We start from the raw sequence: 144,179 nt of genomic DNA, 5'->3' as shown, positions 1-144,179 counted from the left end.
CAGCAGAGAATGCAGAGTATGGAAACTTTATTTAAGTGCTGGATTGTTGGCCCTGGAGACTAACATTCTGCTCGCCCAGAAYTGATCAGCATGCTCTGAGCATGATTTATTATCATGTACCACATACAGGACAATTCACAGACAGAAACTAGTGCCAGTGTAGGACTGTGCTGCACTTGCATCACAGTTTCCTATTGCTGAAGATGTGGATATGGCAAGAGAAGGAGTAATGCTGGCCTGAAATCTCCGGTCCAGATGGTGATTGTTCCCAACACAGATGAATAATGATGGTGGAAGAAGAGCATCTGCTCTTCCTCTCCTCCTGAAGCCACAACTTTGATAGTTATATCTTCTGCATTCCCCAGAGGTCTACTGAGATTCATGGAAATTTCTTGAAAGAAACAATTGGGGAGCTTAGTGTTAACACTGAAAGTCTCCTTGGTTTAGCATCCCTGTTTGAGCACTGTTGGCATTCAACATCTAGTTGAAAGCATGGAAGCTGATGGTTAGATGAACTTGATATGTGGATCTTCTTCTGCAGGTTATTGTAGGTTACTTGCAGATATTTCTCAGGCATCTTGCTATTTAAGTACTTCTGTATAGTTAGAAGGGTATCCTCCATCCATGGTCTGGTCTTTGGAGCAAGCCAAGAAGATCCAGGATTTCCTCCAGAAAATCCTGACCAGGCTTGCTGGGTTTTGCATATGTAGTATAAATTTGGTGGGTTTCCAGGCCTTAACTTAAGGATCTTAAGTTGTATTAATGAGTGGTACCTGCCCTCACATGCTAAACCTCGTCCTCCAGACCCTGCTTGACTTTCTGCACAGGACAGCAGTGCTTAAACCTGCTAGAAGAGCATCCATAATTATTCCTCCTGAAAGGCTCTGTTCAGGTGTTGCACGGCGGTAGCACTTTATTGCACGTCAACTCCCATGCTGGTTTACAACATCGTTTCTATGGTTACACACCACCCTCTGTAACCCACAGAGTCCATAAAGAGACAGGATTGCATTTCATAGAGACAGGAGCTGTCATGTACAGAGACTGGCTTAATATCTGATGAAGAGTGAACCACTAACCCATGGTCAGGCTCTGGTTGTGAGGCCTCTGCCCTATGAGCTGCTTTTTATGTTGGGAAATGCCAGAGGTCAGAGGTGGACGAAGGTGGGAGATCTTGTCAAACCTTGGGTAATTGTCATGCTGCTTCCAACAGCCCAATTTCCCACCTTCGTGTCAACAATGAACTTGTATTTGCCAACTGTCGGAGTTCATTGCAAGGGTGGGACTGGGAGAAGTGATTATGGCAATATGAGATTTTTTTTTCTAAGAAACACACAGAAACGGCTAACATGGAACTATTTGGCTCATAGAGAAAGCCAAAAGTTTTCTGGAAGGAGGCTGCCAACACAGTACATCATTGGATTTGGCCCCAGTTTGTCTTTCCAGAATAATAGGTTGAATGCATTTCTATTTGGTATTTTGGGTGGATTGTTTTAAGGTGTCTGGAGGGAGAGAAAGGAGATTTTGACAGATTTTTTGAGGAAGGACCAAGGATTTGATTTGGAAAACATGACCAGTACAAAGAATGAAGTTTTATTGGAATAATTATTTAGCAGAACACTTTATAGTGCTTAGCTGTTTGTCTAGTTGGACCAGACTGTACCTACAAATGAGTTACTGTAATTTGATATTTGCTTGCTGTAAAACCTGACAACTATTTGTATGTACAAGAACAGTATCCAAAACAGTTAAGACAGACTACAAAAAGAAAAGATTTGGAAGGCATCAAGGTGAAGCAGATTAAAACTTTATTTCCCTGGGGAGAAATTTGACTTTTTTTTTTGTAAAAATAATAAAAATCCCAAGTTCTCTCCATCAAAAAAGAATTCAACTGAAACTGTAAATGTTTCAGGGAACATCCATCCCCCACAAATCTATCAGAAATTAACAATTTTGACAAATTATTTTCAGCTGGTGCCATGTAGGGTACAGAAAAGGTCCTTGAGGTTGCCAGTAGATGATAAATTAGAGATCAGTTTGAAACAGTATATTGGTGCAAATAAAATCATCTGCCTCTGTGGAGGCAAATTATTCTGTGGGAAGGAAATAGCCCTTCCCTAAATGGTTCTGAATTGTCCTCAACACAAACCATGTGCTTGGTCCAGCCACAACATGACCAGATAATGAAACCTGGGAGGAAGCTAAAAGAAGAGCAACCAGACCACCCCTTCTGCCTTCTGATCACTAAATGATCAGATGTTTGGAAAACCTGATTTATGTGGGAAGCCTCAAACTGCTAAATGAGGCTATGAGATGACAACGTGTACTTTGTGTGTGTGGAAAAAAAAGCCTAAAAATATCTGAGGGGTGTAAACATGAAGGAGAGTGTTGCGATATGAAAGGGACAGCGTGCGGTACAGGGTTCAGAGCTGGCAGGTTTCCTCGCTGTTTGGAGCAGTGGATTGGAGATAACTGAGAGGCAGAGAAGCATTATCGTGACTATATTTCACTTAAGCCTGTTCCTCTGTGACTTGATTTGTCATGCCCTACTCCTGCCTGAGACTGGCATCAGAAGGTGCCCCTCTAAAATACTATCTAGAAATAAAGTAAGGCAACAAAATATTTTCCCCGCCTCTTAGCTGTGGTGACCTCCTATGCCATGGGACAAACTCAAGCCCATTGAAATCAAAAGGACTTTTCCCACAGGGCTGTAAAACCAGCTCTTGCCTGCCAGGGGTCATTTGTCCTTGTAGTTGTTCCCTTCTTTCTCAAGTAATAAGACACCATATGGATTATCATTATCAGACCCCAAGACTCTAAAGAAATTGTTATATATTTTCTATAGTTCTCTCTAGATATATGACTGGATTCTCAGCTGATGGGAAGCAATGCTGATTCACGGCAGCTGAAGAAACAGCCTCTTGTGTTTTGTCTTGTCTTCTCATCTCATTGAACTTTCCAAGGATCTAAATAAATGTAAGGGAAACGTGACCTTGCTCAGCAAATTGTTTTGGGGACTAATGTGCTGAGCGATTTATGGACAAAGAGGTTTTTTTTCTTTCTTTAATAAAAAGTGCTTTCATTCAGCAGCTTTGATGAAAAGCCTGCGAGGACCCATGATAAGTATGTAACTGGAACAGACTTATATTAGATATCACTGTTACAAATCTATTAGTCCCACACATTAGAGCATGTGCTGGACCTGATGAGCTACACTAGTGGGAACATGAGTCATTTTCTGAAATAGATGTAGCTTGCAAATCTTCTAGACTGTTATCCAATTCCTTTTCTTTCAGTTTAATTAGGATATAAAACATGGCCTTAAGAGCTCACAAGAGTGGAAGGAACTCCATGTAAAGAATAGGGAGCCAGCTGTGAGCATTTCCCAGCTGCTCTGCTGCTGATCTGGCTGGCTTTCGCCCACAATGTGGCTTTGCTGTCCCCCCAGGGAGTGACAGAGACGATGTCTCTTTTAATGTTGCAGGAGGACAGAGAGGGCCTGGCTCACGTGAGGCTGGTGGGCACAAGGCAGGCTCGCCCTGGGCTCCTCTGCACCCTTGCCTAGTGCCACCACCGCACGGGGCTCACGGCACCCGGCTGGGGCTTAGCCAGGGCCCAGGAATGCTCTTGAAATGCAGAGGGGTCTGCCAAAAGCTCCCTCGCAGGGTAATGTGATGACAGCAGAGAGCAGCAAAGAGACAAATCAGATTGAGGTTCCTTTCCAACCACATATGCAAAGCATCTCTAATGAGCACAGACGAGCCCCTGAGATCTGTGATGCTGCTGATGAATTAATATAAAATCAAACCATACACTTTAAAGACAAGAGCATCCAGCCCTTCTCATAACTGATGCAGGACATGTTTCATCCAGAGCAGATCTGCTATCATTGGAGCTCATTCTGTTCTTGAATTCATCTGTTCTGTACATTTGAGGGCTGGTGCAATTAGCATTTGGCTTTGGAGAATTCAGAGCCTAATTCCTATGAGTTTTCATGTCTTCTTTTTTCTTGTTTTGATTCTTGTTTGTCCGTTTGTTAGTTTGTTTGGCAACGTATTTCCTGTTTGAAATAAAAATAGCAGAGAGAGATGGGCACTTACTTTTTTTCTGGACAGATTCCTTTGGATAATGATTTATTCCTTTTTTAAAGAAGGACACCCAGTTTCCTTATAAGTGAGTGTTGACAGACTGGGAAGGTTGGGGGGGGGGAAGGGAAGGAGAAATGCATCTGTTTAGAACAAATGCAACATTGTAGGAAAGCCTTATAATATGATTCAAAATTGGCCTGGTTGCCTGATGCTTTAAACATATGGTAAGATCCTATATATATTATGCATGAAAATTATCTGCATGCACATGGCAGTCATTCTGCAATGTTTTAGATACACTCTGCCAAATCCTGAACTTCTCTTTTCTTATTCAAACACAGCTCCTAGTGAAGACAATGAGCATTTGTCTAAGGCTCACAGCATTTGGTGTGATCTATCCATCCTCCCTCATTATATTCTCAGCTGGATAAAGATTTCTGCATTGCGTCCTTCGGCACCAAATGCCAACCTTTCTGCTCCGGAGTGTGTGTAAAGTTGCAGCAGGAAGCATGTGGTGCTGTGGCAAAGAGGGAAGTCCCCCAGAGGAAAAATGCCTCATCTGCAGCATTGCTTGCAGGCTCTGATGTAATGCTCATATACCTACATGTGTTAGCTCTGGCTCCTGCTGGTAAGTATATAGTAAGTGCAAATAAGTACATAATCTATCCTCTTCTAGGATCAAAAAGACAGCTTTCCAGATCTACCTGGGCAGAGCAGGCACTGGAATCTACTAGGATACATGGTGAGATCCCAGCTGAATTTGTAGCAAGCCCTGGATTTTCCGTCCTGCTCCGATACATGCCTTTTCTTTCTATTTAGCCTTTTTCTGGCTGAGCTATATTTCACAGTGAGGGGAAAGCCGCTGTTCTGGAGGAAACTTCACATCATCTTTGCACTGCTGGGCCAGCAAGAGGTTGGACGATCTGGGCCAGGGAGTGCTATTGAAGCTATTGCATTTCTGGGCTACCACCAGCACTGTGCCTGGGTGTCATAAGTGGGTAATTTTGGGAGAAAACATACCTTTTTTTCTAGAAGCTCTTAAAGGGTTAAGAAGGGGAGAGAACCAGATGTTAGCCTAATCAAGCAGCCCAGTGTCTTCACTGCCTCACTTGGGTTCCCTTACTACACTGAAGTGTTTGTCCTTTACTGGAGGTCACAGACCAGAGGAACCACCTGGCAGCAGGTCTTTTACTACGTGATATTTCTTATGCTACTTTAAGTGGTGACAATCCCAAAATGCACAGAGTGGACTTTTCTTGATCAAGATAAGCAAAGGTGCTTCAAACTGTTCAGCTCCCAACACCACCTGCAGTTAAAACAGAGCCTTCTGTCACCCAGCAAGATATTTGCCTGTCAAGACAGTCTCTGAAGGCCCTAGGCATCCAGAAATGACGTGGAGGGTTTTGCAAGAGTCCCTCCACCATTAGCTCTGCAACATAAAATTTCCAGCAGTATGTCATCCTTGACAGGTGTAATTATACCTAATGCTGTGTCAACACTTTGTAGTTCTGAGGAAGTTACTGTCAATCTGATCCATGTCCACCCACAGCTCCATTGGAGAGTGTCTGAAACCAGTCAACACTTCTTTTAAGATGGCATTAGCAGGAAGCCTGCATGAATTCTAGACATTTGATTAAGGAGACTATCCTTCCTTTTTTCCTTTTTAATTTTTTTTAACATTGAATAAGGAAAGCTGTTTTTGCTGTCTTCAAACTTCCTTTCCTCCTCTGACCAAAATGTTACTGAAAACTCCTGGGCTCTGTCAGCTATTTGGGGAATTCCTGTTCTCTTCTTTCTGTCAATACGTTCTGTGGCCCTTCAGAATTGCCACCAAAATCCTACGCAATTAGACCCCAAAGGATGATTCAAATTCAGATTTAATATTGGGCAAAGAGAAGCCTTTAATATCAAACAACCCCACTACCATGCAAAGCAAAGTCTCTGAATGTACCATCATGCAAAGATCATTAGAGGAGCAGAGGACCTAGGGTTTAACACTCACCCAGATGAGTGATGGATAAACATTGTTTTCCTTTAAAAAAGCACTTTCACATGCTCTTTAATCCATCCAGATTTTAACAACTGGGTGCTGACTGAGACACAGCTTGACTGGGGAGAGATGAAGGGACAGAGAGGAAGCTTAACACAACTAGCTCAAACCGCATGCGTTTAATGCTGCCTATCTCAGAAGCTTTGAAGAAAAAGCTCTTGTGTCCTCGGTGGTTCTCTATGGCAACTTTTGGCATTAAAGTTCATATAAGAGAACTGTGAGTTCCCACTATCAAGTATGGAGATGGGATCCATTGTGCTGATTCCCATGCTGTGGAGATTTAACATTCGCAGCGCTTAGTTCTGCAGATATACTGTGATGTGTCCTTTTCAAGCTGCAGCCGACTACACTGAAATCTTGACTGACACCTCTTATCTGATAAGGGCCGTTTTTCTGCCGGCTGCTCTTTAGAGTGATAAATGTCAGGAGTTTCGGAGTTTGCTTGCATCTAGACGCTCCATCTGAGACTTCGGGCAGGTAATTATCCTGAGACCGTGGGACTTTGTCATGAATCCACTGCCGTGCTCATATATAGAACTAGTTAGCACAAGGGTCCAGGATTTGTAGTATCCAGCAACTGAGAAGCATCTGCTATGAGAAGGAGGAAAGGATAAAATTTGAATGAAGATTTTTCCCCAACCAAAAATGAAAGAAAACCTTTTCTGACATTCTGAAGTTGTCTGTGTTGATCACCTGGGAAGGCCATGAGTAGGGATTGACCCAGGATACTCAAGATTTAAAGTGTCAATCAACCAAGCAAAGCAGCTAACCCTTGCAGAACAGTGTCGCAGCTGGAGCAAAGCAATAAACCTCTTATGTGAGGGAAGCCATAAAGGGAACAGAGATCTATGGCCATTAGTGGGTTCTAAACAGAAAGCTCTCTTCCCCTGTAAATCCTTAACACATTTTGTCCTGGTGAAAGCTGCAGGGAGGGAAGACCTGGAGAAGTGCAGATTTCTTCTGGCCTTTTCTTCTTCTGTGTCTCACCCTTGCTCTTCCAGGTCCACTCAGTTCTTCGCTTCCAACCTTTATCACCTGAATGCTGAAAATAGGATTCAGTGCAAGTCCCATGAAATTGTGACCACAACGTTTCTCTTGTCTATTGAGTGCTGCTCAGGTGGTAAAATTATTCAGCCACTACTGCTAGTCCGTGCTATCTCCTTCCTGGTGGTCTGAGGGCAGAAAGGTCTCTTGCTCATCTTTAGTGGCTGCCTGAGCTCTTCAGGTCTCCTAGGGGATGTTTTTGACAGGCAGATTAGGCCCAGTCCAGTGTCAAGGATTCATGACTCAGGTGAGAGACGGTCAACCTAATTTTAGCTTTTCCCACATCACACTCAGAGAGCATTAGCACTTTTCCAGCATTACCTCGAGTGGCAGGAGGATGTCAATGGCTGAATGAAAGATCTCCTCATGGGGGTCCAGCCTCCTAGGTTGGTGGGCAGGTGAGAGACCTTCTTTCCCTAGTGCTGATGAGCTCTGAGAAATTAGGGATGGCAATTTCCTAGGGGAGGGAGAAAGAGGCAGGGGTTGCCTTGTTCGTTCTTTTCTTTGCCCAGGGTGGGGATGTTCCCATCTGTCTCCCAGCAATGTGTCCAGAGCAGCTGAAATAACTAAGGTCTCTGGCTGGAGTTAATGTTAGCTTCTTCTTCTGCAGCGAGCCCTATGCCAACGTCAGCAAGTGCCTGGGCTCTCCGGGCACCACAGGAGGAGGTAAGAGAAGTGCCTTGTGTCCCAGGTTTCAGGGAGAGCTGCCAGTCATGGTAGTGCTGAGGTGCAAGTGGGAAGAGGCAGAAGAGCTGGAGATGCTGCCTGGCTCCCACTGATGCCAGCAGCCAGACCCCAGGGCATGTGGGCTGGGTTGAGGCACTGCTCGTTGTGTGGTGGGACTGGTCAGGGCAAGCATACGAAGTTGCTCCTGCAGCATCCCTCCCCAGCCTGGATCCTGCTGAAATGTGCCTCTGTTTGGCCCATATTGCTCTGCTGTGAGTCACGCCTGTGATTAACACACCCACTGCTGCCAGCCAGACGTCCTCCTGTCCTCCCTTTCTTGTGCAGACACACTGCAGCTCATGAGTCCAATGCAGTGGGATGCCGTGCTCACCCATTCCCAAGTCATCACAGAGCCTGGCTGGGCGGAAAGAGGAAGCTGCCTCCCTTTGGAAAATCTGAAAGCGGGGGCAGTGCTTTTGAGGGCCCTTGGTGCCCTTGCATTCAGCTCCACATGCCTCCGGCAGCACCATGCTGCCAGCAGCAGTTCCTGCCGGAGCCCAGCTCTGCAAAGCAAGCAGCTCTGCCCCTGTTGAGGCACAGGGCGAAGAACGGTGGATCCGTGTTCAAACTCCTGAGTCAGTTCATTTAGGAGCTTGAGGGTAACAGTCACTTCATCTGTTTTTTTCATCTGTGCCTTTGTTTGCTTCCCCCTCCTTTCCCCTTAACATACCCTTTGAGCTGTTCTTTAATTGAAGTAAACACAGCAGCTGCTATGGTGTGTGTTGTTTTTCCCATTTTCCCCTGTGAGTCACACATTTCCTTCCTTAATGTCTCTATCTTCCGTCGGTCTGTACTAATGAAGCCCCACATCTCAGCTGCTGAATGCTCAAGTTCGTCTGCCTGGAATTTTCTAACACATTTAAATTCATTTCCCGCTTTCCCCTCTTTCCCCTGCTGCCTTTCTTCTATTCCCATCCCATCTCCCTTTATCTTCTTACACTGCCTTTGCCTCTTCCCTCTCTGGATGCTCTCCTCTCTCCACGTGTCCGACTAGCTGGGGTGAGCAGAGGGGCCATGGCTCTGTCTAGCCATGGGGTCTGGCAGCAGCCTGCAACACCTTGTGCTTCAGAGCAAACTGGCTTCATCCTCTGCCCATGCCTCCGTGCATTGGAGACACCAGCTCTACCTGCCTGTGTCCTGTGCAGGCTCACCCAAGGCCAGTGGAGAAAGCTACCCCTTGCCTGTATATCCTGCATGGGTTTCATCCCAAAGCACATAGTCAGGAGCAAGCAAGGGCACTGGCAAATGCCAATTCCTCCACTCCTTTTTGTTTTGCTAAGCAGCTCGTTCTTTCCGGAGCCTTAGCTGATCCAGGATGGGGATAGGAGTGCAGGGTCTGGGAACTTATTCGCTTGTGTGCCCTGTGACCCAGGGAGATCTGAAGCACAAGGAGGTGATGATGTGAACCAGGAGGCTCTGCCTCTGTCAAAGCCAGGTATATCAGGTCGCACCGCTGCTTGGTGATCTTTTCTGGAACAAACCCATTGTGAATATTTGCTGCTCAGGAACGTCAGTGCTAGTGCTGTTTTCTTCTTCATTATCACTGTTTCTCTGTGGGTGTTAGTGGACACTTCCCGTCCCCCTTCTGACACTAAACCCCTGTTGATCTCTGTTGCTTTTACAGCCTTACTCCTGCTGAAGACAGGCAGCGCTGGTCCTTATCTTTAAAAGCTGGGGAACTGAGGCACAAAGAAGCAATGTTCCAATTTGAAAGTTAAGCTCAGAGCATATCACCTGTGATATGTCAGCAGCCCCTCCTCTAGAGGAGCCTGGGACAAATCAGCACTGCAATCCCAGTTGTGGCCCTCAGCAATGTCAAGGAAGCTGAAGAGACTCCCAGGAGTCTATTTTTGATAGCAGTCTTCATGGAAAACCCCATTATCACAAATGAATCTGATTCCTTCTTGGCTTCTGCTCCTTTTGCTCTTCCACCCTGTACCACTGGCTCTCAGTTTTAGGAATAAGCAGAACTGAATCCCTGAGATTCAGCTGCGGGGATCTGAACCCAGACCTTGAGTTTTGCAGGTTAATTCCATCCTTACCACTGAAGATCTGATTCCCCCAAAAGAAGAGTAGGGTTAAGATCATTTTGGAACCATAATAGAACAAATAAATGCAAATCCTTGCAAGCAGTAAAAAATCACCTTGATGGAGATCAGACACTGGCTTGCATGCCCCTGGAGAACCGGTGGAAGAAGCCAGAGTTATGAGCACTGGACGGTTGGAGGAATTTTGCTCTTGATTTAAATTTTGTTATGCTTCTTTCATTTGAAAATGAAGGTTCAAAGGAAAAACAAAACAAAACAAAACAYGCCAGTGCTTTCCTCTTAGGCTTCAGGGCCTCCTGTTGAGGTTCCCTCATCACCATAGAGATAATATTGCTTGTTAGGTCTAAGACTAGCAGTTGGAATTCAAGTGGACAAAAAGACCTAAACAAACCCATTATAAATCCTCAATTACTTTCAAACTGTCAGGCTTATTAAAAAATGTAAATACCCTCCTCATTCTGGCAGAGACTGTATAAAAATGCATGAGGATAAAAGTCAGCAGCTGAAAAGAGTTGGTTTCTGAAACAACTTTGCTGGGAAAATGGCAGAAGTTGCTCCCAGATTGCAGAGGGAGGAGATAGTACACTACTGTGACTTACCCTCCTTTTTTGCTTACAGGATCTGTTTTTTAACTGTTTCTAAACCAGCTCAGACCTCAGTGTTGGTACCTTTTTTCTGTCCAGGCTTTTATACCTCCTGTCATGAGAGACCAAATCTTGATCGAGCTGTGGAGCCTCCGTTTCTGCAGGGCAGGTTTGACCACAGACACTGGTCACTGTTCCCTGTCCTGTTCCTTTTCCTGTGGATGGAGGAAGGATGGCCATCTCCAGACCTGYCAGCTGAGTACATCTCCTCTGTTTGACTTCATGGAAAAATCACCTTCTGTGGAAACACCTCATCTAAAATTCATCCCAAGCGTCATCTTGTGTCTGGACTGAGCTGTTTAATGAGGGTTTGAAGGAAGCTGAAATGATCRGCCGACAACTCTTCAAAACAACATCAAAAGTAGGGCTCCTTTTTCTCCCCTCCCTGGACCTTATTTTCTCATTGGTCTTTCTCCTGCTAAAACCAGCAGCTGAAATCATCTTCCAGGGCCCAGAGCTGCATGCAAGTGGACTGCGGTTCCCATCATCTTCAGGGATTTGCTTACTGAGCCTCTGGTCTCTCTCTCTCTCTCTCTCTCTCTCTCTCTCTCTCTCTCTCTCTCACACACACACACACACACACACACACACACACACATCCTTGTGTTGGCATGTTGCCAGTGCTACCATACCCTACTAGGCCACTGATTTTAATACATCTTTTCAGGCTGATTCTCAGCTCTTTCTGAGAGACATGTATGGTGTTCCAATGGGGGGAACACTGGAATGAATTTCCATCAGCTTCCAACTGCAGGTGGCTGAATGAGCCCTGCACTTTTCAATATTTACTGCTCACCTCATTGGAACTGTTTTTCTATTAATATTTATCTTCTGCTTTTCCCTCCCCTCCCTCTTCTTCAAATGGGGGGGAATTCTCTTGTTCTCAGATTTGGTCTTGCTCCATCTGCACAGGTGTTTCTGTTGTGAGTCTCTCCTTAGTGCAACGCAATAACATCTCCTTTCCTTTCTCACCATGACCCACTTCTGGATTCAATAAATACTTGCTCCAGAAGCTAGGATTTCCCAAACATGCAGCAGAGCTGGTACTGTCTCTGCAAGCTGGTGAGGTTATTTCCGAGGGGAATTGGAGTTCCTTTAATTTTCTTCAACATGAATCATATTGAGGTCCTCCTTTCCCACTGCTATCCCATCCACAGCTACCCATGCCAGTCCTTAGGGAGGGACTTTACTGAATAAAGAAAACTTGGCCTTTAATATGTTAGTATCTAGCAGACTCAACTGTGGTCACTCTGCTGGTGAAAAGGGGGCAGTATACGGTCTAAAACCAGGAAAAAAGCAATATTCCTGGTTCCACTGGCCTTACAGCCAAAGATCTGGGATTTAAGACAAGAGGAAAATGACTCTTGGAGTGCTCTGAAAGGCAAAGTGGTGTGCCATGGGTGCTTGGAGGTTTGTTACACTTTGTAGCAAAAAATATTTCACTCACTCATCTCTCAGGCTGAAGTTTTGAAAAGGTCTGGGCAAGAAAGGACCTTCCTTATCTGGCCTCTTGTATACCATATTTCATGCAGTTGCCTTGGTTTGGAGCCCAAAAGCTTTCTTTTTTTTGCTATTAATTAACTTTGTACATTTCAAGTCATGCACCCATGATGATAGCTGGTGCTCAAGCCATAGGCACAAATTGCCCTTACCAAAGAGGTTACAGTCTAATAAAGGCGAGAGAGAGCAGGTGGGTGGATGCTAGACAACAATGAGACAATATTAGCGTAAGATGCAGTGGTCCAGCACATCAGCAACTTCTCTGTGGCCCAGATTTGGTAGGCAACATAGCAGATGAGGCAGCAAGAAAGGGTGTGAAATCAGAATAATAAAGTATTCTGGCAAAGAGGTTCTCATGAGCACAGGGTAGCAGGGAGAAAACATGAACGCGCTTGCCTGGAAGTAGGACACATGGGCAGTGGAGTGAATGGGTTGTGGTATATTCTATGGCACTGGCATAGCACTGGTGTTTGGGGCAGGCGAAGGAAGGGCAGGGAAATCAGTGGCCTCCTTGAAAGGGAGGACCTCAGAGGTGTATATAATAAAAGAAAGAGGAACAATTTAGCTGTTTAATCAAGGAAAACTGAAGTGATGATTTGAAAAAAAAAAACAAAAAACAAAACCCAGCTCTGATCAGTCATCAGCAGGGATTGGTTTAACATGTTGCTACCTTGAAATCTCACTGGAAACTTAACAAGAACACAGACTGTTGAACCTGGGACATCTGCTTTTTTCACTCTGGAAGAGCTGACAGCTGAATCCYCCTTTCTGATCCATTTGCAGATGCTTTGGCGGTAATTTTATTTTTGTTTAGATGCTTAGGAGAATTCAGTATTTTAATTTACAAACATTGGAAGGCATCCCCATAGCCCTGGCAGTAGCATTTTCCCAGGGAAACTCCTGTTTGAAGCAAGAGCATAGAGGAAGATGCAAAGGTGAAATTCAGTCTTGTCATACTGTTCTGCTCCACACCACCTTGACCTCTGGCAATCAGTTCCTGGATGAGGAGTGGTTTACAATATCCTGGTGATTGCCTTCTTAACCCAGCAATCCTGCAGGGGCCTGCCATGAGCTCTGGCCTGGCTGAGTAGCTGAGATGTCTTCTGCCTTGAGATTTCACATGATGTATTTCCAGAGTGAAAGGACAACAAGAGTTGACTCCGTATTAATGCCAAACTTYAAATGTTTTGACTATAAAACTGAAACACCATTACCTATTCCCTGCAGAGCTCCACTCTCTCTCCCTCTCCTCCCCTCCACACTGTAGCCTTTTGTATGTCTCAGACATTAATCCCTCGCTGCCGGGGTGTGTAAATTAAAGAATAATAGAGCTGCAGAGGCATAAGCTCACAATGATCGGGAATGTGTTTGTCTCCTAAGAAGCAATTTCAGCGAAAATTAACTCAATTTCATCTGAAATAGTGAAGACCGGCGTAAGCTGGCAGATCCCCGAGGACGGTAAAATTACTTCGTCAAAGCTCTGCTTGCTTAAATTAACCAAGCAAGCACTCCAGGTTATTGGTGAGATGCAGCTAGTAACTAGGTTTTAATAAACAAAAATAGCTTTTTGGATAAATAAGGAAAGTACAAAGCATCTTATGTATTCTGCTGATGTTTGCGTCTGTGTGTCCTCAACAGCGAGACCTTCACATTCTCCAGGAGATTCCTTTGAGTCTCTGTGTCTGGCTGGTCTCTRTTTAGAGCCTTAGCAAACAGCTATGAATCAGAAAGTGATTTTTGGAGATGGTGTTGGCTAAACCTTTTCCCAGCAGCTAATAGACTGAGCGGCTCAGTTTGCAACACTGAGGTGCAGTGACAGCATCAGCTTTTAGAGTTATCTTTGTTTTTTCAAAGTCAAAAGATGACTATTATTGGTTTAAATTGCTTCACCTCAAAATATGATGTGGCGTCAGAACATGAATTACTCTACACTGTCACCGATAAAGCAGATTCTCCAGCTGAGTATGTTGCTGCTAATGGGCCAGTCAGGATGTGAGCTTTCTCCTCTGGCTCAGGTCCAAGGGAAGTGAAAATTTCTTCAGCACAGGAAGACTGGCTCAAAGACCTGCTTAGAGGGCTTCTAAATCAGCTGAGAATGTGCTATTTTGTATGGTTTATTTTTTTATTTTTTATTTTTTACTATTAATAGCAGTATTTCTAAGGATTGTGTTTTATGAAAAGACTTTGTTGTTGGATGTTATGATCACTAGGAAGGGTCTCCGGGAAAATGTAATGGAAGCTTATTCTTTTGCCTCTTAGTCCACTGTCAGGAAGTAAGGTTGTTTCTTTCAGGTCCCATCTCCCTAAGCATTGTGACTTTGTTTCTGGGAATGGTGATCACCAGAAACATCATCCTATTGGACAGAAGCACAAAGAGCTTCAGAACCTATCCATTGAAAATAAATATAGAAAGGATTCTCAGCACTACAAAAATACATCACCTCCATTGCTTCTCTCTCCTTTGGTCCTCTCTCTTCATAAAAGGCCATCAGTGTTCAAAGAGTACTCAATATTTAAAAGCTTTAGACACGTGTGATCTGTACCGCCATTGGAAGGGCAGATTATTCCTTACCATCTTAGCTGASTTTTGATTTCTGGCACTGGGGGCTACTTTCATTCCTGGCTCCAAATCCCCATTGAATGGGACCATTAATGGTTGATCCAAAGAAAAAAGAGTTGCAGAAGTGGCAGATTAGCCAAACCAAAGTATGAGGTGGAACCCAACACACATGATTTATCCCCTCCACACTGCACTCCCCTGGCTGCTTATTTCCCCCCTCCCCTTCCTTCCTACCATAAATCTCAGTATCTGCAGAGGGGAAAGCAGCTGTGTAAAAGATTTGCTGAGCCATCCACTCATTAAAGTGTTTCACTGGCAAAGAAATACTTTCTCTTGCTGTTGCATATTTATAATTTGGAGATTGCTTGTTAGGACAGTCTGAGGTTATATTTTTTAGTTGTGCTGGTTTCAAATGTCAGGAGAAGACACTTGGTTAATAACCCCCTGTTACTGCCATGAACTGTAATGCCCTAACTTGGGAGACAGCTGGCAGCCCCTCTCCTCATAAACAAAAACACAGGGTAGAAAATACAGGACAGGCTCCATGTAAAATTACCTCCCTTTGATAGGATTAATTGCAGAAATGCCACCAACTTGTCATTAAATCCAGCAAATGCATTTGGAGCAAGGAATAAATTGCCCAGTGAGGCAGTGGCTCATCGGGACAAAYGTGCCCCACCGAGACCTTTCGTCACCGTGCTCCTCCATCGGATTGTCAGTCACTTTTACTTCTCTTCCCCATTAATGCAGCGGCTGTGGTCAGAAAAGTGCCGGTTTTAAAACAACAGCAGCAAAAACAACCAGGAGAAAAAAAACCCAAAACACCAGCACTATCACCAGCTGGGCTGGTTCCTTTTGCAGAGCTCCTATCTGCTCCCTGCATGCTGCTCCTGTGTTGTATCTGCTCCGTTCGCTGATAAGACCCAGTTCATCTATTGTCAGCCCTGCTGAGCCAATCTAGCCGCATTCGAGCGAGATGGATTTTGTTCTGCATCACGTATCAATGACAGAACTTCCAGCTATGGCCTTGCTTTAAAAACCTTGCTGTTGAGGGTGCATGGAGCTTGAAGAGCAAGGCAGATCTCTAAGCACAAAGGGAATTCAAAGTGGCTCAAAAATAGGCTTTGAAAATGGAGCAAATATGCTATGGAGGCCATCAGGAGAGACTAGATAAACATGGGACACCAAGATAGCTGCAGGCTAGACTACTGTATAGTGCTGTACCTGGAGCAGGAGTGTCAGTGGATACAAAACACAGTAGTATGCCTTCTATAAAATCAGAAAAAGGATGATTTGTGATTAAGGCACAGCAGTGACACTGAGTGGCTGGAGTCTAGTGCAAGTGAGCTAAGCTCTGGGCTCCCTTTCTTTCAGTGTTTGCCAGTCATCTTGAGTGGAAAGGAGATTTTGCAAAGGAGTATTGAAGGCCGTTAGGAGTGCAGGGAAATTCACAGGGCTCTACACCTAGACCTTTTCAGCCCTTTGAAAAATCTCCCCCTGTGATGTGGCAGTCTCTGGGGTGAGGAACTGAAGGGATCTGCCTCTCATGTTGCGCATCAACAGTCTCAAACTAAGCCGGGCTGCGTCACAGCCGAGGCCTCAAAGAGCAACTATAATTTGAATAATAAATAAAATGCAGCCTTCAACTACAGTTTTATTACTGGGGCTACATATGTTAAAAGCAAATTACTTTGGTACTTGTGGTTCAGGAGAGTCAACAGGCAGGGGAAAAGCCAATTGTATAGGTGCTTTGCAGAGTATGAAACCGCTCAAACTGTAGTTTTTGTGTATTTCACCTTTAATGAACCTGCCATTTTATGAGTCAGCACTGATGGGAAATGCAATGGTTTTCTTTTAAGAACACCTTATGCTTCTTCTCTGCCTGCCAAGATGTCACCTCCTTGCTCTTTGCTCCCTCAGACTGCCATGCTTTTCTCCAGTTCTCTCAGACTTTCTCTGCTCAAAAGATTAACCCCATAGTCTCATGCTGGATGACTTACTTCTGCTGAAGAGAAACAGCAGTACAAGATAGATAAGAAAGTAATTCTACCCTGAGGAAGCATGAGGAGTGTCTGCATCAAATACACTTGCTTTACAAAACAGTAACTACTTATTTAAAGCAAGTGGCCTTTGAAATCCAAGGCAGGGTACATGGAAAAGCCATCATGGCAGTTGCCTTTGTTAGACTGGTGTAATGGCTACTTGGGGCAGTTTCTATCCTTGCCTGAATTTAGTTTTCCACCATCAGAGGTGGTGGAAAAATCAGAACGTGCCTCTCACCAGTTTTCTGTATTAAATATGTTGTAGCCAGATCTCAGAATAAGGGCAGACCTAATCTAGGCCTGTTTCACAGAAGATGTCTCCTGAGGTTCCCTAGAAGAATCACACACATTCCAGGGCTTCTGTTATGTCTTAACATGAAAGCCTTGGAGGTAAGCATCAGAAGAAGTGACTCACTGGGCACCCCTAAGGAACAGAGTTACCACCTCACACTGATGTCATTCACCCTTCTTCTGGAAGGACCATTCTAGTGCAGAAGAAGATTTTGGATATTCAGAAAAAGGATTAGACAATGTCATGGAAGAAAATCCATCAAGATTTATTGATTACAGAGATCCTTCACTTCAGGTGGGAAATACCAGGCCTGAGGTCTTTGGGAGCAGGCAGAGTACACAGCAAAGCAGCATCAATATCCTCACCCTCTTCTTGTGCTTCTTCCTTGCCAGAAATGGGACAGCAGACTGGATGGGTGTTTAGCTTTGCTCACGGCAACACTCATTCTCTTCTTTGAACCTCAAAGATAAAAATAGTTAGAGATCTCTGACTCGATTCACACAAATGTCTTCAAATGGAAAAAGCTTTCAATTGCTTCCAGCCTGGGGCCAGAGCACTACCACTGACCATGAAGTGGAAAGCTCCACATCCCACTTTAACTAGTCACTCTGGTCACCCTGTTCTCTCTTTTTTTCCTTGCCCTGCCTTTGTTTTTTTTAAGCCTCTAATGAAGCGTAAGTATCCAGAACGAATGCATGCCAGGGGTGACAGGGAAATGACCTTCTGATCTCTCCTCTTGAAGGAAGGTTTGGAACATTTTAATAAAGTGGATTAAGAACTTGGACACAAAACCTCACCTGTTTCCCTGTGACGGGTGCTTTAATCTTCTCCCTGGGCTGCTGACAAAGACTTTCCTTAAAGAAACCTCCTGAACACAAAAGAGAAAATAAAAGAATAGGAGAATAGACAGAGAGGTGCAAGATGTTTAAAGGCACCCATGAATTGAAGCTGCTTGGGTGTTAATTGTGTTCTCTTTTCCCAGAGCCTGTTTTCCTCTTTCACTTCCGATTTTGGATCAATGCTAGAGACTGCAAAGCTAACCCAAGGAAGGAAAAAGCCTTTGATTAGACAATCTGAGAGGTAAAAGAGATATTGAACAAAAAGTGCAGTCAATGAGATACTCAATACAACAATTAAAAGGTGGAACTTTTTCTTTCCTTTTCGAGTCAAGACACACCTTTGCTTTGCTGGAAGGAGGTGGGTGGGAGGAATTTTTCCCATTCCAGCACCCAATTGTCTCCTGGACCTATTCCGTTTCAAAGRAGAATGTGGCTTGGCCCACTTTCGTATTGCCAAATAAACCCTATAAAACTATCTGGCATTTAAAGCAACACTCCTGGTGTTTTCAGCTACAAGCTTTCTGTTACAGTAAATTAATGAATGGATGTAGAAAAATGTTTTCTGTACAAGTGTTCCTCGAATATTTTTAATTACAAAATCTTTCCACCACTTTTGGCAATGTAAATGGCTATACAGCTGAAAATTTGCCCAAATGGGGAACTCCAGTGTTGATGGAACATGATGTGAGAATAAAATCTGAGTGAGGCGAGTGGATTGGTCCAACACACCAATATGGTAAGTTCATTTATTTTTTTTTCCTGTCTTAAAGGTCAGAATTGCTAATATAAAACTGTATATCTTAAAAAATGGGTGTCTTTTGCCTCCTTTTGCTAGAGTATTTTCAAGGATGGGAGCATCTCAGGGTGTTGCAGTTTGTTCAACTGAACTCTTACACATGGACATGCCGAATTTCTCCAAGCAGCTCCATGGAAGTCAGTGGCACTTGGCAAGAAGGTCGTGTTAAGCACTGCCATGGGTCTTTGCAAACTCATGACTTTGGCTGAGTCCTSCAGCTTTCAGAACACTGCCAGTCTCTTGGACTACATTTTGAGCTGAGTTTTGTTCAAAAACACAGTGTCTGCTTCAGCCTGGACCATGCCTATCCCAACCCAAGGAAGACAGTGCTGCCTTTGCTGCGATTCTGCAAGGGCTCTRAAGGGTGTCATCACAGACTGTCTCTGAACATGGGCAAGCAGAAGGTACGTGCGAGTCAACTCTTTTGTCCATCATGCAGCCACAGATATCAAAGCAGCATGATCCCTAGGGGGCCTTATTTATTCTTAATGCTTCAATTTAAGCTTGTCTTTGGTGCCTAGATCTCACAGCAGGAAGGGAACTAAAAAGTTTCTGCATCTCTCTCTCTCTCTCTCTCTCTCTCTCTCTCTCTCTCTCTCAGTTTTAGCTGTGTCTGCAGCCATTTATAACCAACCATCTTCCCACAGATCATGATGGTCAAATGAAAGTTGGGTTCATATTTGAGCTGCACCTAGTTTTGCAGGATGAAGTCTGTCATTTTTGCCCGCTCACCCAGAGAGGCTCAAGATATTTCCTTCCAGTCTCTATGAGGGTTTTGCTTTATGTTTTTTCCTCCAGGCATCCACTGCCTGCAGAAGAGCCAGGGCAGRAAGGGTTAACCTGCATTTCCCTCAATCCCTGCCACACACAAAGGCTTGTCTACCCTGCTGCTTCCGTTGTTCCACTGTGTAAAGGGAGAAACAAAAAAAAACAAAACAAAACAAAAAACCCCCAAACAAACCAGAGATAAAAACCCTGCAGGTTTTATAGATCAGCTGCAAAAGAAAAAGCAGGAACATAGCGCAGAGGGCTGGGAGAGAATAGCCCTCAGCTGGCCAAGCACAAGGTTTCCTGTTCACATCTTTTGCTGTATCCACAACCYTCCAATAAACACCACTAAACCCTAGCATCAACATCTCTCTTGCTAGTTAGTGGGGGCTCTTACGTGCTTGTCTTGCTGTTTCTTGTATACATGCTGCATAGCTTGCTGGATGTTTCCTGTAAGAATATGCCCTAGTTATATCTTTTAAGGTGGTCTGTTAGCCTGTAAGCCTGCATTRTCTCAGGGTCCCTGGTCAGAACAAGGAGCTGAAGCACATGGTGGGCTGGTACTTCTTCCCRTCAAGGTGAGCCTGTAGGCCTGGATGTTGGTAGCTCCATGTGCTCTGCAGGCCAGGCCCCCTCAAAAGTGCAGTGCCAGATCTGGGCTGTAAGAGAGSAGATCAGTGTCCCTTCCCCACCGCTGTCCCCATCTACCCCAGTTTGTCCTCCAGAAAGCTCAGGTCTATGTTTACCTTCCACCTCTCAGAGCACTGCACCTTGCTCTTGAGAAGCACCTGATTTTCTTGTCATCCATTTATTCCCTTCCCTCCTACTTTATAGGGCAACCAGCAGCCCCACTGTGCACTATGAACAACTCCCCCCAGTGACACTCTGCTTTCATGCCCTATTTACAAGCACAGATTCACAAACTGCTTCTGATATTGCCTTATGCTTTTTCACCCTTTCTACCCACTCCTGTTCATGTCTTGCCCCTCCCTGGCTTGTTTTCTGCACACCAGCTTGCCCCAGTTTATCTTTTTGGGGGTCTTATTTTTTATGATTTGCAAAAAACAAACGAGTCCAGGAGCTTTGTGATTTTTGTTTTCAAGCACACATTTTGTTTTGATAAACTGCATTGTTTTGTCTATAGAAAAGTATTAACTGCTTACATCTATTTTCTCAAAGACCGCACATGAATATTAAAAGGGATTTATTCCTACAATGGCTTCGGGCAGTTGAGTAATCCATTATATGCTGTCATATCACACTGTGGTAATGTGAAAAGCTGGGAGTCCCTCCAATAATATTTATTAGCAAAACAAGCACATTTTCACTTTACAGGTTTCCCCCCCCCCTTCCTGTGATGAGTTCACATATAAAACTATGCATTAGTTTCTTTAAGMCATTGTTTGATTTTAATTATGAGGGTGATGATTTAAAACAATAAGTGAATTTCACACAAGTGATGTGACTTGGTTTATTGCATTTATTTTAATATATGATGGGATGCTCAGTTTAAGGCCCACAGGCCACCTGGATAATTCATTTGGCCTGTATCTCCCTCCTTCCCTCCCTGGGGTCTCTTGTGGCCACAGCAATGAAGGAGCATGTGTGAATGGGTTGCAGGCCACTCCTGTTGCTGCATGGTCTGCAGTCCTACTATGGACATGAGGCAAAGGAAGTTAGGAGAGCGGGAATGACTTGCCTCTTTCTCCCCCAGCGTCACAGATATGCAATGGACATGTGGCAGCAAAAGGCCCTCACACATCAGCTCAAACCCTTCCTTTTGCCTTGGAATAGCCATAGATGGCGTTGAGTGGGCTTTAATACCTGTACAGCCCTCCCAAACCTTCCTTCTCCAGCCTGTGTCAATCCCAAAGTCAGGGGTCTGGGACCTAGTTTCAGTGAGTGTGGTGGGACTTGGTTCTGCCTTTGCCCCCATCTACTGCCATCACAAGTTTGTGCCCTCACCATGTTCCTCTCTCYTTCCTTCCTCACAAGCCAGCTGCTCTGCAATCATTCTAGTTGCTTTTCTCTGGACCTTTTCCACTGAACGGAGTGACCTTCACTCCCCCCTACCCTGCCTTTAGTTTGAGATTTGGGTTGCTTTATGTCCTTGGTAATATAACTGATTGGTGGTGATGTCTAGTCTTCACCTGTCCACCCAAATCCGGGCCCAACAGTTGTTTCTGTTCCCAGCTACACCAAGATGCAGCAGAAACTACCCCTGTGTTACTCCAGGGTGGTCTCCCAGAAACATGTTAAGTCATTAGGATGGACTCTCTGAATTGCTTCCTTATTCCCTTGTTGAGCTAGCCAAGAGTCCAGTTAGGACAGCAATTTTGGTGACACAGACACTTGTTCCACTGGGACTCAAGCCAAGACTGGCTCCTTATTTCACAGAAGTTGTTGAGTTGCTGCCAGAGGCTAACAAATGGTGGTCAACAGTGATCTGACCTTCCTTTGAACTCATGAGCCCAAGGTGAAGAGCTCCATTTATCCAGAGCCCACTGATGCCAGTCAGCTCTCCTATATCACCTTCAATTAGATCTGGCCATGCTGTCCTTGGATGCATGCAGACCCACAGAAAAAAAAAATCTTGCCTTCATCTCTGGCTTGCTCCTTGTGATTATACACAAGATACAAACAGACCATGACTTGCTGCTGACAAAAACATGGAGCCTGTAAATAGTCCACATCATCCTATATGACAGGCTGCTGTTATGCTGTACTAGCTGTGATGACCTTGGAAGTAGCCTATGGTATAAAAGGGTTTCTCCAGAAAAGTAGATCTGAGATGCCTGTGGTTGAGCCCAGTTTACAAGCCTGAGATAGCGGGGTAGAACAGCTCTGATGAATAAGCATCCACAATGGGGTTGTGTGAAGTGCTTGTTAGTCACTCTGGGTTGCCCAGGGTTTTACAACACCTTTGAAGCTCTACAACATAAAGGGATCTTTACCACCGCAGTGAGGTGGGGAGGCTAAAGAATGGGAGGAGAAGGGACTTAGGGGTATCGTTATTGTCCTCTACCTTATATTAACTGACTCCAGCCTTTTCCTGTGGATCACAACCATGTTTGACTCTTGCCTCCTACAGGTCTAAAAACCTGTCTCTTCCTTCAGTTGTCCCTGCCCTGTTCAGTGCATTAAAAAGTCTGCTCTGAGATTATGCCAGAGCAAGTCAGCTTATGTTTGCACACGGCCACATGTGTGACCAACATCTACAGGTCCAGTTGTACATGTGTGTGGATGCAGATTGTTCTGTGGTGGAAGCGGGAGGATRGGAGTGTGCACTGAAACAGCAGGGTTCACCTCCATGGCCCTTTGCAACTCATTCTTCAGCCAAAACTCCCTGGCCTGTACTTGTGACATAACGATCATCTCCACAGCAACCTATTATGATGATATAAATAAACCCTTACGACATTATTACATTGCACAGAGGAGAGACGGAGAGTGATGAACTACAGGGGGCTGGGAGGCAGAAATAGTTGTGCAGCCAGCCACAGATAATTCTAACTCACCGTGAAGGGAGTAATGACCCTAAATTATATGCAAACAAACAGAATGCTGTTTAAGATTCCTTATTTCTTAATAATAATAATTAAGAAGAAGAACTCCCAGACAGACTCTGGATAGTTCTCTCAAGGAAGCATTTTATGGCCCAGATGGTATAGTGTTTAAACCAGCAAACCAAACTAAGGCCAAACTTTTCTTGCTAGGCAGGTGCTGGTCTGATACCAAGAGCTGCCGAGAGCTGGTGAGCAAGGCACCTGTTTTCCTGCCTTTTGTAAAGATTTTGTTAGAATGCTCTGGCTGTGGATTAGCTGCTTTGGCTCAACATTGAAGTGTGACCAGACTAGATGGTTTGGAGAGGAGTTGTCTATGTTCCTCAGATATCTTTGAGTATCTATGCACTGYGCTCTGGTCTGGGAGGGAGTTGCTGTGATGGGACCTAACTGTGGGTTTTTAAAGGGTGATGGCCCTGAACAACCCCCCCCCCCCCCAGAGAATCTTCACAGGAGGGCAGAAGAGATGTGGACAACTTCCCTGTGTCCTCACTCTTCCAAATGTTGTGAAATGCTGTGTCCCCAAAGGTGTCTCTCACCCATCCCCCCGATCCTGGTATTAGAGTCATTTGCCCTTTGTCCATTGCATTGGTCTCCAGTCCCTGCCAGGTGAAGCCTCTGCACCTTGGTTTGCTGCATGCTAGCCAGCAACCATGACTGACCAAGGTCAGCTGGTCCTGCTTCCTCTCCCTGCATCCTTGCCTGCCAGCGAGCTACTGCTGAAATCTAAGTGGAATMAATATACCACACTGCGCAGCTTTATTAAACACATCTATTTTCTCTGGATGGTTGCAGAGGACTTAAGTTTCCTGTCCTACATGTAAAACCTGGCATGGATTTTTTTTCTTCTTTCCTCCCCCCACAATGTTGCCCCCACTGAACTTCCTTCAAAGTCCCAGAGCAGAGCAGGATGTAGAGTGTTTTTTTTTTTTTTTTTCTATAACAGTATGATGTAATCCCAGTGTGACCTGGCCACAGTATTGTTTCATTTGATTGTCCAGCACCAGCTGGCTTGATATCAGCAGTGGACCTTGTTCCCAGTCCACAAGAGCGTTGGGAAAGTAGAGATCGGTTGCCTGAATCCTGTTGTGGACACAAGCGAGCTGTTCTCTGAGTCAGCCACAAAGGACTCATTAGCCAGCAGCTATTTAGGTAGTGGCACTGCAGCAACTCTCAGCCGGAAAAGGCTGATTTGTGGCGGTCCCCTCTCCACACTGAGAGTGCACTGATCAGGAATATAAATACTGTTAATCCCTTGCATTAATACCAGAAGCTTTGATCATCCTTCCCCATTATCACCCCCTTGCTGTTAATAAAAGTGATAACCGTAGGGGAGAGGAGAAGGGGGACTGGACTAATCAGTTTGCARTTGGCAATGCTGTAAGTAAACTGACAGGTCTGGAGATTAGGGAGCTGAGGAAACCCTGGAGAGATGGTGTTAAATAAACGCTTTTGTTCACACAGGTCAGAAAAACAAGACACCCAAGGCAACTTGCCCGGCTGTGACAGCCCCATTGGACTACAAGAAGGGGGCCCAAGATCAAATTTCTGGCAAGAATTTTCTCATTTTCYAAAATCTGTTTCAATCCCAGCTCCAGCAGCTGGCTGGGTAGCTTCCAGGTTTGCTTGAGTTGGTGAGGAAAGGGCAGGGAGGGTCCTGTATCTCCCCCCACTGTTAAAGCAATTTATGGTATCCTGCTTCCTCCCTCTCCTCCAAGTTCMCACATGCCCTGAGCTCCACAGTTAGTTACACTGCATTTAGCCTGGGGCCTCACCTATGAAAATCACCCCCAAGCTTTGGAGAGCCTATACTTGGGTGGGGAGGGGAGAGAACAYCTATCCCTACAGGGGTCCTTACTGATTGCTCAGGAATGGTGGTCAAAATAGATAGTGATTGATAGGATATGCTCATGCTGGTTCCTGGTGGCATTTTAAGGAGGAATGGGGGAGGGGGAGTCACTAATTTGCTTGCCAGGATCTTAGCTTACCTTTGAAAAAAGATAATTGAGTCTCTTGCCTTCATATTCAAAAAATAAATGTGCTTTGAAAATGGCCAGTTGTGGCTGTGTCTGCAGAGAGCCTGAGAATAACAAAAAGCAGGTGCATCACTAGCACGTTAATTCCCACATCTCCAGATAGGCATTTAAGTGGTCCCAYTATTAACAGTTCTAGCACCAACTGCTGTGGGGCTGAAAGAATAGGGACATCCCTGCTGCAAGGGTGTAAAGGATCTATTGGAAATGGAATCTCATTCTGGCCTTAATGAGTGACTGACATGGTAGATTTGGATATTGAGCAGAAATGAGAGTACCTGGGAGAGTACCAACAGGTTTCGTTTTCATGCTGATGGTTGTTGAGGCTGAGAGAGGAACCTAGGGGTACCCAAACCCAGTCATGGGGCAACCAGCCATGGGGAGTCTGGGGGAGCCATGACAAGTGTCAGAGGCACTGGGAGGAGGTAAGAGAAGAATGGAACAGGACATTCCTCCTAACAACTACACCTTCTACATCTTCCTCAGACACTGGCCTCTTGTCTTCATCTTGGAGGGAAGGTGGTTTCATTTGGGGTCACCCTTTTCCCCATTCTGRTGCACCTTCTATCCATTTACCCCTGCAGAAATACTGTGCAAATGGCTGCCTTTGCAGAGATCTCTCTCTTCTTATCTTGCCTTCGACTTGCTTGCTAAGGAGCAAGAGCAGCGAAGGCAGAAAACTGAGTACCTCTGGCCCATTCAAACCCCAACCTTCCCATCAAGACTGCCAAAAGGGTGGAAGCAGGGCAAAAAGGGGGAATGAGTAGCCCTCATTTTTCTATGTCTAGACTACTCAGGCAGAGGTCCACCAGTGAAAACACAACCGCCTTGGACTGAATGCAAACCAGACAKTAGCTCTGCTCTGCCATTGCAGAATGACACCCTTGGTGAACCAYGTCCTGCAGCCTGAGGAAGTGGTGTCTGTGTCTGTCCATCAGTGTGAATTGCCACAGCTGGATCAAGGCACCATCTGGAGTGTGCCCAGGATTCCCATGCCTGGCTGCAGCTTGCTCAGCCCGATCCACCCAGAGCCCTTTTCCACTGTATTATTTTCACTGTTTTCTTTTTCTGGTGGCATCAAGCCTGGAGCTTTCACAGGAAAGGGCAAATGGGCTGGAACTCATTTTAATAGCAAAAGGGAACTTGCAAGAGCTTCACAAACTTCTGGATGGGGCCAGAAGGTCTTTTCTCTGCRGCAGCTGGTCGGAGATAGCAAGAGCAGGATTCGCCTGAACCTTTGATAATTAAACTCTCAGCTGCCGAAGAGCTAGCTGCCTGGCTGCCAGATAAATGCTGTTTCCCTTGAATTAGTGTGGAGCCAAAGTGACATCCAATGGCTGGTTAGGCTCATCAAACTGGCTGTTCTCTACAGCTATCCYGGGGGATAGAGCCCAGGTGGCCATTTGCCAATGGAAAAAGGCAAGTACAAATTCCAGGCACGTATCATCCTGCTGAATTTATCACATCTGCAGTTCAGGTACTTTTAGACTTCCTGATGTCATAACACTCCTTTATACAAGAGCTTTCAGGGAAAGCTCCCAAATATGCATTAGACGGAGATGTAATAAGACAGGTCCTGTATATTAAACAGCTAATGCCAGCTCAAATTCAGTCCCAAATTTAGGATTGAAATGAATGAACTATTACAAAGCCTGACACCATCAGAAACATTCCTGTGGTCTTTATTTTTTGGATGGGAGTGGAAAGAAAAATTGTTGGGGGTGCCATTTCTCTTAGGGGAAGCGAAGTGCCACCTGCAGGGCCTGCAGACAGGGCTGTAAAGTGACAGTCTAAGAGCTAAGCACTGATAAACGCGAGCTTAACACCAAGCCTCATCCCCCAAGCTGAGAGAAATGGAAAATGCAAACAAAGAGGCAAAAGAGTGGATAGCAAATTGCTTTTCAAAAACTCTTCCTGTTTCAGTCATCTCAGGTACTGCTGGATTCAGAGTCCCAGAAGCACAACAGTGATTTTTAAGCTGACAAGGTCCCCTATGCTCTAGCTGAATGTGTCAGGACAGTGAATTATTATTGCAAGGGCATTGATGGGAGGCATGCAGTTTGTTAGATGCCATGCAGAGTCCCTCCTTCCTAAGAAAGAGCAATCTTAAGACAGATAGACAAAGCTAAAGAGCTGCCCAGCAATMGATGACACTGAGAAACGTATAGGTTGCTCCCCTGCGTAACTCACCCCAAAGGGATGGTGGCAGTGGTTTGTCATTTCTATGAAGGAGGTATCTCAAATGAATCCCCCCCCCCTCCCAGGGCAAATGCAGGGTCACCAACACCCTGAATTCTTAAAGTAAAATGTCTCCTTGTGGGGTCCCAGTGCTGTAAATTGGGACTAGCAGCCTCTGCCCACCCAAAGGAAGAACTATGTAGCTTTGATAGGGTGAGTTTTCCTGATTTGACTCTCAGGAAAGGTTGGTGCTTAGTGATGTTGCCCAATGGTCCAAGGATCATGTGGGAGTGGAATTTGCCTGGCAAGCTGGGGTGCTGTGGGGCTCCTCCAGGCACAGATACAGTGCAGGTTTATGATAGGGCAAAAAGGCTGGAGGAGCTGAGCTGCGTGTGGCGTGGCCCCACACCGAGCTCTGAAAGCAAGGGTGAGGGATCCACACTTGATGTCAAATGATGGAGGARGTTGTGTGGGCTGGCAGGAGATAGTTCCTTTCTGTTGTTATTGAACATCTACTCACCGGGGCTGAATGATCACCTGGTATTTAAATATTAAATATCAATAAATCAGCTGGAAGTGAGCCTGCCAGCGCCTGATGAATGCATGGTGGTGAGGGCTATGCTCAGGGCTGCCTGCTTCTGCAGACTCCCACTGCTTACCTGAACATGCATGGGCACACACACACACGCATGCACACACGCACACGTATCAAGTGTGGAGGCTGTACATGAACAGATCCGGATGGCTACTTGCATTGTCTTTTTGTTTGAGAAAGAAGAGATAAAAGCCTCCAGCTCCAACAATTTAGCTCTAAGCATCTATTTCAGCACAAACCACAAACACTTCAGTGCTGGGAACATGTATTTTTCTGCACATCAAAACCTGTTCTTCAAAAACTGTATGCCATTGACTGATCAGCCCAATTAGCTGGACTTTCTTTTGTGAAGGCCAAGCTGGAGGTAAGAGTTTTGATTTGCTTTTGCTGCTTTTAGAGCTGGGRAAGAATTTCTCTCCCAGCAGCAGTCTGCTTGGCCACTGATACAAAGCATTTCAGCTCATGGCAATACCATGAGAGTTCATTACACCTTGACTGACCTGCCTTGACATTTAGATGTTTGGTAGAACCAGGTCTTTGCTAGCAGTAGGGACAGCTTGTTTGCCTGACCTTATCAGGGACTGGGAGGTCAACTGATGTCGATGAATGTCAAGTGGCTCTGCTATACAGAAGCAGGGTCTCCTGAGATCCTCCCTAGCAGGACTTGTGATTGGGCCCAGCTAAGCTATAGGTTTGCATTAGAAAGAGCCTTTTTCCTAGTGAAGGACTTTGAAAGAGATCCAAACTGATGTGCTGAGGGTAGGGTAGCTTGGCACTGTTCTCAGAGCAGGAAGACTGGCAGCAGCTAGCTTTAAACATACACCAAGGACTTCAAACGGCCATTCCTTGGTTCCTATATCTCACTTAACTCAGACAGCCTGTTGGGATAACAAAGGCACTACAAATCAAACATTTTTACCAGTAGCAGCACAATAGCTGCCATGTGCCATTATACTCAAGCTCCACTCAGTTAGACAGTCCCTCTCCAAGAGCAGTCAACACCAAATGCTTGAAGGACAGCATAAGGAAGCTTGAAGGATCCTCCTTAAAGAGCAGAGGTCCACAGTCCTCTGTGGCCAGGAGGCAACGATGCTGAGCAATTAGCACATGAAGGACAACATCAAACTCTGCCCTCCTGTAACTACCTTAATTTTAACTCCACATCTAAGGCCTCTTATGACAGCAGAAATTGCTCCGCATTCCCGCCATGGCTGCATGATGCCCTGGTATGTGAGAGTTTGTGTTTAGTACTCAGCTTTATCCTCCTTCCTGGAGAGCTGAATTTTCTCCTGGTGAAAAGTGGCATAGCTCCATGGAAATGCAAGGGCTGTGCAGATTTACTTCAGGCAAGTTGCTGGCTCAGTTTCTATTTTGTGCTCTGGAGATATTTTTACTCTGTACCTCCACCACAGTCCCCAAGCAAATTCAGTTTTAAACTTTTCACCATAGGGGTCTCCCAGTTATGTTCCTGGGGTGACATCAGAACAGTCAATGGTATGACAGTGTTCTCCCATCAGCAGCAATTTTGGGGTAACTCCCCCAGATAGTGGTGTGCAGGTGTGGGAAATCTGGCCTACTTCCCCCCCCCCCCCTTTTCAGTCCTCTTTGAAGCAGAAGACAGTTTTATTCCTTCTGGATGGAAAGACACCAGTCTGATTGGGCTGGAAAAACTTCCAGCCAGGATAAAGCATGAAAAAATAACCAGAAAAGCCTGACCTTCTCCTGACCTGTTCCCTTGGTAACCGTCACCTTGCTGTTATAGTATTCAAAGACAACTTCTAAACTTTTCAGATAAAATAACAAAGAGCCATTCAGGCTGGGTCAGAAGGAACTGAGAAATGCATTTCTCTTGCTCCCTGGGCAGAGACATGGTGTCCAGCAGGAGGACACTGGCATGGGTGTCCCAGGCAAGGAGCAGGCTGCTGTTCACTCCTCTGGAGACCATGAGCTCCTTTGGGGGAGTTATGAGAATGGCTAAGGATCTTTCTCCCTTCCCTCCCAATTTCCCTCTTGCAGAGTTGGGTTATAGGGTGAAATCTGGTTTGTGTTGGCTCTCTGGCAGCTCTCTCAGGGATGCTAAAGTTTTGTCCCTTGAGTTCTTCAGTGGAAAGGTTCTCTTTGTCCCCAGTTTGGCTTCTTGTAGGATATTGTCACTGCATAATGGTCTCCTTTTGCTCTGCTCTCCATGCAGCGTAGCAGACAGGCTCTTCTGCCTCAGGTGGCATGGGATCTCAGGCCAGGAGTTGCAGAAGAAGAGGTGCTATTCATGCGAAGGCTTGGGCAAACAAAATGGACTTTGGAGTTGAACGTTACTCTTTGYGCCGTTTTGGACCTGTTTCTTCCAAGCCCAACCACTGATGTGCTGCACCAAACCATACCAACCCTGACCTCCTTCAGTGACAATCCCACAGTTAGCACTTCCATGGAGATCTCCCAAGAGGACATTTTCATGTACAATTTCCTTTTTGTGTCTGTCTGGGAATACATGGAAAGCTCCATCTTCCTTAGCTTTCTGGTGTCATGAGAGATCAGAAAAAAAAGGCCAGTAAAACTGAGATTGCAAATTCATGTTCACAGAGAGGTCTTGTTGAATCCAAACAGTGTCCTACCCAGTCAGAGTGCAGAATGGGTATCTCCCAGCTGCTACAAAAAAGAAGGGATGCAATGGAAACATCTTGTCTAGGTGGCTGCCTGAGATCCTCCGTTTGTCATTGGAATATATATGCGCAGCAACCTACAGTTGTTGCCAGTAACCACTGCCTTGTGTCCTCCATACATATTAAAAGCACAGGCCTGCGCAAACCTCTACTCTGTCACCGCAGATATACAATACATATAAAATATACTCCTGTATTTATTCATAGGTACAAGCCTGTTCATCAAAGAGGCAATCTCTGTTGGTGTCAGTATAATAAAGGGTCTCTCAAAGCAGTTCTGCCAGGAACCCATATTCCCCAGAGTTTGTAATGCTGTCATGAATATGACAGCAAGTCATCATGGGAGAATGTTGCATCAGAGGGCAATAATTCTGGGGACACTAACGGCTCTGTAAGTGCAGATTAAGGGACATGGGAAGTAATACTAGTATAGCGACTTCCACTTCTACCTTTGGGAGAACATACAGTTACATATTAGGCATCCTCTCAGTTTTGTATACCATGAAAGGGGGGGATGAAGGGGATGAGTGACATTTCCCTGACTTGCAACAGGTATTGATAAGCAAGGGAAATCAACCCATATTTGCTTGAGCTACTCCTGTATGCTAGGCCACACTCATCATATCAGGTTAAGATGTTCAGGAATTGATCTATTAGGGCAACCAGCCAGATATGACTGAGCTCCAACCCAAAAGCCCAAGTTTGCTTATAGATCCAAGCTTGATACCATGTTAATGAGACTCAGCTGGCTCTGAGCATGCAGACGGAGTGAGCTAGTGCCTATATATATGTCTGATTCCCTGTCTGACAATTCCTGTCTGGCTGATGCCTGTATGTAAATGAAAYGGATGGGGCTGGACTCATTTTTGATGTAATGCAGTGGTGGTCACTTGAGCCCTCTTGCTCTCTCTATCTGGGAGAGCTTGGACTCCTTTTCTTTGAGCTGAGGAAGGTGGCAAACCAGTGCTCTAGTTTGTATTCCTTGTGCATTAAGACTGTTCACACACAGACTTGGTGTGACCATGTGGGTTCACTGAGCAATAACTTCTCCATGACGACGCCTGCATTTAAAGGAGCCCTCAGATCCCTGCTCAGGTTCACAAGGAACCTTTATCTGTTCTCCAGCTATTGTAGTGCTGCTGGATGATTTATGGTTTCATGCTGAAAACACACAAGATGCCTGCGTGCCCATGTCCATGAGTAGGCCTGTCTCCCATTTGTCACAGGAGTTCACCACTTGGGAGTCTGCTTAGATTCTTATCTCTGTCTGACAGTGAGATATTGGCTGCAGTATGGGGTCACTTCCTTCTATTTATGATGGGCCATGAGATTCTGACAGTTTCTGTCTGATTCCTGTGTGTTTGRCCAAGCACTAGGTCTTTGTGAAAATGCTTACATGCTCTTGGCACTTCATAAACATTAACTGGAATGATAAGTTGGATCAGGGCTGGTAGGGTTTGCAAAGTTATTCTTTGGGACAGGAAAGGCAATAAACAGATCTCCCTTTTCTCTGTCCCTGGCTATGCTATTACTTCCTCTCAGAAGCAAAGCTGTTTGTCTAAAGTGTTTGGGGGCCTTTGATGATGGAGACTGCAAGGTCCTCAGTTATTGGGGTATCTATCCTCAAAATGCCTTTGCAAGGTTGGACAGAGCTRGTATTCCTCACAGGTTTACACATGGAGAACTGGGACCCAGTGACTCACTGAAGGTCTCCCAAGGCATCCGGGACAGAATGAAGATTTTAACCTGGATTTCTTTAGTTCATTGTTTCTTTCTGGCCAGATGCCTGCAAGACTCAGTCCTGATGGCTTTTCCCAGTATAACTGCTTTATAACACAGAAGGTACTTTTGAAATGGCCCTGATGTTGCCCGCCCTCCTGCCTCCCAAGAGGCTGGCATGAATTATGAACTTCAGCAGACARAAGACCATCTTGAAACTGCTGTCACAGGCACAGAACAGCCTGTGTTTGAACCAGCCAGCTGCAGGCAAGCCCCAGAGTGGAAAGTGTGCTAACCCTTCCCCAGCATGGTGACGAGTGCACCACGTCCTGGGAGGACGGCTGTGCCCCAGGGAACCTCGGTGCCAGCTAGCCTCTGCAGTGCAAACAGGAAACGTGGTCTCAGGGAAGGCTTTCAGGCAGCCGACTGGTAGAAGAGGATTCATCCAGATGAGTCTGAAAATTCATCTGCACAGCTGATATTGCTGGAAAGCAGAACTGGCATGGGAATAGCTCACAAAGAGGGAAAGCAGGGGAATCTTCAACAAAGCCTTTTATCTACCAAATAATTCAACCAGCYTGGGTGCAGCAAGAAAGAGGTGGGTGCGCTGAAGCAGGGAGGGGAAAGGGGACGACTTCTGCTTCTATTTATATACCTGAGAAGCTTCCTTCATGATAAATAATTGCAAATAATAATCATAATATCAAAAATGGAAAAGGCAAAGAAAGAGCAACTCCCTCTCTCCCCCCTCACTGGTGTTTGAGATGTCATCTGTATATGAAAGCTGAGCCTGTTTCTCGTGGAAGGAGAATGGCAGTCAGTGTATCTTTATCACAATCTCTTTCATGCTCCAGTGAGCTCCCTACCCTGTGCAGCAGCAGCGGAGAGGGAGATGCCAACCTGTCTCCCAATGAAAGATTTGGGCTGAAGTCTCATCTGATGCAAAGAAGACCTGTTGGGTGTTTTTCCAAAGTTGGCTGCTGGTTATTTTCTGTCCCCCTTCTGCCTTGTGCCAAGGCATCTGATGGCCCCCTGCCTTTCACCTGCTGAAAGGTTACTGTTTTCCTGTGTGGAAGATTTATCAGGTTCATCATCTTCTGTGGATTATAATGCACTTTATCCTTTTARTCTGCTTCCTGCAACCCCAGCTCCACAGCCTGCACTTGGAAGGGAAGATTGAAAGCATAGGTTGTTTCTCATGGTGGAGAAATGGTGTTGTGATCTGGTGGGGTGGTGGGAAGAGGCCTCTGGTATGACCAGGATGCCAGAAGCTTGTTCTGTTGATGTGTTTGACCCTCCTCAAGCTCACTTCTCTGGGCCAAGGGGTTGCAGAGCCGAGGGGAGAGGCAGCAGTGGGACAAAAAGCAGCTACTGTTTGAGGTCGCTCCTAGGTAGGGCAGAAAACCCCTCCCAAAGACTAAATCCATTAATTCCCCAGTATCCTCAAACCCTTTTGCTTTCCATTTCTGGCCAGACGGAGGGAATGGTACAGGGTAGAGACCCTGAGTCAATCCATTTTTAAACCACACTCAGAAGGGAGCTTTAAACCTTATAATCACTGGTTTAATTCATCCTCACTGCACCGTTGTGAGATGTCCTGTGTGTGCCCTTCTTGGCAGAGGGAGATCTGGAGAAAAATGGAYTAGCAAGCTGGGGTTTTGAGACTGAGGCTCTGCAATGGGGATAGTGAGGGAAAGCCCCCTTCCAGCACAGCAGTTCACCTCACTGTGGCTTCAGGAGAGAAGCGGTTCAGTAGTAAAGTGAATCCAGCYGTGAGAAGCAATTACATCCCCTGGGAGTGAGTTAGGACCAGACCCTGATTTGCCAAGGCACCAGGAACCAGACCTCAATTCCCCAAGAGGWCTCCAGCAACAGCAAGCATACAAGGGGCTGGCAGTTATGAGACCCACTTTCCTAACAGGGTTGGCTCCTACCCCTTTTTCCTCAGCAGGAGCTTTTCCATGGACTTAGTAGAATTTCACCCCATTTCATCAGTTTCTAATTCCTGCTCTGTTTTTCAGAGAAACCAGAATCAGTGAGAACAGAGTGTCTGGCACCTCAGAAGAACAGCTGGTGAATGCCATGGTCCCAGGTAATGCACCATACATCAGGCCCTGAGTGCAGAAATATTCCCTACAACCCTGTGCAAAGTGAGCACTAGAGAGCTGGGATGCAGAAGTGTGACTCTGAGTCCTTTGGTTTAATCTGAAGATTACTGGCTTCTCTCTTAGCTTTTTCACATCAGTGACTAGTCAACAACTGAAGGAGAGATTAATTAGAAACTTTTGAAATGCTTTCTTTAGCTATTGTCCCTCAGCTTTCTGCCCCTGAATCTTTCCTGCAGTCCCCACATCCCAGGCTTTGAGCATGATTTGAGCGCTTCATGGAGGAGCTCTATTGAGTGAAGTTCATTATGTCTGAAATAAGATACATGGAGGAAGGAAGGCGGAGCAATGGGAGAGCAATGCTGCAGGAGAATTAGTTGACAGAAGAAGTATGCAGAAGACAACGAGGAGCACTTGGGACGAAAAGTAGTTCATCCTTCTCAATCCATTAATAAGTTAATAACTTATCGGAGATTAACTTAACACCTTGAGGCACAGAAGACATCGCCTTGTTCTCACATTAGCTTGGCTCTATTGTAATTCCTTTATCTTACCTTTTTTCCCCCTCAGCTATTGCATACTCACCTGGGGCCACACTAATATAACAACATAAGATTCAATTACAAAAGACTACAATATGAGTGCAAAATTCTCTTCCTGATATGCCRAATCAGTGCTCATAAGCATTAATTATTGAGTGGCTAGCAGATTTTTTTTTTAAGTTGCAGTGGAAAAAAAAAATCTATAGCATTTCCTGTGCACAGAGAAGCAATGCTCCTGAGTAGGATATCCCCTGGCTTTGCTGCCTCTGGAGACAAGGTACAGACTAGAGGAATGGGGACAGGAGAGGGGGAACAAGGAAAAGATTGGGTGTTGGGAAGGGAAGGAGGGATGAGGGGTAAGAGCGCCAACCTGGCGCAGTCCCCTCCTGTAGATGGAGCACTCTTGGGATTTTTGTCTCTTTTCATTTTGCTCAGTCATCTCRGCCCGAGGTTCTTTATCACAAGGAGAGTGAGAGCCTGTGTGTGGGGAGAGATAAAGGCCTGACCACCGGGTCTCTGCTCAGCCTAGATGGGAAWTATTCTTATCAGCCCATTTGATGTCTTCCTGAGAGTCTCAGTATTGTGTCCAGCACTCAGACATCCTATCACCAGAGCYGCTACTACCTCAAGCTTATCTCTTTGTTATAGGAGCCTCCATCTCCAGAGTACCTGARCGCATTTTACATGGTATCAACAGAGAGAACAGAGTAGCCCATCCTTTCACTGGTGGCTTYGGAGAAGCTGGGGTTTGAGGGGACTGTGGAAATTCAGCTCTTCTTTCTTATCTAGCAAGGTGCTTGCAGATCGGGGCTTTGAGACGGAGCAATGCAARATGCTTATGCTGCTGTTCTTTATTTTGTGAATCAAAAGATGATTCCAGGATCCAGACTGGTTAGCCTGCCATCTTTTATCCACRCTAAGTTGCGGAGGTAACATCTATCAGTCCTTCCTCTGTTTCGTCTACAGATGGSTAGGTACACTAGAGCCAATGGAATATTTTTACTGCATAGATCCAAGTTTTGCTCCCAGATTTCTCTGAGAAACAGCAGAGCTCAGGATGTGGGTTTGCCCAGGACACCCCAGCAGRCAGGAAAGGTTGTCCAGTTACTTCAGCTGGAGCTGGACTAGGCTCAGAGATATCACTACAGATATATTAGGATGAAAAAACCAGATGCAGTTCCCTCATATCTCTGTCATTCCTCTCTCATTCTACATTTAAACGTATGTATTCTGTGGGGATGAAGACTTGGCTTCAGGACACATGCAAAACTCTGTTGTCCTGCATGGTTTTACTCTTGTGTTATGATGCACTGTGACAAAATAAACACCATGTGTGTGAGAAGCAGTGAAGAAGATGACATCAAGATTACAAGCAGTGTTAAAGGAGACAGACTTACCTTTCACAGATGATATTTGCATGAGTAACACAGGCTCCAAAGACTTTTATTGCCTCTCTCCTTTGCCAACATTGTGTGCTAAGCATTAAACATATGGCTTCACTTTAACCATGGGTCAGGGCTCCCTCACAGGGTGAGGATTTCCTGCAGTTACCCCTCGTACTGTGCAGATGAGAAAGTTTGGCAGAGGCAATAAGTATGAAGTGTGGATGGAATCCGATTAGTCAGCGATTACATCGTGTTGCATAATCCGAGCGTCCCCACAAATGTCACAACCTTCAGTTTATTGAAAATAGCATGTGAGGCAAGAAGAACAGCTGATCTAATATACTTAGGGCTCAAAGCTGCAGGAGCCAAATGGAGACTTATTCTGGGTTTTAACTAAAGAGGACCGAACAGACATGTCTGGTCTGATGATGGATGAGATCTTAGAGGCTAAAGATCAGGCTAAATCTGCTTTTTATGGGCAGAATAGATGACACTCTATAATACTTTTATTTAGGCTAAAACATGAAATTGCATAGTATATGCTTTTGTTCAGATCTGTCTGATTTAAAATCATGTAATCAAATGAATGTCATGCTGGTGAAAGATGGCATGTCATGCTCAYGCTCTTCCTTTGCACAGCAGCAGAGGCAGTGCAAAGACAGCTTCMCCCCCCCCCCCGCCCCCGGACCCAGTACTGGTATATATCAACCTGAAATGATGAGTTAAGTATGAATCTGTGACCTCATCTTTCCTGCATATTTCTGCTGAGGCAGACACAGTGTAGTGCCCACTGCTTTTATTTTATTTTATTTTAGTATTTTATTTTATTTTATTTTATTTTACTTTACTTTATTATTTTATTTTTCTATGTGCCAGCTATAAGGTCATGCTACACAGGACCTAGCAGGTATCAGATGATGGTTATTTCCCTTTACTCCTTGGTAGATGAACGGGATTCTGTCTGGTGACTAAAAAGGAAAGGTATTACATCTCATTTCTTATTCCCTGAGGCATCGATTTGGATATTCTATAAAGTTATGGATCTGAGTGGAGATTGCTCTGATGTCCTTATCCATTCCCTTGGTATCAGACTCAGAGAAAGCTGCAGGGTTTGACCATTATTACAATAAATCAAATATGTCCCCATGAGTCAGTCACTAAAGTACAAAAGCCCCTCACCTCTCCCTTACTCCTTCATTTCTTCCTCTGTTTCCAGTCTTGGTCTCTCTCTCTCCTAACTGATGTTACAAGGCTTTTTGTTTAAWTAAGAAACATTGTCCAACCAATGGGAAGCAGGAAATGTTTTACAAATAAGAACAATTCTTGTTCATTATCCCTTAATTGAGGCAACAAGAAGGTGCTGGAAAACATCCATCAGATGTACATTCATGTACATCATCAGAGAGGATTGGATTTAGGAACTCACAAAAGGAACATCGAATGTACCAATCAAGAGTTATACAGACAACAGTGAAACAAAGAATTGAAGACACAAATACATCAGAATTAGCCCAATTACAGATTATATGCRTCTGGAAAACACATTCCTTGGCTCTCTTCCAAGATTTTCTTATTTCACACTCCTTTTCTGTTGTTCATTGCTGTGGCACAAAAGTCAACGTTATTGTTTCTCCTCTGTTAGACCTTGAGCTGCTCACAAGGGGAAAAAGTATTGTTCCTGAAGGTGTTAGAGAAGTGTGTTGAGAAGATGCAAGTGGCAGCCTGGAAACTTTTGCCCCTGTTTGAACTCAGGGTACTTTGAGGATGACAGTTTTTTCAACTTTTCCTCTCTTGTTCCTTCACATTTCGAAGTTTGGCTACTCTGCTAAGCCACTGTTCTCGAGYGAAAGAGATAAATAACATAAGAGAACCTGCTGGGGGAAAGATTTTGAGCCTGGAAGGCCAGGAAATCTCGTTACCAATTTAARTATGCATTTTAAAGCTTGCTTGGCCTGGTTCTGAGCTCATTTACACTCTAATACTGTGGACCCCTGCAGAGTTAGCCTTTATTCCCATAGGTCTGTTAGACTCMAGGTCTTTGACTTGTCATTTTTTAAAGGTGCCCTGAGTTTTAAATGAGGGACAGAACATGCCAAGGACCCCCAAGGTACCTACTGAAATGTATGTGCACCTCAGTGCTTCCTGAAAGAGAAACCATCACCTGGAAAAATGTTATCACACCTCATTGGACTGTAGTAATAGACCAAAACATGACAGGTTACTGTTAAAAATGCTCCTGATCGGTACCCACAGCTGTAGAGCTAATTATTCTTGCTGTCTTGTCATAGATACTTATGCGGTCTCCAGGGCACCTGAACATTTCGCAATCTCTAACATAGTTCTCTTCACAGGCTCCTGAGAGACACCTATCCGCCTTTAAATCCTTGTCTCCTTCATACTGTTGGGAAGACCGAGGCAGAAGGCAGTTCCCCCTTGAGCAGCACACTTTTCACTAACTTTATCTGTCTCAGCATCAGACGTGGAATTCAGGCTCCCAGAGTTGATGGAGGGAGATATGAACCTCCAGAGATGTAGTCTGCTCATCCCAAGAATGGTGAGGAGGATGGTTGCCTAGAAGGGAGCTTAGCGTAGACTAAATACTGATTTCTAGGGGAGGCAAGTCCTGGGAGAAGTGTCCAAAGCAGGGCCRTATTACAGGACCACCATGAGGCAGTGGGCGCATGGCCCCATATTTCATGAATCCATGTACTGCAGTGGGGTGTCCTCCCACCAGCCTGGTGATGGCATAGAAGATGCCACTGGGAGACCTCCTTCAACTCTAACAGGGTTTTGGGTTGGGCAAGGAAGCCTGACAGGCTGCTTGCTCAGAGTTCAAGGAGGCTGTACAATATCCAGGCACTGTTTTCCTCCTTGAGCCACTCCGGGGAGGAYGGGTGCAGGAATCAGGCCCCAGTGCAGCAGGAGCACATGATGGCCAGCACCAGCAGCAATGAGGGCTCCCACCAGCGGGCTCAAAGGGTGAATGGCTCTGTGCCCTATCTTGGTTGGGAGCTCCCTGGAGCAGCTCTGTCTCTCTGTCTTTCCTTCAGTGAAAAATTCCCTCATCGTTTTCCCTCTTGCTTCCTCTGGCAGTCGCAATTCCTGTGTCATTTTCCTTTCGTTTCCCCACAAGCCCTCCCTGCCTTGTTTTGAAATCCCCRCTGCCTACCGCAGAAAGTGTTTGCTTTGTAACTGGCATTTGTTGATTTTCTTTAGGTGGCTCAGGGCTGCAGGCATCCCTCATTACTTTTTTATTAGTCAATTTGAATACTCATTTAGCATCACTAAGTGTGTGATGGTTTTTAATTCTTCCTTCAGARGCGTTTGTGCAGACACTGTCCTTGGTCCTCAGTAATAAAACAGGATCCACACAACGCAACTGAGGCGAGAGATGATGGAGCCGTCAAACAAAACAAGACCAATCAGTCCGAGCTTGTTTCATGTAGACAACAAGGCTGAGGCCTCCCTTCATTTTGTCCCTCTTCTCTGTACAGCTGGACTGCCAGAAATTGCAGCGGTGCAGTACGCAGCAGGATAGCATGGTACATTGTGCTGGACAAGCAGCTTTCCAAAATACTTCACAAAATTAAATAATACGAAGTGACAAGACCATAGACAATACAAATTACTGAAATGGTAGAATGAAGATGGTTAATGAGGGATAGATTAAGTCATACAGCTATAAGGCTAATAACAGCTAGAAAAAATGATTATAGCCATTATGCATTAAAAAAAACAAGTGACCAGCACAGAAATGTTGCATTTTCATATCCAGCTCCCATGCACTTCCTTGGAACTGGTTTTCAGGGGTGTTGAATACCCAGAACCAGACAAGATAAACCATAAGGTTTTCAGTTAAGAAGACAGACTACCGAAGGGGGGGTGTAGGAAGGGGGGGACACAGTGTGGGGAGAGCTAGTCCAGGCATTTCTCAAGTTTCAAGGCTAAATAAAAATGCCATGTCCCAGGGTCGGATAGTCATGGTGCAATGTAACTAATTTCTGAGTGGAGCTGGATGCCCAGGTCCCTTTCAGCTCCCGTGGCAGCTGGCCTGGAGGGCTCTGGAGGCATTACCTGTGTAGCAGGAGGGAGCAGGTACACTACACCTGTCTGTGCCAGCCCTGTTCTGTGGATAAATACAAACCTTTGGTCTCTCGGCCTATTAGTCCGGCAGTTTGCTCAAGCACTAAATCTACTTGCACACAAAAAGTACATTCTGCTGCTTTTTCAAGTGTCTTGGATTCTATTGTGTACAAATTTACAAATGAACTGCTTGAGTGTTGACTAATGCTACAGCCTGCAGTCAAGGTAAGAGCCCATTTATTTATAGGCTCTTCAAGGACAAGAAGATGCTGTATTTGTACAATTTTCTGGTAGGCACACAGAACACAGCCTAACAAAGAGTTACCTGCCTCAGCTGCGTTTCAGAAGATGATGATATATGGGACCCTCAAGGAAAATACACAGTTTAGCCAGCTTCTCCTGGCAGGAAGGTCCTGTTACGCCATCAGCTTTTGGAAATGGCAGAGCTGAAAATGTACAAAGAAGAATTTTTTCCCCGCGCCATAAATTTGTTTGGGTGTGTGTCCAAGAGGCTATTTAGGACATCTAGCTGAGCTGTGTTGGGATCAGACCAATCCGAGCTGCTGTGTGTGCAGAGCACCCACTCCTTCAAATGAGACTCAGTGTTTGTAATCGATGGGACTGTCTGATCCCAGGATGATAGGGAGCTCTTTTTCTACTTCCTGCTGATATTTACTTCAGAGGTGAATGACCACACAGATCACTGTAATAACAAGAGCCCAAAAGAAGAATTAATAAAATACTGAGTGTGTTTTACCCTGAGATCTCATGGTACTTGACAAAGGAAAAGCACTATYGGTTCTCTTTCATGGGGGCAGAAAGAAGTGAAATGATTTATTTATCCACACTCATGCAATGAATCAGTGGTAAAGCAGGGAGCTGGACCTTTTCAGCTGTGCTTTGAGGCTTCCTAAATGTCCATTGGAATGGTCCTGAAACATTTACCCTTTGAGAGTACATCCTGCCCCTGCTCCTTTGTATAGAAATTAGCTGTGGGACGAAACGCTCAGCTTTGCAATGGCCAAGGCTATGGCAGGCAAAGAGCAGGGATCTGGTGCCTTAGAGCACATAAACCTAAGTTTATGGCCAAAGAGATAGAAGGGCATACTCAAAGGGCACCCATGAGACAGCAAGGGAAGAATATGAGATGCCCTGTGGATTTGGGCCTTCGAGCCATTTATTTAAATTCACTCCCCCTGCATTTAGAGGACCTTGTATTAGTCTGCCCTGTGTTGCAGCTCACAGCTAAACACTGCAGTCCTGGGAGGAAGTTCGGGGGCTGCGGTGGCAGGGATACTGGCACTGGAGGAGGCAGGCTGGCAAGTTCTTCRGTGTCTCCCTGCAGCCAAGCAGGAATGCCTGGCCCCATTTAGAGCACATCTCTGGCATAAAATAAATGGTCTGAGTGTGGCAAGGGCCAAGGGAGTGGGGAAGGACATGCCTTTGGTGAGAATAGGAGACAAGGGCTTCTGCTCAGATTGAGAGGCAACGGGGTGCTCCCCCGACCCTGAGACCYGCGGAGACTTTGAGTGGATCTGAGTGAAGAGCCCTTCTGCTGTGCCTATGGATTTATCTGCATTCACAAYGCACAGTGTTGTCATCATTACTGCCACAGGAAAAGAGCATGTTCAGGTCATGTCTGGAGGATGGAGATTGTTGGCCACTTGTGCTGAACAGTGCACGGGTCTGTATCTGAGCCTGGTGGGATTTGGTCCACCCAGCCTCTCAATGCGTTCATCAGCCTCCACAAACACTTGCTTTTCAGGGCAGCGTTGAAGGCTGTGCCRGGCTGGGTCCAGGCAGCCAGCTTGCGGGAGGGAGCGATCGTGTGAGTTGGCTGCCCGCACTTCCCTTTGATCGCAGTGAATGGTGCAGATATGGAGGGGTGAGAGCTCTGAGAGCACTGTGGGGGACAGGGAGAGGAGGAAGGAGAAGAAAGGCCAGAAAGCTTTGCATCACCTGGTGATACACACTCATCAGCACAGCAACTTTGCAGGTGCTTCCTATCTAGGATACAGCCGGTGTCTCAGCAGCCCAGCAGGTGCCTTGTACCTAGTGTACTTATTCTGAATATTTAGCCACTGCCAAATATTTAATTATGCAGGCGAAAATATCACTCAGACTGAGATGTCTTGGCTTCATTAAAGAAGATGCAGAAAACATCGAGCTCTCTCCCTGGGCTCTGAAGGAAAATCCTGCTGATGGAGGCAATTGAATCTGGAGGGGCAGGAGAGGTATCAAGCCCCAGGTTAGCAGTAGCTTTTAAGGCAGACATGTCTGTGTCTGGGTATTAGTCAGTGCATCAGTGTAACCAAGCTTCCAGGCAGTTTAAATAGGTGCCGTGAGCTGATTGCAAAATGCCTTGTATGCAGCCAAGAGCTCTTGTTCCACATCCCACATATTTCATTCATAGGGAGGAGATGGCAATGAATTTGCCATTCATTAACAACAAATAATATCTCTCTGTCTGTCTTGGGTAAGTGTGGTTGTGGAATTGCTCTTTCACTTTCATTTTATAGGGTTCCCTGTGATAAATTTAGCTTGTAAAGGGTGATTAAGACACTTCATTATGTTTTAATGTGTCTTTAGGCCTATGTCTAATAGTAACACTCATCCTGGATCTCTTTGGAAATAGCCTGCTGCTGCATACCAAAAAAACCTGTGTTGTGCGATGGAACATGGCTCCGGCTGGGCACTCCTGGAGCTAGGCAGCACAGTGGAACCCTGCCTCATGGTGGGCCACGTGGGACATCCAAAATGCTGTCTCCACTGCTGAAGACAGCACAGGTCAGTGCCTCATCCAGGCGGGGTTATCACAGGAGGAAATTAGGTTGGTAGTTTCTTCCCCTCAACCCCCAACTTGTCAGTCTCAGAGCAGAGCAATGCAGTGAGGCCCGAACCACCTCTGGCCCCAAGTCCTCGAATGCACTGCCAGATGGTTTTCTCTCTGACAAGAAGTTCCTCAGAGTCTCGTAGGAGTAGGTCCAGCTGCCAAAGTGTGAGAGAGTATTTGCTCCATCCAGCTTTCAGTGTCTAATTCTTCTAGGTTTCTTCTGTTGTCACCAGAGAGACAAGCTCCCCCAGAGAGGGAACCCAGCTTGGACGCTTTGAATAATGCTCTGGAAGGGCCTCTCTAGATACTAGAGGAGAAAGAAAACAGAGCTGTCTCTCTGGTCACCTGTGGAAGTGAATGCTCCCCTCTGAGCATCTTTTGTAATAGGCATCTCTCCCCATGTCTCCTGCCTGTTGGGGCCAGGAAAGCTGAGATCCTTATGAGAATAGAGACCTTTACAGGGGCATGGCAGGCTCCGATGCAAACCAGTTCTTCATCCACCCTTTGCTGCCTACTCCTTGATTGCTAATGGGAACACTTGTGTTTTGAGCAAACCACTCTCTCATAGTGCATCTCCATTTTAAACATATTGTCCACCGTGTAAATCACGATGGAGGTGAGTATCACTATCCCCAGGGAAGATCAAGACACAGAGGAAGAAATGGACCCAGCAAACTAGTAGTGGGGGAGTAGCTGAATGTCACTCCTCTAATCCATTGCAAATGTCTGGCAGCATTGCTGGAAGCAGGGAGAATAAATGTGGGTGCAACTGGTGGAGTGGGATAGGGCTCAACGCAGTGCAAGAAGAAAGAGAAATGGAAAAGATCAAAGAAGAAGGTATGTCTCCATCAGCACTTCTCTTCAGCTGTAGTGGTGGCATTCTGTAAGCAGCGGGGAAGGAAGGGTGCCCAGGAAAAGCCCGGGGGAATACAGGGCAGGCCACAGGAACCACAGCTTGGGTTAGACTGGTCCCAGCTACTGCACATGTTATCATTTCTGCAGTCCCTTTGTCAGTTCCATTGATGCTGGGAACAAAGCCCATTGCTACAGCACAGGTATGTCAGGAGTGTATGAGAGGCAGTAAGGGGCACTTAAACATGACAAAGTGGTCACATATTGCAGACACGGGATATGCAAGTTTGGCCCTGATCAGTGTTAGAAAGGAGAAAGTCCTCAAGAGAACTCCCTGCTTAAGGAGCAGTGATGAATTCAGGAGTCACTGAGACCTGAACTGCCTAAATTTCACTTGCACTGGGATTTATTTGGTACTCATGCACCCATGTCCAAGAGAGCAATCCAGAAAGCCTGCATCCTGTACTGACTAACCCTGAAGATGGCTAATTCCCATTTTGTGCTTCACTTAACCTAAAACTTCTCTAGACAATGACACATAGGCACATAAGTGCCCTGGTTTGGGTTGGCAGGCAATTATTTCATGCCTGAAGGGAAGGAGTTCACACTATGCTGAGCTCTGTGTTTTCAACAGAGAAGCCATGATAGCTTCCAGGCTTTCTTAGTTGTTTGTCAGTCACCAGGCTCTCTTCATGGACTATATAAGGAGGCTAACTACCTCATTTAAGTGGTTTCAATTGCCCTGCTGCAGCCACATGCGTAGTAATATATAGTGTAAAACCTAAGATAGGTGCTGTTAAAAACTCACAGGGAGAGACTCATGGTTTAGGTATTCATCTACATGGGAGGGAACTCGCCTGATCCCAGAAAAGGCTTCTGGTCCTGTTCCTGCATCATCAGCTTCCCAACTGATCAGTGACAGTTGTGGGGGAGCATCACGTTACCCTTGGAGGACTCATGTTGTAGTGAGGTGAGCGGTGCTGTGAGAGTCCTCCAATACTGTTTAAGGACTGCTGAATCATTTGAAATGATGTACTGAGGTGTGATCACTATTCAACTACCAGATTTACTGTTTGGGATTTACAGACAAAAAATATGTTTACTTAAAAGCAGAGACTTTGCAACAATGTTGCAAAGGTACAAAGAAAGGTGAAACACATCCTTAAGTTGACATGCATCAATAGGATATTCCTTAACTGCTCTGGCCCTTGTGAATCTGGGAGAGGCCCCACAGTGTCTGCAGCCTGCCCCTGGGCTGTCACAGCCTGAGAGCTCTCTGAGTGGCACCTTCCTCATGCCAGTTGTCTCTGACAGTGGCTGGGGCTGTGGAGAATAGCTGTTCTGGGCCACCTGCCCTATCACCTCCTCTGCCTTTTCTCTTCACATTTATCTACTATCCAGTTTCTGTTTTTGTGACTGGGCATTGGGATGTCACATGGTAACTCAAGAGATTAAGTTATTTTCTTCCTCTCTGTTCTCTCACTTAGCATTTCTATTACATGCCTTAATTATTCTGGCTTCAGGCTGCTTTCAGCTGTTATAGCTTCTGAAGACCCATCAGTAAATTTTTTTACATAATATTATGAGAAATTTTATATGTACCACCTTCTTTCTATATTTGTAACTCTTTCTCTGTGAGCATCACATAAAGACTGAACATGGTACTATAGACAATAACACTGGCAATAGAGTGCTTATGCTGAGAAATCTCTCCCTTCCCTTCACATGTAGATTTAGTTTTGGGGAGGATCCTTAACACAGGCAGACAAGATCTAGCCCACTGGTTTTCAGGCGAGAATTAAAGCCCAGGGTCCTAAATCAGTCATGACAGTCAGACTGGCAAGGGCTGGGAGGTTGGTGTCCTGCTCAAAGGCTAGCAATGGTCTRTTGGGCTAAATCCTCCTGGCGGTTTTAGATAGCCATGGCAGTCTTCTTCACTCCCCGTGCTGAACTGCTGTTTGATGTTGCCACATATTGTTAAACAGGGACATCCTGGAAATGCAGCAATGGATGCATTTTAGGGGTGGGCYGTTCAATGTGATATGTAAGTAAGCTCCCCAGTTCCCTTCAGGATGACAAGCTGCTCCTTGGTCCATATGTCAATATGTGGGACACACACTTTTATGCTTTCTGAGAAGAGCAGGGCAGTTGGCACAGTCCCAGAGAGTGCCCTTCTGGTCTAGTTAAAGCCTGTAAGCATCACATGCTCTCATTCATTTAGAGGAGGGTGATAAACAGCCTGGGAAATGCCTGCCCCAGTCAGGTCACATTCTTGCTCTTTTATGAATGTGACATCCTTAAAAGCATATCTGCTAATGCCGCGAGGGACCTGGAGGAAATCCCAGCTTGGTCAGCTTGGTGCTAGATTTTCTGAAAAGCAGCTGGCTGCAGAAGATGCTCAGGTTGATTTGTATAAAGCTATTCCTACGGAAAATGAGGGATTTAAATAGTCCCCCCTCCCCAAATCAGCCCAATCTGGGACAGGTCTCTGCTCTTTTGACATGGGTGTGATGAATTCATGATTACCATGACACTTTTTTGCCTTGTGTTTGTGACCTGCACAGCTGAGACTATGGATCAGACAAGAGGCTACAACGCCATTTATCTTTGGGACAGGCAGGACAGGGTCACCACAGAAGCGAAATAGATAGTAATCAGYCTGCTTCAGGAGAGCAAGGTGCTCACTACCCTGAGAGCCACCGCCTGCCATTGCTCCCCGTGAGTGGCGCCCAGAGTCTCTCTGCTCTCTCAGGGACCCAAACTTGCTTCAAAAGCCCCTCTGATAAAAGGGAAAGCACTTGAACACAACGGAGACAAACCTCAGCACCAGTGCTGGCCTTGATCTCGCATTTAAGGCCCTTTCCACCATATGCTCCTGGGTGACTTCAGCCAGTCTGTCTGCCTTAATTTCCCTCCTTCCCAGCCCATAGAAAAACCAGAAGTACTTCCACTTCCCAGCACAACCCACTAAAGCTGGTGGGAAACTCTGGGAGCCACACAAGCTCCATCAAGAGAGAGTAGCTTTGTGATGCTGTGAACTTGCAGGAATTTGCAGCTGGTCTCTTGATGAAAAGGCAGAAGCTGCCGATGTTCCCATTGGCTATTCCAGCAAGCAGCGGTTTAGACACTTCACCAAGATGCTGCCTTTGTGACATTATTAGTGCTCTGCAGCTGTTCTGGCATTAGCTTGCATCGGAGGCACTCGATGTGTACGTGCGCTATAATAGAGCAACCAACTACAGGACTGCATATACCACCTGGGTGGGCACATGCTCCCTTRTGCACGGTGACCTTGAGCAGGGATCGTTTCGAAATTCCCATGCAGCTGCTGTTTTGCATTGCAAGCCATATGGCCGGCACCGTAAACATTGGCTYTAATTGTAGCTCTCAACCTGCCAAAGTCCAAAATAGGGAGATTGTTGGGGACAGAGGCTGGGGGTGGGGGAAAAAATCAGACGTTTGCTTGACAAAGACCCAGGAACAAGGAAAAGGCAAGAAAAATAGCCCTGAAACACAGCGGTATTATTTGTCCAGTGAAAATAACTTTGTCTCTGACCTCAGGTGCCTGACTCAGCATTTTCCATGTCAATATTTCACAATAATAAAAGTGAGAGAGCACCAGGTGTGTGCGAAATGAGGGCAAATTTGCGTCTGAAAAGGCAGGGACGTTCCTGTTAATGAAGGACTATAGAGAATATGTTCCTAATCAAACTGCTAATAATAACCTTGTTTCTATAAACTGCCTCTTCAGTAAAGCAGGGTTATGTGTTGCAGGGATTTGGGGGTTTAGAGGGGGAATAGGCAATAGTTTCAGATAGATAGGTTGCTCAATTCTATTAGCAGAGCATCAAGAAAAGGCTAGTCTTGCTCCCCTCTGTCTGTTTCATCTATCCYTAGGCAAAGCTGATGCAAACTAACAACCTGGACAAAATGGAGATGCTTTTCACCCAATCTGTATGGACTTAAATGGTCAAGATTCAAAGCAAAGCACTGCTATGCATAGGTTGTTTTGTCTGTCTTTCCCAAAAGGGAGATGCATGTAAGCAGCCTCTCTAATCAAATGAAAGCAAGAGGATGTCTCTTCTCCCTTTGACGGATTTGGTGCTGCATCTGGAGTTGTCTCTTTAGATGCACCGGGTAACCATAAGCGGGTGATGGTGTCTGTCAGCCCCTCCCCTAAGGACTTTGTTGTGGAAATYTGTGCACACATGGGTGTGAGAGGAGTGTTTGAGGAAGGAGTTATTAATAAGCATGGTCAGTATTATGGGATCTTGAGCAGGTTGTAAGTAGTGGTTTGGATGCCAGGTATCAAGTTAAGAGGAGCTCAGATCATGAACAGGAGAGGCCAAATGATGTGCCCAGTCTGAACAAGGAGGAATCAGGGTCAGTGCTGGGAAACTCACCCCAAGCTCACCTGGTAAATCAGATTTTGGGAGAGGCCAGGCTAAAGTTAGCACAGGCATCATGATGCAGGGGCTCCCTAAGTCCTGTCAGACATCAGCGAGACCTGGTGCAAATGCCAGATTTACTCTAGAGATGTAACCACCTCTGCAAGGTGGGAATGAGAGATGTTCCCCTGCTACTCTTCAGTCAGCAAATGCAAGCACTCCCTCCTCTTCAGTTCTCTCTAGCCAGCCCTTGGAGTTCACCCTRGGCAGCTCCGCCAGTTGCAGGAGGGGTATCATTTTGTTTAGGGAGTATCTTGCAACCAATATTTTGGAGCCATTCAATGGAGTTCTCCAGGGGTTCAATCAGCCCCTTCCTCTCATGGCGTCACTGMTGCCTTGGTGTGACATGGAGCAGGCAGAATCTGGGGATCAAAGGCTTTAGTTCAGCAAGAGTCAGGACAGAAAAATCTCTATAGCCACTACAGAGCTGTGTTTTCACAGATTGATGTGAAGATGACATCTCCTTCCATGGCTCCAGAAAAAAAGTCCCCCCCCCCCAAGAAAAAAAAAAAAAAAAAAAAGCCCCAAATAAAGCTAGGATAACCAAAAAGGCTGTGGACAGCCTACCCTGGGACTGGTTTTGCAAAGCTGGTGACTCACCTCAGCCTAATACACCCAAAGAAAGAGAGTGTCCCAGTTATCCATTTTACCATGGAGCCTCCAGAACTTCCTAGCACAAAGAAAACTGCATTTCAGCCATTTCAAAGAGAACTTTAATTAAAAATCAAGGAGAAAAACCTCCACTGGGAAACAGAGAAACAACAAAATAGGTAGACACCTCTGTCTCTAATTTATGTGCGTTTAAAACTAGTACCAAGATTGGCTTAATTACCTGGGAACAATGTATTTCTCCTGGATTGCAGATCAGCTCGTTAGTGATACACTTTTTTTACTTCCAGTTGAAATTGATAATACATCCCTCACTCAAAACATTGTCTCCAAATCACCATGGTTACTGCCAGGTTTTCCACAAGGACCCAGCATATTCATCTGTCAAGTATGCTAATGGGGAACGGACCCTGTCACACAAAGGAGCAGGCTATTCAAACATACACTTGGCAAATAATTGTACATGTCAAAAGAATGATGCTTGTTATTTGCCTAATATTATCCCCCAGAAGTGGGAAATAGTTCAGCTCTCAATGCAAAATGGCTTGCCCTTATCAAATAGGCAATTTGCTGATAATTTAGACTATTAGAGATCTTGGGGTGGGGAGACAAAAGGGGGGGGGTGGAAAATGTAAGTGGCCTTTTATAATTGCACTGAAAGCAAAATGGGGCATTAAATGCCCTGGAGGTGCAGTAACAAGGAGCATCACGGGATACGCTGCTGGCTGATCCGAGGGGCTGCTCATGGCCTCCCCTCTCACCTCTGTCAGGTAGCTGCTGGTGGGTGGTTAATTATAATTTAGAAGAAACAGTTTTCTCAACTGCATTTTTTATTGCTATTTATCTTCATGATGGGCCAATTTCCAATTTGTCTATTTCAGTAATTAAGGCAAAGAAAAATGTTACTGCTGGATTCCTCTATGTTTCTGAGCTCCTGACGTTAGCAGCTGGCGACGTTGAGCTTTTGCAGAATTATCTGTGGCTGAGACAACGGATTGGCCTTTTCTCTCTCTTTAGGGCACTTGAAGGCCATTACCCCTCAGAGTTGGTATCTGGGAAAGGCAGAGCCAACCCTGGGGTCCAAGTAACCTGACAGAGGCAGGGGCTTGTGACTGTCATCTGCAGATGTTCCTGCTCCTCTGCACCTCCTGCCTTGCCTAGATCTGCCCATGTCCTTTGTTTCTGCCGTCTGCCTGTCCCCCAGTTCTACCCAAATCCAGCACAGATTCAGCATGTTTTTGTTCAGATTTTGTCTGTGTACATAGGAGACTTTATCTACAACATCCTGGCTGCTCTCAGCTAATCTTCCCACTTTGTGCCAAAGCACCTGAAGAAAATGCCATGCTGCTCCGGCCCACTGGGGTGAATGCTCACCCATGGGCTTGCTCTGCTGCAGACAAATACCTAGCATGGGGTGGCTGAGACCATAAAACTCATGTGTGTCACCCTTTCCATAGCTGTGGAGGAAGAATAAGTCAAAACACTATTCTCTCTGGGTAGAGAACTAACTATTGGCTCTTAACTGTTTAAGACTTTCAGTCTAAGATGTAAAAGTGGCAAATATTCAAACATCTCTATTTCTTTGAATGGGATGGGCAAAACCTCTCTCGGTATCATCTCAGGGCAGCTGGGCTTTGAAACACCATCGTTTTTATCTGTGTAGATTTGTAAGCAAATAGGAGAGGCTATGGGAATTATTTTTTCCTCTCCCAACCCCGCCTTTATGCTTCTCTTCCTCAATGGAAATTGAATCTGTGCTGTTACAAGGCGCTGGCTAGTGAGCTCTGGAGCCTCATTAGCCATAAGAACAAGTGTGGCAGGTATTAGCTACCTGCCCAGCTGTTTTCTTGCTATCTGCACAGTCTTTGGCTTCACTTGGTGTCAGGCTCTCTGTGCCACGAAGGGACAGATTCCCATTGATTTCAAGTGATAAGTGACCAAATACCAGTGACTTTCAGCTCGRCATCAGTCTGGGTTAGAGCCTGTGACCTAGAAACGAAAGGCACTTTAGCGACTTCCCTTAACGGCGTGATTTCCCTCTAGCCTTCCAGGGTCTGCAAAGAGCAGTGTTGCTTACAGGAGCCTGGGATAACGCAGCACAATCATGTACTCAGTATGTGACATTATTTGCTGGATGTGGCTGAATTACAATTTTCCTCGATTGTGAATTCTGATCGCTGAGCCCCCCTGTGCTTCCTATAAGACTGAAATGCAGTTCATTTGCCTTGGGGTGGATGGGGAGATCTCCCTCTGGACTGTGAAATCCTCTCCTGTTTGTACTGCAGAGGCCATTCCTTAAAATGTTTTTGTGGGAAATGGGGTGGGCAAGGGAAATGTATGGTCAGGAAGTTGAGTTTGAGGGGGTGAYCGGTAAATTTTGGGTGGGATGGGAACCAAGAAAGGTTATGGTTTGCTATTCCATGGTATATGTTGTATAAAACACTAATTTTATAATGAGCAGTAAGAGGAAAAAGAAAAAAAATAATCCAACAACTAACAAGTGACCTAATCAGCTATTAAAATATTTCCAGTGAAATTGATACAATTCCCAACTCATAACTTATTTGCCTTTTTACAAAATTAACATAGATAAATAAATTAAAAAAACAACCTAACCCAAACTGCTTCATGATAAAATGTGATCATAGCAATAATAAGATGCTTCAGTGCATGAATTTGGTTGTATTAATTCACCCCTGGTGTAATTGACAGCACTCAGCCTTCAGCTTTCTGCTGAACGGCATACTACTGCTGAATTATTATACCTGGCACTTCAGACTCTTCCACATCTCATTGCCTAATTGTGTTCTCTTCTACCAGGTGAGTGTTAAACGCAGACATTAAAGGATCTCTGCCAATTACCTGAAGCTCAACATTTGATCTGTCTGAAAATCTTACTGATCCATGGGGGACTACTTCTCCATCTGTACCCTGAGTGCTGCACTCTGTCCTTGCTTAGTGTGGTGTAAAGCAAGAGTTATTCTATTCCCAATTTTAAGGGTGTAAAGAGAGTGAATGTTAGAGGGAATTCAGGCCATAAATCCAGACCCCTCATCTATTCAGAATTAGAGCTAGCACTAATYCAGCAGAAGCTGCTAATTATGCAGGATTTCAAAAAAAAAAAAAAAAAATTATTGCTCTCTGTCTTCTCTCTGCTGGTTTTACAGATGCCGTTTGACTGGTGCTTCTGTGCAATACCTTGTAAAAGCAGCAGCTTTTCCTGGATTACTTYGCCATTGCATTACATCTCCTCCTTGCAGTTCACTGGCGTGTTTCRAGTCCGTGGTCATTGCAGTCTCTATGGCTCAGCGGTGCTTTAGAGACCCTTGTTTGCAAACCAATCAGTTAAATTAAGAAGCTTGATTCTCAGTGCTGCGTGATGACATCTTCAATTTAGCTGGTGCCCCAGTGAGGAAGTAAACAAACAATAAAAGTGTCACAATTCCTTCTAGTTCCATTAGACAAATAAGAAGTTTATTCAGTGTTTTGGCAAATGAAAATTTAAGCAAACTGTCAGGGGAGACATTTTTCCCATCAGATGCTTTCTGAGAGGGGATTATAACAAGAAAGAGCTATCACCCAYCATGTCATTATAAACAAAGGCTCCTGTGACCCCCTTTTATTAGAGATTAGCAGCACTGATTTCAGCGTTGCAGACTGAGCCAACGACAAATTAGAATATATTTTGCCATGGGATAACTTACTACCTCCTTGGGCAGTGAGACTATTGCAAACAGTGGACTCCCAAGAGCAGACAATTTTCACCTCTGGCCATTCRTTCTCTGGCATTTAGAAACAGCCTGGTGATCTGTCTAGACCTATTTGCTGCCAGAGACCAACACTTCATTATGCCTCCTACTGTATGATTCCAGGTGAGACCAGTCAATCATGCTATCTGGAATCCTAGATTTCTGGCATTTCTCATGGATAACCCTTAAGGCTACTTCAGAAAGGGTTGCCAAGCCAAGTGTTAAGAAGCTCTGTTCCAGCAGGGACAGGCTGGGATGTTAGTATGATGCTTAGCAAGCCATGCAAATTTAGCCTTTGATGTCATGTGGTGTCCACAGGCTTGATGCAGACTTAGAGACCTGTCAGGCTAATTGCAAAGTGCTGATCTTTCTGCCTTTGGCTAGTAAGCACCAGGTTCCTACTCTCGTCCACCAAAGTCCATGCATACTTATTTAGGAGATGTATGCATATACCCTCGTAACTGACAGAGATATTTTGAACTGCCCCAGGGGGTCAAAGAGAAAATATTGCACAGGGTTGTTGTTGGTGCCTAGGATGGCAGACTACTGAGGGTATTGGAGCCTGCCCTTCCAACTTCCCAGATGGTGCCAATGTCTTTACCTCCAGCACAGGAAAAGCATGTCTTCCTGGGTAAAGGAGAGAATAGCTTTYGAAATACTGCCCTACAAGATCCCATGGTACTCAAATGGCATTTTCTGGATCTTTGTGAGTGATGTGTGTTTCCTGAGCCAGAAATCTCATTTTCAGGTTGAGGATGGAAAAACAACTTAGGAGGGGATGAAGAAAGCAATCCATATTGTAATRCATTCTTTCTACTTCATACACAGGTCTTTGTGCTCCTGCTGGAAAGGGATAGTGAAAGACGAGTCATTCCAGGACTKTTGGACCAGCAGTCATATTGGCAGGAATCTGGAGCTGCTATTTGTCCCTTCTCAGACAGCCACCTAGGTGAAAAGGTTGAGATATTTTGGGAAGGGGGTAAAGGAGTTCAGAGGAAGGTAAGAAATCCAAGAGGCTTGAGGTAGTAAATYTCTGGAAATCAAAATTAGATCATCACCACCATCAACTCCTCAAAGCCAGCTACTTCATTAGGGGCTGAAATTTCCAAAATGCCAATCGATTTTCCTCTGAAAGGTGGAATGTGCGGAGAACGGCTGTGATGGCAGCATCTTGAAGGGAGCCTACTGCCTGTGTTCAATAGTTTTTGCCACAGCATGTCCAGTGCCTGACAGCTGCTTCTCCTCCATCCCTGCCTGACCATGTGGGCAGCGAATAGAGACTAAACACTAAGTCTTTGTTCACCTTGACATCCTGTCAGGTGAGGACTGCAGGATGCTCCAGTGCTGAAGTGATGGACAAGAGATAAAGAAAGCAGAGGAGAAAGCACTGTAGAGTCCTAGGTTTCCAAAGCCAGCACAGCTTCTCCTGCCCTGCTAGAGACAGCGTTCAGAGAACTGTTTTACAGCCTGGAGAACTAGTGACTGCCAAAGTCAATTGTTCCCTAACCCCTGGTCCAGTCATTATCTGGTCACTGGACATATCCCTGCAATACATCCTTCATGCTGGTGTCCCAGGGAGGCTGCACCGAACCCTGTGAGTGTTACTGGCTCTTTCCCATTATCTTTTTGTGCATGAGAGAGGCAGAGAGAGAGAGAAAATGGGAAGAGACTGAATTTTGGCACTACAGCATCTGAAGCAAGATGAGCAGAGCCTCATTCACAGAGGAATGGCAAAAGGAACGGAGAAACAAAATACAACAAGTCTTGTGAATGGGATTCCTCTCCTCTTATTTCAATTGCCTGCAAGTTTGGTCTGTGGTCTCAACTTGTTGTGTCAACATATTTCCAGACAGCACCTTCAGAGAACCGCGTGGGATGAATCTATCCCACCTGTCTTCAGATAGGATGAATAATGATCCCTGTAAGAAATGAATAATCAACTGTATTCATGGTCAATCTTTAAATCCTGTGACCCTCTTGTAGTCCTGCTTTATCAGCTCTCCAACCTTTATTCATCCTACCTGTTAACTCCTCTTGCCTCAAAGTCCATCAGACCTCCAACTTCAGACCTATGCTTACTTCCAGCATCTGCTCTCCACTTTGCCTAAATCTCCTTCCCACTCACAATGTCCAGTCCCCAGGTCCCAGGTCTAACCTCCTGCACAGAAGCTGAAGGAAATGAATGTCACTATGCTCCCTTTTGCCAAAGGAAAGAGTTAAAAACACTCATGCATGGCCAAAGAGGCAGAGAAAATGCTGAGTTTGCCTTTGGTCCCCCGGACGTCCTAACTTCAGATGTTCCCTGTCCCTGACCTCAGTCCTTGCTGTAACAACACTGCACTGGCAAGTCCAGCATTTCTGTCCCAGTGCCTGCAGGTGCCCATTTTTGCAAAAGCAAAGCTCCAACCCTTCCTCTAGTGAAGATTTCAAAAGACTAGGCAGGACCTGCAATGACCAAAGAGCTGCCTGTAAGTCTTCCTGGAGGTGAAGATGGAAATGCATTCAGGATGAAGAGACCTTGTGTCATCCCTGCTTCAGCTGGACATGTTTGTTGGCAGGAGAGAGAACAGACCTCTTTAGGTCCAGGAGAGCCACTGGATTTTGTAGGAAGCTGTTCTCCCAGATACTCTGCCCATCATGGGCAGGCAGAGAACAGTGTTTGGAATGGGTCTTTTTTTAGCAGCAAAAAAAAAGTCACAGTGGAATGAGCCCTGCCACTTGCACAGTGATAGCATCAGTCTTTGTTTATACACTGAACTGACGAGCAATTAACTTAGAGAAAATGCATTATATGCAGAGCACAGGCCTGGTAATGCTGCTTTCTATTAAGGCTGCCTAACACTTCCTATTATTAGACCCCGCTTTCTGTTACTTGCAACTTTTCCAAATTCTAAACATTTAGGCTGGAATCTTCCCTCCTGGGTGTTGCCTCAGGCTGGATTGATTATATTTTGCGTGAAAAGTTTATATATGCCCTCAGGGAATCCCCAGCATGGTTGTGCAATCTGTGCTAATGGCTCTGAATGACACATAGTGAGAAGGGGACATCGGAGAGCTGGTAGACAGTACTAATGCAAACAAGGCTGTGTAATTAGGCTGAGATAGAGCTAAGCTGAAGGAAGAAGGGTCTTGTGGAGAGGTCTCTATGATTTCCCTCCACATGCTCTTTGTTCATAATAACTGGAAGAGTGATCGTTCCTTTTCTGGTCATGTCTGGTTACATTTTCCTGGACGTAAATTACAACACAGCTTGTCTGACCTCAGTGTCATCATCCCCAACAAATTGCAACTGGTTCTCACACTGTTTTTATGGAGCTCACTGCTGCACAGGAGAGTCATTCTCCCTCTGCCTTCCATTACCTATGCTTCCCTGTGCTCCTGAAATGACAGAAAGCTTTCATTATTGTGCAACTGGAAAAGCATCATGGGTTAAAGCAGCAAAAGGTATATGCCTCATAGGAGAACAAAAGATAGGCAACAGATAGGGCTCTGAATCCCAGTTTTAGGGGCATGGATAAAGCTGGTCAGCAGAAAAATGTGGAGATAATTTGCTTTGCTTTGTCAACAGTTCATCCTTAGTTGAAGCAGAATTGAGGCAAGAGGTTACAGTGAGCTCCCAGCCATCATAGTTTGAGTATTGGCCCAAGGTCTAGAGCAGAGGAACCCTACGATCCCCGTAGAGCTGCTTCGTCTGCTTGCCTTAGCCATCCAGAATGCTCCAGAGACGGAGGAACACCATCATCAACACCTGGCGGAAGGGTTGCACAGATTTAAGATCAGGTTACATGGAGGTCACAAATCCAGAAGCCGGCCTCTCTGGAGGAAGTGTTATTTTTGTATACCAGGGCTGCAAGGCAGCTGTGCAGAAACTCATTGCTTTATGCAACAGACTTGGGCTACACTAAGGGCAAAGAGGATTTTGCTTGGTGGGAAGGGCTGAGTGGGGAAGGCAAACATGTGCCTGGCGGCTAAGTGATTCCTGGGGAGACCCAACTTCTGGAAGCCCCTGGAGAATTCTGGAGGAAGGGACCTCCTGGCAGCAGTCCCCATTCACCTGGATTGCACCTATTGGGCTATTGCTACCAAGTTTCCACTGCCCCCCAACACAGATGTTCCCAGAGGCTGTTGTCCTGTTCCTAAAAGAGGTACTTCAGTCACCCACAATCCTATTGTCTGAGCTCTCAGTCTTGAAAACAGACATGCTTATAAAGCAGTTAATCCCAGAGTCTTTTTTTCCCCTCTCCTTGTGGGAACAGCTCTCTGAAGAGAAGGTAAGGATACTGAAATCTACATTGCTTTAGAAAAATATTAAATCGGTGCACTGGAGGGAAAAAAAAGGCTAAATTATGCCTGCAGAGGGTTGGTACAGCAGCATCTCTGTTCCCTACGTGTGGCAGAGCCTGTTAATGCCTCCCATATCCGGCACCTCCCTCCCCATACTAGATGAGAAACAAACCCATTATCTGAAGGACATTTGTCTAAAACTCCCCTTTTGTGCCTTGGCTATCTGGGGCCTGCAGCTGTCACTTCCCATTCTTCCTGTAATTGCTCCCACTACAGCTAATAATGCATTTATGAAGCAGAATTTATTTATTTATTTATTTGTTTCCCTTTATTATTATTATTAAGGTATAAAATATGTCTTTCTCTCTGCACCGCTCCAGCAGAAAACTATAGTCTTTCAAAGGAGCAGTGGCTGCCCTGTGCTCCTGCCTCAGCCACAAGGAATTGGTTTATTAATACATTGTGCCCTCCCTGGAGCAGCCTCTGGGATGTGGGATTTTCACCTGACCATGTCACTCCTTCCCATGATAGTTCCTAAAGTGAAGCTCTCACAATGGGACAAAAAGCAATCCAAAAAGCAATTTACTTTGCTGACAATTTCCTCTCTCCCCAGAGATCCTGTTGAAGATACTTGTGCATTTGAAGGAGCGAGGAGTCAGCCCTCCCCAAGTGTTTCCTGCCATGAAGATGGATCAAAGGGCTGTGATGCTTCAGCCCAAGACTCTGGCACCTGCAGTGTCAGTAGGTTAGTGGTAAGGCAAGAGAGGGCTTGGACACCTTGTGGAGGGTGGCTCAGGAGAGGTGGCTCTGCAAGCTCAACTCGGGCAACTTGGTTCATCATTCTCACCTCTTTCCTTCCCTGTCCATGTGCTGGACAAGCTTTGGAAATGGCTCCTTCTAAATGGATACAAAAAGTTTATATCCAGTGTATGGAACAACTGTTGAGGTTTTGAGGAGTGACTGTATTATACGGACAGGCATCCCATTTTACTTCATTTAATCATTTCCTAAGCGAGTTGGGGCTATCTTCTGTTATTTGTTCAAGGACTGATGGGAAAGGAGCTGAACCACTAAATTTACAGATTATAGGTTTCCTACCAGTCCTCCATCAAGTCATTATACACAGAATCTCACTCCCAAAAGAAGAAATTTTGGCTAGCTCCCTCTTCTGTCCATGGGATATCTCCTTTGAAAGCTGCAGTACTTCTAACAAGCTACAAGTGATAGGGCTGGGATGGGGCAGTGGTGAAAGGCAAAAGGTTGTGTTCATGTGATTAGCTCTTCCAAATTAGACATCAGTACTGCAAGGGAGAGAATGGGGATGGATGTGGCAGGGGAGAGAAGAAAGAAATCATTCAGTTGTAGGGGTAACTTCTCTTTTGTTCTAAGGAATGAAGCAGCAGTTTGAGACCTCATGRGGCTTTGAAGAAGAAGAGGATGGAGGGAATTGTTCTGACATCTTAAGGACATTGTCACATCTTCAGCTCTCTGGGGCCTGGGAGCTGCTTCATGTTTTTTCTCTCTTGGAACAGCAATGTACAAGCTTGAAAAGCAAGGAGATCTTTCAGACACTCCTCTGCCTTTGCCTGCTCCCTCTGAATTAATGGGGCGAAGTAATATTCCTGACCTTATGAAGGTGCATGTAAGAGCATATAAGATGCATATGTAACAGCACAAAGAAGAGCAGAATTTGGCCCATCAGTTTTAGGGGGGAAGATCTTGGCCAGTTTCTCATTGCTAAGGTTTTGGCCTCCTAGTCTGCCTGCTTATTTCAGGAGACAGCTTGGAACAAACAAGTGGACCAGACTCTGCTTCAACAGCTAAATTTCACATCCAGTTCCCTGGGTAAGARCTGGCTGGGGCCTTGAAAAATGAAAGCATATTTGGATTGTTAACTGATCCGAGGCTTGTGAAAATTTCCCCCATGAGACAAGGGAGAAACAATTCTCCTCATCTATAAAATACCTCTTCTTCAGATTACCACATGGTCATGTTGTACCTAGCAATGCTCTGCAATCCTGGTTCCCTCTGCTCAGTGACCTGGGAGTTATGAATCACCTTTTTATTGGTGAAGAGTTAGAAAGATTCACTAAAATTCATTGTTCTGTACATAACAGGCATTGCCTTGCTCACCAGGTTGAGGAGTTTATCCTGACACTTGCTTCTGACAAACCACGGTGGTGTTTATCTTCTTGCTGGTCCAAGCATTYGTGTCTCATGCTGTGGACATGGGCCTGGGAACAGGGTTCCCTCTGCTCCTTTCCCACCACCACTGATTTGCCAAAAAGATCTCTCAAATGCAGAGTCCCGAAAGACATTCAAGCTTGTTACCTTCCACTTCATGGCAATTTTATTTTGTATGTGGTTTTGGATGGCATGTGCAGAAAATCATCTCCTCTCTAATGAAGCACAAAGACCATCTCAGAGGTAAGAGCAGTTGCCCTCCCTGAGTGCCTCCATGCAGGTGYTGTCYGTTGCTCTAGGACTTCAGCCTTCTRCCTGGGGACGTGCCTTATGCGCCTCAACCATGYGGTTCAGCAGAGATGCCGCCTGCTTGTATTACATTTGTGTCATGCAGCATCTTGCCTGTCCTAGGGGAAAGAAAAAAGCAGAGCCATAAACTAAGGTTGTGCGTGTTCTGTACGGCTCAACGCCTGTGGAATGGTACAAGTTGTAATGGCTGAAAAGCATGTCTTTACTGACATAACAGAGAGCTTCTGGATTGCTAAAAGGGAAAGAAGATAGTCTGCTTGTGCACKGTGTTGTTTGGCTATATCTTTCCTTTCCCCAAGTGTAAACAACATTGCTACATTTGTTGGTTTTGGTTTTAGTATGTTTAATTTACCAGTTCTCCAGCAGCCACCCTGGTCCTGTTCTTCGTGCCCTTTGCAGCTGTGCTTGAGTGCCGAAGCTTTCAGAGACAAGTGGCTCAAACCTGCTGGGYTCGCACTGCATTCACCCTTGAGTTCAGGCCGGTTAGGCCTGACTAGGACCAGTGTGAGAGCCAGCAGGCAGTGTGGACTGGGAAGAAAATAGGCTTGTTTGTGAGCATGACCTATGGATGCAGTCTGCTGTGGCTTAGAGAAAGAAGAAGAAGGAAAAAAGAAGAATATGCAATCAATCAAGTCTTCTCCATTTCCTAGTCTCTCTCCATGAAACCATTTCTTGGATACTTTTCAAAGAAAAGTAGAAACRTGCTGTTTATACTCAGTTTCTTAAAGTCCTACTAGAAAAAGAAATTTAAATGTGAAGCTTAATTCCCTTTGATATTAAAGGTAGATGAATTCATTCACGAGCATTTTCTGTTGAATAATTGCAGGCATGGGTCAGACAAATAATTTTGCAACTTTGCATGTTTTGGTGAGTGGCTTCAGTTTTAAAATATCTGAAAAGGTTTCCCTGAAGTAGAACAATTTAATCTCATTGATTGAGAAGCGCACTTGGATGTTTTATAGACACGTAACAAGCTTCTCAAACGTAAAATTAAATGGTTAACTAACCATTTAACTGCTTGACAATCAGTCCCTGATTTGTCAAAAAAACCCTGATGACATCTTTAGTTTTGATCAGGTGATGCTGGGACTCCTGAKATGCAAAACTGATGCGTGTGAAGTGTAAAGTGGAGCCTTTTTCTGTACCCCAATAGTATTCCTGGTGTGCAGTGATGTTGTATGTAATGTATGTAACACTTAAAACTTAATGTGTGCAAGTCTGTAGTCTTGTATTTAGTCTGAGTAGTCTGAGCATTTAAAAAGGGGCGAAATCCAGGATGTCTCTGATTGAGAAATGCTATCACATGGGCCAGCATGTTAATGGAAACCCTGGTGTAAACAGACAAATGGAAAGAAACCTTTATGCCCCATTTTGCTTCTACTCTTCTCCCTTCCGTAAGCTTCGGAAGGGAACCTGTCACATTGCAGGTGTGTCTTGACCCTGGAAACACTCAGGATGGAGTTAGTGAAGGTGCCATGGGTGAAGCCTGTASAACACTGGCAGGGTTTTATGAATCCCAGCACTGGGATATTCAGCAGAGCATGGTGGGGAGAGGACACGTGCAGAGCGGCAYGTGGGACACTCAGGCCTGAGGTCACAGGACATGGCAGGAACCTGACTCAGAGGATTCTACTGCATTGGGAGTTTGCAATTAGCCTGCTTTATTTCTCATCTTTATTCAGATCTTTTATTTTTAGGAGCACAGGTTTCATCTCGAAGTGCAAAAAAGGAAAAGCAGTGCTTAATCAGAGGCCTTTTGTCACAGGCCATTTAGATCCTAAAAGACAGGCTACGGGAAAGTAATCTTTAAAGCCARTACAGAGCAGAGATCTCTATAATTGCTCAGGATCTATTCGAGCAGGTTGTGATGTGCTACTAAACTGCCTTACTCAATCAGGGTGGGTTTATCCTCCTCTCTCTCCCTCCTCCATTTTCCTGCTTCATTTTCTACAGCTGGAAGGAAGATAATCTCTCACTTGCCCTCACATTCGCCCTAACTTGAACTGTGTCTCTTTCACACACTGGGTAAAGTGTGATCACAGCTAAGCRATGGCCATTAGACCCTATAAAATTAGGATTAGCCAGGATGACTTCCTGCATTAGATCAATTTAAGTCATTGGCTGGTGGAAGGAAAGTGTGATTCTTTCCTCTGTTAGCTGGGGCATGGCTTTTCTGAGACAGCATGAGGTGTGATTGCTCCTTAAAATCATTGACTCTGCTTTCTACCTGCATCCCTGATTGTATCTACTGCCTTTAAGACCAAGCTTTTGGTTTCCCCTTGACTTGGGATCGTCTAGCTGCTATTAATACTTAGCAAGCAGGAAGGAGGTCTTTGGGGGACACAATTCTGTGGCAGAAAGATCTACAACTAATAGGAGCAGGCTAAGGCAAGGATCCTGGGAAACTGTTTCRGCAGCAGCCCATAGGTTTTCTGCACTCTGGTTTGAGATAGAAGAGTGCTCATGGTGCATCCCAGGGATGGGCAGCTGAACACAGGGACAGGACCCAGTCCATCTCGAACTCTGTTGCCCCCTGTGTCTTGGGGCACCCTCCCTGCCCTAAACCAAGTCTAGCTTTATTTCCCTTGGACTCACAGGATCCTCAAATCTGAGCATCACTCTGTAGGTGTTCTTGTTCTCATCCAAAGCAAATCAGGCCCATTCGCTGAAGATGTTGGAGATACCATACTTCAGGTTAGAAATCTCTCCTAAGCAGCTCATGAAATATCAGAACTGCACATCCCAGACCTGATCCTATCCAGATTGCCAGTTTTCCTGGCACCAGCCTCAATTTAATACATTGAATAGGCTGGGTGATGGGTGGTCAACAGTGTTGAATTTAACTCCAAATGACATGACTGGCAGTCATTTGGAGGGGTGGCAAAAGCAGCCATTGCTGGGAAACAAGGTGGGTTTTCCCATCTGTGGCAACTGCTTAATGCAAGTTTAATGAAATAGTAATTGTGGACTAAAAAGAGAGAAAATAGCTGTATAAGATTAAGAAGATATTCACTGAACTTTCCTAGCCAGGCCACAGCTTCTACATACCTATTATGAGGCTGTTAAACCTCACTAAATGTGTTTGTAATAACTACTTGCTATTTCATTATAGAGCAATAACTCTCCTTATTGAGTCTAAATTAAATCCTTATTTGAGACACTTCATTTAATGCGTTATTGGGAAATCCACCTTGGAAGAGGTAGGACCAACCTTTGCTTTATGGCTTGCAAGATTATATTRTACACATATGTATAAATGTCTGATTTCAGGGAATTTAGCCTAAATGGCTGCAGCCCACACTCACAGTCCCCAGAGTCAGACTCAAGGCACAGCCTGGAGCTGTTCATCATGTTGAGACCACCAGAGCTCTTGTGACTCACCCCCCCCCCCCCACTATGCTGTGCATCCCCTTTTGTTTGCAGCTGTCGCTGCATGGGGGACCAGCATCCCTCTTAAACCTCCTGACATGGATCCCCAGTAGCACCCTCCTCTTGCAAGAGCAAGCCCCTTGCTTTTCTGTCTGGCTGATTTAAAAAAGCTCCTAGCCCTAAATCCGGGGGGGGGTGGGGGGAGGGTTTTCTGCAGGCGTGCCTAATCCCCATGCTTAGGGTCAGCAGTATTAATGACTTTATTTTGGGAAGCTGGTATGAAACCAGCTCAAGCAGCTTGTTTCATTAGGAGTGAGCAGGAGGGGAGCCTAAACAGGTTGATTTGCAGGTTGGAGTATGAACAGGACCCTTCTGGTAGCCTGTGATGCTGTGAGCTCTTCAGTTAGGAGGCAAAAGTCCCCTCTTGCACTTCATGACTGGTGGCAGTGAGAGCAAGAGGTTTTGCTCAGGGTGACATACAGCCACCTCTCCTAAGTCATGCCCCTGAAAAAATCATGACTGTGATTCAAGATTAAAGAAAATTTCTATGGTATTGATAAGCACTGACAGGGAGCATTTACTGGTAGATCTCAGAGACCTCTGTAGAGGTGTAGCTCTCCCCTATTTTACAGCTAAGGCAATTGAAGTGCCATTTCTAAGCTGCAAGAGAGTGAGTGGTGGAGGGGAGATTACAGCTAACCTCTGCTGAATCCTCTCTGACCAACTCTTTGGTAGAAAAAGAAGGAGGGATCCCTTGAAGTGAGCATTTTCAACACTCCTTTGAAAACTCAGCCTCCACCAGTGTGTATTTAGAAATCATAATAAAAGGGTACAGGCTGGCTCACAATGTAATGGGATATTTTTAGATTTTTCTACCCTTAGGTCACTGGTCAAGGTTGGTAATGGTCTAATAGCTGTTTAAATGACCCCTTGAAACAAGTTTGTTTGGTTTGCATCACTGAACATCTCCACTGCAGAAACTACCTGCTCCCCCGTTTTTCCTCCCTGACTCTTTGCGGCAAACTTAACAAGGGTTGAAGGAGCCATGGAAACTGGCCCCTCTTCTTCCCCAGAAATGCTTTAGTGAAGTAGCATTTGGGAAAGCCACCAGGTCTGGGATTTCTGCATGTTCTTAGTGGAGGGAAGTCCCTCAGTTTGAGAACATATACCTTTTGGCACAGAAATTACACTTCTGAAACAAAACATTCCCAGAAGAAAGGGGCAAAGTCTCCCTTTTCCTGCCACTTTTTTTCCAGTGGGGAGAAACATGTTGATAAGGCAGAAAGACCACCCTTACGAGATCCTTCAAACATGCAGAGGGAGATGTTTCCAGATCCTAGAGACATTCAGATATTTAGCAGAATTCAAACTCAGCAACTTGGATCTATTTCTAACAAAAAGCAGAGAGTTTTGCCTAAAAGCTATTGCTGTTTCTTGGAGAGGAAAGAAATCTTGAATCTTGACAGTTCTGGGGCTGGACTAACATAGTTATACCAGTGATTTCTCCTCTCTTTTAAACTCAACAGCCTGTGTTTACACAGTGCTTAGCCCAAAGGGGGCTCATTCTGGTTGACCCTTTGGCACTTCTGTACTAAACACAATTAATAACTGGAGCCAGAAGGGCTCAGCACCCATTACAATTTCCCATGGACTATCYAGAAGGTGCTGTTCTTACAAGCATCTTGGCAGTGAATTATTTACGGACAGCAAAAGGATCATAGTGCTTGCCAGTTTATTAGATTTATAACTAGCTGTGTTAGGTCTGCTGTGTGTGTACCTGTGTATGTTTGAGCATGCACTTGTTGAGTTGTTTCTCTCCAGTCCCCTACTAGTTAGGGAAGATCTATTSACACACATTTCCAATATAAACACATCACTTTGTGACTCAGATGTCAAAAAATCCACGAGAGGCAAAGGATTGTTACTACAGCAGAAAGAACTTGTTCGGATACCACAGCAACAGATGCAAACTTTCATCCAAGCACAGGCTGAAAAACTAAGACCTGAAATTATTTGAAGGGTGAGAAAGTTTGGTTTTCTTCCCAGTTTCACAGCTTTTTAGAGCTTGCCTGTGTGGGTTTTATTTGGAAACATGTGGACTTCCCCCTTCTTTTATGGCATATGTGTCATTTTGGTACCCAAGGAACTCCAGATGGGCAGTTTGCTGGCTGGATATCACACAGGATTTTAAACACAAATCTCTTTTCAAAACCATGGATGAAAGCACTTGCCTTCCAGCTAATACCTGCTATTCCAGTTCCAAAAGATCTCAGAATAGATGTTATTAAAGGCTCATCTTTGCCTTCTCTCTCTGATACATCTGTGCTATGATGTCGCCAGTAGAGTCATTACTACATGTGAAGGCACTGGCCTGGGGCCATGAAGCTCTACAACACCACCATCTGAAGTGGCATAGGTGACTGTGTTGCTGTTGCCAAAGGATCTGCTCTGAGGCAGGGAACAGGTGACAGGAACAAAGACCTTTATTCATGCAAATGATCCAAGCAAAAGAGAAAAACTTTCTACAACTGGAGCAAAATTGTCTGAAAACAAAATGTTTTGCAAAGTTTTCTGTGAGCCCTCATCAGCTCTGAATGTTGTAGGGAGAACCTGTGTGAGCTGTCCAATAAATTGGATGGTTTAAATAATATATGGACTGTCTTTCTGGATTGGTGAGAACAGCTGTGAGAGGCATTGACTCATTCAGCCTGTAATAGGCTGCTTTCCTTTGCTTTAGAAAGTTTTCTTCACCAGGCATCAAAATCTCATGTCTGACTTTTGGATTCTGCTTTGGAAGACTTTTGGCTAGACCTGAGCAGATTGGTGTGCATTTCATAGCTCTGTGTTTTCATGCTCTCTTGCTTAAATTTCCAGATATATTTTTTCTAAAAGTCATTTAAAGAATCTCATGGCATGGTAAGGAAAAAGGCTTTTTCCCTACCAATATGGCCCAATCCATTTCACATTCCCAATCAAGCTCAGATGCTTTTGCAGACTGTTTATTGCTATTTGGACTAAAGTTGTGTATCAAGTCTAGAGATCAACAACCCACTGGGCCATGGTTTTATGTCTTCATCCCCTGCCAGCTAGCACTTGTGGTCCAAGAGAGGAGCCTGAGGAAGGGGAATGAAGAGGCCATTATTTCAGTGCCACAGGTGAGAAATGGAGCCACAGAGACAGTGACTTGCCCAAAGTGACAAGGACTCAGCATAGCAGAGAAACAGAGCTGAGTTCTCTCATTTCAACGCTTTAATCATGTTCCCTTTTTTCTCTGCCCTGTGGTTACTTCAGGTCTCATCAGGAGAAGATGCTTCCATGGGTCCAGCCATCTCTGACTGCCAAAGGATGCCTTCAGAAGGACTGACCCATACCACCATCCTAAAGCTACCCTGACCCACGCTGGGCTGTCTAGTGGTGCTTGTCCAAGATCAGAATAAAGGTACTGTTAGGGGCACTGTCTTTCTCCACATTGCTTCATCTTGCCTGCAATGCTTTCCTGGTTTCCTCAGGATACCACAGTGAGACCTATGTTTTTAGGCCTCTCTCCATAGTTGAACCAGCTCTACTTTCCCAGAGTGAGCAACAACAACAGTGAAACCACAACATCAGGCACATCAGGGAAGAAAAGCTACTCGTGTGAGGATTCAAGAGCACAGAGCAGCCTTGTGCAATGGATAGAAGTCACCTCAGTCAGCTTTGGTTTCAGTTTCTACAAATGTGTTAGTCATGCTAGGATCCCTCTACAGTCAATGGGGAGAAATAGACTCTTAAGGATGTGATTCATTTGACCTACTTTAGGCATCTACTTTGGAATGAGATGAATTGCACCTCTGGCTCCATTGACTATATATTGATGAGATGTCTGTCGGCAATAAGAAAGGAACTTTGGGTGACTAGCTTAGATTTAGAAGCCTGATTTTAATCAGATTATTCCAGCCTATATGTCTACACAAGCTCCAGTTCTCCCTCTTGTTGCCATGTAGATATTAAAGGGAACGCTTTTTTTTACTTTGGGAGACTGCAAATAAATCAGATTTAAAAGCGCTCAAAAAGAGCAGCAGCATGAGATAGGGACAGCACGTGCAGGAAGCTGGGTAGGGAAAGGTATTTGCTTCTCCTCTCTTCATTTAGAACAAATCTGCAGGAATCAAGGGCAATAAAGGTGATTTTGTGCCTAAAAATAAATATATATTGGTGAAGTGAGCTTTCCTGGAGTTTTCTGGCAATTTGCCACAGAAAGGAAAAAGGTCCTCCCCTCCCCACTGAGATATTCTGCCTTGAAAGGTTTGGACAATTACTGCATTCTACCTTTTCTACCACAGCGTGGATGCTTTCTTCTTTTTAACAGTTTGTCTATGAGCATTTTAGCTTCAGCTTAATAAGAGCCGATTGATGTTTGCACTTTATGGAGAAGTTGTGCAGGGCAATGTTTCTGCTTGTTGCAGTAAGAAGATTATTGAAAAAGATGCCTCAGACATGTGAGTGGGGGAATAATAATAAAAAGCAACCTGTCCTTTTCCTCCACTACAAAAACAAAAAACAAAAAAACAACAACAAAAAAACAAGTAGAAAGAAAGGCTAACAAATCTTGGTGGCATAAAATGATTGTCATCATGAAAATCAAAATCCTACCAAAACAGAACACTGTGCTGTATGTTCAACCTTCCCACTGGGAATAAAAAAAAGGAAATCTCACCTATTTGCCCTATGGCTCTGACAAGGGTGACTTGACTACTTCAATCAAGATCTACAAAAGAATACCTTGTTCCATTTATTTATTTCAAGTGCCCACCTCCCTGAGTAGATCTGAGCTCCTGGAAGATGCTCTTACACCATCTTGAGAAGGGCTGTACAGTAACCAAGACATACTAAAGTAAATTTCAAAGGATGCTGTCACAAAACTGCTTTTCTTATTATCACAGTGCTGCTTTGCAACTGCACAGCAAGAWGACCACTTTGGGAGCCTGACATCAAGTCTACGTTACCAAAAGGACCATGCTCAACACCTGATGGAAGAAGGGCCAGTGTCTGATATGCTTGCCATATACTGTGGATTTTCTTCCCAGCCATTTGAACATACATTAGTGCTACTCTAGAAACATGCTGCCAATTCTCACCACTTAGATTCAACCATTAATAATCAAGAGGCAAATGTGTCTTTTATAGTCTTCCACATAAGCTCTTATGAAGTGGAAACCTGTCTCAACAGTCAGTCTTCTCATTCATTACATATCAGTGGTGGAAAACCCAGGACAGGATACATGAGCTTTTCTCCACTTAACTAATAGACTTGGTTTGGCCTTGCTCCCTCAGACTTCGGTAGGAATTGTCAGGCTAGAGGAAGACAGAGCAATAACCTCCAGCCATGTAAGCATGACGGGATAGCCTCTCTTGAACTCCAGATAGCATCTGACATCTCTTCATGTCAGCACAGAGAATCCTCAGAATTTGAGATCAGTGGTTGTGCCCCTGGAAATTGTGACTCTGCACTCAGGGCTTGGCTCTCTGCTTGATAATGCGGGGATATAAAAGGTAGCCAGGATCCAAGTCAAGAACATGAGTTTCTCCTAATCATCCCTCAATCATGCAAAAGTCACTTCTGGCTGAAATCCATCTGCCCTTTCATTTCACCCTGTCAGTGAGTTAAACTGGATTCTCTCAGATCTCTGTCTTGGTATGCAGGGCCATGAAAGGCAGGGAATGAAAATGYAGTATACAGCACAATTTTATACCAGAAGAATCTGTTTTCTGTAGCAAAGGTGCAGGCCCTGCTTTTTAGTGACTTGCTTCTTTGCATTTATTTTTATATCTTTGATCTCTTCCACTTTGAAAAATGTCAGTCACAAAATTCATCAGGGCTGACTGCATAGTGAAATGGGTGGAGGGCTGCAGAGATGGATTGCTAGTGCCAGAAAATTGCCTGATAAGTTGGGTAACTGCCAGATAAGATGGGAGGTTTGGACACAGATCTGCAGATCTCAGATGCAGAAGTTTAGCTCTTTCACTTCAAGGCATGCCTGTGTAGATGAACCTGGTCAAAAAGAGGTTCTGTTTCCAAAAGGACCTTTGTGACGGTGAGTTCCCCCTGTCTACATGAATTACATTGCATCAGTCAGCTTTGATCTTTTAAACCACTCTCCAAGGCCATGGACAGCTCCCCTTAAGGTGTCTCTGCAGATTATTAAATGTAATGTACCTGCAATTTCAATATCATGTCCTGCTCGGAACTCAGTAGCACTCAAAACTGGCATAAGTAGCCATGAAACCCTTGTTCTCATCTTAAACCAGCCTGTAGAATTAAATTATTTAGATGTAACCTTAACTTCTAGCAAAGCAAAGTTAAGCTGTGAAGAACAGGTTTCCACCTATCCCCATCACCAAACAGGGAAAAAGGGGTATGGAGACCCAGGAAAGACACTGCCCTGTTTGCTGAAGGATGAGTCGGTGCCCAAGGATAGCATTCCCTGTCTTGTTATTCCATTGTCAATCCCTAATGGCTCCATTGTCTTCATGGAGTTATTCCTGACTAATATTTCTTGTCATTGACATGAGGCTCTGCTCCCTTTACACTTTATGAGAAGCCAGGTAAAATAATTCCACCATGCCTCCCTTTTTATGAAAATGGAGCAAAGCATGGCACACACACATTCAATCTCCCGTTGGAGATAAAGCGCCTTCATTTACTAGCTCAGAAAATCAATACCTGTGATTTGATATGAGCATTTATTTTCACTTAACTCCTTTCTATCACTGAGCCATTGGGGGAGGGCAAGACAGCTTCATCTAGTGCAGTGAGATTTGCAGTGAATGCTGCTGAGTGAATTGTATTCCACCGTGGACACACATTATTCTGTCTTGCTGATATTTACCTTATGTGTCTCTGTCTTTCCCAGTGGGACCAGAGTAAGGTTGTGTCCAGAGACATGGCAACCCACAGACCACAGGCTTAGAACTTGGACTGTGGCTTTATTGCCCTGTAACTCTTTTATTATAAGCCTGAGTGATGACTACAAGGCAGCCCTGTGTGTTGGTGGAAGACAGGGAGGCTCCTGGGTTCTAGAGAGTCATTTCTGGAGCCACAGAGTCTGATCTCCAGATATGAGACACATGTTTAACTCAAAGGAATGACAGAAAAAATTCTACATGGGAGCTGCGTAGGAGAAGGAAAAAAGGGAAAGAAGAGATTTTGAATCAAATCCCTTCCTTGCAAGGACATCAGAAGATAGGGTTGTCTGCCAGTGTGTGCTGATTGTTGTAGCACCTGATTGAGGAGGGCTACTGAGGCTGTAACCCGCAGCAGACAGAGTYCCCTCCAGCCTCTTCACGGGATCCTGGAGGGATTTTACAAGCTGCCTGGGCCCATTTTCAAATACTAAAGGAGTTCTCCCAGGTGTGTAGTCATGGCCCTATGGAGGGCTGATAACTAACACTGGCTGCTGCTCTGGTGTTGGTGTGGAGGCATGTGGATGGGTGAGGAAATARATAATAAACAAAAAAGTCAGCTTGTCAGTGTGTGAGGATGGAAGTGAAGAGCACTGACCAGCAATGACCTTTTGTTTACATTTCCCTCCGAAAGGGAGAAATAATTGCAGTTTCTATGTGATGCTGCCTTCAAATTACACCCTCTCTCCCTGTTCTATTCAAGACCAGCCAGTGATGACATTAGAGTCTTGAATCAAACTAAGTGGTTACTATGGTGTCAGGCTGAAATTATGAATCTCAGAGCCCGCCAGCTTGGAGAAGGAGCAGTGGCGGACACATAATTAAAACTGGGAGAGAGAATAGAAGCCACATTGTATCTGAATAGCAGCGAGATTGCACTTCCGAGGAGCGGTTACAAAAAAAAAAAAAAAAAAAAAGATGTGCTTAGCAATGCAGTTAAATGCATAATCAAGGACCAGGAACAATGCACTCTGCTGGTATTTTATTGCTGGCTTTAGCTCTGCTGCTTTCCCTTCTATGCCACCAATGACTGCCCAGAGCCCTCCCCAGCATCCATCAGCCCCCTCGCAGTAAAAAAGGCATAAACCCAACAGCYTCGACAGTATGCTTTTAGAAGAACAACTTTGCAAGGCAAAGTGGCAATGTGCCTGGAGACTGGATGCGACCCTTAGTGCCTTCTGACACGATCCTTTCCCCACCGAGCAAGGCCACAAGCAGAGAGATGATTGAAGGTACGGAGGTAGGCCAGGGTGTTGGGAAGCAGGACTGATTTGGTAATTTCAGCAGTCATTAGCTGAGCTCATTGTGAGTTTGGTAGATCTGTGCTGCTTTGTTACAGTTAAGTGGACTGATTGTGGAACACAGAAATGTTTTTTGTGACATGACAGCTAATTTAGAGGGGGGGGGAGTTGTGAGAGAAGAACATGCGTTATTTCATAATTATGTCTCACTCCGTTTCAGCCCCATGACCAACTCCCCTAAGAACAGAACTGGCTTCGCTGACACCCTGAACAAGAACGAGTTGTCAAGATTCTCCCTGTGGGCTGCTACACAGTGGGTCCCACCTGCTTGTGGTCTTCTATACTTTATCCCACTACAGTACTTGTTAAATGCCAATAACAATGCTATTCTGTTGAACCTTGCACAGTCCACAAATCAGGCTTCTCTCCATCCTTAATACAATGCAAGGATTTTGTTCTCTTCTCCTCTGTTTCATGTTGGAGACTGCCCATTCAGCCACCCTGCTGGGGGAAAAGGGACTGTSAAATGTGGGCTGTTAGTCTGTGGACTAGAGGAAGATCTGAGCAGGGAGAGCAATTCACCTGGAATGTCCTTCAGACTCATGGGGTATTCCTGCCAGAGTCCTAAGGAATAAATGCAGCACTGCACCTTGCATTACAGACACCCTTCCATATTGTTTCTAAGGGGCAGATATACAATTAGTAGATGATGATAAGTCAGGGTAGGGTGTGTCATTCAAAATAGTCAGAAGCACACCAGCGGAAGTTGGTGTGGATGTTTATCAGCCATGCCAGGGACATCGTTTACCACATATAAATGCTCTAAAGATTTACAAACTCACCTTTCAGGTAAGGTGTGACCCCTGGGCCAAGCTGAGACCCTTGTTCAACAAAGTGTTTATGTATGTGCTTGGCATTCAGGTCCCATGGAAGTCAGATCAGAACCTTAATAGTCTTGCAGTGGAGAGGAATAGAAAAGACACAGAAAAGGAGCTATTGTTTATCACTAGGCTCAAAATACCTGAGCTGAAAGCTCTCAGAGACAGATCTGCTGAAAGAAAGAAAAGATGCTGTTTCCACCCTCTTCCAGTCCTGGCTCCATCCATACAGATAATTAAAGGCTTGCAGAGCTGGATCCCAACACTGTAAAAGAAAAATCACACATCTTTTTAATTGACCGCTTGTGTATGTAATATAAAGAAATCCAGACTGTGGTTAGTAGGCAGCACAAAAGTTGCCTTCCATTTTTCTTCTTCCAGATCTTTGAGTCTGCATTTAAAGAGAGAGGGAAAAATAATTGAAATGCAAAGCTGAGGGGTGGGAAGTTGGCAGGAAATCCAGAGAGGCGGTCCTGCGAGCTCTGCATTGGGAAAAGTCCTCAAATGCAGCTGCTGCTTCGTGGGAGCAGTGCTCTATTTTTAATGTGCAATGGCTGTATTTTCACTTTCAATTGCTGTCATTAAGAAGGCAATATCGACTCTTGCAATTATTACGTCAACACGGTTCATCGGAGGTAGCCACCTCCCACTATTGAACACCTGCTGGATGCCCTGCTATGTTTTAGAGGTCAGGTAAATCTGCTTGGGTTATATGAGTCTGATGGTGGTGCTGGGGCTTGCACATTCCTCATATGACTACAGCTGAGCTTTGGATGAAGACCTCTGTGGCCCAAGGATGACAGCAGTTGAGCAAGCCAGACTGAAGCCTCTCTAGGCAAGAGCTGAAGGAATTTTCTTGGCCACTTGGAACATCTCTTTGCAAATCTGACCTTCCTGTGAGCAGCTCCCTGGCACAAATATCCCCCCCCCCCCCAGAAGGGCTGAACTGAAGGAGATGGAGCACAGTGTCCCATGGGAATCCCTGCAAGGTGGGAACTAAGACAGCCTTGACTCTGAAAGTGTTCTGGGGTCTGTGGTGGGAGTCCCCGGTTTCTGGGACTTTTGGCTAAGGCAGCCTGTAGGATGTTGTTTGTCCTTCATGATGTAATGGATGCAGATCTTCAGAAAGGGAACACTGAACAATAATTAGGGATTGTCTAAGGTTGACAATGAATGCTCCTTGGGAAACTCAGGAGGGGGTGCAACTTCTTGTAGTTAGATCTTGCATGAGCACCTTAGATTTTTAAGAGAAGGCTAGAAAAATATCTGTCAGGAACAACATAGGTTCAGTCCTGCCTTGAGGAGGAGGGGAATTTAYCCTTGCTCCACCCTATTTCTCCTTCAGCTTATACAAATTTCAAAAAATTCACTTCTCCTCAATGTTAGCCTCTCTAGCTCTTCTTTGACCTCTTCATGTTCAAAGAAAAAGGTTCCAGGCCTCTATTGTTACCAGAATCCCTGTTATATCAGAATATGAATTATATGATTAAGAAAAATACTCAGAAAATAGAAATATTTGGCCAACTCTGTTGAGCTTTAATTAAAATTAATATTATACCTTATTGGAGCTGAAAATCTGAAGCCTTACATGTAACTGAATATATTTAACCAATTAACTAAGTCAAACAAGGCTGTCTAAACTTAATCACAGACCTCTCCATTCCCCTATTACGTCAAGTGCTGCTAATGCTGTTATACTTTTGACAAGTGGCCCCTGTTAAACGAGCAAATCAATAATGTATTTGAGCTAGTGAAGAGAGGGGGAAGGAGCTGAGCACATTTCCATTTCTGTAGTGCCTTTCGTGGAGGATTTCAAAACACTGTGTGAACTCTCAATTTGCTAAACTTCCAGCAGTGCGGGGAGGCAGAACTGGGAGGCTGAATTAATCCCCTTTACAGATGGTCTGATTGAGGCAGAAGAACAAAGGTCTGGATCTAGACTGGGCTTGAGATGTCACGGGGCCCTACCTTGACACTAGGCTTGTGGCAGACCTCGCCCTGCATGAGGTGCCCATGGTCCTCATAAAATAGGGCTCTCTTAGTTCCCACCTTAGTGGACACTTAGATCCATCTCCTTCAATTTACTTGTGGTTTCCAATTTGAGTGCCAAAGTCTGTCTCCAGGATTGTTGAGATCAAACACTGGCTCCTTTAAGATCCAGCTAGATGATCACCCTTTTATCATCTGCAATAGGACTCCTGGGATCCATGGTCTTCTCTTGCTTGTGGCCCTCCCCTAGACTCTCTCCATGTTCAGTGTATGTTTTAGGGCCCATTCATCCTGACATGAAAATGYGACACAGGTTAGTTGGCTATTCCTATTCTCTTGGATCCCACCAGCCTTCCAAATTTTGGGGATTAGTAGAGTTTTAAATGCACTGGAAAAAAACACATTGACTTTTCTTTTGGGAGCTTTTTGCAATAACAGTTAGTGTCACTGCTGGGAGCCTGCTCTTGATATTCATCCTGAATTTTCTTAACCTTATAGGAAAGGAAGTCCAGGGACATATGTATAATGACCTTTGCACAACAAGTAGAATATGTATTTGTACAGTCACAACACTGAACTATTTAGCCTGAAATTTTTAAGACCATTCCAAACATTAAAGCAATAACCTAGGTGTGGAGAGCAAGCATTTTCAGACTCATTGTACAGATGAAATTTGAGACTGTAAGAACTCATGTGTGATTTGCCTGATGTGAAGTACTGCACAGATCCAGTGATCCGTGGCTGAGCTGGGCAGGCAGTTCCTGGGATTCATTCCCTAAGTCCTAGACACTTTTCCTGCAATTTTTCAAAATAAAAGCTGTATCTGTACATTTTTGTTCTTCCTCCTCATAGAAGAAATACATCTACAAAAGGTGTTAAAATATTGGGTCATTTATTTCCTATTGCAGCATAATTAACAGAACTTAACATTCACAGTGGGGATCCAATTGGTCATGATGATTCCACAGTGCCTCTTCTGAAGCCAAGACCTCAATTTACACTTTTGGCAGCACTGGAGTGAACCAGAGCAGTTTCTTAAMTTCAGGGGTGTCACTCTGGATCGTTTCCATCTGGAGCCTGTGATGGATGAACTCCAAGAGGGCTCAAGCCCCRTCATGTGGCAACAGAGTGGTAAAGAATAGCAATTGCACTTAAAGTGAAAAGTTACTTAGAGGAATGAAAGGCAAAGATGACTCGCCCCCTGGAAAGCAGCCTAGTTAAAGGAAGAAAGTTACAATGATAGATAAAACCATTATACATGAAAGGAAACTTTCCACTACACTGAAGCTGTGAAGTTGTGTTTAGGGGCTTGAAGGTGTGTGGGGGCAGAGGTGGGGGAGAAATTAATACTAAGAAAAGAAGGATGAGTGAATTTCTTTTTTTTAAAAAGGAAAGAAAACCAGAATGGAGCAACGAAAGAGTGATGAAGGCAAACACCCCATGAGTTCTCATATTTACAGGGTGGGGAGCTGGAGCAACTTTGTCATGATGCTGAAAATCCCAGAGTCCCTTGGGCGACACCTTTTGTGCTCTGTCTCTGCAGGAAGATGGCTTTATGAGATAATGGTGTTATTTCAGCACAAACTCTTTCATTCCTGCAGCGAATTAAAAGAGGAAAAGAAAAAGAAGTGAAGGGAGGGAGGAAGAAACCAACGTTATTTACTCCTCTGCAGCTGACTTAAAGGCTCCTTTAAGGGCCAGTGGGTTATTAACTTCCTGTCGCCTGTCACAATGATATGCTGTGACATATTGTCACTGCATTCCAGCGAAGCCTTAAACATTAATTGGGAAGTAAGATGAGCGAAGCAGCTTTAATGAGATACCTTGTTGTAGCTTCTAACTTTACACATTATTTACAGTGATTCCACTAATGCTTCCATCCATCAGAGACAGGGAGAGGGATTGGGGAGGAGAGCAGGCAAGGGAGGGGAGAGAAGAAAGAGAGAGATCTAGGAAGTCAAGTGAAAAAGGTAGGGGAGTACAGTGGGAGGAAGCTACAAGGTGTGGGATGGAGAGAGGAAGCACCATCCCCTGAGTGTATTTCCCCCCAGATTTACTTTCTTTCAGTCATTTTTCATCTTTCCCTGCAGCTATTTTTGCAGCAGGCAGATGTGAAGAGAGGTTGTTGCCTAACACAGTACCAGCAATCAGCCTATCTCTGAGCCCTCAGCATTGCTAGCCAAACCCATCAGAAGTGCCAAAGTGACCTGTGATGTTCTCCTGACAGTCACAGGACAGGAAGGTTCTTTTTGTTACACTGAAGTGTCAGGTGAGCTCTGACCAGTTGGATGTCCCACCTCCTTCTTGCAGTGGGGAGGAGGCATGGGGGTGCTGGGCTGGATTCACAAGGGGAATGGATGATTCCTGGCTTCTTTGAGGTGGGGTATAAATATTACTAGTGCTTGTAAGCGGGGGAGAGGGTAGCCAACTTCAAGCGTTCATGAGCCTTGCAGTTGCTTTTCCATGCCTGTGTTATTCCTTCCTTCTTTCCTAACTCCTTTTCTATGCTCCAGTCTTCCCTGGGAAGCTAAATGACGTTGCACCAAATTCACATTAAATTTCCACAATCAAGGATGGGCAGCTAGAAGCACGTTTACAATATGCTCTGTTGTTCAACGCTAGCAGGATATGCTGATCTCAGGAAGCACAGTCAGCAAAGCAAGTACTATGAAGGTACTGCAAGGATCAGTGGAGTGAGTTTGTTTTAAGCTTTGCTTGAAAACTTAAGAGCCAGATTTTCAGCATTACCTTACTTGAAGCCATCCCTGTTGGAATGTCTGGACTMCTAGATCTGGTAAAAAAGCCCATCCAACTTAAAACCACTAAGTAACCAAAGATTGTGGCAGGTGTGGATTTAGAAAGAAAGGTGTTGTGGATAAACTGCAATCTCCCTGCAAGTACTGCCCAGCGAAATGTCCAGACTTCCAGATCTGCAACAGCATAAAAACTCCATAGCAGCACAATTCTTTCTATCTGCTCTCCAGCTCTACCCATCTCTGTAAAGACAGAACCAATCCCTCAGATTGACTGGGAACTAGCGTCTGCCACCTTACGTGCCCTGGAAGATGCTGGACTGGCAGCCTTGGAGCCTGAAATCCTCTGAGTACGGGGGTGAGGCYAAGGCTAAATTCTGTTTCCATGATATTTGCCCTTCATCCATCCCTGGAGTCAAAGCTGAGCAGGTAACAGATGAACCCAGTTTCCATTGGGTCTTTTGAACCTTTGTCCCCTAAAACTGTCAGCTGAGCTTGTGAACTGGATGGGTCTATGCTGAAGTAAGGGGGATTTGACCCTGTTTGAGTTAGAGCAGAATGAGACAACTTGGAGTAGGAGGAGGAGGACCACAATTAGAAGAATAAGGTCTGGCAGGAAAGTGCTCAGAGCAGCAGGCATTTTGTTCCCAGCTAGAAAGTATTTGCCCAGGATTACAGACTACATGGTTTCAGGATGCTCAGTGCCCTGGCAGGTTTATGCTCACTGTTCTGCTTTCCATTAAATCATTCCTATCCTTGTCAACAGCAAAGCCCCACAGAAGCACATGCCGTCACAGCTAATGGATTCCAGTTTTATTCCTAGATTTAAAGAGTGCTTTTTTTTGAAATACTGGTCTGGATTGCTGCTGAAACAGAGCAGACAAAGAAACAATTAATTGCAAGTATGGGTGTATAAAAAGCACCTGTGGATAGATCAGCCAGGGGAAACACAAGAAATTTAGAGCACATGCGCATGCTGATGGCCCCCTTTCCCATGAAAAGTTGAAAATCTGAACTCCACTCCCAGCTACCTGTCAAGGTTGGCGTGCCTTTAATTATAATGTCTGTGTGCTTCTTTAGGCACCATTTAATTCTCTCTGACAGCCACCCATTTAAAAATAAAGGCAAACACTCAGAACTTGGTTGCAGATCGGAGCCATGCAAGAGATGTGCTAATTGCCAGATGTTGTTCATTTGACTCTGATCCATTACCAAAATTAAAAACGAAAGAAATGGAAGTGGGAAAAAGAAAAAAACCCACCCCGCCTCCCCTCCACAAAGCTGTCTGTAGGTTTGATTCGATGCTGTTAGCTAACCTCACTGAACAGAACACACAGGGGTGTTTCTGCATTAATAGCCTCACAGGCCAAGTCACTTTATGCAATGGACTGTGGAGCATCTCTCTTGGGGTCCAGTGTTCAACGGCTTCGAGGGCTAGCAAGAAAATATTTCCCCACAGTGCAGCCATCTGTAGCCTGTATCTGACATTTTCAGTAGCTAATCTGCTTTATCAGAGATGAAAAATTTCCATAGCTGGTGGCTCAGGAGAGCAGGAGGAGAAGGCAAAAAGTCRGTCTGGATTTAAAGCAACTCTTCACTTGGATGGTTGCTAACACCTAGTCCCAGCATTTCCTGTGCTGTTTAGTCTGGGAAAGAGGATTGCTTAGTGCCAAGGGAAAGGAAACAAGGTCAAGGATGAAGACAGATAGCAGGGCTAATCCTAAGGCAAATCCAGTCTGGATTTGGACTTAGACTGGTAGGTTCCCCAATGTGTCTTGCCTCTGTGAATCCTAAGAGGAGTTTCATGTATTCATTGTTGATTCTAGGGGAGAGACTCAGGTGCCAAAAATAGGCACCTAAAGCCAGCTAAAACACATGAAGGTCTATCAGAAATGTCTGCACAGGGCTGATATGATACAGGAGCTAAGGGAAACCTAACCTTTCTGGAGCAGCAGCATGACCCCACTTCCTAGTCGTTGGGCTTGTCTCCTCCCAGGTGGTCACTACATGAGGTGTGGTTCCTGGAGAGCAGGAATTTGGCAGTCAGCAAGTAGTAAGACAATCTTGCACCTGCCAGTTTCTGGAGAAACCATTTTTGATCTGGGTTTAAGCTGGGATGCTCTTAGCTGCCAGTCTCCCATGACTGCAGGATGCTGACTTGGAGGACATCTGTTTGCACAAAGATTGCAGTAGAAGTCTGGGCTGCACAATATCAGGTTCACATGGAGACTTTTGCATTCAGTACTTCAGCGTTTGTTATGGCTTTCAGGCCACATTAGTCTCTTTGGAGTCTCTTTTGCACAACCAGGCCAAATGGCAAAGTCAAGTACAAATATCTAGGACTATCTTGCGGCTGCTTCTAGAGTTAGAGGCTCTGAAGGCTTCAATTTTGTTCTAAGATAAAAGGGCTAGGGCAGTCTCTCTGTCAACTGTCAGGTGGATCAGTTCATTAAATAACCTAAAAAATGGCTCTGACTCTCATTTCTTATGATTTGTTTGGGGTKAGCCATGAGGCTGGTCGTCTGTTGTGACCAGAGGTCAGCTGTTAAATGCTTCAAGTTCAGTGCTTCAATCTTCACTTTCAAAATGAAATCAAAGAAAGAATGACTCAAAGTCCCATTGCACAGAGGATTTCAGCATATGGCCTGTTACTCCCTGGAAGGTTGCTGACACCCTGTGCAGTCCAAATGTCATTCTCTTGGACTGATCTGTACCTTTCTTTTTTTCTTGGTGCATCAGATAAACCATTGAGCCTACATTTTCTACTGGTTCATAAACCTCCTGTTATCAGGCCTGGCTTGAGGCAAGAAAAAACCACGAAGGGGCTGGGTCTCCAGATGAAAAAGGTTCCTGCAGGACAGGATATGACCCGATATGGGAAAGGGTGAATAACTTCATTTTGAGCCATCTGCCTCTTCTCCAAGTCAAGGTTTTCCAGGTATGTTCAAAGACTAGTGCCTAAAACACATAAATAGGCTCATGGCTCACATATATTCAGTGAGCCCAAAAGAGGCATTGATAAATACGGGGTTTTTTTTTGAATTATTCATTATTTAAAAAATAAAAAGTAGAACAGATGAGCTGTGAAGGAGGGTTACAAGGAAAAATTAGTTTTCTCTCATTTGCAGCTACTCTAATCCATGTGAAAAGGTTCTAAACTGAGATGTTTGGGTCCTCCTTCAGTGGGGTAAATGCTGGGAATTCATTAAACAGACAACCTGGCTGTGCCTAAATCCTTCATCTGTCACACGGATTTATTTTAGAAAGCTCTGCTCTTGCGTGAGATATATTTGGATTTGGAGCACAAAGAGTGTCTTCATTTAATAGCTCKCCATTCCTATCAGGTTGGCCTTCCTTGGTGCTGTCCTTTTAGTTCTCTGGGAGTGTATCGTCATAACAGGCTCATCTATCCRTTTGTCAGATATTCTTTTTAAATGGCTTCTGTGCAGTAAATTGGCTTAGTTCAGGAAAATTCCTTCCCGTTAACTGGTCCATACAGATAAGCAGAATATGCTATTAACTATATAGTAACAATGTTTTACAGGACTTTCTTTTCTGGCTTCCTACCCATTACAGATATACTTTAATTTTGACCATATTTTTAACTAAGCTATAGGGTGTCTTGTGCACACTTTGCTAAAGAGGTCAGCTATTTCACACATGACCCCCTTTGCAGCCCTCCTGTGTTTCTGATCTCCAAACTTGACAAACGGAGCATCCGATGGAGGAGGCACCCCTGGCAGGCAGGGTCCTGTTGCCAGGTTGCAGAGCATCTTCTTTCAGGGCTTCCTTGAATACAGGGACTGTCTAGATGGGRCAGAGCTCACCACCATGGTACTGCTTTGTGATCCATCAAATCAAGCACATTTAATTGGGGCACTGCAGCCATACAGGCACGAAGGAAAACTGCAGGGTTGTGTTGAAAACACCTGAAATACTGACTGTTTGCAGAGGCAGGGCTYGGATATGAGACAGGTGATAGATTGCTGCTTGCCTAATGCAGAATCAACCCTGACAGGCTTGTTTCTTTAGAATCTGTGCACCAGTAGCACATCTTTCTACCGTCTTTCTCTGCACGTATGATACTACATGCTGCATTTTGCACCAAAAGTTGAGAGTTRTCCTAAGGGCTTTGAGATGTGCAACATTTTGCAAGCAAACTGCAATACTAAGTTGAAATGCTCCCAACATGAGCTCTAGATGAAATGCAGGGTGAACAGAGGGGYGAGAGGGAACTATATTATCTTTTCTGCCTAATAAGGAGCAATACAGGCAGAGAATACAGTATACAGTTCACTTAACTAATTTTCTAACCAGCAGTCATTGCAATGTTCTCTCTAGGATTAGAAGGGACAAGGGAAGAGGCAGAATAATAAATCCAGACTGGCTTTTTGCAGGCTACAACCATATCATTATAGGAAGGAGTTTAAGGACATCCACTGTGAGGAGAAAAAATTAAAAATAGAGGCCATTTCAGCTCACCCCTGGCAGCACAATTAATTAAAACTAAATTCAACAAAAAATAAGTTTCATACACCATCTGAATAAAATACCCCATCCAAACAGTGTTCTCTGCAGATCTGGGACTATGTGTGCTAGTGAGTTTATTTGAATGGGAAGATGCATCATCCTGGGATGTAATATATCTTTTTCCCACCTGCCACCACTGTCTGGCATGTCAGTCAGCATTTGCAGCCAGCACTCTGCTCTTATCCCAAGGGAGAGATGGGCTCGGAGGAAACGTGCTTGTAACAGCAGGTGAACTGGAGGTGGCAGAGTGAAGGTTGACGTGGCTGCACCCAGCACGGGYCTGGGGCACCTCTGGCTTTTGCCAATTCTGCCTCCTGCTAAACGATGCTGTTTGGAGAGAGGTGTACCCCAGGCCTGTTTTAGCTTAAGGCTGGTGAAAGTCACAGCACATCTCAGTGAGACATCATGTTGCGCTGTCCCAGATGGCTCCACCTGCACAAAGTGGGCTAAGGGCATTTCTTTAATCTGCTGAGTTGGTCATTGCATGGCTACAGCCTGCCTCACCCCACACTGGGAGGGTGTCCGCCTGCTACAGACCAGCCATCAGCCTTGTCCTCTGATTCTGAGCATTGTCACCCCAGCACAGCGGTGCCCTGGCCTTTTCCCCCTGGCATGGTGGCAGCACAGTGTCCTCACACTGCAGCGTAATCGTCTAGCAGTGCTGCCAGGCAATCTCCCTGCAAAGCAACACAAGCTTGCCAACATAAAGTCAGTCCACTGTCACCATGCTTCACTCAGCTCTTGGGACACATTGGTGCTGGCAATACGTTGTCAATCCTGGTGGAGGAGGAGAAAACCATGTCACTTCAGTTCCTGTCAGGCACTCAACACATTGACCACCCCATTCAAATGAAAGTGAAAAAATTAGCTTTTTTTTTGTAGGGGAGTTTTAATTCCTTTCTGTATTTTTGTTTCAGCCCTTCCTCAAGGGAGACAAGACTCCCAAAGGATCAGAGTCCGAGTGATCCAGCCTGTATCTCATCCCTATTAGATTAGATGGTACCAACTTCCCTTAGGCTACAATACCAAGGACATGAGTTTTCCATCTCTCCYCTATCGTTATAATCAACAGCAAAAAAATGAAATGCCAATGGGGTGAGAGGGCTAAGTCCCTTGAGACAAATCTCCATCTCACGGCTTTGTTTTCTGGTTGTATCACTGGTGGAAGTTTGGCCATGGTGGAGTTTGATCACCTCCGGTTATAGCAGGTCAGGCTTTTAACTCTGTTGGTCCCCATTCTGCCCGTGGCAGATGAGTGCTGTCACCTGTTGGAGAAAGTCCCAAAGGCATAAATCTCTGTCTCAGAGGCTCATCTCCCAGAAATCAGTGCTGGTCTCCTGTCCATGCAGTGCCCAGTTACTCTATGTTTCTGTTTTCAAGCTGTCAGGGAGAGCTCTGCTGCCTCACACAATAAGCAGGATTACTGTGTTTTTAATCACCAGAACAGAGGTTTGCCACTTCCATATCTCATACCACCAGTTTACTATGTAATTGCATAATTATTTAGCGATGTCAAAAGTGTATCTAGATTAGAGKAGATGAAGCTGTGAGTGCCTTTGAAGAGATGCTTAGGAAGGGCTTGCTATGATACAGATACACCTGCAGGCATGGAGAAGAGGAGATGGGAAGGTTTTCTTTCAGACAAGGTCTCCAGAGGCTCTTTAGCCAAGAAAATGCAGTGGCATWATTAAAAATGATAATTGTGTCATGCAAAATTAAATGGCAGGTGGCAGGCAGAGTTTAGGGTGCAACAGGGGAGATGTGGATTGTTTTACTGCAGCTTATGGATATTAAAACTAGGCATTTAGGGCTTGATCCAAGATCAGTGAAGTCAGCTGGCATCTTTTCACTGGTTTCAGGGGAATCTGGATCAAGCCCCAAAAGAYCAGGAAAATGCTGATTTCACTCCACTGAGGCTACCCCTGATTTACACCAACATGCAGGAAATCAGTTTGAGATCTGTTGCTTGCAAATGCCTAGACATGCCTAGCTGTACTTTCCTTCAGGAAATAGAAAATAAAACCTTTGCACCAATATTCCTGTTCCTGTAGAAATATCTCCAGACCCTCTGCTTTGTATGATTCCTCAAGATACAACCATCTGAAAGCAAGCGGGAAGATTAAAGTTTGCAAACTTGTTGTATAGGGCTAGAAAAGAYGCTGTAGCCTGCTGTTTCTGGGATCCCAGTCCTAGAACGGCACAGCACTTTGGTATGAGGATGRGAGAAGGCACTTATGCTGGAGGGGCCATAAGGAATCGCTGGTGAGGGGGAGAGCAAAAAATGCACTGTGCGAAAGCTAACCCACTTGCTGGTTCCTCACTGTGCAAAGGAGGGACTGAGGAACCGGCCTGAGTCAGGTGGATGGAGGGAAGGACCACTCTTGACACTTCCTCATTTCATCTCACCCTGCTGCTGCCACCTTGGCCCAACCTGGCCCCGAGGTGCTGCGGACACAGCCTCACGCCATCTGCCACCTGCCTTCCCCTCCCTGCTTCTCGAGGCGCTGCCATCCTGACCAACGCACTGCTCCATCACGGGGTCCTTCAGAGAGCAACGTGCCAGTGCCCACCACGTGTCACCCTCGGCGGACGCTGCATCCCTTCCCCGCAAGCACACAAGGCTTGGTTTTATTTTATTCCTGTTGAGAAMCAGACTAGGAGGCAGGGCTGTCACAGTGAGAGCCAGAGAGGCAAAACTGCTTTTAAAAGCCACTTAATAAAGCTAAGCAGAAAATCTAAAATGAGTTAAAGGAATCTAATGTGAATTTCAATTTTTAAAATTCATAACACTTATCAGTGTCTACATGAGGCAGCGTAACAGAAGTAAACATCGACTTCCATTGACTCTGCTGGCCCTCCGCATGTGTTGCTGACAGCCGAATCAGTCCCTCTTTTATTGCTGGTATGTACTATCTCAGGGCATGTTAGATGTCCGTGGTACCTTCGCCAGGATCTTTTCTCTTGTAAGGGACAATGATCCTCTACAGCCTAAATGAGCAGGACGAAGGCACGTTCTGGAATCCTGGGAAAGAGCATTTGCTGAAACCTTTTTTTACATGCTGCTCATCTCTGACATTCCCTGCAAGTCATACAACTCCTAAAGCTGCCAGGAGGGGAGGGATAATCACCTCTGTGCTCAAGTCCTTCCTCCAAAGCAAAACGTTTCTAAAATTGGCAGCATAGAGGTGCCAATTGCATTTGAGATGTGTTTTGAAATGCTGGTGAGGGTCAGAAAAATGACTCTGGAAATGGCACCTTGTTGTTGCACATACTTGATTTGTAGGCAAATTTCTCTCTGAGTCATATCTGCCACACTGACTGACAGAAATAAACCAGCCCTGAGCAGTCAGTGCTCCAGTGCCTGAGAAGAGCCCATGTTTGCAGGGCTGCCTTGTCCATTACTCCCAGGATGCCCACCTGCGACGGCCACTCTCCAGAGCAGAGTGGCTTTGCACCTGCAGGCAAGGTGCCCAGCACAGGTGGAGCACAGCCTCCAGGCATGGGTGGTCTGGTGACTTAATGCACTGCCAAGCATGGCGCTATGGGTGGTCCAAGGCTACCACATGGTGGAAAGATGGGASGGTGCTTGGGGCTGCTTGTTGAGGGTGGTGTAACCCATAAATTGTCAGGACTGGACTACAGCAATGAAATCTTAGTGGAGGGGCTGTTCTTCAGGCACTTCAATGTGCAGTAGCTCTAAGGACTTCAGGGAAGTCATGATGATTTCCACTGTCAGAGGACTGGAGTGAGTTAAGAGATTATCTAGAACAGAAATGGAGGGACTGTAAAGAAGATCCCACTCCCAGTCTGCTGACTTATCCCTGAGGGTGCAAAAAATTATAATACTGTCTTTCAGCCTTGGGGAAGGACCCTTGTGACTTGCCTCTTATCTTCCCCTAAAAACACTCCACTGAATTTTTGTTTTCTGAGCCCTTTTCCCAGTGTAACATCCATCAGACCTCTGTCTCTTTATTCTTCCTTCTGTTACAAAGTCTTTGCTCCAATTCACTCCTCCAGATGAGACCCAAAGCTGCTAGCATTTATCACTGTCACCAAAGTATCCCTTTCTTCTGTTTGCTGACACTTCACCCACCGATCCCAATTACCAGCTGTCTTTTTTTCCCATTCATACAAATTCCCCATGCAACTTTGGACCATCAATTTTCAGCAAATAGGCTGTTCGCAAGTGTCGGGCCCTGCCTCATTCCCCTGGCTGACTGGTTGCCTCTGACACATGGCATCCCTATTGCTCCCAGGCCAGAAGAATGAAACTTCATCAGGAAATCAGTGAATGAAGAAGAAAGAGCTCATTTCCCTTCCCATATTCCTCCTGAATTACAGGAATCCAGTTCCTGATGAGCAGCATCAGAAGGGGCATCACACGAGTCCCAAGTCCCACACTAACACGTATTTGTAGACCATACTTAATGAAGCCCAAATGGCCAAAGGAACCGGGAACTGCTCAGGGATCCTTGAGAAAGGATGCAGAACATATATTTTTTGTGACCAGGCATATAGATCTGATCAATACGACAAAGAGGGACTTCAGTGCAATCCTTCCTGTGCTTAAAGTGAAGCATTTATTTAACCACTTGGAGCCCAGGGGTAGTCCCCTCCCAAGCCTGCTGTTGTTTGGTTCTGCCTGTGTTTGGCAACATGGTGRAGATGTCCCAGCTAAACACTACTCCACCTGTGAGTGTTTGCAGTGTGATACTGCCTCCTGTCTCAGCAAGGGCTGTACTGTGGCAGTTTTGTTTAAATGCTGAAATCAAATAAATATCTTCTCCACAGCCCTTTGCACCTTTCAGTGCAACCGCATGTCACCTCTCTGTACCTTTGGCTTATGATGACTGACCAAAGGTGAAGAGGGAAAAATATGGACAGGATCCCCTTCTTAAAACCCTGACAGTAGGCACATTAGGATGCTACTAATAATCCTTCAGCTTTTTAGCATATGATAACTGCCTCCTAAAATATTAATCAAATCATAACATGTGATCCTAAAAATAGGCTTTCTGATTTCACTCTGCTCTCTCCTTAACGTTTCTTGGGCGGTTTCTAGCTGTTGTGGTTTAACCTTTTCTGGCATTTCACTGATTGTAGCAACTGCTTTTCCAGAGAATGAAAAACCTGATGCCCTTTCCCACTGTGTACACACGCACATATATGTATATACCTACACATACAACTCTCTTCCCCATCCTTTTGGTGCATAGATGTCTTCACCAGTATGCAAACACATTAATCCACCTGAAGAGATTAGAGGAATTTATTCTAAAATTTATTCTAAAATTCAGTGCTGCATAATTCCAATGTCTTTTTAGCTCTTCCTACCACCTTGTCTTTCCTGGTCCTCATCATGATAAGACAGAGATACAAACATGCTGGTAGGTTTTGGGGAAGCTGACCGGTGCACATGCCTCTCACAGGTCTGGGAGCACCCTGACTTCATCCCTTCCTTCTGCTGCTGCAATGCTAATGGATGAACTTCTCTAAATATTTGATTGACCTGTCACTGCCTTGCTGCTCTCATTTATCACTTGCTTAAGTCGGATCTGAATTACTTTGGAAGATTTTGTGTCGTCTTTACAGAGTATTCAATTCTTCCTCTACCTCCCCCATTGCTCCCTTCTCCACTCTGACTTTGATGCACCAGGGCCTGCGGAAGGAACGGCCCCTGCAAATGGTCTGTTCTGGGCCAGGCGCTCCAGCCAGGCAATGGGTACTTAGGGTAGCGGGACAGAGAAGGCGAATCTAAAGAGATGCCCAAATAAGCAGGAGTGGGAGAGGGAGATGGAAGAAGATTGAACCCACCCAAGCCTCAAAATGAGGGATTACATAACACGGTGTAAAAGATCAACAGCCCCTTTCTTCAATTTCCATAGTGCTGAGTCCCAAAAGAGGATTACAGATTTACAAGTAATTCAGGTAATTTGCTCGTCATGTTACCCAAAGGAAGTGAGTAATTCTCCTGCTCTTACTGTTCTAATCAGAGTCAGGGTATTTTACTAGCGAGGGCTCTGGAATATATTAGGAGATATAGTCCATATAATCAAATTCTATTCTGTTCATTTTCACTCCTGTCTTCTTTAGATTTTTACATTTGGGATGAAATCAGCAAATTTTAAGGCTTGCAGAGATTGAAATGACTGTTTAGCAATGCAGCCGCTGAATGCACAGAGGCCAACGTTTTGCTCACATTAACGAGTCCCTGGGGTGTTTGTGGCCCCATCTTCCTGGGGCTGCTGCAAAGGCCCTTCACCACATCCTGCTAAGTTTGCTAACCCAGCTCTTGTCTCCAATGCAAACCACCTCCAACTGCTGGCACCGGCATCAGCATTTTCATGGCCAGGCTGGCCCCGTGGTCTTCCCTGTTGATGCAGTGGATCCTTTTACTATGGATATATCATGTAAAATCCTGAAGCTGAACCTGCTCTGGAAGCTAGTGGGGACTCCTGGCATAGGTGGCATATAAATCCCATGGGCTGAACTGCCTCTGCACAAATAAATCCTTTTCTCAATTCTCAAAAAACAAAAGCCTGACACATTGAACTACTTCCATCATTAGAACTACCCCTCTCATTAGCTTTCCCCTTCTGCCTCCTCCCTTTCTCATGTCAGCAATACGCCGATCCATCCTGCTTATACCAGCTCTTACCTATACTCCAATTACTTTTTCATCTCCCCCACTGGCTGTTTTCAATACTATTATCTGCTGCATTTGCTGGATCTGGCTTTCAAGCATTTGACTGATGCTTGATTCCTGTAACCAGAACATGTCTGTTGATTGGACTGTCAATGGATTTCTTGGAAGAAAGGGCATTGGGCCTTGCAAATGTGAAACTGTATTTCAATCTCATTTAGGAGAAAAGAGAAAGGAGAAAGAAAAATGTCCTAAAGCCACTGTCTTTGAACAAGTGCTTTAAGTAAACAAGCATTTTACCTTTTTTTAATAAGGTCATTTGTGACATCAATTTCTTAGCAGAAAAGGAACATTTTGTGTTGTGTATTTTCAACACTATGATGTCCATCTTTATTTTGAAATGAAAGGCTTCTACCGATTCTTCTCTGGGGAGGAAAAAAGCAGGGAGTGGGGAAGGAGATGTACATCTATCCCTGTCTTCTGGCTGCCTGCAGTGACACCTTGCTGTAACAAGAGCATGCAAAGCCGTCTCCTGGCCAGCCCTCAGCTTGCCTGTTCACAGCCAGAGCCTCTCTGGAAGAATGCACCTTTGACTTTCCTAAATAACAATGCAATTACCTTCAAAAGCTGGCAGCCAAAGTACGTGCTGAGAAATGGCTACCATTAAGAAGAAATTATCCGTTCTCAGGGAATGGTCAATTTGTTAACTCGTGAAGGAGGAGAAAGGTCCCAGCTCCAGACCATGTGGGCGGGAGGAAGGAGGTGGGGGATTGGTTGTTTCCAGCAAGCCTGGGCTCACACCAGGCAAAGCTCCTGGGGTTCAAAGAAATGAGCCCTGGGTGACTCAGATCCAGTGCGTTTTGCTCCCTGTCCTGTACAGGGGTAAATGACCTGGTGTGCACCATGCAATTCTCCTCTCATCATTTTGGTGACAGGGCACAGTCCCCCATCGATGGGGCAGCCATCCTGCAGAATCATGCCACACGTACAAGCTGTTCATGAGGAATCAACAAAATGGTCCTGTTGCTGGAGACCTGAATTCAAGCATGCCCAAACTCACTGCCTGTCTGTGACTAAAGGAAGGTGGCAGAGTTACTGGTATCTTCTGATCTTACAAAAACCCCTTAGGTCAGGAGCTGGGTTTGCAAACAAAGTCAAAAGCAGAGGAAAGGCAGTTTTTGAGACAGGAGGGACTGAGGCATGAATAAATTACCTGAGGTTGGCTTCCATCAGTCTATACCTTTAGGGCTGGACAGGTGAATTCTCACACATTAAATATATTTTCCCACTGACTTATCTAGAGCTCTTTAATACATAAAGCCAAGATAACTATGATCTACAGAAAGATTCTGATTCTGCTTAATATCAGAGGCAATCTTTGATATTACACCAAGTTACAGGAAGCACCATGTGACATTTTCATATCTAAATGCAGCCTCAAGAAGCCCACCAGGGAATTATCTGGGAAGATACTTCAAACCATTGGTGCTGACAGGACTATGTCTGAAATTATTAGCATGTTCAAACTTTGAGACTTGCTTGAGACCTTCCTGGAAAACAAAAACAACCCTCAACAACTTAGAAATTGATCTGGTGGGGTTACAGTGCTAAATAAATAACAGCAGAATCAGGGAGCTTTGAAGATGACAAGTTTTTCTAGGTCACGTTGTCTTTTTCTCCCCCTTGGCCAATACAGAGTGTTTTGTAGAGGGTAGCCTTGAGACCTGCTTCCAAACCAGTCCTAAATGTTACAAGCAATGCAGTTTGACAACTGCTTAGTGGATACACACAGGCATTGGCCTTGTAGGTGCTGAAACTGTTAGTGTGTAGCTGTTAATCTAAGCAAGCATGTTTTGAATATTTATTACCTTTTTAAGAGGAATGAGCTTGGGAAAAAGAGAGTCTGGAAGTGGATCATGCAGAAAGTCCTGCCGTGAAAAAGGACAGATAACCACTTTCTTCCCTGCTAACAGTCCTGATTGTTCATTGCTCCCTTCCTCCCTCCCTTCCCACCTTGACCCAGTCACTGTGAGACAGCTCAGATGTGGAAGAGCGTTTGGGGCCAGGGAATGAGTGCAAAGCCCTGTCAGTTCTTCCCAGGGAAACACAGGCAAAATAGGGCTTTGCTGCCTTAAAGCCAAAACAGGGACAGAGCCTGGCCTGCCAGGGGAGATGGGGGAAGGAGAGCACTGCAAATGCAGGGCAAAACTGGATGATGAGATCTCTGGAAAGTCAAGTCCATTTATCCTTCTTCGAGGTGGACAGGGCAGGGCTGAAAGAGGAGCCCACCTCCTGTGGAGCAGTGTCCACTCTACTCACTGTGATCCCCTCTTCCTTCTGTGTCCTGGAGAAAGAAAAATTTCAGGTTAGCTCAAGCCCCAGGGGGAAAATGCAGGAATTTCATATGGAAGATTAACATTTTTCTGGCATATATGGTGGACCTATAAAAGGAATTGTTTTGCAAGGCAGATTTCTGCTCAGACCAGTGTCAGCAGCAACAGCACACTGTGGCTCAGCCCTGAATGCCTTTTCCCCTCGGAAAGCAGCAATTTGTTCAAGGACTTGTGTCACAGAAGCAATGACTTTGTTTTGTAATAGTATTATTTTTTTAAATTTTGCCTTCAAAGGAGCTTCTTTCTTCTCTCTCTCCTGATTCTTCCAACAAGGGCACCACCATAGAGACAGCTCCAATAAGGAAAAGGTAAATATGATAGAAAACATAGACTAGCATAGCATCTCTCATCCCCACCCTGGGTAAAGAGATGGTCTTGAAGGATGGGTCAGCMTGGAGGGAGCTCAGAAAGGGCAGAATGAGCACATCTGCCAGGAAACAGTTCATTCTTATGGAAGTACAGTGGTCAGGAAAGCTGTGCTTTCAGGTCAAAATCACATTTTGGGGGAGGTGAAGGAGGCTCAGGAAAAGTGTTCTGGCTGGAAGACCACAGTATTACCTAAAAGCAAGGCACGGCTTTGCCTTCAGTGATTTGCTAATARCCAGATACAACTATTTCAGTCCTAGTACTGGACTCCTGCATTTTAGACATTGATGTCCACCTTGTTTCTCATGACCACTTCAACATGCTCCTTCTTCAGTCAAACCCGCTTTAAAGCTCCTGAGCTGAGTCCTCTTTCCCTCACAAAGAAAAGGTGATGGGACAGGAGGGAGTTTTGGGTGCCGCAGACCGGTCGCTGTACCCTGGGGTACCCTGAGAATAGTGTCAAGAGCTGGGGGAGCTCCAACTCCTGCCCCCGTGGTGACAATGGAATCGCTTCATTTCTTGACTGACGCTATCCTTCATTGCATGACTTACCTACCACATGGTGCCACAGTGAAACACAATTAGGAGAAGGCTGACAGAAAGAAGGGTGAATTAATACCACGGCAGCATGAAAAGCAGCAGCATCAGCAGGCCAAGAAGAGGTTATTCTCCTGATACATCTCCACTTCCCTGCTCCCCATCACACCAGCAGCCTCTTTAGCTTCACATGGAGGTTGTGAGGATTCATTAGTTAATGTTTGTGAAGCACTGTATAGATGGAGAGAGCTATGTAAGTGCTAAGTATTATTATTATTACAGAGAGTTGCTGTTAAGGCAATGGATATGCTCTTAAGTGTCATTTCATATTTAATTAACGTACATAATTGTCTTCCTAAACCTGGAGGTAAATCTTTATTCCTGACACTTCCTTTAAAGAGACACTGCAGTAGAGCTGCTGCTAATGGGCCTCTTCCCAGCCAGCCTCACATGGGGAGGAGTGGAATCAGCTGCGAGTGGGGAAAGCAGAGCCACTGGAAAAGGGGGGATGATAAGGGCTTTTCCTCTGCTCCACCATACCTCCATGCACCCATGCTGTGGCTCCGTGTAGATGGAAAATCTGGGGTTTGATCACTAAGCTGCCCTGAAAGGGCAGAGTGAGGCATCTTTGACTTCCTGTGTGCCAGCCTCTGGGGCAAAGGACCTAGCAGAGCCCAGAGAATCACCAGCAGGATCCTTGTGAAGGTCAGATGTTTGCAGCCTTTCTACAGGGGTCAGGCTAGTTGGCAGCATTGTTTGAGCACCACACATGTCTTCTAAGTAACTAAGTGCAGTTGCAGCTATGCACCTTGTCATTATTGGTGGAATTAAAAACAAAAAAGGGAGGATAAATGAGCATGATAGCACAATACAGGGAATTTCCTTGCTATTTTTCAGGAAAATCTTTGCCAAGAAATGATATTCTCAGAGCTAGGCTACATATCTTTTACCAACAGAGGGAAGCAAGGAGAAATCATCTGTGGGGCCATCTGCTCCTTTAGCAAATGGGAAATGRAAGCCACCTCTCCCACCTCTTAGTAATGTTTGCATTTTCAAGAAAGACCAGGAAAGTAAAAAAAGAAGCAGTCCATCATTAACTCAGAAATAACCTGCCTACAGGAGACACTCAAGCACTCCTGGGCCCTTCATATCTCTCTTTCTTGCCCAAATGCATGTTTTCTCCAAGATGTGTTGACAAATCAGTGCCCTCTATGGATTCTTTGCTGGCATCTCTCTGAAATCCCCAAAGAACAGATTGTTGTTCTCGTGGTCTGGGGTGCTCAGAGAGTGCCGCAGATGTTGCAGCGCAGGCGCCGGGCTCTGCATTAACCATGTGTGCTCATCACCACGGGCTGTGTGTCTCTGACACCACTCTGCCCGCAGAGTGAGATGATAAGCTTCACGATTGCATGGCTTCTTTTCTTCACATAGTCACTGCTGTTGCACGACACGGTGGAAATCTCTTCTGAGGGAGCTGAGACCCCCATCCGAAAGGGGTGGGCAGCGCAGGGGCTTCCGTTTTGGTTCTGCGCTGCTGTGGTGCAATGCAGACGGCTAGCTAAGCTGCGCTTTTCCCCTCACTTCTTTGCCGTGGCGTTTTCCCCAGCGGAAATGAAAACCAGGGAAGGGAGAGACCGTGGTGCAGCGAGAGGTGCAGCCCCGTGCTGGTTCATCAGAGGCAAATGCGTGTTTGTCTTTGCGCCAGCCCCCTTTACCCGATATCGCTCTCCCCTTACTCCCACACACACATATGCCCTTCCCACCCCTTTGACAACCCTAATATGATCATTTGAATATTCCTCATCAGTACTAAGTGCTCCGAAGGTCACAGGCGATAAAGCTCCTGCCACTGCCAAGGATCACACTTTGCTCCAGCTTTGGCCTGATTCTCACCCTTCCCTTCTCCCCCCATGGCCTCCAAGGCAGCTGGACTGACAGGTCCCTGGGAGCTCGCTCCTCGCCTCCCCCCTCCAGCCTCCCCCTTTCTTCTTCCACTCTCATTTATTTCAATTTGCTATGCTTTCCTCCATGGCTTTCAGCATTAACTGGGGAGGGGAGAGAAGGGGAGGGAAGGGGAGAGAGGTGGTCCATGCACAACGTGCCAGAGAAACCCTTCTGTTGCATGGGTGGGAGGCAGGCCAGGGCCTGCAGGCGAGTGGTGCTGCAGAAGGGACACAGGTTGCATTGACAGGGAGATGAAGGCAGCCGAACTGCCACGTGGGAACTGGAGAGAGGGTTGGATTTCAGCTGCTGGCTCATGCCGAGATTTAAAAATGTAAACTTGGATGTAAGGTCAGACTGGGGGGTCACAGGAAAATCGGCCAAATTTTTAGGCTGATTTCGGGTGTAAACTGCCACAGTTCAGAACATAATGGAGGTCAGTGAATTGGCAAAGTGCTGTCAGGACCTTAGGGCACTGCCATGGCATCTCAGATGACTATAGCAAACTATTTAATTGACAATTCAGTGGGATGAGGGCAATGCTTGGTCAGAGAGAGGTGGCACTGAAGCCTGTTGCTGGGAGCTAAGCACTGGAGGGTTTTGGGCAGGGGCTGGACTGCTGCGTGAAATGGACATTTGTGAATTTACCCTTTAATGCAGGCACCTTATTCTTGTGATTCACAGTTAAGGGGAAGCACCTCTTTGGTAGCACTGCTCATAGTCCCTATCTCTCATGGGTTTTGTCTTTCTTCCCAGTTCCCCTAATGGCTTCACTTATCAGGAATACTCTTCATTATTTTCAGCCATCCTGACAGGCACAGGATCTGCATTCATCTCTTCCAGGTTTCCTTCCTTTGATTGTGTCACCACATATTGCTATGCAGAAGCCCAAATACTAGTTATCTTCTAGGTAGCCAGGCTATGCATAATCAAGATRTTTTCCAGAGCACACCAACTCCCCAGTCCTTCACAAATCCAATTTAAGGTACAAGTCCTGTCCTTCAAGACCCTCTAATTCTCAGACACGGCTCATGATATCCATGGAGCTCCCATCTGTGATGAACCAGACTGGCATATGATGTCACCATTATGCGAATGCCTATTACTGTGACTTTTTGTCCTGTATGTATCCTCAACAGATCCTTGGGAGATGGTTTGCAAGGTCTGTCCTCTTTTTAATTCCCTAAAACCGCTCTCACAATGGCTGTAAGAAGCTCCCCAGTTAAGCCATCTACTTGTGAATTTCGTGTGTTCTTTATACTCCTTGAAGTGGTATTTAGAAAGAAGCAGCAGTGGAAATAAACTTGAGTAAGGACACAGCTAAAAAGAGGATACTTTAAGTCAACATAACATCAAAACATGAAGCCATTAAAAACACAATAAACTGGTGAGAAATAATGTATATACTTATTGCCAACATGATATCTTATCTAACATACTGCATTATGGCAAGAATTTTTAATCCATCTTTGGAACAGAGATTGGATTAAACTCTATCTATAGACATATACAACAAGCATTTTGGATATTGCTGTTAGTTGGTGTTATCAGTGCTCCCTTTTCCCCAAGAGCTTTCTTCAACAATCGCCCTGCATTGCAGGTTATCCAACAGAAAATTGGAACAATGACAAAAGAAAAAGAATAGAAAGAAAGCAAAAAAGAAAACTTCATGCTCACATCATAACAAATCTTAAGAGCAGGAGATGAAAGATAATGTCACTGTCAGTTCCAAAAGGGGATACAAAAATATAATTAAGGTGCCTGTATTTCAACACATTGTCCAGAAAGTGTACTGGCTTCCAAAAATATACAAATACCCTGAAAAATCTAACATTTTCAGGATATAAGTGTGTTTCTACCTGTTAAAGGGAAAGGCAAGAGAGAGAATCCAGTTGCTATGGAAATCAGGCCATCTCCATGGGAATTCAGCAAGCAGAGTATCCTCTTGGCCAGTAAATCAAACACTGAGCAGCCGTTTCTGGACCATGGCATTGAGCAAATCTGAGCTGCTGACAATGCAYATCTTCCCCTCCCCTGTCCCCCCTTCTCAGTGTCAACAAAATTGGTGAAGAATCGGGTTCCCACTGGAGTTAAGAACTTGTTTTGTGGGGTCTTTCTGTGAATATTTTTCTTTGCTTTAGCTGCTATTATTGGGATATAAATGTACACGGGTGGGGAAACCCCCCCCCAACTTTCATTTTTGCACCTCAGCAAATGGCTCTCTCTCTATATTTGTTGTTGAATAAAAAGGGTGAGGTAGGTACCCATGTAGGGAATAAGAGGAAATAAAGGCCATATGAAAGAACACCAGAAAGAAGGGCTGCCAGTGTTGTGCAAATCTATGTCTCATTAAGGACTCTTCCCTTTGTGCTGAYAGGTTGGCTCATTAATATTCATGGTTTTCTCAGGGGGATTCCRTCCCCTTGCCATAGGTGGGTGTCACGAATTCCACAGATCCTAGGTACAGATAAGTGCTCAGAAGTTAGGGTTCCACCAAGGAGCCCAAACACAGGTCTTCCTGCAGACCTCTGGTCAGCCAGCCACATCCTCACCTCCTGTTTTGTTTTGGAGGCATGGTATAGTGGCCTGCTCTAAGGCAGGGAGTGACACAGGATGCTTTGCTGCAGAGCTCTCTTCCRTTTTGTTGATTATATTTAATCACGGGCAGGCATTTGGTTCCTAGAGCCCAGGAGACTGGATGTTGTCCTCCTGAAGTCAAAGAAAGCTTCATCATAAACTCCAGTGCACGGACAGTCGGCTGATGGAAAGCAGGTGATGGATTTACAGTGCTGAAATCCTTGCTTTGACTGCTATGCAAACACCATATATTATAGCTGTAAGTCCTGTATAAGCCAAAAAGATTAAAAAACCACCTTGTAGAAAAGAGCCCCAGCTGGATATGCCTTTGTTCAAAAGGATGACTGCATTATGGTACAAACGCACGTATACCATTCAGCGCTGGTGAAGTTAATGGGACTTTATTTGAATATAGCTAGCTGACTAAGTAAGGCTAACAGACATAAATGTTTGCCTGGTACACTGTGTGTTGGAGAACACTGCCTGACATTGATGGAAAGATGTTTGATATAGTTTCTTCTTTCAATTCATTTAGATTTTTAGAGCTCAGGTTAAGTTGCCCAAGTTAATTTGCAATCATTTAAAGTAACGGTTAAGTGAAGGTTACAGGCTACTCTAAATTAGAGGGAAACCTTTGCAGCACTTTCATGCTTTGACCTTTTCAGTGTTTTCTGACTCCACTGACCAGCCGAGCTCTTTATAGCATTGTTAACCTGTGAGAAATGYGTGGAGTGGTCATCTCCCACGGTAATGCAGGAAATTTTAAAAGGTTAAAGTAGTTGAGGATATTCTTGGCAAGAGCACCTACAGAGTCCCTAGGAACAGATTTTGCGTGTGTGTGTGGCAGGAACTTTCTGCTCTGCAAGGTTTACATTAAAAGTAAATTGAAGAGAATGCAAAACAAGGCTGTACACAAGTGTAACCAGATCACCATCAGTTCAGACAGCTCCAGCTTGCGGTTTTCTGCAGACAGCTCTGTGGAGAGAGTGGTCTAATACCAACAGATATCCATGCTATCTCACCGATCCTAAAAAAAAAAAAGAAAAAAAAGCCCCACTCTTCAAATTTTTTCCTAAATACCTGGTACAAGCTAGCTGTCTTCCTGGCTTTTGGTTTTTGCTAATGTCACAGCTACCTGGAGAAAGGAAGAAGGGAATAGTTTGTTCTGAGAGATAAGAGGGGCCTTATTTTATTGTGATACACTCTAAATATACAGAAAGGGTCAAAAGTCTCAATCTTTGCCCTAGGGCTTTGGACTGCCGCAGGCTAAGCTGCTAACTCCCAGATCCACGTAAGAGAGCGGAGGGAAATCACTCGTCGTTAAAAATTCAACTTCTCCAACACATCGGTCAAGGGCTGATAGAGAATTTCCAGTCTGGAGCCCTGAGAAAAAAAAATCAGATTGGGAGGCAGAGCTCCCCCCCACTCCCCACCCTTCCCTGAGCAGCTCTGTGGAGGGGCATGGGTTACTCCATCCCAAAGCAGCAAGAAAGAGCAAAGAAATGCCATTTGCTTTGCTAGACCACCTTTCAGCATGGCAGGGAAAGAGCTGGTGTTAYACATGCTGATAGCGATAGTACATGATATGCAGTCAGCAGTTTGTTGCAATCAGAGCTTCTGCTGAGCACGTATAAAACCTGCCCCCTTTCCTGTTAATTGAATGTAAGCCCTTTGGTACTTTTCTCTCTTTGATCTCACTTTGAACGAGAGGTAAGGCTATTAAGGCAGAGAACTGGGCGAGTACAATACTAGCAGCAATCTGTGTCAGGATGAAGGGATACTACGCAAGAGACCAGGAATGAGATGGAGCGTGATTTTTTAATTTTTTTAAAATTTTCTGATCTAATCCCAAAGGGTGGTTTTTAATGTTTGCCAGATAGCAACTGCAAAAGAGTAAAGCTGATGGACACAAGGTGAAAAATCATGCAAAGAACACATGTAAAAAAGCTCATTTGCACCAAAATCTCCCTGCATCTCTATAGCAGAGACTACCTGCTTACCATGGGGTATAAATGATTCTTTGAAGTAAATGCATGTTACTGTTTTCAGCATGCAGCATTACTGCAGGATTTAAACACTAGGAAACAGTGATATAGAGAGTTGCTGATAATATTAAAACCAAAATGAGAAAAACTACAAAATAMAAAGATTAGAAGATAATTACTTCAATTAATTTTGTACCTGGAGCAATTACTATTTGGATTAACGATGACTTGTAGGTGAAATAGTTAGATCTGCAATAGAGACTGCAGACATAATGTTAGTAGTTAAAATGCCAGTGTTAAGCTTCATTAAAAGAAACACCCAACTCCCTATCATGGTTCYGTATTTTCTTCCGTGACTACCAGTGAGGGCTTATGCGTTACATATTTCAAAGCAAGTTATAAAATTAGCTAGTAAGTGCACGTAACACCTCTTTGAAGTGCTGGAGGTGAATGTACTGCACTTCTCAGACTGTGTTAGGCACATTGTAAGGTCCCATTATTCAAATGTATGGATCTAAAACTATGAAGCTGAAGAATCTTTCTCTGGGACCTATAAAAATGCCTGTTTTCAGGCTGAAAGGACATTCAAGCTGGTTATCAATTCATCACTAAAGTTTGTTAGGATTTCATTGAAATGTCTTCCCAAAAACCTGGAGATAGAAACCTAAAGGAAAGGAGAAGAAAACCCAACACTTTGGTGTCTGTGTTAAAAAAAAAAAAAAAGCTTTTGCTCTGATTTTCTGGTTAAAAATTAAACAAGAAGAAAGTTTTTGCAGAACAGTTAAAAAYCCACATGGATCTTGAAAAAACAAAAGAACTTTTTTAGCCAGCTATGACTGGAGCTTAGAATATGCAGTGCGACAGTAATAATCCACACATGCTTCAGATCCTCATCCCCAATACAGACCTGACTGTGCATTTTACAGCACTTGCAATCACCTGTCCAATGGCCCCCTTTATTGCTTGCTTCATGCCATGGAGTTTCCCCTTCATCCCAGCCCAATTTGGTTAAGTTACACTGGACGCAAGGACCAGTATGGGCCAGTCACCCTCTGCCCCACATGCCCGCTTTGCTCACCGGCCACACTACTGCTTCCTCAATGTTCAGCACTTGCTGCAGTGACCTGGGTCTCTGGTGACACTTTTTAAGCAGGGCAATGTGTTCCCTGGAGCTCCTTTGACAGGAATGGGCTCCAGGCACAAACTCTTGCTCCCTACCAGCTCCTCTCCTTTTGCAGCTATTCGCTGCGATGTCTCTCCTCGGCCGCCTCATGTGAGCTGGCTCCCCAGCCAGCACTCTCCAGAGCTCTGCCCAGGACTGCAGAAAGACATTTGACTCAATGGCAAAACCCTCCACCAGAGCCAGGGCCGTTCTCCAGGCTGGTACCATCAATGTGTTTGGTTTATGGTATTTGCTCCTCGTATTCCTGCCCGCACAGAGCTGTCCCCTCCTTGCTGATACACAGCAAGACCCAACTACACGCTGTGTCTTGAATCTTCCTTTAGGAAGAACAGACCTTCTTGCTGGCCGGTTTGAATGTCTATTTTCAAGATATAATCACACATATATGTTAAAAATAGCATCACAATGACTTGCTTCCTGTGAAAACAAGTTCCTGCGCTAGGAAACTAAACGTAATTTTAAATGCTATCATCCACCTAATCATGTTTTACCTCTATTTCTATCTCATTTCAGTCCATATAATTTTTCTGGTATGAACCTGGGTCAGTTTTGCATATGTCCAATCTATTTCATATATACACGTTCACTCTATTTGCACACTCAGATGGGAGACATATGCCTCTTTTCATTTGGGCAGGCCATAGTGTTATTAAAATGGAAATGTGCAGGCTTTGGGATCCAACTGCAACATATGTTTAAAAATGAAAGATAATTCTTTACTTGTAACTACCAGAAGAACTCGGAGCTTTTGACTCCATGTATAATTACCATGAGACCTTAACAGCTTAATTCACTAAGTAATTACATGGTTATTTTTTGTTCTATAAAAGGTAAAGAGGTAACATTTAATTTACAGGGTGCTGCATAATCCTGTAATTACTTGGTAATTTCCGTGTCGTCACACAATAAAAGCAGGGGCCTTTCCGTGGCCCAGATGTGACATGATGAAAAGTCTGTGTTCAGCATTGTCAGGAARATCAGGGGATTTCTTTGCCTCCTTTAGAAATGAAGTTGAGACCTCAGCAAAATGAAAGACATTGCCTTTAGTGGAATGACACAAGTCTGCAGAGAAGAAACTTCTCTCCTGGGTCAATGCCATCTCTTGCGCTCTGTTTGTTGCAAAACCAAGTGTCCATCTGGCTTCAGGCCTTCTGTGCCTCTCATGTAATTGCAGCCTGGATATTAAAATCAACACCTAGGAGGAAGACCTGTGTTACAGTCATTGTTTCTATTACTGGCTGATTATTGTTTCTATTATCCTCAGAACSAAACTACCTGTTGGGCAATTTCTCCAGGTCTCATCGTAACTGAGCTGCAGTGATTTTGGGAAAGATAACATTTCCTGCCAGGAAGGAGTCAACTTAAAACACTAGCTCTTCTTAAGAGCCCTTCAGTGGGGCTGTCATTCTCTCACTGCTAGGAGTTGCCTGACCTGGAAGCAAACGTCACGAAGGACACTTCTTACCGCATGCAGTGCGGTGTGCGTCCTTCTGGCTCCTGCCACACTGCTCTCAGGATTTGTGTTCTTCTAGTTCTTCACCAGCGCTGAGAGGSAGCAGCAGTCAGGGCTTCATTCAGACTGCTTTAACATGTTGTATTGCCCTTTTTCTACTTCATCTACAGATTTAACCACTGTGTCTTGTCTTGTCTTGTCAAAAGAGGCTTTGGCAAATACASGTATGCTATTTATCCAGAATGGATCAGCTGAAGAGTCCAGTTACAACTGCTTGCACTCCAGGCATCAGTCTCCCCCACAAATTCTGACGTGTTCAAGAAGGCCCTTTTGAATGATAGGATCTAGCCCTTGAACAAGGCTTGTCACCTGCAGTTTCCATCATCTTCAGAGGACTTGGAGACACCCACCCACACTCAYGTTAAGGCCTGTGGTGTGATGTTTGCTCTTAGGTAGAGAGGCAGTGTGAGAAAGTTTCTCTCCCTGAAGTTCCACGGGAGAATTCGTCCTGGGCAGAGCCCACAGTGAGGACAGCAGTATACATTCATATAAATAAAAGCAGCACCTGCAGTTACTAACAATAAAATAAAGAGCCTATTAATCTTCATGTTTCAGGGTATGAGCAGCTAGTGCCAGGAAATAATCTTTCCACAGCCTGGGATGGCAATGCACAATTGCCTAGTTCCAGTCACAAGGATTTCTTCCTTTCTCTAGACTGTATTTTCAGTCCCTTTTTCTCTTTTTGGTCTCCTTTTTTCCTTGCTGTCCTCTAAGCTGCAGTGAGATCACACCTGCAAAGAGCAGGTATTACAGAGCAGTAAACAAGATTTCTAAGGTGCAGTACTTACAGGGCTGTGGCATACACAGCACTGATTAAACAATGTCTTTATTCTGTCCATATACTGTAGGCATCCACTCCCACTGCTCTTGACACAATAACCCATAAAAGCTGTGGTCTAATGCATTAATAATCCACGAGTAAAGGTCCCAAAGTGCCCATTGACATTATAGCCATTAAAGTGCAGTGTGTCAATAACAATACATAGCATGAGAGCAGACACTCTGCCTGCGTGTGTGCGAGCGCGCATACCCTCTGCTGTTTAATCCTACACGATGTATTTCCAAGTCGTATCAGCTCCTCTCTGATCTTAGGGGACTAACATGACAAAAATCTATGGCAATCACTACCGTATGCATTAACAAGGAAGAGAGAGATGTTTCAGCCTAGGAAGGACTGAGYGATTCTATGCCTGTGTGTCTCTCACCTGGATGATAACTTATTGGGCTGACACTGCCTGACCATGACAGCATTCTTGCACTGTTAATTTCAATGGCATTTTCTGGTAACATGAACAGAGCATTGCCCTCCTTTGGGATGCTACTGTTCTGTAGGGCTAGGCATCTTCCTCAGAGATGGAGATATTCCATGTAGRCCTATAAAAAGGAAAATTAATTGTGTCTACACACCCACACACTTTCTTAAAATACCACTAATATTTTACATTTCTCTAGTGGCGTTTACCCTAGAAGCTTAGAAAGCACTTTGAAACCTAAAGTCTACAGATATCATCCTCATTCCCCAAGAAAATAGTCCTCTCTGTGGTGCAACATGGCAGCTGCTCAGYGGCATCCTGTATTTATCAACAGGTCAGGACAGGACATGAAGATGGGTCTGCTAAGCTCTAAAAGAAAGGCTGATGAACAGAAGCAGGTTTAAAAGAAGTGATGCAAAGGATCAACTCCTATCAGATTATAAGGCCATTTAAAAGGAAGTCACTYTGGAAAGGAGCAGCTCTCAGGATGAGGAATTCATCATTTGGAGTGTTGTTRCTGTTCCTCTTGCTTTTTCTTACCCTCTACATACCCTTCGCTGGAGGCCCTTAGCTCACCCATCCTTCCAGTGACGCTTATAGATATTGGCCCAAATGCAGCTCTAAGACAACAACAGCATACCTTCTCCTCCTCCCTCCTTTGAGATTGGTCCATTGCTTCTGTAAGCACTTCTAAGTGCTCCTTTGCTACAGTGTCTAGTGTTAAATGGTGCAACACAATGCTACTCGCCTATCCCAGAAAACCCAGATTTTAGGAGATTTGTGAACTTCCCCTCATTCAGCACATCCTGCTTCTTCTGAAGGTGTAAAGAAGGTGTCCATGTCTCTAAATCTGGAGCCAGCATGTTCAGTGTGGCTGTTCCCACTGTTAACGTGATGGATTGTGGAAGCAGGAAGCAACCTGAGAGGTAATGAGAGACTGCAAATGACATGAAGGCACCAGATCATTTACTTGAGTGCTGCATACACACCCATCAAGGCTTCCTCACTTTACAGAGACCTTAAGCAAAAGGTAGATGCTGGCTGTGAAAGCCAACAGACAATGCTGCCTTCCTGAATGTAGCATGAGTTAACTTAGGGAATAAATAACAACTTTGAAARTCATTCCTGAAACTTGCAGAAAGCCTTGCAGGCTGCCCAGCTAAGTACGAACAAGCACTGCTTCTCCCCAAGGATGGGAGCAGTCATGGACAAAAGCTGGRAGGAATGAGGAGGAGCAGGAATCAGATCAGGGCAGGAGAAGTCAGAAGAACAGTCCTGCTAAGGTGAAAAGTAGGAAGCTGGCAAATAGACTTCAGAGGACAAARGTGGACAGCAGGAGATACCCTGTAAAAACTGGCCCTAGGCAAAATCTGACAGAGGTATCTCAACCTTCCTAATGAGAATTCCTCAGGAAAAGAGGTAAGCATCTCAGAGATGGGACTAAAGGCATCAGTGGGACTGGTAAATGACCTCAAGCCTCAGTAAACTCTCCTGAGATACAAGGGCACAGTGGAAGGTGTCATTTGCTTCTTACCTGGATAATTTTGGTGGGTCTGAATATGTATGTGGCATGCATTCCTCCATCCCCCCAGTTCTTATGACCATCCTGTCACAGCTTTCCCTTGGTACAGGGGACAGGCAAAGGTAAACTGGCAGGTGCAAATTATTGCCATCAGTGCTAACACAGGGTGGGKCAGAAGCTCCCAAAACATACCCAGCTGCAAAGAGGCAGGTTGCCTCTAGTCCTTTACTGTATTGATCACCACTGAAATAGGCACAGTGCAGAAAGAAACTGCTTTTTGCTTCYTCCAGAGAATGCACATGAAATCTAGGCTGTGGCTGACAAACCACAGCAAGGGCAGAAGTGTGTTGGGTCTTGCTGGTTGGCTTCCACTAACCCACTGTTAGAGCAACAGYGAACTGAGCTGACTTTCTGAAAGGGCCAGAGAAAATTAAGCTTTCTGCTATGGCCCAAAGTTGCAAGGAAGAAGCAGCACATTATGTAGCTGACCTACAGCAGAAGATAGCAACAGTGAGAGACAGATCTGTTTGGCTGCCCTGTGACACTGAATTTAAAAAAGAAAGATTGCTTGGCCCAACCAAGCAAGAAATCTTCTGCATTTTTCCAGAGTATTTTTTCATGACTTGGTTAACCCTACGATTAACCCTAGGCCAGGCATCAGAAGCTCTGCTCGTCAGAGGAGGAGAGATGTGGATTATTGCTTACTTCATTCTCAGAGAGGGAAAAGGCCAAACAACAGACATGCTAAAATGAGCAGTTCACTGTYAGGTTTAAGGGAGTGACAGTGCAATGTAGGAAGTCTGAATCAGGCTTCCAGAAGTTGCAGTAAGGTTAGGGGAAACAAACAAACAAAAAAAAAAAACTTAGCCAAATACTTCATGGATTCATTTGCATAGGYTGCCAGAAAGGGAGAGAAAGGGCAGGGTTTTGAAGCAGAGGTTGCTCACTGTATTGGAAGCAGAAACTATCAGGTGTAATATACAGCATCTGGCTCATATCCTGCACTGCCATTGCAGCCAATGGTATTTTATATAGATATAATCAAGTTTATATAGATATAATCAAGATCAGGATCTGGCAACATGTGTATTTACCTTATGGAAGCCAGTCAAACTCTTGTTCTGGGTGCCAGGGGAGTAACTGACTCCCACAAGTGGAGTATTCTCCAAGAAGTATTGCTACTTGAAACTTCATAGTTCCCTGCTGATCACTTCTGTCCTTAGTGAGGTTTTAAAGAACCAAGGACATTTAAAATATTCTGGTCCTGAAAGAGCAATAACAACAACAAAAAGAAGGCTTGCAGTTCTCTCTGCAGAGCTGAAAGCACAGATTTCAGCTGGGTCAGCCTCTGGCATGACATCTGCAAAACAGAGCCAAGACAAGGAATAGGAAACTGACCTTTCCCATTTCACTGGTCATGCTGCATGRAAGAAAACACATTGCAAGCAATGCAGAGTGCATCTGGTTTTGAAGAGTATTTCTAGGCCAGGAAACTAAGGTAGTATTAGTAATAGAATCCAGAGCAATCCTAAACAGGTGTTTTACGGCCATGGTGTCCTCTTTGACATCAGTCAGGTTCATTATGACACTTGCTGCAGCTGACTGATGTGTGTTGGTTTTCCTTTGCAAGGATTCTTGTTTTGTTCCTCACACAGGTGCAAATGTCAAGATGATGTTTGTTTTGAGGTCACCTCAGAGGTTAAATCATACCCAGGCCTCCTTGTGTTACACCTGAGGGAGCTTTGGGGAAATGCTTGGTCAAAATTCTACAGTGCTACAAATTTTTTCTAACTCTGATGAAAACCTCATTTGACTCACCCCTCCCACCCCAATTCTCCAAACAAACCTCATCTGAGCTTTGAGTTAATTAACCAGACACAGCTGGTCTGGCTCACAGTTCCACTGCAGATACTTCATATGGCTTTAATTTCTACAGGAAAAAGGGGATGCCTGATTTTGCTGAACACACACCCTTYTTGCCAGCTCACCTGATCCCACTGTTGCTGCCTATATGAAGCTCTTGTTCAAGAAGTTTGGCACAGTCAAGACTAGGCCGCTCCTCCCTCTTGGAACCATTTACACCATTTCTCTGTGCAAATCCTGGCCCTAATAAAAGCATAATCAGCTTTGCCTCCTTTCTGTCAGGGGCTTTCTCAGATTACCAAGGTTAATCAGTTCCTAGATTAGTCAAGAAGGGAGTGCATTTTGTTAGTGGGCAGCAATGGTATGGTTCATAGCAAGTATCCCTACAGTCAGGATGTATAGACTGAAGTAGTCTAAAGATGGGACAACCCTTGTACATAGATATTCCTCTGTTAGGGAAATAGCTCAGATGTGCATATGCATCAATAGTTTTCCCTAACCTCACACAGACCTGCTGTGGCACATTGGTTCCCAGCTGGTGACAATACCAGAGGACCTTGGACAACCTGTGGCTGTTGAAACACTCCTTAAGGGACACATTCTCACTGCTCCCAAGTCTGAAGCTGTTTTGAAAGCTTTCACCCATAGAGAGGATGCAACTGGCTTCAGCTACATTCAGTTCTATGCATACAAGTGGCACTGCTCTGGCTTTTACCAGGCTTTGAAATATATGAATCAGACCCCCTGTTTTCAAAGCTGATGTGCTTTGGCCTGAGATCTGAATGTCTGTTCACATGCAATCTGAGCTCTCTGGTCTCCTTGGTGTCCACATTGCAGATGGCAGAAATTATACATGCAACTCTAACATCAGAAATGCACAGAGGAGCATTAGAGGCAACGAAGGGCTTTTACATGCAGGTAATGTAAATGCTCCATCTCCTGACGTGTGCTGGGCATAACGAGATTCTTTAAGATGAGACCGCAGCCCTTCTCCTGTAGTCATTCAATTTGGGAAGTTAACTGTGAGACAAAATCTGCAAATACTAGTCCAATAGCCTGTCCTTACTTAGGCAAAGATGACAATACCATCAACTATAGCAGGGGCAAGAACGTGGGACATTGCATTAATTGGCCCTGGGCTATTTTTCTCAGTTACCTAGTTACAGAGAGGCAAAGAAAAAGGGAGGCAACAGCATAGTCAGCCCTGAATAACTTGGCCTTCCCCACCTCATTTAGACCCTTTCCTATTATTTATGTTCATGTCAATTTTGGTGATTAATTATAAATGATGTAATCAAGGCTGCTTGCATTTATGTCTGCTTCCATAGCAGAGGTCATCAGTCATTCCCCTGGGGGACCCTGACCTTTGACCACCCATCAGTATTTTTGACAGCTTTCTCCCTTCATTCAGAGAGATGTATTGCAATCATGAGGTTCTGCAGATCTGGACAAGAGAAGCATCTCTCCCATCTCTCACCAGTGTAGCACTTCAGGGCACAGCAGGAGCATGCTGTGACAGGAGCATGCCAAATGGGATTTCCCAAACTGAAAGTCCACTGGAGGGGAGTCTTTCATTTAAAAACATACCTGATCCCAAGGGATGCTATTCATAAGGATGGAGAGACTAGCTCAAACAGTTAACTTCTACTATGGAGAGCTGGCAGACTGCTTAGTACAACTATTTGCTATTCTTTCTGCATGGCACACGACTGGTCACRTGGAAATCTTTTTCCTCTGTGGCTGCCTGACAGACCTTTTAAAATAGCAGAGTAAACCGAACAATCACGCAACCAACAAAAGAAAGAAAATACTTTCCAGAATGAATTGAAGAAACTCTGTGTTTTTTGTGAATATCAAAGGACCCCTTGAAGTTCAGCAAATCGAATTGAAGCGGTTTGATGGCATTTGTGTCACTGCAGCGACCTGGGGCTCCAGGCGAAAGAAAGGCTAAGTGGTGTACAATACACGTACTCCCTCCCTGCCCAGCTCCCCCCTACGAGTTGCAGCGCAGGCCTTGGCATGTGCAGCGGGAAGCTCCCTCTGCTGGCAGTTTGTCCTGATCTCCCTCCTACCAGCGCTATTGGATGGAGACCTTTCCTCCCAGAGGCTTTGGTGACAGGGGGATGCCTGCAGAAACCTCTCCAATTAATGTCAATCAATCATTTTCATAAGCTGTTGGTGCTTTGCATCGGCAGACTTGCTCCAGCAGTTGCTGACATGTTTGGTTATAGCTCAGGCTGTGCAACTCAGCTATGTGTATTGCTAAAGTTTTGGTTTAGATGGGGTTTCCGGCAGGCATCCACTAGAGACAATGAACTGCACAGATTTACTATAAGATGGGGCAGGGAACTGCCTGTACAGGGATGGCTTTGGAAAAGATGCCAAGGTGTTTAGGTACAAGCGAGCAAGCGAAGGAAGAAGACTGGCGTGCTGGGGTGAAGTCGATAATACACAATCATAAACCAGAACTGGTAACTGGGGCTATGAAGAGTCTTGGTAGTGTACTGACTTGCAGTGCTGTAGATTTTAGAGATTCAGACAAACAGGATCAGAGTAATAGGAAGGGAATTTTATAGGCAACATTCTGATTGGATCTGAGCAGGAATTTATTCATGAAGATCTGGAAATCAAAACAAAACTGAACAGCTTTTTCATTACCCATCTAACTCCCAGCAGTGACTCATGGCTCTGCACAAAGCAAGTTCTGAGCTTTTTCATCAGCCTCTGTGAATTAATGTGGACTGACAAAGGTCAGTGGCACAAAAAACAGATGGCTTCACAGCCTGGGAGAGGAGGTGACCTTAAACCTGAGCAGGACTCAACACTGTATCTGACGGAAGTAGTGCATTCATTATAGCAGTGGTGGGGATCTGGGCTGCTTAAACAACTGCTCTCTGATTCCAAGGATGACTGGATCTGGAGACCAGGTTTGGTGATCACTGGGAAACTGATACGTGGCCCTGTACTTCCCTAGGCTTTTGCTGAGTTAACAGAACAGGCTTTTGTGGCACATTAGTTTGCAAAGGGACTGTTAGGTAGCTAAAACTACGCAGCAACCATTGGGCAAGCTCTTAGTGTACACACATTGGATTAGTTAACACTGACTTAATAATTGCCAGCCCCCCAGCAAATAACTTGGTTGTCTGTCTTTGCTGAATTTGCATCGTCTCGAGTGCAGCAACGTCAGAGTTGCAGTCTGAGGCCAGATCATAACACAGAAGTGTTGAGCTTGACAGGCAGAGAGTGGCTTTGCTTTGACAGGCAGCCTCTGGCAAATCTTGCCTTAACAGGTTACCAACCCAGCTGTCTCCTTGCTCCTCTGCCTAAAATAACCACTCATTGCTGTTGTGTTAACTTCTACTGTCAATGAGGAGGGCTGGTGGTAAATCACTGTCTGGGGAATGGAGAGGATAACACTTAGGCAGAAACACCTTGTCCAGACCTCTGCCTCAGGGGGAGCATCCTGTGGCAGGAGATTGGTGGGCACCTTTGACTGCTGCAGCAGTTTTGCTCCGTAAACACAAGGGCCAGAGCTCAGCTCTTGTGCTCCTGTATTTTCCAGCGTGAACCTCCACCCATCTGAGGAATATATATCCTTAAAGTAAATCATGTGGGTCTATGTACTTGGTTTATTGAAAGAAGAGGAAAACCCCCCCCATGATTTTCTTCAAGTGTGACAGAAAGGGCTCACAACCCACCTTCCCCTTGCATGAAGTTGTGAAAGGAGAGCATGGGTAGCAAGCCAAAGCACACAGAGTCCACTAGTCCTTGTCCACTTTCTCCTTGCTGTGGGACCACCCATCCTGCACCTGCACAGATGTTTTGCAGTCTGGGACCTCCAGCCCAGCTGCTATGCCTGGTCCCATTACTCCCTGAGTCAGTTCTCCCAAATCACCTCCCTTCTTCCAGTCACCTCACAGCAGTGGGACTGCCAGATTATAGGCCTAGATGATTAAATCAAAGTACAAACAGAAGAGGTGAGTGTACTCCCACGTTCCTATTAAAATGTATTAGCATCACCCAAGGGGGCTAGAAGGCAATAGGTTTTGCAGAGGAATCCTGATGGGGAAGGAAGATTGTGTCTTATCTGGCAAGGATGGAACTTGAGCAGATGTGGTCAGTCAATGCAAAGCTTAATTTCAAACAATCATCGTCATCACTACCAACTCCAAACATCAGGGTTTTCTTAGATGAAAAATGATACAGCTCATTTGGTGTCAATAAATCCAGCTCCTGAATGAAAAAAATCTTAAATATTTCAGCACTTCAGGAGTGACTCATGCTGAGCTTGAAATTCTGAGGTTTGCAGTGAAAATTCCAGCTATGCTTGAGCTTAATGAAAAAGTATACCAACTGGTTCCTCAGGAGCTAAACTGGCTTCTGAAGTCACTGTGTTGGATTTACAGCATTGCCCCAAGCTTTCCTGTCTCTGGTACAAAAAGGAATGTACTCCTCCCGGTCTCTCATGTAGATGTGAACTTCAGAGTTATTGAGGATTCAAGGTGTCAGTCCTTATGTTCAAGGTGCTCACTGGCATAGTTCCAGGGTGTCACAGCAAGAGCCTGAACCCTGAGGAGGCAGATCACACCCACGGGCAACCCATGCACCTTGCAGTGCACTCAGAACTGCAGGGTTGCTCAAGAGCCATTCCCTGATGATGAAATCATCTCCATTAACAATTAGAAACCTGTATCAAACTTCATCATCTCACACTCCAAGCAGAAGCATGTTTTTTCAACTTTGCTTTCTCTGCTATTAAACTCAGAAGAGTGTACGTACRTAGACAGCACCAAAACAACACACTCTGCCACCTATGCTGCCCTCCTCCGGGAGAATTGTGTCACACACGGTAGATTTCTGCACTGGTGTGTTGACTAGGGTGGAAGATGCTCGGATACTGTGAAAATGAGGGAGATTTAAGATCCTGCAGAGGAATGATGAGAAGAGAAAGCAGGTTCCCAAATGGTCCTTAGCACGGGTGAGCCCATGATGAAACCCTGTATGCAGGGAGAGAAACGGGTAGCAAGCCAAAACAGTCCTTGTCCAGGATGTTGTGGCCACATTTAAGGACAGTGCACAAAAAGGGACATGAAATTTGAGAGTGGGGCTTTGCTTAGGAGTGACAAGTCATCATGTTAACTGGATCCCGCCTGGATGGCTGGTAACAGCACAACAGCTCAGTGCCCCTTAGAGACTAGTACATGCAAAAGGGAAGGGGATGCCTGGCTCCAAAAGGCATTTCCCATGCCTAGGAGGTGCCTCTTCCCATGACACTTGGAATTTTTCTCCTCCATAAAACTGACATCCCCAAGAGGATGCCCAGCCCTGCCTTAATGATACATTGTTATTCAGCTGGTTTACATAGGTTGTGAGAATGATGAGATGAAATATGTTTCTCTGTTTTTTATTTGCCCTATGATTTTACAAACTCACTCCTCAGAGGCAATGGGGAAAAGCAATAGGGATAAGGGTCCAGGAAGCAAATCCAAAGCAGATGTGGCCCAGACAGAACTGAGTTGAGGTCTCAAGAATTGTTTGGAGCTGTGGTCTCTGATCAGGCTTGTGATAATGTATTATGTATTCTAGGGACCAGATGTTCATCTCACATTAAATTAACCTTTGACTTCATGGGGATTCTTCCAAGCTGAAACTCCCCCCATCTGACTCCCTTCCTTGAGTCAGAACTTTTTGGCTGGAGACAGGCAGAGGCAGAGATAGAGCCCAGACAGGAAAAGAGGCAGCAAGACTCTGTATGGGGCTGGCATCTGAGATGGTACCAGGATGAAATGTCATAAAAAAATGGTGGCATGAACAATGCTGTGATTTTTAAAACTGCATTTGCCCTACATTTACTCTAATTTGTGCCCTTCTTCCTTTCTGGGTGGGGAGAGAAAAAAATATATAGAAGAGGAAAAAAAAAAAAGTAGGTCCTTGCAGCAAGAATACAAAAAAAAAAAAAAAAAAGCAAGAGAGAGGGAGAGAGTGAGTGAGCTCGTTGGAGAGCATCTCTTTCCTTTGGGCACTGAAGTGTTCCGACATCAAACCTTCTGTCCTCATTAAGAAGCCCTGTGTCTACCATTGTGACATCTTTATTCACACACCCCAAGACTTCAAAGCCTTCAGGAGATTTCCTTGGTGGATTTAACATAAAAATATCAGGAGATGAAACAGAGCAAAAGGCAGCCTGGTGCATTCTTGTTTTAATTAGACCTTGGATGGAGGAAGGGGGGTGAGGAAGGAACAGAGCCACTGAGACGCACATTAAGGAGTGCATGCAAACACACACACAATCTTGAYCATCAGGACCCAACTTCTCTTCTTTCATAAGCTTCTGGAATAGCAAACAGATCCTGAATCTCTCAGTAATGATTCTTTCCAGCCTCTAAAACAGACCCACATTCATCTCAGGAATAAGAAAGTGCTGCAGGTGAAATACATGTTTCTGTTACCTAAACAAAAAGCTTGAAGTGTAACTAATAAGAGGCAAAATTAAGAAAGAGGAGAGAAAAAGGCATAGGGAATAGAGAAGAGCTACTCATTCTCTAGGAATGAAATATGCACTAGGAAGAACTGTTTCTGTTCTGCCTAAAATTTGTCTATTTTTTGTTAAACAGAAACAAACTCTTTTTCAGATAATTTCCAAGTCACTTATTTGGCTTCTGAGTTATTGGTGCTACTTCAAATTTGCAGTGTGACCCATTTGGCCTGGGTGTTTAGATGATACAGCATGTTTCTCAACCCCAGCAGGGTGACAATAACTCTTCAGTCTCTGATCTGATGACTGCTGAAACTGCTTGTAAATTCAAAATGAAAAAAATTATTTTTTTGACAAACATTCTCTATACTTTTTGAAATTTTGCCTTTTTTGATTACTGTCCCTCATAGCAAAAACCTATTCACTTGAATGTTCATGGCAAGCAAAACCACAAAAAATTGCACTGGAATTAATTTGCAACAGTTTTGAAAGAATATTTATGAACCTTTCTCCTCAGTGTCTAGCCAGAACCAGGACCAAGCTAGTTTCTTCTTGCAGAGAGCAAATATCAAATAATAATTAAAAATGCAATTAAAAAATAAAAGGATCTGCTCTCTTCTGTTGAGGATCTCTCTGGTAAGATCCAGGAGAACTCTTAGTCTCCCTGAAGTCAGGTTTTCAAGTATTAGAGCCCACATTTCACAGGGCATCTTTAACTGGTTAAAAGCAGCAGTGCTTCCAGCCCTCAGGATCAGATGTGCTGCCATGGCCAGGACACTGCCCTGTTCCTCGATATTTTTAGGTAGTTTTTGTAGCTATGGGAGCACCCCTAGAGGCTGAGAACCCCATTGGCCAGGGCGGTGTCCCCAGAGAGGACATGCTTCAGTTTTGCATGTGAGAAAGACAACTGTCATCTGCAAAATCTCAGCAGCATTTTTAAACAGTTAAAAACTCAAAAGAAGCAAAAGCTTTCCCCCATCCCTGCCCCTGTGTCAGGGCACTATAATCTAATTTCAATTAGAGCATTATTAACTAAGGCATATGCCTAGCCCTACTCCTTTACAGCAATTCCTGTTGACAATGGCACTGATTAGAGATTACAGCAATAGGCTGGGTCGATCTCTTGAGTACCTAGCACTCTCCTAGAAGCTCCATTTCACAGCAAGCTCTGGTTTGGATAGAAGGATAGAAAGAATGAGATTTGTAGCAGAAGCARGATGAGTTATAGGAGAAGGATATAGGGCAGCAGCAGCATGGACCAGCTGGCCCCTTGCACAGAAAGATCTATCCAGAGACAGGGCAAAAAGTCCCTGAGCAGGTTTGAATTCCACTTAGTTACAGAACCAGCTGATAGCTAATAGAAATAAAGTGGATCCACATGCCTATTCTCACTTTGTAGCCTGAGGCTGTGAGCCTGTAAGAAAAGTGTGGGTATTGATTTGATTATCTTGTTTGTCCACCTAGACTTCCTAGTTGCATCTGCTTTTCCCAGTTCAAATGAAGTGTTTTCTACTGATTAATTAACTTTAATTTGTTTTCACTTCAAGTGCAAGATTTGKTTTTTATTGACAAGCAAGTATCCACTTTTGTAAGCTGCTACAATTAAGCAGTGTCCCTTGCTGCTAAAAGCTAAAACTCCTATTTTGCTAGAAGTACTTTATATACTGACTGAAACCACTTCTTTTGCCTACATAGTTTCTAGAAAAGACAAAGCTGCAAGATACAACCCCTAGATTTCTCATGGATATATGTAGCCTACAATGCCACAATCCCTAGGAATAAGCTTTCCCTGATCATCTCCCCATCCCTCCTCCACCCCTTCCAGCAAAAACTTTTACCACCACCTTTGTTAAGCTACTTTTATAGGCAAAGAGGGGAGTAACACCAAGCCCTTTCCCCCAGGATCCTACACCGTGAATCCTTGGTTCCTACAGATAGAGACTGCCTTGCTCTGTTGTGCCCCAGCATAGCCGTAGCTCTCATTGCAGCAAAAGACAGCAGGCAGGGGTTAAATTCACAAAGCAGGCTATGTTGAGAGTGCTAGAAGTTTTACTCCTTTTCAAAAGCAAGACCTTGGGTTCATTTCAGTTAGTGCTACAAATGTACTCATTTCAGACTAGTTAATTAGCAAAGTCATGTTCCATTCAGTCATAAAGACCAGAGAAATACAAGTAATAAAATGCCAGACTATCTGTATTTTGCCTAATACTCCTAAAACACATCAACAAGCTATAAATGCCAACAGGGCAAGAAAACATCCTGGGAAGGGTTTAAYGCTCTAGGAACACCCTCAGCATCAGTTTGTCACCTTCCCAGGGAAATATGGAGCTGCTCATTTCTGTTGCAGGTGCCTGTGGGTCAGATGTTACCCCACTCTCCTCTCCCTGATAAATGAGTACAGATTTCCTCTACAAAGTGGAGGAAGAGAGCAGCTGCAAAAATCTGAGCTCTAAGTCTATTTTAACAGTGTTCCACAGGGAACTTTACAAAGGAAAGCAGCAATATTTGTCTTTTTCATAACAGAGGGAAAGTGAGGTAGGAGGAGATTTTGGGACCATCCCAGAGCAAGTCAGGGTCAGCGGCAGGATGGAAACACAGGTCTCATCATTCACAGGCCAGGAACCTGCAAGTCTTTTGGGACCGATGGCAAAACGCGTTCCATCAGTGAGGAATTAATACTTCCTCTATTTTCTGATTTACTCAGATATGTGCAAAATGCCCTTCAGTTTCCCCAAGAAACGGGCAATGGTCTGCTTTAACTTAAAATCTTTTCTCCAGTGTTTTCCCAGCAGGAGCTGTGCTTTGAGCCCAGCCTCCTCAAGCAGCCAAATGGGGAACAGTACAGACAGATGCCGTAGTGGCACTGGCTGAGGACACTGTGCTGTCTGAAACTTTTCAGAGCCATACAAGTGATGAATTAGCTGCTCAGCAGAAAGGAATAGAGCCCAAAATAGCTCTCAGCCAGCCATAGATATTATCAGCTCCCATCTCAGTCAAGCAGGGATTGCTGGCCATGGATTATCTCTTCACCTGGGATTTTTAAATTGCCCCTGAACATCCATCCAAACATGTGTAGAGAGTTGATCTCAGCAAGATGTCTCTTTGGAGGGATGGTGCCTCTGCTGACGGGCCACGATGCTGCTGGGGTCTTGGATGATGTCGCTGCTGGGTGGACCCCATGACCTTGGCCTGCTCCTGCTGCAGCTCCCCCCAGCAGCAGAGGTTGTGGCTGTTTTTGTGGGTTTGTGAGACGGGCTGAGAGAATTAGAAAGTTAGAAGATGAGGTGAATAGCAGGGCATAGAAAAAGACAGAAAGATTAATGGCAGGGACACAATCAAAAACAAAAGTTAAAATGGAAATGTTAATCATTTAAAAGAGGGTCTCAGTAGAATTACTTGCTTTATGGCTCAGAATAAAAAACAGAAGAAGGGAAAGAAGGAGGAGAAGTCCCAGTAAGAATAATTTAGTACTTTGTGTAATGAGCTGCCTTTCTTTTCAGTAGTTCACTCTGGTGTCTTATCACTTACCCTGTGATTGACTGAGTCCTCTCTTTGCCTGCTCCTGCTAAATGGTGATTCGCCATCTGGTAGTCATAATTTCTTTTCTTTTCTTTTCTTTTTTTTATCCTATATTCTTTTGTAATTAGAAAATAAATTACTTTTTTTTTAATGAAAAAAGAAACATGTCTAGCATATTACTTACAGATGACAGTCTGTGTGAGCTCAACAGCAAACCAGAGGGAAGGGAAGGGAAAACTCCTGCCTCAACTGGGCAGGCCCCAGCTGACATGCCAGGGGATGTGTCAGCTTTACTACAGAGAATGGCAGATGTTGAGGGAAGGGCTGGTTGAAGCACACCATGTGCAACAAGTTTTGTGGGATGTGAAAGTCYACATATGAGGAAGAGTAGGAAAGATGAAGGCCCTGAAGGGCTGGTGGAGCAAGATAGGGATGTGCATCTATGTGTGTAGGATATGGGAAGGAAACAACAGGGTGCATGTATCCTGGGCAATCAAGGCTACCAGTTCAGTGTGAGCCTTGGGATGGTGGTGTCTCTGTGCCGTACTTCAGTCCTGTCCCGTAGGAGGATGGTGTCCCCATGCTGCCCCTCTGTGAGTACGCAGCTCTGCAGAGGACCTACATCGGACTCCTGCTTTGCGTTGTCATCTCTGTTTCCAGCAGCTATGAAGGGAGCCTYCAGCTTGCCAGATGCTTAGCAGCCTGCCCGAAGTCAGGGAGCAACATCCTCCCCATGGGACCGACAGACTAACCCCGCCAATGCGTAATTGCAACCCCATTTCTCTCCTGCTTGCCGCTGGCCTCATCCCTGCAGGCTGTGCACTCACCGAGATGGCCATGCTCTCTCATTATATCTTTGTACAGCATCAGTGCTCTCCGCTTGCATTTCAGTTGCCTCCTCAAGGTGCTCCAGTAATTCAAGTGATAAATAATAACAATAATAATGCAAAAGTCGGCTGAATTGAGCTTGATTACTCTGTGGCTGAGTTTGGGCTTGATTGACTGAAAGCAGTACATAACCCCCCAGTTGTTATCCYGAGAGCCTCATTTTCTCAGTGCGTTGTTCCTTGTAGCCTCAAACTGATCAGACCTTGAGGCTGCTGCCAAAATGCAACCCCATCATTCCCGGAAAGACCCTGCTCCAAAGCACTATTTGAATTTACATTTTTGGCGCATCATATAATGAGACAAGAAAATGACAAGGAAAATATCCTGCTTCTGAATAGTGCCAACAGAGCAGTGTTTTCCCTTGTTTTCCAGGCAGACTCACTGTTTTTTGAGGGGGAAGGCATCATTTTTTGGGGGCCTCCAAGGAGGTTAGTTTTTTGCTGGTTAAACTGGATGCATTGCATATTCCCAGACATTTGAACTGGGCCCTGCCTATTTTTACACCACTCATTTGGTGGGTTATATATGTGTATGCATTAAATCGCAAGGAAAGAAACGCACCCTCTAAATCAGGGAAAGATGTAGTAAATAGCCATTCAACCATTCGATATCAATCTCTCCTATGACATTGCTCCTGCAATACTGTGCGTGGTAGTCCCACCCCTGCAGCTCCCAGAAGAGGCCAACAGGCACAGAGCTCCCATATTCTTTTTGGCCATGCTATAACTCAGAGAGGYGATAGCGTAGCTACCGAGCTTCCAGCGCAAAGGGAAGCTCTCCAGGGACAGCACCGCTCTTTACCTTAACATCTTAGACCAACTGCAAATCTGCTCCTGTATCTTCATGTGTCCCCGCTATTATTCTGTGGTGCATTTTCAAGAGAGATGCACATCTCAGAGACGTAGGAGGGTGTTTTGTGACATCTTTTGTTGGGCCAGACAAAGACCAGGGGCTAATGATCTGAGTGAGGCAGAGGGCATGTTTTTCCCTGGTTTAATAAGGATGAATGAAGAAAAAGGAGGGAAAGAGGACAATTCATTTTCACTCATTCTCTAAGCAGCAGCTACTGTAGCGCTATAGCCAGGAGCGTCTGAAAGAGACAGAAAGAATTCGAGTAACAAGAAAATGCCGTTATACAGACCTAATTATAGCAATCGCACCTGTTAGAGAAAACAATAAACAGCAAAATGAATAAACCWTCCTGGGATTCATTTTGTCAATGAAGCACAACCACGTGAAAATTCCTCAAAGAAAAACTACAAGGAAGCCATCAACCTACTCGCACCTTCTCTTATCCTACCTTCATCATCACTCCCTTCCTTTAATCGTCTGGCCAAGATAACAAAAGTAAAATGTGTGTTCAGCCAGTGGCTGTATGTGGCCATATGTATATGCAGATGACCTGTTAACAGGACGCCTTCTCAGTCTTGTTATCATTGTCCTGCCAGAGGAGTTTACAAACACATATATGTGGGTGCAAACTTTTGGTATTTGGGAAAATACTGTGAGCAGTTCTTGCAAATCTTGCAAAACTTGACAGTTAGCCTAAGGATATTGGCAGGAGTCTAGCAGTTTCCCTCAGAGTTAGTAGACTGGTCAAAGACATTATTAAAATCCAGCTCCATCTACTGTGATAACAATCTCTTGAGGATAATCTAGATCAGATCAGGATATAAGAACAAGACATTATTGAGTATTCCTTCCCTGGCATATCTTTGTAGCTGCAGTTCATATGCTTCCCAAGGCATAGGTTGTTTTCAGACTGCTGAGTGTAAAGTCCACGACATGACCTGTCCTCTCTGAATTGGTCTGATAACACCTGGGCTTGTCTGTAGTTTTGGCTTTCGCATACCCGGTGGCAATGTGTTACCCAGAGTTACTAGGAGTGTTGTGGAAAGGACTCTCTTCTGTGTTTTAAATCTGCTACCTAATCCTTTATAGTTCTTATAYTGGGCAAAGTGAATAACTGCTCCCGCTCCACCACCTTTGCACCAGCCATGATCCCACAGACACATGATCCCCCCCTCAGCATTCATTTTCTGAGCCATGGGATCCTATGGGATCCATGGGATCCTTTTTGACCCACAGGGTCCTGTTTAGTCTTTCCTCCTGCTGAAGCCATCTCCTGCTTCTGATCATCTTTGTCACTGCACCTTTGGTGGTTCCTAATTATGGCTCTTCTGCACTGCAGAATCACATCTAACACTGAGCTTTGCATGCTTCAGTACTTGAGCCAGACAAAAAGGATTAGCCTTTTTAAAAAGTTAATGCTGTTTTTTTTTTTTATACACACGTCCCCTTCATCCAAAGACCTTAGAGCAGGGGAAGTATCATTAGCAGCGTCTTGYGGATGGCAAAATTGAAGCATGAGGAGATGAAATAGTTTGCTTATTGGATGGYTATTCCTTTACTGGATTTGTCTCACATCTCACAGTCCACGTCCTGGGCCAAAACCCCATTATGTGACACACAGCCCAGACAGAGGCAAAGCCAAAGAAATGAGRAATCCTGTGATACTCAATCTTGTTTCTTCTTTTCTTTTCCCAAGACCACTAGTGTGTACAAAAGAAGAAAGAAACATCCCAACTTTTTAACTATGTTTGACTGACAGCCTTGGTGTCTACAGTCCYTTGGACTCTCACTGAAGACACTGAACAGTGAAGCCGCCAAAATATTAACCCGGCAGYGTGTCTCAGCCCTGACTCTGGGGTGGGGGGAAGATGAATGCTCCATTTGATGACTGTTGCCATTCAAAACCAGGCTGTGTTAGTGACAGCTGCAACAAGAGAGCTCGTAAGAGTCACTTGTGAAGCAAGCTTTGTATTACCAACTCCTAGGAGCTGCCTTCGAATCATGGCTTATTCAAAGCCAGTTGGAATGAGGTAATGGCTTTCCTCCACTTCCAAAACAAGTCTGACCTACTAGGTAAAAGGCTCCATATATAGTTAGTAATAACTTGAACCCGATCTGAAGAAAACTGGGCAAATAATTCATGATAAATAATTTACTGGATGAATTTTGTTTCTTCTTCTGTTTGTGAATTTTCTACATTCGCAGTGTTGATCTTCTCCAGCTAATTGGTTGCTTGAATTTGTTTGCTGAATCAAATATTTCTTGGTCTGCTCTTTTCTTCAGGAGCAGTTCATTAAGAGTATCCCCAATCCAAAGGGGGTTGACTGGTTTTAATTGGTGGCAGAGGCCATGTAGCATAAATGCAAATTGTGACATGAATATATATTTTTTCAATTCAGTTACTGAGGCTATTGTTTTAAAATATTCTATCCACTCAAACAGGATGTTTCTGTGAACATCCCTTCTAGTATATATTATTGTTGGCAATTCCTGAAAAGGAAACTTAAAAAGGTTCCACGAGCTGGTCAAAAGATACTCAGATGGAAATTACCAGCCAAAAGATATTCAAATAGAAATGGATGTRAAATAACTTACCTGTGTATTGGAATGAGTGTGTTTGTACACATATATATGCAGAGAAATTGCTGCTGCAGTTGTGCCAGTTTAAAAGAAATTTACATTTGTCTGTATCGAAGAGAAACCAAAGACCTCCAGAATGAAGAACACCTGGCTAAATATTGCCTTTGCTCTAGATGGCACTGTATTAGTAGCCATRGTTTGGCACAGACAAGGTTCTCTCTTGTACACTCCAGAACATATGCCAGCCAACATCATACTGCTGTATGGTCCCAAGCTCTTCAGAGGGCCTGTCCTCAAGAAGAGCTGAACTTATGACTCATTTCACTAGCAAGAGCATGAAAGTATATGTTACCTATATCACAACAACTATAATGTACAGCAAGCAACAAAGAAGTTCAGAAGTGGAGGAGGGAGGGTGAAAACAAGTCACCCAACTTGATAATGAAAAGCAAGCATTTGGCCTTGGTGYGGAGCATCAAAGATAAGTAGTTTAATTGCCAAGCTCTAGTGCTGGAGGGAGGGAAATCTAAGCTAAATTAAAAGATTAAAAAGATATTTTTTCATCAAGTATCAAAATGGAAGGAGTGGATGAGTCTGCTCAGGAGAAAATGAGCAGAAAGGAACTGTGAATGTTGTGAAAATACATCCATTAGACCTGCCTTATCAAAACGTGCTTTTGCCAAGCATCCAGCCCTGCATCTCCATGGCAACATGGCCTTGTCAACGGAGAAGAAAGTGTTTTTGTCAGGATGGGCCCAAACACGTAAAAGCCATTTCGATTTGGGGGCAACACAATCTTCTTCAATCAATACCACGCACATAATAATGACTTCTGCCACTTTTTTCATAAATCTTCACTTTCTGCTTTCATTTCCTGYGGTTTGACATCACTGTGAACTGGAACCAGGTTTAAATTTCCTACAATTTTCAGCCCCCTTTGCCCTCATCTGCAACACACCATGCCTCATGCAGCAGCTTTCTTCTTTGTAACACACTCAATACACAGTGTGCTTACAGGTGGGATTAGTGTGGGCTGAACTGTGAGACAGGCTTTGAGGAATCCCTCAGTGGGATGATCCACAAATATAAGAAATTCTGGTCATGGATGAGATGCAGGACCAACCAAACGGATGATGCCAAGTCTTTCTCTGTAGGAGGTATCTGAGATGAGGTGCAAGACTGAATGCCTCATACATCTYAGCTCTCAAAGAATTTGTTGTGTCCTTTCCAGAGCATGGGTGTTAGCTCTTCTGTCCTCATCCTATATAGAAAAATGTTCAGTTTTCTCTGTTTTTTCCTGCATTTCCAGTTAGAGATCTCATTCCTGTTCACTTCCGATTGACAACGATGGTTTGGTCATTCCATCATACTGATAACCAGCTTGGCAGTCCCTTTCCAGAAACCACTGTACGGCCAAAGGAATCTCTGTGTGCCTATGAGAGTCTGCCTSTGTGTGTGTTGGGGAGAAAGAAATGGAATATGTAAGAAATTTAAATATCTATCTCTATTTTTCATTTAAATTAGTGGGTATTAGGCACATAATCCAACATATTGCTTTTAAAATCTCAGCAGTAGGTTGCTGAATGTTTTACAGTGGAAGTTACTAAAGAAATGTAAAATATCTCTTTTTGTAATAACCACAATCTAACTAGATTTAAAGCAATGCCCTCTTTGTTGTTTTATGCTCTATTTTGCCATTTGTTGAGTGATTTTAAACATATCTAATCTCCAAAACCCCATTGAGAAGTGCAATTTGGTGCACAGAGGAAAAAACAATTCTGCGTTTGTGCTTTTCAGCTAATACAGATAGAGGGAAGCTATTTCTCCAGAAATATTGTCATTGCTTTTGAAAGCTACAAGAGGGTCAGCAGTCCCGGTCCTGCCTGTTCCCTAGGGGTCTTTGGATTGAGATAAGGGGGAGGATGGCATTTGGTCATTGGAGTGTTTGATTCCCAGATGAGTTTTCTGGCTTTGTGAATACACTCCTGCACGTTAGTGTTTCACTATTCAGCATTGTGGTTAAAGCCTGGAAGAGGGGAACATAGGGATGTAGGTTTAAGTGATGCTAATGCTAATAAGTAAATGACATGAATTTAGAAAGARGCTTCATTGAGAAACCACACACTGTTTACAAATGAATTTACAAACTCYGGGCCTGAATCATCCCTAATGAGACAGGATATTTCTCCTCAAGAGGCTGGTCATCACTGTAACTATACAGAGTCTGTATCATCRTATACCAAAGCAAGGTCCAGAATGAACTGCATTTGCTTCATCGACCTGGCATAGGCAGCAGAACCCCCTTAGAAATGACTGATGATACCACATTGCAGGCAATGCTRCACAGGATGGGTTGTAAATAAGGCCCTGCATATTCTCATTTATCTGTCTGTATGTCTGATCATATACTGGATTGTCTGTCTAATCACTCGTCAAAGGTGCTTTGATATAAGCTGAGTAGTGGTGTCACCCAGAAGCTGTCGGAGCTGGGAGAGTGCCTGGCAGGTTGCATACTGAGCAAGGAGACACTCAAAAAATGCAAAGCAGAATTGCTATTTTGGTTCCTTCACTTCTGACCAGAAATTATCAGGGTCATYGCTTTCATCAGAATCTGGGTGACCTTCATCACTAGTGACTGCAGAATTCAGTGAGAGACCTGAGCAGGAGCCAGGCAGAGAAGCAGCTCCCCTGAGCATCCTTTGAGTATGTGGACTCATCCTTTCCAGCTGCTGACAGAACAATTCAGGAAATGGTTCATGAACTGGAAATCATGAGCTGATGGTATTTCTACAGTGGACTTCTCAGGACTTATTTTCTTGTGAAGGCAAATCATTTTTTTCCATTCTAAAATAAACCAAAATTACTGGAAGTCAGTCTGGAATACCACCTGACTGTGATCCCAGGAAATAAGAAACTGTTCTCTTGGCTTCCCTTTGAATAGGAAGGGTGAGGACAATGGCAGCCTTCAGCAAGAGAACCTTCCTTTTCCCACACTTTCTTTTCCTGCCATTTCCTCCTCTAGAGCAACATATTTCATGAAGTTGGTATGCTTGGAGGGTGAATGTAGTAGCCAGGCTAAGAGTAACAAAATGAAGAGGAAGAAAACAATTATCTAGTTTCCCCAGTTAAACTAATTTCGCTCATTCAACACTGCTTTCAGGTTCTGCTGAAATCAGAGGGTTCAAGTGAGATCAGGGACTGTCACATTGTCACCATTCAGTTTCAGTCCCTCACCAAACAAAGCTCTCAAGATCCAATGTTGACTCATTGCCTCATTGAATGGGGCTGAACTTATATCCTGTTCCCMCTCTCCAACTTCTTCACTTCCTCTGGACAGAATTAGCCCCTTCTCACTGAGGGCGAGACAAGCTTTTGTATATCAAAATGCTCTCTCACTTAGCAGTGTACCTTGATTTCTCAGCCCCCTGGAAAAAGAGCAAGATCTCCTCCTGAAGGAATCATGGTCATATTATCCTGTGAAGGCCAGTAAAACTTGAGGACTCTGATCCAAGAGTGGTCTGGTGACTCTTACACAAGCCATTACTTGTAACAAGCAGCGCTGACCACATCCATTACAAGAAGGTGGAACTCCTGGGACAATCTGAGATTATAGGGAAGAAGATAAATGTCTTAAGGACCTTGGATCTGAGGATCTAAAAAGGGTCAGGACTGGGCATGTGTGACTCACTAAGGTCCCAATCCTCTGAGTTGCTCCAAGCTTCCAAGACTGTAAAAGATCTGGGAACACTTGCAAATGGCTCCATATTTGCACATGTCCTAGATTTCCCTGAAAAAAGATAAACCTTGCAGTGTGTTAACCCTGTGCAAAGTCTTGCCCAAGTACAGTGTGCTGCAATGATGTTCTGGGATTGCAGGACATGGCAGTTTCAGCTTGGTCCTTACGGCTCTGGAGTTGGTACAGCTCCCCGTCAGTCCACAACTAGAATCCCTCTCCACACAGGTGGSCTTCACAGGGGCAGGGAAAAAAAGTCCTAAAATGACCAGAATCCGGGGGGGGGGAGGAGGTTTTTTGTCTGCCTGCAGCCAAGCCGAGGGATATTCATTAGCTGCTCTGCATCTGCTTCGTATATTGAGACAAAAGTTAAGGCAGCTTTTACCTGAGTAGTGAAAGCCATCCCACTGGAATACTGATTAAAAAGAAGCAGGATTGATAGGAGYAGATGAAAAAGGAGGTGAGTCTATGAGCTGGACCAGTGAGCTGGGAATCAAGAACCTAGGTTTTTATTTCTGCCACTAATTCTTTCTGCARCTTGGAGAAAGTTTGCAAACCTGTCGGTGCCTCCATCCCCAAAATGAAAACTGCTGCAGAGCTGTTGATTTTTCTTTTTCTTTAACAAGAATTAATTAATATCTGAAAAGCACTTCAGGTTCCCAGAATGAAAAGAGCAAAACAAATGCAAAGTATTCTATTGTTTTATTATCTCTTCTACAGACTGGGATGAAGGCACCTTGCCATTCACATAATTACTTCCCTACAGCTGCAGCCTCTTAAGAAGTTAATATATGCTGCATCTCCACATCTAGGTACGGAGAAAGACCCAGACCCTCCCACCCATCACTTATGCCCCCCCTTTGTCCCCCATCCCTTGCTCTCTGTTGCATTAATAGCAGAGATGGCATTAAAGTAACTTTATCTCTTTGGTGCACACATATACAAACTCAATGGCRGGTAGTGTTATGAGGCTTATTGCCGAGTGTGTAATGACTGCTTCTTTTTTGGATGAATGAATTCAGCAGTGACAGGTATGTAATTCATGGCTTTGTAAAAAGCTTTGAGAGGAAGTGTATGAAATGAACTATATAAATGTCAATACACTGCACACTTTAAAACCTGTGGGTTGAGTCATAGGGAGGGTAGATTTAAGGGGGGGGATCATAAATAGCAGAAGAACAGCTGGTTTCTCTAGGTAATGATGACTGAAGATCTGAGCAGTGGCTGCTTAAACATACCCACTCTGCTGAGGCACTTACACGGCCTTCTTTGCCGGAGTATCTGAGTGCCTCATGGACTGTAATGGATTATTCTCCAAACAGGGGAGGATATTATCTCTGCTGTACAGGTGGGGAGCTGAGGCTGCACGCCTCTCACATGGSAAGGAAAGCTGGGTTGGCAAGCCCAGGGAGCGTGGGATCCCAGCCTGCCCTCACGCTCATAGCTCRGTGCATTGCCGCCTCCTGATGCTGCACCCCACAGCGTTCCTGGGTCTGTGAGCGACCATGGGCTCTGGTGTCAGCCTGCACCGGTCCCCACTCTACATGGCTGGGTGCGTGCAACATCCCACATCTTCCCTCAGAGCTGCTCCCTGACATGGAGGAGGGGGAGACTGCTTTTGCACCGGGACAAAGAGCCAGGTCCCCTAGGGATGGGGATGCTGGCCTGTCCGCCKTGCAGACACTGAACGGATGCAGGTCTAGACATAGTGGAGCTGTGCTCTTTTATCCCAAAGGGTAAYATGCACCACAGAAAATAAGGGCTGCTGGGGCTGCCTTCAGTGAATGTGAAAGAATGGCATTCGGTGCTAAGGTCTGATATAAGGTTCATAYTTCTGTGGCTATGAACTTTCCTCAGCAGCCAGCTCTGCCGTTAATTGTTTCCCTGGTGTGTTTTTATTACAGCTGGAGTTAGGCCTAAGGGAATTAGGCACAAGTGGCATTTTACATTCCTTCATTCCTTTGCCTGCCTTAGAAAACCCCAGCCTCAGTATTTAACACCGAGTGCCTGTTCTTAGCACGGTTAATACTTGCAAAGTTTTTTCTTGGGGATACATAYGGTGAACAAGCACCATTTGTGCACAAACAGGACTGAGGTGTATATAAGAAAGTTGCCAGAAAAGGCAACAATGTACCATATTTCAGCTGATCCTGCAAAAACGCAAAGTAATTCAAGTTAGCATATTCCTCTTTTATTACCTCTCTCCCTGCAGGCTAAACTAATTACATTGCCATGGATGGAAAGCACATGAGGGAGACTGCAGTTTGCCTGGGGGACCCATGGTGCCTTTCTTCAAATGCCTTGTGAGAAAAGACACATGAAACCTGAAGTTTTACKCATTAAGGTGTGTATATCCAGTTTCATCTGCTCTGGAGAGATGATTCCCTATGACGCTGGTTTTACAACTCTGCGTCCACTCTTTTGTTGTATCTTTGTACAGCACCTAGCACAACGAGTACCGGTACTGACTGGGATGCCTGTGAGCTCCAGAAATGAATATAACTATATAGTATTAATGCTATCAAACAGCTTTCTGTAGGAAGATCGTGGTCYGCTGTAGCCTGAGTGAAGGTCTGTAATTAAACCTGGAGAAATAGTGCCCTGAATTTTATGAACAATTCTGCAAGCCACAGAAGGAAAGGGGGGAGGCAGAGGATTTATTTAGTTTCTCCAGGAGCTGGATATGCTAGAAGTTGTGACTTTTTAAGGCTCACTGCAACAGCGGCCACAACCAATGTATAGTCATAGAAGCTAATTAAACAGAAGTGTCTAAATCACAATGATAAGAGTGAGAGTTCAGAAACGTTCACTGACAAGTGCTTCTTTTTCTTGCAATACCAAAGGTGCAAACCACAACTTGTTCTGCGGAAACCTCTGTTTTTCTTCCAGGACAGCAATTCATACATACAAAAGAGGCAACAGGATGTTTTCTGTGAGAGATGTGGATACAGACTCCACTGTCAGTGCCTGAGCACCTTGCCACTCCTGCTGAGCTTGGTAAGACCCCATGTGTCAGGGTTTTTTGAAAAAGAGGGACTGAGGCACAGAGACATTACAACAGACTTTTATGGGAGCATTTAGATATCTGAATCTCACATCAGGATGAGTTTGAGCCCTGAATTCGAGAGAGCAAACCAAAACAAGTGATTTGTACCACAAAGCTCCCTGACATGCCTAGGGGTCTGCTGCTGAACACAAATAGAGCTGCTGCGTTTGGGAAAGCTGAACTCCCGCAGCTTGGCCTGACCCTCGTCAGCCTGGGGACRTCTCAGCTGGCAGCCTCCCACTTTGAGGACGAGCCACCGAGGCTGGCCACGGCCCCATGAGAGGCCAGGCGGGATGGACTCCATCGCACTGCCGGGGGTAGCTGCGGATGGGGAAAGCGCGCTCTTGGTTAAAGGCAGCGCGTACGTGCCGTCTCCCTTCAGTCCTTATCCAGGCAGACCTCAGCAACTTATTACCGCGCTCAATCTCTGTCATTAGTTCAAGTGACAGAGGTCAGTTTGTTGGAGCAAAAGGCTTTCAGCCTGCCAATGGCCTAYGGCAAAGGGGAGGAGGGCACAAAATTGTGCTAAATGATGAGATTTCTGGCATTTTCCTTTTCAAATTTCCCTCTTTTTAAAAGAAGGAAATGGAATGCTCAAAAATGATTTTAAAAGCACTGTTAGCATGGCAGTAGCGGCACTCTCACACTCAGAGACGTCAGCCCTTGGTCTCTATGCCCTATAMCCCCTGCTAAAAAAAACCCAGTGCTCATCTTTATTTTGCCCATCACCTCCCGTGCCCAGGCCACGTAYGGCTCTCTCAGAGAGCACCCTTGTRGGATACTGGTCTATATGATTTGATGATCCCCGCCAGGGGTAAACAGCAGATGCAAAGGGTGATTTGCAGTCTACAGTCAGTGTCGGTGAGGCAGCTCCAYGAGGGCGAGGCAGAGGTGTCGCCGCTCCACGCTGCTCCAGCCGAAAGGACGCCGGGGCGAGGCAGGGGGTCTAGCGGCCTGGCCTTGTCACTACGGTTAAAAAGGCCTCAGCCAATGGCGCCCTCTGCCGAGCTCGACAGCGACCAATCGTCCCACAGCGTTTGACTCGGCCCCGCCTCTCCAAGGCTATAAATTCAGCGCATAACCGTTCCTCTCTTTTGAGGCCGAGACCGATAACCGGCGGGCGGGGGGCGGGCCTGGGCCTCTCTCCTCCCCAAACAGGGATGGCTCTTTGGTAGGATTTGCGCCTCCGACAATGTCGGACGTTACCCCGGGGAAAAATACCGTTGTTGGAAGCCCTTAATTATCAGTTTGAGCTCAAAAAGGTAGAATTTGTTGCAGCAAGTGCACTTACCAGTGGCAATTCTGAGCCTGTTGTATCTGTCGCTTTAATAAATAGTTTATTTTACAGCTTTGCGAAACTGACTCAGTGAAAGCCCTTTGAGGAGGGCTCTGGCAGGCAAACGTTGATTACCACATAAGGAAGGGCCTTTCCACCTGATCATACCCTTTCCCTCCCTTCACGTGACAACCCTGCCCAATGTTTTGTTTTCTCCCATATTCAGTTTGTGGCCCAGTGCCTTATTTACTGCTCTCTCACTCCTGCTATTAATACCAGTTATAAATTTCCTCATGGGCTTTTTTCCTATGGTGCGCCACACTTTACTATGTGAGTGCCTCTCAAAGATTAAATTATCTTCTTACATTCATGTGCATCTTTGGTGGAGCTGCAGGGAGAGCTCCCAGCATGGCATCCATCCAGGGAGAGGCTGAGCACCATCGTCTTCCCACTGATTTAGAAAGAGATGCTGAGTAATGTGGGGAAYCAGGTTTTAAGATGCATTGCATTTTCTGTTTTGTCTGAATTCAGCATCCTTCTGGGCCATGAATGAATATATTCTTTTAGGGGACAAATGAGTGCAGTCTTGTTTCATGAATCTTATTCTGCCTTCTTTTCACTTCCTTTTCTTTCTTTTCTCTCTCTCTCTTTTTTTTTTTTTGCAATTCTGTTTTCTTTCTTTTCCTCCTGTCTTCTTTTTCCACTTTTTTTTGTCTTTATCTTTCTTTTCTTCCCCTGCCCTCGCAGCTTTTCATTACTGTCATCTTTTTTTCCCAGCCACTGAACCCTTGATGTTGTTCTAATTGACAGACGGGGTTTAAAAGCACATTCGAAAGCACCTGTCTTTTTAAATAGACTCCTGTCTCATCAAAAGATGTACAGCAACATTCCATTAGAGCACATCATTTGAAAATAGATTGGGCTTTTAGCAACTGCAGTTGTATTTTTATAGTTAGGCTGTTCTGCTGGGATCTTCCCTCCCCCTTGCCAGCCCCCATCATCTCCCCTTTTGGGGGGGGGGGGGAAAGATACATTAAAGAGAGATTAATGAATGTTTTTGTTTGGTTTGGGTTTTCTCCTCTCTGCATTTCTCAGGTGCTTGTTCAGGCCATTCATTTCTCATAGCCACGGTGCAGAAAGTTTTGGAATGAAAGTGGAGATTGAAAATGCAGATGTGCTGATGCAAATAAGAACATGGCTGAAGAGCAGCAAAGGAATGGCTCTTGTTGCACTGTGTTGTCTAGTATTTTATGAAAGGAGATTCGATCATGCTTTCCCACCCAATTTGTGCACAGGGCATTAAGTTCCTGTTCTGTCCTAAAGCAGACCAGAAAGCAAACAGTCACGGAGAGACAGATCTGCCCCACAGGCATTTAATCAATCGCCTTTAAAATAGACTGCTTGGATACCAATAACATGGTAACTGCTGGCTCCAGCAAGGCACCTTCTAGGAATAGATAAAGAGGCAGCTATCAGAGCCAGCTGACTTCTGGGAGGGTACCACATTGGTGAAAAGGTCTTGAACCCACTTTGGTTTTTGGCGGTAGAAAGCCAAGCTGACTGCAACTGCTGTGACCATCTGGTTGTATAGCAATGACAAGCACAACACCTGAAGCCTGCCCCAGCCTCCCCCGCCTCTCTTCCCCTTCCCTGCCTATTCAACTACTGGAAAAATATAGCAGCCCTGGGAGACTGCTGTTCTCTATATGCTGCTCTCCTCTATATAGAGCTGCCTGTCCTAGTGGAGCCAGCTGAAGTGGCTACGAGGGCTGAATGGGGCAATGCGGCCTTTATTTTTCTGAGCTGCTAGCATTGCCTTGTTATAAAAGGGGACATGGACAATTTAGAGAGGAAAAGGTTTAATTTGTTTCTGGCACCTGGTGCAAGGTCTGGTAGGCATGCTGGTCAGAGAAACTGGGAGGTTCTCTCTGAGCGGGATTGTTTTTGGTCAAAGCGATCAGGGAAGGTTTTGCTGCTTGGGAGGCCAATGGCCAATTGAACCAGGCAAATCTCCCACAGAAGGTCCCGAAAATTCAGTGGATATGTTTCTCTGGAAGAGGTGGATTTGTATCAGATAAAAGGTTTGGTTCCTGCTTTGCCAGGAGGGTTTCCAGCTGCTGGGACAAGCTCCAGAACCACTGGTGCACCCAGTCTTTGGACCTTGACAAATATGCAGGGTTTCTGAGTGCCCCTTTACCTGTGCAGAAACCTCTCCAGCAGCTGTAATTCTGGGCTGGGTTTGGAAGCAAATAGACCTTTGGTTTGCTCACAGGAGAGAGCGACAAGGCAGGAATAATGGGGAATCAGCAAGGGCGGAGGAACCATGGGCATCTCCTGGTGGGACAGAGAAGTGAGGCAAGTCAGTGCAGTACCTACTCRGTGAAGTACCCACTCTGGTTTCCTCTAATCTTCTTCTGGGCAGCTCTGAAATTTTGCTACAAAGTGCATTTTCTCCTATTTCTGTGGAGTGATTGCCCTGCTCAGTATTTACATTCTGAACATCAAAGAAGTTGGAGATGGAAAAGGTCTATTAAATGATCTGGTTCCTCCCATTACCTCTACAGCCCCCACAAATATTGTTTMATGATAATTATTGTGCTCCTGAAATTGCTGAAGCTTAACTACCATCTACTCAGTAGTCATGTTGTGAGAAACACCAATACTTTGCAAAGCTATCACTTATGAAGTACAGTTATCTTCYGTGACACGTCAGGGCTACTTCAGACAGTCACTGCTAACACAACACATTCACTGCTCTTACTTGAGCCTGGAGGCCATCAGAGTTATCACATTCAGAGAAAGACTAGCTCAAAGTGAAGTCAGATCCAGTTTTAACTTGGGTGCTCAGAAGTACTTAGGCCTGGACATCTAGCCTGGACAACACAACAAAAGCGGGATCAGCTCCCACGTCTGGATTTGGAGCGGTATTTCCTCCACAGGCAGGAACATGAAGAGACCTGAGCACCCATCTCTGCATCCTGGGCAGTCACTGTTTGCTCCCCCCTACTGGCAAATGTCTTGAACTTCCATTCTCTCAAAACTCTGCTGAGGTGTTAAGGAATGCCCAGTTCTTCCCAACCCTTCATTTTTGCAGACCAGATGGGTGTATGGGACATTCCTGCAATGGCCCAAACATCTGTCCTCACACAGACTGCCGTTCCAGCCACAAGCCTAATCTGATCATGGCTTCTCAGTGTTTTACCCAGATGGATCAGTGGAAAACATCATTCACCTTAAGGGCTAAGCTCTCCTCTTCTTCCCAAGCTTAAAGAGGCAAAAAAATCATTCCTGTTCTAAACCCAGCATTGATCAGTAACTGGGACTTAATCATTCCCTCTCTCCCCTCCCCAAGTCATTCACCCTTGCTACACTGCTATTAAGTCCCAGAAAGAGGCAATGGGCATGCATTCCAGCCCCCACTAAGCAAGAGCTCAATGCTCCTTTTTTGCTTTCCATGTTCCGGTTTTGTGTGTAATGGTGATAATCTCCGTTGCTTTGTTGGATCCTCACAATAAACGGCTTCTGAGATTGATTAAAACCTCTCTGCTCGGCTCTGGCTGTGCATCGATTTTAGCTGCTGCTTCTTGCTTTGTGTATAGCACATCACGGAAATCAGAGATGGAAAAGACCTATTAGGTATCAACTTGTCTGAGTCTCCCCACCTCCCTTTGGTCCCCTGGAGGCTGGTAGGAGATTGTTCATTACACTGTATTCGTGGCAACTTTTTCTAATCCCTTCTCAAATGGCCCAGAGACGGAGCTGCCAGCCCTTCCTATGCAAGACCCAGCCACACCTGATTATAGATGCTGGCATTAATGGGGAAGCTGGCTTCCTGGTTCTCAGCCCATTGCTCTTGCCTCTGGGCAGAGAATATCTCTCCGGAACTTTCTGAATAAAGATGCTTCCTTGGGGGTCTCTCCTCTCAAAAGGGGAGAGCCAACAAGCCAGGCTTTGAAGTTAATGAGGGTTTCTCTTACTCTCAAGCAGGATGCCTAGGTTCATAAAAAGAGCCTCCCCACCTTCCCTTTTCCTTTACACAAACCTTTTAGATGGCCAGCATTCCTGCAGAGGTAAATGAGTGGGTTCAGAGGGGATGCACTGATTTATCCTATCTGAAGATGTGACTGCTGACAACAATTCACCCTCAGTCTTCATTTCTCCAGAAAAATTCCTCTCTGATGCTCTCTGCTTGCAGGTATTTCCACTACCTAAATACTTAGAAGCCTCAACCCTTTTAAGCCACTGGCTTAAAGGTTGTTGTCCTATTTTCTCTTCTGCCTTCCAGCSTAACCCTCAGCCACTTCAGCAGGATGGACCTCTCAGAGGAGTCAAGGGGACCCTTAAGAGGGAAATGGGCTGGGCTGTGCCTCTGTGCTGACATTACTTTATGACACACACCCAGATCTGAGACTGCCCTGCAGCCTACTAATTTGCGTGRGAAACACTTTCAAACAAAGTGATAGGATAGGATTTATCTCATCCAAAGGACAGTATCTAAAAGTTGGGTATTTTGTTTATACTAGTCATCTAAGGCTCTGTAGAACTGCCTACAAAGGATAGCTAATCCCATCTAAAATAAAACTGCGGAGGTAAGGCTGGGGATTATTTTACAGTTTACCCAGTCTGACGATTAGGGGTGTGATACCTGCCCTGCTCCTCTGACTGTCCCTACAAAACATATCAGTACTGGGGCTCCTTGTTTGTGCTTGCAGTGAATTGTTTTAGGGAAGTAACCCCACAAAAGAAATGAATAATATTCTGCTGGTTTAATTCCCTGAGCCAGCTCACAGGAGGGTCAGTGTTGTGTAGGGGGGAAGACAGGAGTCCGTGGCTGGGAGCAGGAGATACAGATGGGACACCCAGCTGTAAGCTGCACAATAAAACCCTGTCCTTTCACTAAAGCACAGGAAAAAGGGATAAGGCAGCTGGCAGAAAACTTTTACACCTTCCTATTCCCAAAAGTGTTGAGCAGCTCTTGCCTTGGCCCAGAATATTTTCCATTTTGGCTGCCAGTAACCCTCAGAACAATGGAGAATCAGACCCTTGTTTTCTGCATCTCTTTTGAAAAAAAAAATTTTTTTTCTTTGGACACATTAAATGAGCCGGATTCAGCCAGCACAAATTCCACCCAAGCTCCCATTATCTTGTGTTTCCCACAAGCTGGCTCTAAGGCTTCGGAGGCACCTAGCCAAGAGAAAACAGGCACAGGCTGTGTCCACATAGTGGGGCAGGTATATTCCTCAGCAAGACCTATGTTCCTGGGTGTCCACACTGGCATCCTACCGGAGTGGACTGTGGCTCCCGCATGGCCTGGGACCAAGATTTCCATCCCAAAGACAGTGGGGTGCAGGAGGTGATGGGGGCACCAGGATGGCTCTGGATGTGGTTCAGGACAGGACTAGGGTATACCGTGGCGATCAGGCCCGGGATGGGGAATGCAGAGCTGCAAAGGCTGGGGCAGGAAAGGGAAACAATTTCAACTGAGTAACCAGTTTGTACATGGAGTAGCAATCCCCTAGAGAGGCAAGGGGCTGTGGATGGAGAGATAGCAGGCAAGCATTCTCCCAAGGCTATTTATTCATCTTACTTCCAGACTAATACTCAGACTTCATGCTTGCTGCCTTTCTGAAGTCAGCTCTATTAAAATCAGTTCTGTTTGTGTTGAAATAGAAGGGAAGCGTAGGGGGAGGGGAACAGTCATATTCCCAGCCTCTTTTTGTGGGCACACCTTGTGCTTCACCTACATCCACTGCCGTTACTGTTGCAATCCTTCCCTCTAAAATCCTGCTGCACCAAGCTGCTCAAAGCCCTAAGCTTCATAGCCAATTCCTCCAAATGGAAGCTATACCATAAAACCGACTTCAACAAAGGTGGTAGACCTTAATGAATGGATGAATGTATACCACTCTTCACTTTATCAGTGACATCTGGTAGCTTCCTGTGCCTTGAGGAGGGTACAGAAATGCTTCCCCCTCAGCTCCCCTGTGCCTGTGAGGCTGCACACAGGAGCAGAGCGGACCTGGGAGAAGCATGGGCTCTGCGGGGACATCATCAGAACTACTTGTATTTGCTCCCCTACGTCAACATGAGAGCAAAACCTTTCTTTATCTTACTGTGCACAGGTTTGTGTGTAAGAACATATGCACTGTGAAACCACTATGCTCAGATGCAGCCCCGTTATCTTTTAAAAGGTTTGAAGAAGCCTAGTATAGTTTCCTCAAGCCCTTCTTTCAGGCCCTGTTTATGTGGCTTAGATAGAACTTAGCCTGTTGGCTGGTAACCTGCTTAGAGATTATAGTTTTCACAAATAACTTCAGATTTACAAGTTTTCTTATTATTTCAGAAGTATCCACCCTTTTCCCCTTAAGCATTTCTACCTCTACTTACACAAAGGGTTGATCTAATGCGCAGCACAACTGAGGGAGGTGGAATTGCGGGTGAGAAGACAGGATTGAGCCAAGAAGGATGTGTGGGGAGGAAATAAGGGGGACTTTTGGGTGGATCAGCCATTAACAAAATGTGGTGGACACTTCTGGTAGGTAGTGGGAGCCAGGAATCATTTTTTCACTGCTCTTTCTTCTCTTTAAGTGTATGCTGCACCCACATGAAAAAACTAATAAATTTGACTGCATCTGGGAGATAGACTTGGTAGCTCTGCCAGTCGCAGGCTGGCTGTGTGACTTGAGGCACTCAGCTGTAACAAATTTCTCTTCTGCTTTCCTATAAGAAGGGAGGCAGGGGGAAGCTATAAAGCATGTTGGACTCTTCAGATGAAAAACACTAGCAGATCAGAGCTGGACTTGGTCTCTCTGATAATACATCAAGAATGATTATAGTTACTTCAAAGGTTTTCAACTGGTGCACAGACAATCTTAATTTTTGTTTGCCTCTTTTTTTGGCATTTGTCCAAAATAACTTTCTTTTTTGATAGCAAGTTTCCTCCCAAGTAATTTTCTAGCTTTTGTATTTCGCTGTCAAATAGGTTGAAAAGAATAAATGCCATTGATACCCATGTGGTTCACCAGGAGGGTTGGAAATTGTAGGTTCACTGCACAGGTCCCTACCCCAAAGTTAATGTAGTTATTGACAGAAGTAAGGTTATCATCTTTCCTGGGAGCCTCTGATGTTATTTCTCTTCCCTTTCAGTCAAAAGTTTCCTAACTCAGACCTTAGGCTCCCCATCTCCCGCTGGCCCCTCAAGGGATCTAAGTGCCTCTTCATTTCCCCTTTTCCTCATCCTTGTTATTCTTTCTTTTACAGTCTCAGGGTCCATGATCAGGCAGACTTTAGGTATTTTAGCACTGAGCTACAGGAAGTTCCCACCAAATGTTTGCACAGAGACCTGTCAGAGATTTTGCCAAATGTATGTGGACTTATGTTAGGCCATATCCTTCTTTCTTCATCTCCTTGCCAAAATTCAAAGTCTGCTCTTCAGAGTCCTGGGGAACTAGAACCTGGGTATGAGACTGCTTTTGAGTTTGCACCCAAATCCACCCTTAGGCCCCAATTTGTCATCCTGTGGTGGACAACATGCAGATAATTTGTCTAGGCCCCTTCCTAGGACAGACCAGCACTGAACCTTGTGTGTCACTATGGGAACTTCAGGTGGACCATGATATATATAGAGACAAAAGTGCTTGTTCTCACAGAAGATCTAGACACAGGCTGTGGGAAAAGATGTTGAAGGTCTGTTTATCTGATCTTCAAAAATAAGTAAAAAGGAGGACTTTGCTCCTTGCTGGACCTACTGCTACTTTCATAAGATTGGGTTTATTACAGGTTAGTTATGAAGACCTATTGGAAGATAAAATTTTGCATATAATGCCCTAGTCTGACAATAATGTATTTGCTGTACAGTTAAACCAAGAGGTTAAGGAATAGCTCCCATTTCTAGGTAACTATACAGGCATAAAAGTAATARTTTAGTGGGTTTGGACAGAGTATTTTTTCTTTTTCATTCACTTGGCTCTAAAGCAGCCTCAGCTTAAGAAATTAAATTTGACAGGCGATTAGTCCATAATGTGGTGCAATCACTTCTGGTATTTGAAGGAAAAATTGAAAACAGACTAGATATTTAGCTTTGAAATGTCTGCTTCACATGTGATGGGCAGAGACTTCAGTCTTTGGCATCAAGAGCTACACGACATGCAAAACAGGCTGATCTTAGGCCCAAAGGAAGATAGGGTAGGTGAGGCCAGCTGTGAATAGACAACCATTCTGCAGTAACCAGCATGGGCTTGCTTTTACCTACTGGTAATTTTTCTGCTATTTCGCTGGTAAGTGAACTCACATTTCTCGGGGTAGATGACAAAGTCTAAGTCTTCTCCTTTGCTTATTTTGTAGTAAGTTGTTCTCCTGCCCCAAATGGATTTTTTACAGCAGAGGCTCAGAAATGGGCATGTGGGGAACTAGGTCCAGAATCTTGGTTTATACATGGGTTCCCGGACTGCTTCCTTACAGGTTTCAAGTTTGAGTCTGAACTCCTGTGCCTATGAATTAAAAAGGGAAGTGGTATAGGTAGCTATGAAATGATTTCAGACTCACTTTCTGTGTATCCCGCTGCTCTGGGGAAGGATTGTCCCACTGGCTGCGACACAGATTTGGCACCACAGGCTGCAGAGAACTATCCCCAGCACATCCCCTTCTCTTTTCTCTTTGTCTCTCTTCCTCATGGGGAAATGACTTTTGCACTCCTTTCAGTTTCTTGATGACCGTATTTCACAGAAAAAATCCTTAGCAACACAAGTGTGAGTGTATGGGGAGATGTGATGCACTGTATGTTGAAGTCAGGGGTGTGTTCACGCACTGGCACTGCTGTTGCAGTGAAACTTTCCTCTTCAGCAGGGGGGAAAGAGAGAGCCCAGGGCCCCCAGCTTTTCTGCTGTGTTCCTGGGGTATTTTAAATGCCTCAGATACGGACATTTGCCCTTAGACTGAAAATCTGTGATTCAGATATCAGATAAATCTTTCCAGCCAAACCAGAAAAAGGTATAGTCATGGATTTGGTCCAGTTAGTTTCATGAAGCATGAGTTAGTCTGTTGGAATGAGCAGCCAGTGTTCTCTACTACAAAGGCTTTCTGTGAAGCAATATTAGGCTGTTTTTAATGGAAAGTCATTCCTCAGCAGCTCCTCTGGGCCAGTCAGGGATAGGGAAGCATTAAATGATATCTAGCACATGTGATACCCTTCGTCACACAGATGAAATCCATTGAATTTGGAGAGAGCTCAACAGTAACAACGCCCCTTATCTTTTAACAGAGTGGAGCTTAGGTCTCTTATGTCTTCAGACATTCAGGGCAACTGAAAGCTGGACTGGATCTTCACTTTTTAGAATTTTCTGGCTTTCCAATCTTCTAGCTGGAAAACAACCAGGAAGGGAGACAAGGGCTTTTCACTGTGCTGGGACCAAATCCAGTTAGAAGCAACAGGGACTATTTCATTGCTTGTAATCAAACATCCTCCTGCCCTGCTCTGCTGTCTCTACAAGAGACTAACAGCAGCCTTCAGCAGCCATTGCCCTGCTGGAGCTACTGCATTGCTGTGGTTGGGAATATTCTCCATCTTTAGCATTAGTTCCTGACTGCAGAGAAAAAGAAATAAAAAAAAAAAATCACATTTGGTATAAGTTATTAACTTGTTGATAATCTGGATATAGTTAACAGCCTAGGATAAGTTGGGATATTTTTTTCTCCTGCCAGCTTTCACTAGTAAATGCTGATAATACTAAGGGCCTTTCTTATCATTTGTATTTTGACAAACCCATTTTGTGCGCTCCTCAAATGCCGCTTCTCAGGCAGTCAATGCAACAACAGTAGGGAAAAGATAAACACATTGATGTTCATTGCTGAAGTAAATCTGCTCCGTCCGCTCATCTCCACCCTCTCAGGCATGAGCTCTTCAGCTGAAGGAGGCAGAGGAAGCATGGCCCCAGGGCATGCAAGAGCACATTCAGGATTCAGACTTACAGGTTCCCTTCTCCAGATCAGCTTTTGGGGGTGGGTGGGGGGTGGAATTAAACCAGTAGCTCAGTGGGATGAGGTAGTCAAAACCTTACTACCCCCAGGCTGCACCATATAAGCAGAGATTCACCTGCACTTCACCTGAGAGGTATAAGGCCACTGATGGAGGCAGAAGCAGATACCGTTCACCTGGGTGTCCCAAGGCACCCAGTCCACACCTGATTCTCCCACCACACACACCTGGATGGGAAAACATATATGAGCCTTATGCCTTAGCTGGACTTGTTCTAAGGTGCCCTTGCAGGGAATATTGTACCTTGAGCGGATTGATACTTCTGTTAGAAGGGAAGTGAGGGGACAGTCTGATGAGCTCTTTAACTTTTACTGACTTCTCTACATTAATCTCTTAGCTATTTTAATTCCCCTTTGAAGGCAATAAAGGGAGGGCTTTTAGCTCATGGGGCTCATCTGAAATATCTCAGTGAAGGGACTGAAACTCTATCTTAATATTCTCTGTGACTGCAGGTTCCAGTGGCTAGTTTCTGACTTTCATGGCTCTTGGGTTTCTTTCTTTTTTGTAAATGTACATGTGTGTTTCTCAGTTATTTTTGTGTGCTTATTCCTCCTCTAGCACAACAGACAGACAGATGGCTCTGACTATTTTGCTAGGCCTAAGAATTCTTGGCTGAATTCTTCACATGAGTAATGTGGTGATAACTTAGTGGTGTTTCCGTGCTACTCCAATGCTGAGCAGAAAGGGAAAATTAGAGGGATATATGAAGGGGCAGAGGAAAGGGAAATTTGGATAATGACAAGGCTGGGGAAATGTTAACAGCAAGGGAGACTTTTGGCAGAGTCTTTCTTTAAGTAACCTCAGCTGGACTCATCCCAGCTTCTGGGAATTTTAAAACAACTGTTTAAAAAAAAAAAAAAAGCTCAGCAAGCAAACATGTCCAGCCTTTTTTTCTTTCTTTTTACAAATGCTATTAAAAATTGGGAGTGCAAAAGCAGCTTAGAGCTGACATTTCAAAGGGGGCTGGGGGTGGAGAGAAATTGCAAGGTAAACAGGACAGTTTCTATCTTCCTCCTACCTCCAGCCTGTGTGCAAGGAAAGATAACAGCAGCAGGAGAAAGCAAAGACTGCCATGGAATTTAGCTCTTCTTTTTTTCCTTGTAACAGGGAGAGAGGGAGAGACTGCATGTGCTTCTGAGGCATCTCTGTCTGCTTTGAACCTTATCAACAGGGACTGTGCAATGCAGTTTCTCTTTCTCCCTCTCTTCTTCTAACTTTTGAAGCAAAACACTTACGTGCAAGGAATGTCAGAGCATCTGACAGTCAGCAAGATAGAGGAGAAAGCCAAGGAGTAGGGAGGAGGGGGCTATTGGTTTGCCCCCCCCCTTCTTTTTTTCTCCCCCATTTTCTTTCTTTGATTAAAGAAGGAAAGAAGAGAACAGTGTAGAGATGTCTTCCCCACCCCTCCCTTAACAAGTCTCGAGAGCATGGCCTATGTTGAGTCAAGCAGATTGTTAAGGGAAAACGGCTGTCAATGGAATCTCAAAGATGCATCTCTTTTTTTTTTTTTTAGAAATAAAGGAAAGAGAAAAGGCCTCTTGTCATGGCTGCTCTCTATTTATGAAATGTTTGTCTCTGTGAGACCTACAGGGAATCTGGGAAACTGCAGAATCTGCTGATATCCCACATTCCCTTTGAAATAGATCACTTGCAATATACCTTTGCAAGTGGGGACAGTCCGGATATGAATCACTGGCCACCGTGTCAGCTTTGTGCCCTCTAATAATAGGCACTCAGATGTGTTCCTTAATCTGGTGGATGGGTATGAAATAGTCAAGGATGGAGAGGCCAAGATTTGCAGGAGAGCCATAGAATCTTGGTGACATCTGAAAGACAGTCCAGAAATAGGAGTTTGGAGTATGAACTGAGCTCTGCTGGAAATCTGGCCTAGCACTTATGCTAAAGCAAGGATTCCTGATAGCTTGTGCCATGCTTTCACTCTGCGCTGGCAGAGGCTGAATGGGTTAGGCAGAGGTTCAAATCAAAATCCCAGACCTGGACTTGGAAGAAGCTCGGAGCCAGATCTGAGCTTTTCCAGATGATCCCTCTCTATATAATGAGGTCAATCAAAACATCTGATCTCAATACCCTTGAACTTCTGGAGGGGGGCATGAATTTGAGCCCAGGACTATGGGATCATCGGGACTGTACAGTGGTTTCTGCCAATTGCTTTTCTTTCCTGGCAGGCTTGATGGTCCCCAGCTGTACTGTTGAGTCTCCTTTAGAACATGTTTGAGGTATAAATGAAAAAGAAAGGAGCCTTTCTGGACACCCTTTTTTCCCCCTACATGCTTTGTAACACATTCTCTTTAGAGGCGAGGAACAATGGGAATAAGGAGTGAATGACTTGTCGACCATCTCATATCTTAATGATAGAGAAGGAGTGAGAAGCCTAGAAAGGACCTTCTTTCTAAAGGCCCGGTTGCCACCTGCACAGAAACTGGGCAGAGGAAGTGCATCTCTTCTGAGTCCAAACATGTTCAGAGTCACCAAAAATCCTGAACGCCCAATTCTGTTCCCCTTTGAACCTGACAGCTCAGAAACTGTTACCTGCTAGTAACAGGAAAGGTGTAAAACAAACTCAGTGTTAAATGAGGATTGCATCTTATGTGTCCTGGGCGAAGTCGTTGGTATCAGTGGTCCTACAGGTCACCTGCTGCATGCCGGGAGTGAGCATCCAGTCTAGTTTATCAGCCACCTCCTGAAAGATGACAAAGCCTACTACTGGCCTTGCATTGCTATTATTAGAGAGCAGGGTGTATATAGAATAGATAACACAGGATAGGAGATTGGAAAAGATGAGGAGAATTACTGCCACTAAAACAATGCAATCTGTGCTTGGAAGATTATAGCCTCCTTCAGTGATATAGCAGAAAAGGGAAGCCAACTCAGATCCAAAGTGGTGAGGGAGAAGCCCTCCATCAGTGAGTTGGAGGAGAAGACATGGCAGCAGCAGTGGGTCCAAAGGATTTGAAGGTGGAGAAAAGGGGAGCTTTGGAACAAGAGAGTGGGGAGGCTGTTACAAAGAGCCTTATCAGTCAGTGCTTGCTGTGAGCATACAAAGGCAGGTRGCTTCTTTTTCCTCAGGAAGGAGTGAGAAAAGTGTTTTAAATCCTTCAGTGGGTACTAGGCTCCTGTTGGGTCACTTGAAGTCTATTTCTGGTATTGCTTATACTGCACCACAGCTTTCAGTCAATCTGTGTCCCCAAATGCTATTCTCAGAAATAAGGAATTCAAAAGCAGAGGGTGTATGGTATGACGAAGGGGGAAGGCATAGATTGTGTGTTACGTTCAGTCACAAGACAGCTAGAAATGGAGAGAGAGAGGAATCAGGGAGGTAAAAGATCCTATAAAATGAAGGTGTTTGGGGAGGGCAGTTGTTAGGTCATGATGGAGGGGGAACAATGCCATCCTGAATCCCATGGAGACGCTAAGGCCAGGTTTCAAGAGGACCCTTTTCTTTGTTCTGCTTGCTTTACCTGGCTCTGCTGCCCTGTACAGATCTCCAGTTGCTGCTGTTTTATTCAGCTGTTCAGATGAATGCATCTGGACTCGGTCTTTGCTGCTAATGATTTGCACTAGCACAGATGGCTCCTGTATGAACTGGTACTAATTGGGCTGGTGCTTCGCTAAGCTGCTGTCCCAGCGTGCCCCATGCTGTGTGGAGCGCCTTGAGGCACAGAACTTTACRCTGCATCCAAAACCTCCTCCTCAGAACAGCAGCCATCAGACAGCTGGGGCAATCCAATGTCTGTGCTTGCTCTGTCGTCCCTCAGAGACTTGCTCCTCCAGTCAACTGGGCAAAAAAGCTTATCTCCTTGGGAGCACGACAGCCTACAGTCCTTGAGTGTGCATATGGTAAAGGAATAGAGGTTACTGCAGCCTCTCCACTTTCATTACCAATGTCACCCCTCTATCTCCATCGTCTTCTTCTCTCCAGCTGTGAAAGAATGAAGGAAAAAGTTCTCTTCCTGTAGAGTTCAGATTCCCTATTTCCCATCAGAGCCCAGCCTGCTGTTTTGCAGGTGGCAATTAGTTTGATTCTGTCATTACTTCTTATTTGATCTATTTGCTGGGCTGCTCTAATCTTTCAGGAGGGGACTAGGAAAAACAAAGAGGATATTACTGCTTTTCATAAATACCTGTGTGGATGAACAGCAGGAGTGGGAATCAACAGACTCAAGTAAAGGAAAATACAGGTGCTAGAAAAGTCTTGCAAAGGGAAAGACAGGTAGCAAACTGCTTACAGATAAATTTAGGATGGCAATTAGAAGGTTTTAATCATTAGATCCACCATGTTATGGGCCACCTCTTTTTCAACAAATACAGTGAGGCCAATCTCCTATAAAGGTATTGAATGACTTGATGCCTGCAGCTATAGGGAAGGGGGTTTTGATTGCTCAGGAAGTCCTTTCCAATTAAAATCCTATGGAAATTAACAGTTTGCTAGTATGGTCCTAGAATATCTTTGTCTGACTACCTTTAGATCATGTGAAATCCAGACGGGTTGAGATCCTCTTTACCTTGCAGGGTTTTCCACAGGGAACCTTCCTGGAGCAGTTGCTGGGTAAATGCTACAGTTTAGTGTCATATTAAGTCCGGCTGTAAGCCAGGCTGGCTTTTACCTGGACATAGGCTGGTTGCACACCAGACCGTTTCCAATAAGGTGCACTTGGTATGTTCACTAGCACAGCAGCTGTGTCCTGCACTCAGTGTACCTAAAATAGAAGACTTTTTTAAGCAGACATACTGTGTGTTGTAAATTCAGCAGCACTCCAGGTGTGTCTAGGCAGAATGCATCTGCTAAGCCTGGTGCAGTGATTTAAAAAGATMTCTAGATTTTGCTTGTGCTAAAACTCATGTGTTCTTTTGTGTTTTCTTTTCCCAGTAAGCCAAGTGTAAACAGAAATAATACTTGGGATCTTCTAATTGTTGTAACATGTAATCTGTGTGCAAAAGTAACATCCTTGAAAGATTTCCTCAGTAAATGGAGGGTAAAGTACAAAGTCACGCTTGAAATGAATTGTCTCTAGGTATGGAATTCCAACACTAAATTGACATGACTTCAGGCACTTCAGAATACCTGTCTAGTGAAAATTAAACAAAGTAAAGTGCCTGTAGGACTAATAGAGACCAAATATACAAGAATCAGTGTTAGTGTGTGTAACCCAACTAATATTTACTTTGATAGCAGCCATGTGTGAAAACAAGTATTTTCACAGGTATTTCAGAATTTGATCCCAGCTCATATCTTGGCATTTGTGGTGAAAATGATTGTTTACAAATGGGAAATGTCCCCAGATCTGCAACAGGGAGACAAGTTTTCTGTCTGCAGAAAGTGTTGAAACAAGATACAGAAGCAAACACCAGGGACGCTACTCACTACATAAACAAGCTCCTCTTCCAACACCTTTGAAAGATGTGGGAGAAGTAACACATTGCAACATGATTCATAATAATATTGCTTACTGTGGTGCTTTTCTTTGAGAAAATAAAATGAACATGTTAAACATTTATTTTGCTGCTTATATCAAATTGCCTGTTGCTACTTGACTGTTCTGAGCTGAACCAAAGACAAAAGCCTTCTTTATACTGCACAAACAGTGAAGCMTCTGCCGTAACTAAATGGTATGTTACCTGCCCACCCAATTGGGGATTAGAGTCATGTAAAAGCTGGCTAGTAGGGATGGCTGCAAATGTAGGCACATTGCAGGAGGAATGGTGAGAAGAATGTAGCTTTCCTTTGCCTGTGGCAGGACTCTGCCAAACCATCCTATTGCTGTAGAAAAGGTCTGGGTACATAAAGGTGTTAAGTACACAGAGGTGTTAGGGGGTGGCTTGGCGGCAATGGTCTTCACATCATTCCCCTGGCAGCATGAAGAGGAGCTGAGTTCTTCTCTATTTTCATGTACAGTGGTCCCAAAAGTCTTCCTGTCCCACATATAAATTAGTGCAGCATTGCAAGGAAACAGAGCTCAGAGTGTGGCTTAATGCTATGGCTGCTGATGTCCCAGACTGGGCTCCCCTACCTCATGGGGAGACATGCCAGAGTGGTCTTTCCCGTGCTGCTGCCTTCTCCTGACCAAGCTCAAGCTGGGTGTATATCCAGGGCTGGGAACCATCTTCTACTCCTCTCTATCTTTGGTGGCCCTTCCCCAACACAGAGATCGCTAGAGGCTTGCAAACAAGAGAATGAAAATTAGTGAATCAAGGGCTAATAGGTGAAGGTGGAAGAGTTCTTGGACCAGATCACATCARAGTGTGCATGAGACTGGCAGACCATATTAGCAGGGAGAGGTAATCCTTGTAGCTACACCAGACATGCTATCAGCATCAGAARGCTTCCAGCAGCCCCTATGGAAAACTTTCAGCCAGAGACAGTGGAAATATTTCCCTGCAGTTAGAGGGACCAGGCAGTGAGAAGAGTCTCTCAGAGGAGGGACTGGGCACAGTCACTGTGACAGAGACATGGGAAGCTTGGAGAGGGTTAGCTGTGAGTGATGCCATGAAACATCAGACCTCCTTCCACTCCCACGTTCCCTCCAAAATAGATAACAAGAAACGGACCAGTCCTTTTGAATGGGTCAAATTTTCTTTTGAGTTCTCCCCATCTCCTGAATCTATGAACCTGCCATGTGGGTAATTAGTCTGTCAGTCTCATCTTAGTAACACTGCCTTTGGAGCATGACATATTCAAAGAGGTCGTAAACTCATTCTTTCCCCCATCCTCCCTTTACCCTTTTTTGTCCCTATTTTTTTTTTTTTTTTAATGAT

Source organism: Apteryx rowi, unplaced genomic scaffold, assembly GCF_003343035.1.
Source record: "Apteryx rowi isolate R43461 unplaced genomic scaffold, aptRow1 scaffold_98, whole genome shotgun sequence".
NCBI classification, from domain to species: Eukaryota; Metazoa; Chordata; class Aves; order Apterygiformes; family Apterygidae; genus Apteryx; species Apteryx rowi.
Note: the sequence above shows the minus strand (reverse complement) of the source record.